This window comes from Triturus cristatus, chromosome 9 (assembly GCF_964204655.1).
Source record: "Triturus cristatus chromosome 9, aTriCri1.1, whole genome shotgun sequence".
Classification (NCBI taxonomy): Eukaryota; Metazoa; Chordata; class Amphibia; order Caudata; family Salamandridae; genus Triturus; species Triturus cristatus.
In genome coordinates, this window is record NC_140592.1 from 926,340,047 (window position 1) to 926,484,225 (window position 144,179).

Here is a 144,179-nt window from a genome sequence, read left to right on the forward strand (position 1 = left end):
GTCTGGGACGCTGGGGTGCGCGAGAAAGAGTGCGGTCCAGCAAGTCCTTAAAATGAGATATGAATGAGGTCAGAGATTACATTATTACCTATGGCAATATCGCTTGACCGCACCTGTGATCCGAGGCTGCTGCACCCCAGCCCCTTCACCCACACTCTGCTCAATTGCAGCTCCTGCATGCTGAGGCTTGACTGCTCACCTGCCACAACCGGTGTGTCCAAGGATGTGCTGGTGCGAGCTCCAACTCCGGGGTGCCGCTATCAGCGTGGCCCAGCAGGTCTCCAGTCGGGAACAGTTTCTTGATACCACGGTGGAAGGCGTCAGAATGCCCAGGGCATCATCACGGGGTAAGCACCCGCTCCGCCCATTTTGTCTCCACTAGCCCAGTGTCTGAAAAGGGGGAAAAAATATAATGGTGGAAACGTCTTGAGGTAAATGAAGGTTTCTTTCAACGTTAATAGAGAACACCAGTTAAGTGCATCCTTCCTCTTTGAAGTACGATCTTCGAAATGTTAGTGGTAATCGTGGTTCAAAGAGGAGTTGGAGTGCACAATAATACACATGGTTAAATATTACTATGTTATGCCAACGTTCACATACAAAGGAACAGTGCGCATGCTAGAAGTATAATGTGCATGTGTAATGCAGTGGCGCAAGCCTGTGTGCATGTACCCTTAGTAATCAGCTCACTACAGTGCCCCAAAAGCCAACACCACATGTCTGTAGGGCAGTGCTGCCCGCTGGCTCAGGCCTACAGTACGGTCCAGCAGGTCCTTAAAATGAGAGTGAGACGTAACTGAATGAGGTCAGAGATCACATCGGTACGCAGGGTAACATCGGTTGTTCGCACCTTTGCACACAGGCTGATGCACCCCACCCCTACTGCAGCACTGTGCTCAACATGTGTCTGTAGAGCAGCACTGCCCGCTGGCTCGGGCCTACAGTACGGTCCAGCAGGTCCTTAAAATGAGACAGACATGTGACTGAATTAGGTCAGAGAACACATTATTAAACAGGGCAATATCACTTGTTTGTACCTGCGCACCCAGGCTGATGCACCCCACCCCTCCCGCAGCATCGTGCTCAATTGCTGCCCCTGTGCACCCAGGCCCCACTGCTCACCCCCTGTCATTGTTGTGTGTCCAAACAGGTGCAGTGTTGATTGCGACGATGGTGTACGCCTCATCGATCCCTTTTTTTTATTGCGCATTGTGATATGCGAGGTGGATTAGGCCATATCACCCGAGGCAGTGTAGAAGAACTGGGACATGTGGCGTTGTCATTATCCTATTTATACATACGCAAAGTGGGCTGGGCTTGCGTACACCAAGCGAGCGGAGGGGTGTGAATAATAGTTCCGGGGACCTGGGCGTTGTTCAGTTCCTGTCTGGACAGGAAGTGTACTTATGTATGTTTCTGTTGCAGTTTTGACATCGCAGAATGCGCAATTTACATTAATGTAGTATGTACCGGGAGGGCGGCAACTATCGCTAATGAGATGCTGTTCAAAAACATTGAATGGCCAACATCACATGTCGTTGTCAAGGTTGTGGATATGCGCAGACACTCATGTGAATGGTATGCAGTATTATTGAAGGTGTTGCTATCAAGAAGTGCACACATGTGAATGTGCTCGGATGGAGGGAGAATCAGCAGTGAGGCTATGTCACAAATAGTAATAACGTTCATTATAGTTAAGCAATGCATGCCAAACGTGAATCTGAAAGTCTGAGATATGACACACTACTATACTGGTAAAGCTTGACAACAGAGAATACAGCAATACAAATGTACATATTACTATTTACTGTTTGTCACATGTGATCTACAATGTGCACTCTGCCCGTGGCTGATGATACCCCTTCGGGCCAGCAATACCCAGGCCGAAAGGCAGCACAATAATGTGCACACACACACACCAGGGGCATAGTGTAACACACATTTGATTTTTGATGTAACGTTTGAGATGCATGGCGATCACATGTGGAAGGCTAATGTACAGACCATGAATATTGATCAAGATGATTGTTGCATGTTGTGTGTAGTAGAAGATATGTGTACACAGCAAAAACCTTTTCAAGAAAGCTCTCTAAGCAGAAGGGGTGTGTCTCATCAAACGCTGTAGGGAGAATGACTAAAATTGGTGGGGTCCTCCAACTGTTACAGTGGGAAATGTTATGAACTAATCAAATGCTTTTTTTTAAGGTGACATGGCAATCGTGGATCGAGGGCGCAAGGAGGCCGCACCCGACAAGATTTTGAGAAAATATATTTATCATAATATACGTTTATTACAGTTAGAAATATATAAATGTTTAAAATATTTTAGATTATCGCTTGCTCTCATATACAATTGAAAGTTATTTAGATATAGTTGTGAGACATAAAAAAAAACGAGGGAATGGCGTACCCGGTGTGACGTATAATCAGAAGGGGACAGGAGAGCTGGTTATTTAGAGAGGTCCTGTTCTGATGCTCCCTAGTATATACGTAGGAAAAAACAGAAGAGAACAGTTCCTCTTAGAGGCCGAGGTAATAAGGATCACTATCAGTCAGCTGTTAATTGGTTCTGGGAGGGAAATTTAAATTTCAGATCTTGTTGCCCTCACACACCTGTTAGGGTGTCATGATTCATCATTGGGTGCTCCTCGTCGGACCGGCGCTGCAATGTCCAACGGGCCTGGAGGCATCTTTAGCGGAGATCTTCTGATCTGAGAACGCCGTAATGTGAAGACCGTGAATGGAAATGTGGAGGACAGTGACTCCTAAGTCGTGTAGGGACTGGAAAAACTTAAATAGACCCTGGCCCCTAAGTGATTTTAATTGGGTTGTGTGGGGCTGGGACTAAATTAAACCAGGGAGGCTACTATTTTGTTTCTAGGTATCAGGGTAGCCTTTAGTTGACAAAGGTCAACATGTTTCGTGTCATCAGTGCTCAGGATCGAGTGACACTTCTTCAGGACCGTGGAACGACCAATATGTGAATATACCTCAATTCTTATAAAAGGGTACAAGTGATCTACCACAAGTGGTTACGAACCCTCATTAGGGTCCAGATGTGAAGTCTCCGCCTCAATAGAGAGGGGTCAAAGGCTTCATAGATGATGGAGAAGCAACCGGACCACTGGAACGGTCCCACCGAATGATACAGTGGGCATGCCACGACAGACGCGTCTTCTCCTCACCTGGATATAGTACCCGGTGTGACACCATACGTCTATGACGTAACACAGGGCCTGGCAGCGTGCACTCGTCGCATATGCAATGCGCAGCGGGCGCGACCTCATATGTACATGACGTAACGTGTGGCTTGGTACTGCGTATCCGTCGGATACCTATGTAGCAGCTGGCGCAAACTCATATGTATATGATGTTACGCAGGACGCGGTGCCACAAATCCATCGGATACGAAATGCGCATCCTTTATGAGTTTAGCAATATGGCGGATAGGGTTCGCGTGGTGATGGAGCTTGGTACACTACCGGTATGGGAGTGCAGTTTTCTAAAAAAAAAAAAGATATACATATTTTTGGGGGAAGATATAAAATATTACTTAATTTTTTAAATTAAAAAAAAGTATAATAGAGTTGCAAAATATTACAAAAAAATATAGAAAAAATATAGGTTTTATAAACATTGAAATATGAAATTAACATTTAAAATAACCTTCGAAATTCACTGAAAAAACCATAGGTTTTACAGACGTTATAGTTAGGAATTAGCATTTAAAAAACCTTTGCTATACTACAAACGGTGAGGGTGGCCCCACCGCTACAGATCCAAAACTCAGTGGTGTCATTCTTCCCGGATTACACGGCAGCGGTAACCAAACGTCGCAGGAGCTTTTTTGACATAAAGAAAGAACTTAGACGCAGGGAACTGTCATACTCCATGATATTCCCGGCGAGGCTGCGTGTCGTGGCGGATGGAAAAATCTGGTTTTTTGAAAGCCCGGAGGAGGCCCATGAGTGGCTCGAGGGGTGGCGGCGTGTGAAAGGACCCGGATGAACAGAGAGGCGGCAGCAGCAACGCAGGGAAGATGGCGACACCCAGGACCAAGGGGGGAGCGGGAGGAAGGCAGTTCACTACAGACTACGACCGAGGAATGAAGCAAGGTCCTATGGCCTATTTGGGTCACACCTCCACAAAGAGACGTATGGCTTCAACAAGATGGAGAGGGTAGTCGCTACAGGGGCCCAAGTATGTACAACATGATCCTCCCACTCGAATGTGGTAGGTAAAGAACCAAAATGACAAGAATGAACGAGAGGCTGTGGCACGCTCTTGCTGACAATCTATTTTTTGAGGATGGGATGAGCGGCGCTGTTCCTCGGACTTCTTCTCCCCCGCACGCAAGTACTGTTTATGGGAGTAAAGCACTCTGCTAAGTTGGGGTGGCGGATAGTTGGGGGTCCGTCTGGCAGGGACGCAGGGAGGGGGGTGGGAGAGGGGGGATGTTTTTCATTTTGGGTTTGCTATGTTTTTTTTTTTTTTGGGGTAGCCGAATTATGATGAACATGCAATTGCAGATGCAGTGGTTATGGTCTTTGTTGCAACAACTGTTGGATATGTTATGTACCCTACCAGAGGGACCACTAAACGTCTGCATACCTAGACACCAACCTCGAGGCTATTTCAACTATGTGTACACCAGAAGAAGTTTGGTTTGGAGGAGCTGGGAGGTAGGGAGATGGGTGGGGGGGAAACAAGATGTTGGTATTTTCTATTCATGGTTCAGTTTTGTATAAGGGCAGGCATGGCACACTTCCAATATGTGATTAGGGAAAGTTTATGGACGCACAATGTACATGATTCTGAGAGGGGACAGGGTGTGCGAGAGGGAAAGGGATGACGCAGACATGAACTGAGTCCAATTCACAGATGCCTTTGATGTCACCGGTCAGCCCCTTAACGCTGCTCACGTGGAATGTGCATGGGCTGGGGGATAAAATAAAGGGAGGTCTCGTTCTACAATATCTAAAGAGATGTGCACCGGCGGTGGCCCTGCTGCAGGAAACGCACTTGATGGGTTCGGCTTGCAGGGCTCTGGATCGCTGGGGGTACAAAATGGTGGTGCATTCGGCGTTCTCTTCAGGTTCAAGGGGTGTGGGGATTTTAGTGCGTAAACAATTCCTGCTGGTCATACAACATACACAAAGAGATGACCAGGGTCGCTTTGCGGCAATATCCTGTCAGTGGGAAGGGAAATAGTACAATATCGTGTCCGTATACATCCTCCCGGCCCTTCATTCTGTGGCTCTCCCGGCGCTTAGCACGTTTCTACTGGGTCTTCCAGAGGGTGTGATAATGATGGGTGGGGACTTCAATGCTGGTATTGATGGAACTAGAGATAGGCATCCCCCCAGGCAGAACAAGACAGGTGTGGTACTTTGAAATTTGGGACCGCGTAGGAGGCAGGGCCCTACCCCTGTCTATTCCGGTATTAGCGAACTGCAAATGGCCAATACGGTATGTACAAGTACTTTGCATAACATTTCATTGATAAATATACTATGTATACGATGTTATGCATTGGCTCCGTGGGTTCCATCTTGGAGCGGTGGCCATCTTATAGTTGCCCTCACATAGGCTACACTTTAAGAACAAATACAGGCCTCTAGAACACATGCGCCTTCCTTTGACTTCTCTGTGACCTGTGCGAATTGGCTCCACCGCCCCAGGTCAGTCCGGTCCCACAAGCTGCCCGTCCTACGGCCACCTGTGATTAGCATCAGGGTTTGACACACCATAAAGCCTTTTCATCCCACACAAGCCTCCGGCTAATCTCTTTCACACCTGACTGTTCCTGCTTTATGGCCTGTTTTGCAAACAGGAGCTGCCCGTGTTTATTGGGGTCTGCTGATATCTGATGAGGGATCTGAGCCTCGCTGGGTAAATAATTGCGGGCTGGCTGAACTGAAATGTGGGATTGTAATCATGACTCTGCTTGTTCTTTGAAGTAAAATATGTGAATGACCAACTGCAAGAGAAGGGCGGTGTTGCCCAGAGCGTAATATTCTGTATAAAAGAGAAGACTGTTTTTTGTTCTGCAGACTGCCTCATTCAGTTGCTAAGGCTTCTGTGCGACGTAGTCTCACTCATTTGAGTTTAATAAAGATGTCTTTGCATATTTCAGCTTCTTTGCCAGGTTCTTTGTTATATTACCATGAGAGTGGAATTTTCAAATACCACAACAGGAAGTACTCGAAGTCATAGGGTGCTACCCCTGGCACCTCTGGGGTCTCAAAAATCAGAGTACTTCAGTTGGTGCCCAAGGTTGGGCTCATCAGCGAAGTGACTTCTTGTGGGAGTGATCTTGTCAGGAGACTGAAATCTACTGAGGAAGGCAGAACAGGACTCTACCAAGAAGGTAATCTGTGCACAGGGATTCTGGAGATTTTTTTATGCAGCCCAGTATAATTCTGATCTTCCTGATTTTGATCCTACACATGATGTCACTCCTGCATGAGAACCCTTTTGGCGTGAGTATTTTAAAAGACCGTTTAGTCATGTAGAACTTAGCAGTTAGAATTTGGGTAACATTTTGATTAGTAAAAATAAGAATTTAGTATAAATGGGTCGCTCCCAGTCCTTTGGTTGTTTGGGTCTTTAATTTGGTTATCGCAATTACCAAAGCCGAGGGGTTGGTTTCTTGGTTTTTGATTTGGTCATTGCAATTACCATAGTCAAGGGTCTCGTATATTTGCGAGTGTATTGGTAGAGATAACCTCTTGAAGTTTGAAGCTAGATTAGTGAGCTATAAGATGCCTGATCTTAGCAAATTTGGAAATGTAGCTTTGGAACTTTGGTGTATAGGTTTGAATATGCGAATTGCAATCTGTGTAGGCAGGTAATGAGGAGATATTTCTCCATTTGGTTTCCGCAGTGTTTTTGGCAGGCCTGTTTGTAAGCTCACATAAAAAAAATGTGTTGCTTTTTTGGAAGGTACCATAGTTAAAATCGGTTAGATTTGAAAACATATTTCTTCCTTGGTGATTTTGTATCCCCAGGGAATTAAAATATGACATAATACAAAACAAGGATCCTTTGTTCTGCGCAGTTTTATGAATGAAGATATGCAGAACGATTTTGTTTGGTGTTCTGCTAGCCCAAGCTAGTGAATTGAGCTTTCTTTCTGTCCTGCGTATTGATTCGTAAGTCAACTGTGTGTTTAAATGTCTATGTGGTTTTCTCATTAGTGCAACTTCTGTAAGTAAATTGCGACGGCGCTATTTATGAAAAATGGCTAAAGCACGCTGTATTGTCTGTTTGACCCCCTTTCCGTTTATGTCTGAAATGAGCTCAGTATGTGTTTGTGGGTCTTTTAATGTTTTCAGTCTGTTAAGTAAAATGTTGGTTAATTAATATCAAGTAGAAACTTAGGAAAAAATACAGAAATGAACGGTATGATCTGCTAAAATAGCTATATGTTGCTCTTTAATTTATAGAATGAGCAATTGTGCACATATACAAAATTGCCGTTAAATGCTTAAAGGATATAATTAGAAACACATTCAATAGATACAAATAAGGCCCCAAAAACAAAATTATCTATTTTTGCAAAAGTAACTAAATTTACAGCATTTTCCTTCGATGCATTGTATTAGATGTTCACAGGCAAACTTTTCAGCTGCAGTATATTTGAGAGAATGTTCATCCAGCCAGCACCTTCCCAGTTAAACACGGGTGGAATTTTGCATAACCGTCCTTTTAAATGAAAGTGGCGCAAAAATGTGACGCGTTTCAAATTGGGCTTATGCGCTTAGGCTTGTGAGTTAAATGTGTCCAAAATGATAGGCAAGGGATGCAGCTTGTTTTTTTATACATGGAATTATCACAAAAACGAATAATTGGGATTATTTTTTTTTTTTAAAGAAAATTATTAATCATGGAAACATTATTTAAAAAAATAAGTGCTTTTCAAAATCGTTTTTTGATATTTATAAAGCTTAATACTCATACTATGACCTCCTAGCATTAAAATTTGATTTGAGTTGTGTTGCATCACTAAAATGGCAAGCATTCGTGTGTACAATTTTCCCTTGGCGCAGGCGCAAACAAGCTCATTTTTATAAAGTATAAGTTATTATTTCCAATGCCTGACTCATGGGTTATGTAATGGACATTCTGGTAATGCATATTATGCAAGAAAATTGTAGGATACTCATTTTTTAATGCCTAAAATATCAAAGTCGAATTTGGGTAAAAGCGCTGTTTAAACTGCATTTTCTTTCATTCAGAGTACTTTTTAAAGTGTCTCAGGCTTCAGTAAATACATACATTTAGGTTTAATATATATTTACAGGTTGTGCCTTCTTATGATTCAATGAGTTAATATGCCAGTACAACGGCTTGTTTTAATATCAGGGTTGAAGGTTCTAACTTCAGCTGGGCCTACTGAGAAGTTCATTAATTTAAAGTTGATGAAATGTGTACCATTGCATAGGATTGCAACAAGCATTTATTCTAAAAACTGGTATGTGTGTTATTAAGTTTTGTGAATTATTCACAGTACATGTAGTTTAATAATCTGGGAATAGGGATAATTTTTTTAGCGCCTACAAAGGAGAAATTATTTTTCAAAATAGAGTGAATTATTGCAAGTTAGGAGGAATTAGGAAGGCCTTCTGGCTTTGACAAATTCAGAGTGGCAGAAGCTGGGGGCTGGGAGAGCTGCAGAGGCTGGCTCACGCTGCTGAGATGCTATCTCTAGTGTAAACAATGGAGTAGGCTGCCACGTTGACATTTATGACCTTTTAAATTAGGGCCTTGCCTCTGTGGAATGCAGAATGACCTTGCTACACGGGCCTCTAAAGCTGGGGTTTCTGGTTTCTCCATAACAACATCACTAAAACTAAAGAACTTAATTCCAAAGGGAAAATATAGAAAAGGGGTTTTCTTTGAAAGCCCAAACATCATGTTAAATGCTTTGCAGAACTGATACATTTGTGTTATTTAACAGAAAACGAAGTGTTGCATTAAGTCTTAGACAGAAAACAAGATGCAGCCTTTTTCTAAAAAAAAATTTTTAAGGCTACATGCCTACGTGAGAACGCATTGCCAATTAAGACTTCTTTTTCACAGTGGAAATTGTAGGTGCCAAATTAATATGGAGTGTCATGTAACGATTTTTACTTTCAGAAAGGTAAAACTACGGTGGCTTGATGTTGCAAGGACTGACAAGAGGGTAACAGTTGAGTAATGGAAATTTATTTTTGTGTATTTGGTCCTATCATGAATTGTTCTTGCTGGTCCTGTACGTTAGAAGAGAAACAGTAAAGTTATATTTGACAGCAGATTTCCATTGCCTGGTGATCTGCTGTCAAAAGGAGGGTAAGGATTTTAAACCTGACAAATTAAACAGGCCCAAATATTGGGTTTTGGGCTGCAGTTTTACAGTGCATAAAGTACATGACATGGTGTTTGTGTGTCACCGCTTACTCACATATGCTATTGAAATTTGTCTATGCTTTTTGTGCTTGATATACAGCAAGTATATCTGATGGCTTGACGTTTTGTGCGTTTTTAATTTTTTTTTGCATGTTTTCGTTGTTTTTGTTGCTGCTTTTGATACTATTACAAGTTTACCTGTGTTGTGAGGGGATGGTAATGACGATGCCCATCGCTACGCAACAGTTGGTTGAACTTGTTCTGGCTACTAAATTCCACAGCTAATGATATTTCATGCTGTGAACATGAGAGACAACACTTTACCAGTGCATGTCTATTTGGCTATAATTGTATTGAAGGGAAATAAAAGAGATATACAGGATCAAAGTGTGTCACCTGTAGTTAGTCACGTTACTGCCCCTTCCCTTAAAGGAACAGGCAGCCTTACATTTATGTATCCTTGATTGGACCTAAGGATAAAATTATAGATCTGTGACTCAAGGTGGCCTAATTTCTATATTACATTAGTTAATGATGTTCTGTTTCCTAAGTAGCATATGGCTCTTGCTCCTTAAAAGAAAAACCAGGTTTTCATATTTTTCCCTGAAGAAGGAACTGGAACATTACCTAGGGATACCGTATATGGTGTAGTCGCCAGCGGTAGAGTTAAAATTTGTGTAACTTTGGCCTTTTGTGTATCATCCGTACTCTTGATGTTGTGTCACATGCCTGACTATCATCCAAATAATTTTTGTTCTTCCTATAGATTTTTTTCTTTTCTCTTTTGTTGCTTCTCCCCTGACCAATGTCGCATTATGCTTAGTTATTGGGGATTTTAGTTGTGTCCTAGTTCCAATTCCCTTTTCCGTATTCCTTTCACCAGTCAGCCCATTTATTATTGTAGGTGTATTGTTCAGGTACACATTTCCAGACTACAGTGATGTACCAGGGACCCCCATATTATGTATAATTCCCTTTTGTATGACCAGACTGGTTTTCAAGAATTTTCCTTAGGCCTGCTTCAATGTTTTCCAGCCTGACTGTCAGAGTAGCGATAGACTGGTTAACTGACTCAATATTATAGTAAGACAAGTTTTCCATCTCAAAAGAAGATATCTTACGTTTACTTTTTGAACATGACGAATTTTCAATGTCTATTTTTAATGTGGTTTTTACACTTTTGTTCCTGATGCTTTAATTTTTGGTGGGATCAGATGTGTTCTAATCATGCAAATATTAGGACCCTCTAGTTCTTGTCTTTTGTTTGCATATTTGACTATTAGCCTGTGTATTGCATATTGCACCTGATGTGAAAGTTTTCTACATGCCCATGCTAATCTGTACCATGTGATTTCTCTATTGAGATGTTCTAGATAAGGAATTTAGGAACACCTAGATGTAATCATTGAAAAACAAAATGTGTTTGCCCCATTACACAATGCCACCATATGTGAAAACATCCATGTAGATAGAATTCTCGTGTAGTTATCTACCCTTAGATGATGGAGGCTCTCACACTGAAACCCAATTGAAAAGATTAGAGATGCTGTTTTACGTACTGCCTTTATATTTGTATTGCTTTTTGAGAATGACAGTGTATTCTAGACCAAAATTGTCCCATGGCGTGTGGCCACTCCTTTGAAAGACCGCAGGCCACCTATTTGCAGTCCCCTTGTTATACAATGAACTGTTTAAAGCATCGCACTTGCTTCATCAGAAGGCGTTCAACATCAGAAAAGAAGGAGGAGCTGGTTTTGCCACAGAACCAGAATTTCAGTGCACAAGAGCGCCTGTCATGTGCTGGTAACCTCTGACAGTGTGCAGTCCCTTGAGCCCCTTGGCCTGAGTTTTTGGCCACACCCCCCCCTCTTTTTCCTTTGCTCCAATGGAAGTGCAGTGCACCGGCAGATCCAAGATTGACAAAAGGCACTAATTCTAGGGCCCATGAAAGAACAGCCCGAGCGTCCTCTGACACTGAATGATGAGTGTTGGAGCCTGAGAATGGTCCCGGGTCTGCACGAGATGACCTATGCCCTTGATCAATGGAGAGCACACTACCTGTAGTGCCTGCCGCAAAGGAAAGATACTGGCGCACTGCCTTGAGACATTGAGACTCTCGAGTGAGCTGTGGGTGTTTGCCAGGAGGGCACTCCAACTAAGCAGTACTTTTCTCATGTAAGGCTTGAATGAAGAGGCCCATGCAAAAGAAAACAACAGAAGAAGATTTGATGGACAATAGAAGCCTGCCAGAGAGGCTTTTTGAACGGACTCTGGGCATAGGTGGTTTCACAAGAGGTTTCCGTGTGATTGTATAGAGTAGGTGTTAAGGAGACAGATTGTTTTGCTGGCATTGTTTTAAAGTACTATTCTGTTTAGTAAAAACAGAATGAAGTCCATTTTCTGTGGAAAGAGTACCCCCTTTTTCACCTCAGAGCATTGATGAGGGTCACCACTGTTTCACCTGAACATACAAAACAAATCACTGAATTGCATAGGAGCCGTAAAATGTTACTAGATAGTTTTAGGATTTGCTTTCTGCTTACGGTTGTGAAAAATTACTATTTCATTTGTAATAGTGGTCACTACTTTCTCCCGTTGTCTATGTGTTCTTAATAACGTTTTTCTAGTATCTTTTTTAAACATGACGTTGTCATTTATGGGTGGGATTGTTTTTCTCTACCCAATTGACTTCTGCACCCGCTTCCCAACCTATGTCTTTTCTCACTACTGTTTCTTTGCACTCTTTTCACCCTTTTCCTGAACATGAGCAGGTTAGAAGATCAGAATTCGTAAGCAATTCTTTTGTACAGCTTCTGCATCAACACTAGTAAGTAATGACCATCACTAATTATTGGGTGTGTGATCTTATGCCGTCTACTACAGACAGAGGTATTCCTTATTTTGTCCTGCCATATGTGGCCTTTGTGCTACTACATGTGTAAGGAGACATGTCCCGTGAGAGTCGCTAAGTAATAGGATGATGCCACAGCAACATCTCCATGACTTCATGTCTGTAGACCTGGACTCGGATTGATATGAGTATAGTTATTGCCTATGTAAGGGCAAAAGGAGGGTCTGTGGTACTTTGAAATTTGGGACCGCGTAGGAGGCAAGGCCCTACCCCTGTCTATTCCGGTATTAGCGAACTGCAAATGGCCAATACGGTATGTACAAGTACTTTGCATAACATTTCATTGATAAATATACTATGTATACAATGTTATGCATTGGCTCCGTGGGTTCCATCTTGGAGCGGTGGCCATCTTATAGTTGCCCTCACATAGGCTACACTTTAAGAACAAATACAGGCCTCTAGAACACATGCGCCTTCCTTTGACTTCTCTGTGACCTGTACGAATTGGCTCCACCGCCCCAGGTCAGTCCGGTCCCACGAGCTGCCCGTCCTATGGCCACCTGTGATTAGCATCAGGGTTTGACACACCATAAAGCCTTTTCATCCCACACAAGCCTCCGGCTAATCTCTTTCACACCTGACTGTTCCTGCTTTATGGCCTGTTTTGCATGCAGGAGCTGCCCGTGTTTATTGGGGTCTGCTGATATCTGATGAGGGATCTGAGCCTCGCTGGGTAAATAATTGCGGGCTGGCTGAACTGAAATGTGGGATTGTAATCATGACTCTGCTTGTTCTTTGAAGTAAAATATGTGAATGACCAACTGCATGAGAAGGGCGGTGTTGCCCAGAGCGTAATATTCTGTATAAAAGAGAAGACGGGTTTTTGTTCTGCAGACTGCCTCATTCAGTTGCTAAGGCTTCTGTGCGACGTAGTCTCACTAATTTGAGTTTAATAAAGATGTCTTTTCATATTTCAGCTTCTTTGCCAGGTTCTTTGTTATATTACCAAGAGAGTGGAATTTTCAAATACCACAACAGGAAGTACTCGAAGTCATAGGGTGCTACCCCTGGCACCTCTGGGGTCTCAAAAATCAGAGTACTTCACAGGCACTGCGCGTCTGGAGGGGTTTGTTGAGGCTCTCGGGCTTACAGATGTGTGGAGATACAGGCATCCAGAGGCGAGGCAATATACTTTGCAGTCGGGGTGCATAATAGCCTGTCACGTATTGATTATTTCTTTACAGCCGCAGACGATTTCGCGAATGTGGTGGAAGTTGAAATTCACCCTAGGGGCATTTCAGATCACTCAAACATAATGTTAAAATATACGCACCATCACAAAGCGCTGAAGCGTGTCTAACCTGTGTTTCCGGGATATCTACAAATCCCTAAGATCTCAGAGGACGTAATCACAACAACACAGCATTACTTCCAAGAGAATGCTTCCTCAGTCCAGTCCCCGGGTACTCTTTGGGAAGCATATAAAATGGTGGTTCGTGGGCAGATAATTTCCTCGGTTGTAGGCCACAGGAGGGCGACGCAAGCTGACTTAGACAACATTGAATCAGACCTGCGCACTGCTACAGAGCAACACGCACAGAATCCGTCCTTAGAGACATCCCAGGCGCTGCGCGCCAAACAATGTGAATTTAGGGAATACCAGTTGGAGACGACTAGGGCACGGATCCAAGCCACGCGGCACACAGTATACGAATTAGGTGTAAGGCTAATAAACTCTTAGCCTGGCTTGTTAAAAAGGAACGAGCACAGAGAACGATAGCACGGCTGCGGGCACCAGATGGCTCATTGGTGGTTACACCAGAGGAAATAGTGGACACATTAGCCGGGCATTTTAAGCAGGTATACGAATCGCAGACGACTATAGACACAATAGAGGCACAGGCGTACATCAAGGACATTAAGTTGCCTAGACTATCCCCAGAAGAAGCCCTCATCTTAGAAGCTGACCTAACGGTCGATGAAGTACAATTGGCCATTGGTTCCCTGCAATCGGGAAAGGCAGCGGGTCCTAATGGTTTGCCCATTGAACTGTATAAAAAGACAGCCGCCATGACGGCCCCTTATCTTTTGAATATGTATCTCCGGAGCCTGGCGGCGGGGGAGCTTCCCCGAGATCAACGAATGGCCACCATTGTGGCGATCCTAAAGCCCGGAAAGCCTCCTGAAGAATGCTCCTCTTACCGCCCGATCTCATTAATTAACGCCGAAGCCAAGATATTAGCCAAGCTACTGGTGGCACGGTTGACCCCCCATCTGGCAACCTTAATTCACCCAGATCAGTCTGGGTTTATGCCAAATACGAGCACAGCTCTTAACTTGCGGCGGCTACAGGGAGTAATGGCGTGCATGTCCCAGTGGGCGTATCTTTTTGCAGTCCTTAGACATTTTGGCTTTGGCCCCAAATTTTGTGCATGGATACGGATGCTCTACACTAACCCAATAGCACATGTGGCGGCCAATGGACACATATCCGGAGACTTCCCGTTGGCGTGGGGAACGCGCCAGGGGTGTCCGCTGTCCCCGCTGCTCTTCGCATTAGTGTTGGAGCCGCTGGCGGCGTGGATCAGATGGGAACCGATGATTCGTGGTCTTAGATGGGCATCACACTGGGAAGACCGCATTTTCCTTTATGCGGATGATGTGCTACTATACCCGGCATCCCCCGAACGCTCTATCCGGGCGCTCTTAAATATTTGTGAAATATTCGGGTGGGTATCCAGATACACCATCAACTGGTCCAAATCGGTCCTATTTGTATTGCATGGTCCGACGCCGTTGCTTCCCGGGGATTGCCCATTGCAGGTCACGGAGACGACCTTCAAATATTTAGGCATTCATATTACATCTAAACCTGAGGAATTCCATAAGAGAAATCTTAGACCTCCCCTGGAATGATTCGTGGTCTTAGATGGGCATCACACTGGGAAGACCGCATTTTCCTTTATGCGGATGATGTGCTACTATACCCGGCATCCCCCGAACGCTCTATCCGGGCGCTCTTAAATATTTGTGAAATATTCAGGTGGGTATCCAGATACACCATCAACTGGTCCAAATCGGTCCTATTTGTATTGCATGGTCCGACGCCGTTGCTTCCCGGGGATTGCCCATTGCAGGTCACGGAGACGACCTTCAAATATTTAGGCATTCATATTACATCTAAACCTGAGGAATTCCATAAGAGAAATCTTAGACCTCCCCTGGAACGGTTTCAGCGCGATGTGTTAGTATGGCGCGGTCTGTCGTTATCAATGCTGGGGAGAGCGGCGCTTTTTAAAATGATGGCGCTCCCACGTTTTTTGTAAGTTTTGGAGAATACCCCGTTTCGAGTGCCACTGAGCTATTTTAAAACAATCTCGTCGGAAGTCTCAGGTCTGATCTGGGAGAATAAACCAGCGCGCATTGGACAGGAAAAGTTGGTCAGAAGATGGTATGACGGGGGTATAGCCCTCCCTAATATACAAGTATATTACTGGGCGGCCCAATTAAAAGTGATTAATAGCTGGATGCACGCTCCTCATACTGACCCAGCGTTTCAGGCGGATAGACAGGGCCTAGGAGAAGATGGAGTCTTGTCGGTGCTGTATAATAGAGCAAAATCCAAACAACTGATTGGGCCAACAGCACACACGGTTCATATATGGTATGAGGTGCATGCCAGGCTGGGTTGGAGGGGGGTTATTACACAAATGACACCACTCTGGACATCTCAGCGCCTTGGGCGATTGAAGAACAGTAAAGGCTTTGATAGATGGGATGTGATAGGCATATCTACGGTGGGTGATCTCTGGAAAAAGGGCGTGGTAATCTCGTTTGAACACTTACAGGCCAAGTATGAACTTGCTGCGTCAGAATTCTACAGATATATGCAGGTGAAGCACGCTCTACAGGCAGCGATACCTGCAGGTACCATCTTGGCTGAGGCCACTCCCTTAGAGGATAGATTACTGACTGAGTATATGCATAAAAGGGCCACTTCATTCACCTATCGTAAGCTGGTAAACATTCTGCCGGACCCTATGTTAGCGCTTAAACAGAAATGGGTCATAGACTTGGGAGAGTTGGATGAAGGAGAGTGGCAGGAGGCGCTGTCGTCCCCTCGGGAGGTGGCAATACCGGCACGCCTGCGGTTGATACAATTGAAAGTACTGAATCGTACGTACTACACCAGAGTGACCCTCTTTAAAATAGGGATGGCTGCACACCAATTTTGTCTGAGGGATTGTGGGGAGGAGGGTACCTTCTATCACACGATATGGGAATGTCCGAAGATTAGGGCATATTAGATCAAGATAATGAGGACTATGTCACAAACCGTGGAGGAATCAGTGCTTCCAGAACCGAAACGTTGCTTATTAAACATATGGGAGCCGACTGACCTAACCCACCCAGTGCAGGACTGGGTAACACTGGGAACCATGGTTGCTAAAAGAAATATTGCAAGGAGGTGGGGTTCGAACGAGTCACCTACACTGCGAGAATGGTGTAAGGATATGGATGAAGCCATGGTAGCAGAAAGGGCGGTGTATGTGCATCGGGGATGTCCCCAAAAATGGGCAAGATTCTGGGGAGATTGGAATAAATTCAGGGGGTATATTTGTGACCCACCAAGATCAGAAAATGTACAAATGTCAGAGTAGAGGTGTTGGAGGAAAGGTGGTGGGGCGGTGGGCGGTACTGCTGATGGAGGGTTATTGGAGTCATGTACAAGTACTACTTTCAGACGTGTAAAAATGCATTGGTACTGCCAGGAAATAATTGTGTACAGATCATGCGAATTAGCGATGTCCAATGTTCCTAATAAAAATATTTTACAAAAAAAAAAAACCTTTGAAATTCACTAAAAAAAACATAGGTTTCAGGGACGTTATAGTTAGTTGGACATTTGACTCATATAAAACCCAGAGAAATTTGCCTGTTATAGTTAGTTGAGCTAACTATAATTCGCGTGCCCGCAATGCACTGCTGATGATGTCACATATTACATCTCTCATGACATGGTCAGTGACATCACTGATGACATCACTGATGACATCTCAAATGACAAGTTTAAATATTTTTCATATATGTCTATGCCAAGGTGTATTGAAGAATAAATGCATTTACAAGTACCTGAAGGGATTATTTAGTAGGTGCGTGACTGACTGTATAAGTGAGTGATTGAACGTGTCTTACTGAATGCATGGGTTAGTGACTACACTGTGTGAAAGTCTTTATTAGTCTATCAGTTGGTATGTAAGCAACTGCATGGGTTGCTGAATAGTTACATGAGTATCTATATGGGTTATTGGTTTGTTTTCTGAGTATCTGTATGCGTCCCTGAGTGTCTGTATGGGTGGGTGGGGGTGTGTATGACTCTTTGCATAGATGTCTGAGTGGGTGATTCACTGGTTGTATGGATTCAAAAGCGCATCAGGGAAGGGCTCTATGGATGAGTTACTGTGTGTATGGGTGTGTTGGTGAGTGAATGAATGTCTCAGTGGTATATGTGTGACTAACTACATATGTTTTAAGGCACTATATGTGAGTGTTGGACTATATAAATAACTATACATGAGAGTAAGTTATTTGAAGAGTTTGTGTATAAATGAGTGTCTGCTTGTATCACTAATTGTATAAGACAGTAAATATGTGTCAGTATCTATAAATAAGTACTATGGTGTGTCTATAAATAACGGACTTGGTGTGTATAACTGTATACATGAGTAAATGGATATGTGATTGATTATTTGCATTACTGACTAGGTGTGTGACTAACTCTATGGATGAGCGGCGGAGTGTGACTGCATGTATAGATGTATGAGTGCATATTATACTACTGTATTGATGAGTAACTACATGTATAAATGACTGGATGTGTGTAGGCCTAGGAAACAGTGAGTGGTATGTAGTATATGGCATTGTTGTGTATATAGTTTCAAAAATTGTAGTCTGCATTTTAGAATGGGTGTATCAAAGTTTATATTAGGGCATCAGTATGTGCATAAGATTATCACGTGGATGATGTCATCAGTGATGTCATCAGTGATGTTATTTGAGACGTCATCATTGATGTCATCAGTGATGTCACTGTCCATGTCATGAGTGATGTAATATGTGACATCATCAGCAGTGCATTGCGGGCGCGCAAGTTATAGTTAGCTCAACTAACTATAACAGGCGAATTTCTCTGGTTTTATATGAGTCAAATGTCCAACTAACTATAACGTCCCTGAAACCTATGTTTTTTTTAGTGAAAAATAAATATATATATATATATATATATATTGCCAACTTTCGAACAGAAACACAATTCAAGATGCATAAGCAGCAAAGCCTAAAGATCACCATATTAAAAACAATTGTTGTTTATATTCCTATTGATTAGTTTTAACCCTCCTTTTTACACAATCTTATTGCACTAAGAGGTTCATCTAGCACTGCACTTTTAAAAAATATCACTATTGCACTTTATTACCTAAAGCCAACACAGCTGCTCTGGTAACATTTATTGCCATTCACTGTACAGGAAGAATGAAAACTGGGCATACTCAAAAAGAACTAGCTAGACTTGTGATTAAGTCATAAACTACTTTTTTGCACATTTGACAACATGTATTTAATATAATTTGCACTTTTAAGAATCCATTGTTTTAGCATTATGCACCCATATTGATTTTATGATAATATTTAAAATCGTAATTTCAAAAGGTATTTATACCATGATGTAAACTTTTCATGCTGCTAATGCCATTTGCACAATGTGAATATATTAATCTGTTTTTATAAAAAGTATGCAAATATTTCTTTCATGTACATAAGAGAATTAAGCAGCATATGTTTCCACTTAGGTTTTATGAACTTACCGGCAATGTCACTTTAAATTTGGTGCAAAAAAATGATATAAAAATCACGCGGTTAACAGAGAGCGCGTCATGTGATCAAGGCCCTTCGGGGCTGAAACGCGTTATGGTTACCATATAACTTGTGGTTAATAAAAATTACCAAAACGCTCATTTGTGGTCCGTGCTCCATCTTTTGGAAGATTTCGAAGTACCAGTAGTTGGTGGAGTATATATTTGTTGTGTTGAGTAGCATTTTTCCTTGTGCTCTTGTGAACCATGGTCCCCTCAAGCACAGATTTTGGGAGACAGAATTTTTAATGTCAGAGTATAAGGTAGCAGGCAGCACCTCTGCACCTTCACCCAAGGCCCTACATTCAGGGCTTTAATGAGGTGGTGCCTCCTGGGTTTGAGACACAACAGTGATTAAAAAAACTACTTTGAAACAGGTACCTATGGGCCTCTTTATTCATCTCCTTACCTTTATTGGCAAAACACTTTTCAATTTCTCAAATATAACTATATAAACCCTTAGGGGAGAGGATCTGGTCCATCAGCTACGCTGCCGACTTTGGTGCTGGAAACCAGAGTTCGAGTCTCGAGGTCGCGTCCACATCCTTTGATTCTGGGCAAATCACTTAATCTCCCCGTGCTTGAATGTGTAATGTAATACGGTGCTCATGTAAAGCGCTCCTATACCTTCGGGTCGAGTTTGCGCTATATAAATATGCAACAACAACAAAAATGTATTCCATACAATCCTTGTTTACTTTTCACATTTTTTATTTCATCTTGCATTCCATAGAAGCATCTGCTTTTTCGAGATGTGCCTCTAAAGCTTTTTTTATGCAACATATGACTACTGGATAATACAGACTTTGAGATGAGATTCCCTCCAGTTGTTAGTGATTTGAGGTTGTGGGTGGGCGTTTGTAATGGCAGACAATTGAAAGCTCCTAAGTCAAGGCTGAAGGCAAAGCAGATTCCTTACAGTGCGTCATAAAGGTGCGCAGGCTACATGCACAGTCAATCCTTGGCCTCTCTGTAGGACACACAGAGTGATGTACAGATATTTGCCAACCTTAACAGTGGTAAATATTTGTGAACTGTGAAGGAGGTACACAACTATCAAAATATGCCAGATTCAAAGGAAACAAAAAAGCATCTCTTACATGTAAGTGGATGGGTTGCGTCGTTGGTTTGGAAGTGGTTAAGTGGAGGAGATGAGAGAAGTGCAGAAGGAGAAAGTGAAAAGATTGTGCTGAAGACAAAAGAGATGAAATGTGAGAAATGCAGATGGAGGATTTCAGAAAGATGTGGGTAGAAGAAGGGCCAAAGTGTCTAACAGAATGAGAGGCTTCAGAAGAAAGTGGCATGAAGGGGAGAACGGGAGTGACTAAGACACTCTGAAGATGACTACCCCTTTCACAGAACTTAGTAATGTTTAATTGGCAGTCTCATATTTTCTGAAATTTAACTTTTTCAAATCAAATTATTCACAACAAAATCCTTCCTGTTGTTCAGTTACCTGTTCATGCTAACAAGCACTGGCAAATCCAATAGGGCTGCTTTGTTTTAGATATATGTTAGCTGTTGAATAAATAATAAAGTTGCAGTAACGGGAAACTCACAGAACAGTACTGAAATAGTCGTCAGATGGCACTCTGTGTGAAGCACAAGAGCTTCGTTTAGATGTTATAAGTGGCATCCTTAATAACATTGCCCAGGTCTCATTGAAAGGATTCCTAGTTACCCTTTCTTGGTCACGCCCCTTTTTGAAACACCTCTCCATACCTTTTTCATCCCATTTAAATAACTGCTCCCATAGACATTTACAGGTTAGGGTAGTTTCAGGAAAAAAAATATCTAGGCCTTATTCTTCCCAGAGAGCCAGCTAATTCTGATGGGTGTCATCCCAGATGATGCAAGCTCATCTTTTCTGAACCTTATCCAGCCTATTCATTCAGCACAAGAACAAGTGGGTAGAGAATGGGCACTCTGTCTGGGTCCAATCCCTTTTAGGATAAAGTTCCGGGCTGAAAGCATGGCAGAAGGCTTGTGTAGACCAAGGGGAGAATTAGCTTTTGCAATAACTATTGCAATAATACAGGCACGCTATCACCAAGGTTCGCACACGCGCTATTTTGTGTCACGTGTCAAGAATGAGACAATTCGTGAAAAAATTAACAATTTCATATTAATACCTTTGTTCGCTGAATTCATTTTGGGTGTTAAAGGAAAGCTGGCATTAAAGATCCCTTCTGAATTCCTGACTTTCTGTGAGAATGCATTTACAAGTGCAGGACGCATTATTGGAGGCTGGCTAAATGGCTGCAGCATTACAGCAGAAGCTAAATTCTCTTATCCGGTGACATATTTTGGCCGGGGACCGAGTGATGTCTTATTCACACTATGGGAAATTCTTCGTCAGCATGCGCATCTGAAAAAAATCATTCTAATCCTTTAGCACGCGCGCTAGTAGGAAGACGTCACCATCCGTTACACCACAATGGGACGAGAAATTATCTCAACTGCCACGCGACTGTTAGGAGCGCGCGCTTGCCTTCGGCTCCACAGTTTACCAGACGCTGACAGCACGTCACGACGTTAAACATGAGAGCTTTTCGGGAGTGCTACGCATATGGTTGAGCAGGTATGGCATCGGTAGCTGTAATTTAAGCCCTTCTCCCACCCCAAACATATATTACGGTCAAACCTCAACATTTTGAATTAATATTTTGTTTATAATGTAGCCCACATTCATACAAACCTCTCCTCGTTTGACAAGCTTCAGCAAATATTGACGTTTTAGAGCTGGTGTTCATGTGCATTTTGGTTTCGTAATATTTTAAAAATGAAATGTATAGCCTCCTTGACTTCAACTACATCATAATTTAGAAAGGGGTCGATTTTTAATATGTGAAGCTAACTAAAAATGTGACAGAGATGAACTGGAGAATGAAGCAAACATTATAAACTCACCCTTGGACGGTGTTATTAGTCACTGTATAAGGTTGTATTTGTCAATAGCCTTGTTTTAAATTGCAATTTTTATTGACAAGATGTTCTGCAATATGAGCGCATCTGGCTCCGCATAGATTTCTATTTTGGGAGTTTTCCAGGGAAGAAAGACTTTGGGGGTCATTACGATGGCGGTGAAACCACCACCGGCAGCCTGCCGGTGGCGGTTTCACCGCCATCATGAGGCTCTTCCCCACCCGCCAAATTACAATGGCGGGCAGTGTGCTGGCGGATGCAAAGTCCGTCCGCCATAGTCAATCATTACGATTGCCTGGTGGACCCACCTTGCATCAACAATATGGTGGCGGTGCCTAGCAGGCACCATCCGCCATATTATAATGCTGTCTCCCCACCAGCCGGTGTATGGCTGTGTAACCGCCATTCACAGGCTGGTGGGGATTGCATTTGGGGGCCCGTTGTGGGCCCACCTTGTGTTGGGGGAGGTGGGTGTGCACTGGGGGGTACAGCACCCGGCGCAATGGTAAAATGGCATGTTGTGCATTTCCATGCACAAGGCGGCAGGCACCGCGCGGTGCCTGCCACCTTGTGCATGGACATGCCATAGGTACCCCCAAGTGCACCCCCTGGGCCCCCAAAGCAAGTCCCCACCAGCCTTTCCATGGCGGCATCGCCACCATGGAAAGGCCTTAAAATATAAACATCATAATATGGATGGTGGTGCCTGCTAGGCACCGCCAACATATATGAACCCCATCTCTGCCCGGCTGGCAATCATAACAATTGCCAACCGGCAGAAAAGCGGCGGATGGACTTTCTGTCCGCCATGATACCCACCGCCATCGTAATATGGTGGTGGGTAATTCACGGTACGATAGTGACGGCGATTGTTATGCCATCGTAATCACCCCCCATGTTGGAAAAATTTACTTTTAGAAAAGTTACCTCTCTCTGCATATCAAACCCTCTAGGGGCCTTTCTGCCAGTTTTCCACTGTTATCCGACTGCGGATGGCATCCCTGTGGAGAGATGTGAATTGCTCCCTGGACAAAAAACAAAGGGCTTGAGTGTGGGGAGGTGTTGGCCTTCCCTTGACAAATTGGCCTAGGGGCTGTGCCCAAGGACTAGTTACACTTCAAATAGGCCCATCCTGTCACAAGCAGATGAACCCGATACCTGATTTGCCCCCTTCCTTTGTCCCTTTAGTCAGCTTTGCTCCAAACACAATGGGAGTGGGAGCTGCACTAGAACTGCTTTGGAGTAACCACAAGGTAGGGTTTGCTCATTATTGCCACTCATATGGGAGTGACCAGGGGCCTCTGACTAAAGGAAGAAAGGTCCTGCCATGATGGAGCGCTGTGGGATAGTTTACAGTCAAACACACAGGACATTCGGTAATAGTGGGTAGAATCCCCTCTGTAAACTCTTGCCTTATTGGCTCTGGTGTGGGCAGTAATTACCTCCACCCACATGCTGGCACTGGGCCTAAATTTGACTTTCCCCATACCCTGGTCAGAAAACTACTGGACCTGAGAAGAATCAGAAGAAGGACTGCCCTATTGCCTAAAGAACCTGAAGTAAGACTTGTCCGGCGTGCCTTGGACTCAGGACTCCAGAAGTGACTCCAAGGTTCAGTTGGATGAACGCTTGTTTGAGCTACAGGACTACAACTATTTTCCAGAGGCCTTTGACTGTTTATCAACTGACCATCTCCAACTGTATCTGGCCTGGTTTCCTTTGCTGGCCTCTGGGAGTGAATCCTGACCCCCAAGTACTCTCCCCAAGTTACTGGACTCTTGGTTGTGGTCAGAGTATACTCTTCCCTGCCTCACTAAAAGCTTCACCAGGCTCAACACTGAGCACCAACGCCAACAATCTTCTTTAATGGCCTTGTTGGATTCAACACTGAGCATCACTCAATCAGTGGCTTCACCAGACTCGACTTTGAGGAGCTTCATTTGACTGCAAGACCTCACACAGCAGTTTCCCACTGCCAGCGAGCCTTTTGTTGGATCCAGTTGACTGCCTGGCCCCGCCGAAGACTTTCTACTTCCATAAATGTTTCTAAGGAAGAAGGTAACTGAGAGAAGCCTGGTCCTTGTATCAGGCTTGCTTTTCATCATGGTTGGCCTTAAATCTTACCCTTGTCTTAGTCTAACACAACCGGTTGGCAGCGATTGGTGATAAGTACTTTTCAGTGCTGTTTTTGAATATATACTATATAGTTCATAGCTCTGGTTCTACTGATTCAATTGTCCTCATTTTGATGTCATTTAATTTATTAACCCTTTTGCCGCGGCGGGAATTCCGCCGCGGCGCTGGGGGGTGCGGGGGGGCAGCGTGGTGGCGCTGTGCTCATGACGGAGCCGCTCCATCATGAGCCACGGTTGAGCTGTGCTCATGACGGAACGGTTCCGTCATGACTCCGCCCATTCGCGTTGTCCCCCCGCACAGGCGGGGAAACAGCGCCGCGTAGGCGGAGCGGGCGCCAACGGCCGTGACATGACGGAACCGTTCCGTCATGAGCACACGGCAACCGTGGCTCATGACGGAGCGGCTCCGTCATGAACGGGGAAGGGGTTAAAATATTGTCTATTTTTCTAAATTGGTTTGAGATTGCCCTTGTGTAGTGTTTTCACGTTATTGATGTTTGATTACTACATCAATATGTTACACATTTTCTCTAAGTTAAGCCTGGTTGCTCTGTGCCACAGCTATTTCATGACTTTTGTGATTCACCTTGACAAGGATTGGGATTATTATGGGGTGGGTTTTCACCCTCCCTCAAGTAATACTCCAATTTCTTACACGAGCACAGGGAGCGCTAAGTGAAGATTCTTTCCCTTTAGGGAGCACGACTATTGTCCCACAATAAACAGTGGTAAATAGTTGTCACAGGAATTTTCAAACCATGTGCTGCTTTTAACTGGGAATGTAGCAGCATTTGATGACACACCTAAGGTCAACAACAGAACAAAATAAAATAATAATACACAAAGCAACATAATAACTCAACTAAAGTATTAACAGGCCACATTATAAGAAAACAGTTAAAAACCAAACACAACAAAATCACATTGCAATAGTGCAGCACAAAAACACACTTGAACAAAAAAAGTCAAAATACATCACCACCACAACAAATTTCCACACAGCGAATGTACACAAATGTACTATCACCCCCAGAATCCTGTTTTCATATGGTGGTAAAAGGTGTTTGGAGCAAACCACTGCCTAAACTTACCATCAGGAACATGAAGTAGCACCAGTCAAACTTTTCTGTGACTTTGCATTTTCAATCTGAGAGTCCAATTCACAAAGGTTACCAAAAGTGTAACTTAACTACTTTTCAGTATTCACAAAGGTAAATTACTAGTAATTACTTTATTACTAGTAAACCTACACAATTGTCTTGGCACTCTTAACCAGTGAGCCATGAATGCTGAAACACTTAGCCCTCCTGCTTAAAGAGTGTATGGTCATATGTTCAACTGTTCAAAGTCTTCACAGAGGTCCACAGAGTGTGCTCTGACTCTAAAAAAGATTTCTATCATTACTATGCTCATCAGTAGGGCAGGACGATTAGGAAGCAAACAGACAAGGCCTAGTGAATCCCTGAGAGACTACATCAGTTGGTATTTTATGAAACCTATGTATCCAAAATCTAGGGCTGCAAAAGTATACGTCAAGTAAATCAGGGAGACAAAATAACAATCTGTTTGAAACTGTAATTAAATGGAGTGAGCACAAAGTCATGAACGCATACTTTTCATTTGTTCTTTTTCTTTTTACTTCAGTAAGGGGTTTCAATAATATTTTAAGAAGATATAGTCTTTGTATCTTCATAAAACTATGCACAGTGATGAATTCATGAATAATGTAATATTGACATTACCAGTAGTCCATCAAAATAATGACCTTAAATAAGAAGCAACCATCATTTAAAGGAATGCCATATTTTAGCAAGCCTCTTCTTATCTGGGAAGTGGTTAACATAGCCATTGCATCCAAAAACAGTTCCACCAATAATGAGACTGTAAGTGTTCGGAGTAAGGTAATGCCTAGTAATAGATAATATTACATTTTCAGTTGCTGTAATAAGAAAGGGGTGTCATTTTATGATGATCTTTAAATATTTTTGATCCTCTTTTCTGAAGTAAAAATAAATAAAAAATATTCTACTGAGTGCGCGCTGGAATTTAAAGGTTGTTTAACCATTGCTCACAAATATGAAATATAACATGAAATATATTATGACATTTTCAAATATTTGACATTAATATGAAATAACAGGAAATAAAAATATCTATGGACCTAAACTTTACCTTCTTGTGTTACGATGGTTCCAGAAGACAAGGAGGACTTCGGTCCAGAGTAAGACCCCCAAAATAAACCTCATAGGGGCCGATTTCGATTCAGGCCGCAAAATGAACCGGCCGGCATGGACCCGGACCGGATACCGACCGACACGGACCAGCGCAGTACGACCTGTGCAGTACGATGCAACGTGTGTGAATTACACCCGACACGTACGGAATACAAGCCGTATGACCGAGCCGTAGGGAAAATAGTGATCCGGCCGGAAAACCGACACGAATTTCACCGACTGACATGAACCCGGAATGAACCTGACCGACCCGTACCCGCGATGTCCGATCCGCACAGTACGATGCAATGCGTGTAAAACCAGACTGACTCGCACGGAGACCAAGCCGCAAGACCGACACTCACAGACAACCGGGCCCAGGAGCAATAGAGACCTTCACGACCGACGCGTATGAAACACAGAAGATAGGCAGCGTGAACGAGGCGGAGAAGCCCGCACGAGTCAACATCAGCGTCCGTTTCCATCAGATGAACGTCTCCTTTATGCCTACAAAACCCAAAGGAAAAAAGACAAAAAAAGGACCAAACAAGCAATGACAAAGCCAATAAATATCAAATAAAAAAAACTGGGACAAAGACACACCCACAACTCCAACTATATAAAGGACTACAATCACTACCATCACCCCTTGCAAACAGGAGACACAGCCAGCAGCAAACACCATTACACAGAAACCACAGACACACTCACAACTAACCCATCACACAACCCACACACCATCAGCACCTCATCTAAAAGCACACACACAGACAGCGAAGCCAACACCAACCCACCCTCACTTGCACCCTCACCCACACATCCCTCACCACCACCACCCATCACCATGCCCCCAAAGAAGAATCCAAAGTTCACAGATAGTGAGTTAGAAGTGCTGGTACAAGAGATCATCAGAGTAGAGCCACATTTGTTTGATACATTGGTCCAAAGGACCCCCATGTCACAGAAAACCAAGATGTGGGTGAGGATTGTGGACAAGGTGAACGCTCAAGCACCAGCAAGGCGCACAAAGGACGATATCCAGAACAGGTGGTATGACATGCGCAGGAGGGTCAAGAAATTCATCGAAAAAGATCACGCCCTGAGTCAGTGCACCGGCGGTGGCCCTCCTGCCAAACCAGTCTACTTCAGGACCTGGGAGGAGCAGGTGCGGGACATCCTACCACCAGAGAGCGCCCATGGGCTAACAGACATACCAGAGCCTGATGAGTACACGAACAACATACCCAAGATTGTGTGGCAAGGGGACAGTGAAACCATGCACCGCAAGCAAAGCTACACTAACCAATAGATAATCATACCAAGATGTGTATGCCAGTCAGACAAACACAATACCTGCCATCTCATAGAGACTTGGAACTGTGTCATGACATGCACCAACCTACACAAAAATAGAGCAAGGCAGTGGCACACAGCTAAATAGACACTGCCAGACAGTTTGCCACCACAAACACACTGCCTCACAGTGCAGCTGACTGACAGGAAGGAATTGTGTGGATGCAGATAAAGTGAGTGTATCAAAAAGCATGATGGGGCCTGTAGTCACAGATAATGCTCCACCTCCTGATTGGCCCATCAAGACCTCTCTGAAACATGCCCACATCACAGGGAGTGGAAATTGACTGACAAGATAGCTGACACTGGCTCCTGCTGTGGGGAGCACAAGGCCCTGCTAGGGCATGTGCACAAATCAGAAGCAGGACACCACTGACTGACATCCTGAAAGACAACTTGCACGCCCCACAATGGAAGCATGTGTCATGGTGAGCTGTCTGGCCGGGTGGGAAGGAGGACTGACAGCTCTGACTATACTTACCAGCATGTGGAGACACACACACCCCTCAACACAAACTCTACACAACTCACCGGGTAGAATGCATTGACCCACACCTCTGTGAAATATCAGCAAAAGATACTCCATACTGGGTGCTGCTGTGAAGCACAGGGGCTCTCTTTCGACTTGTAGCCAAACAAACACCAGGATTTCACAGTCAGCCATCTTGCCATTGCTGTTACACCCCCTCACAGGGAAGCAGAGTCAAGAGGAAGGAAGTATGGGCATGCTGGGAAGGGGGGGTGTAGCCAGGGGCATGATGGGAGTTGCAGTCACAGACAATCTACTCCCACCCACATGGCCCAGCAAGTTTTAACTGAACCATAGTGGGAAGGGACTGACAGGATGTCTGACACAGGGCTTTGTTGTGGGGAGCACAAGGCCATGCTGGGAAATGGGCAACAACAATATCAAACTCTGTCCGTGACAAGCTGGGAAAAAGCAGTGTACAGGCAGGTATCTGTTCGTAAAGTAGAAAATGTCATATTTGTGAACCATCGGTGCATGTAGAAACATAACTCACATCGTGTGTCTCTTCCAAACACAGGTGGTGCTGGGCACCCAGCACCAAATGAAGAGTATTCCCAGTCCCAGACTCTGGCGGACACTGAGCTCTCTGGTTTGACTCTGTGTCTGTCCTCTTCGGATGACAACGACCAACCTGGCCCCTCCGGTGTGAGTCATCATGCTGCACCAGCAGCATCAACATCTGCACCCTCTGTACCCACGCCTCCACCATCTGGAAACTGACAGGGCACCCCCACCAACACGGACAGACCAAGGCCACTGAACACCCACAGCACAGGGACACAGGATCCCCGGAAGCTACAGCAAACACCACCAGCAACACCACCCAAGGGGTCCCAGTGTCACCTGTGCGTCCCGCTGCTGGTCTTGCCCATGTGGATAGGGGTGCTGGGAGGGGTGGGAGGCAGAGGGCGTGCCTTGCAGAGGGGTCTGGACTGCATGATGACTCCCACCTGGCACGCATCATAGATGCGTACCAGGATAGCACTGGAGGATTTGGACAGGTAGTGGGGATCCTCAAGGGCATGCAACAGGAGCAGGCTGCCCACCATGCCCGCATGGAGGCCAAGTGAGATGCCTCAACAGCAGCCAGCGCCACAGGGAGGGAAGAAGACTCTGGCAGAGAGTCCCCTGCACTGCAGAGGCCTGCACCTGAGGATCTCCTCCCAGGAAGAAGAGGGGTCGTCTGAAGAAGGACATGTGAGAGGCAGATGTCCCAGCACATCCTCCAGGGCCTCTAAACCTGTTCTGGACAATGTTCTTTGTGCACAACCTGTTCACCTTGTCCAATCGCACACAACTCGCCCACATGAGATGGAGGGTTAATGTTGGGCCAATGTAGCAGATGACTGTGGACTTTACTCTGGACATTTCATCTACCAGCACATCCAACTCTAATGTGAACTTTGGATTCCAAAACCAATCTACAGCACCCACCATCCTGTGCACTTTCCTCACACATATTTGAATATGAACTCACCAGTTCACCATACTTGCCTCTGTTGTGATTCCAACTTGTCATGTGTCATGGAGATGTCGATCTGCTACACAACACAGTGCATTCCAAATACTGCAATAATGTGACCAACGTAACGTGAGTCATGGTGATGTGACACATGTGAGGGAGACACACCACTATGGCACCACAACACATACTCACCATAGCCATGTTACTCATCCCACACAATGATGTTGACCTGAAACACATTGGCATGCACAGACACAACACCAACCCCAGTCAGTGGTAACAAGTCCACAGGTGAGGTAAGCAGATGTCAGTCAGATGTGGGAAGACAGACAACGCACATAACTAAGCATAGTACAGGTTTATTACACATCAGCAACATGTTTATTCCACAATAGTTGCACGGTAATTCTACGTAACAGTGGACACACGCTCACAAAGTGTTGGAGAATTGAAGTCCAGGGATGTGTGGTACATCAGTTGATGGGAATTGACAACTTCCACACTGGTGTTGGAATCTGGGTGTTGGGGGTCAGTGTTGACCAAACAATAGGCAAAGTACCCTGGGAAGGACAGACACAAGACACAGTCAAAAGCACAGCAGAATAGGAGAGAAATGCAATACACATGCACAAAACATGTCGCAAAAAACCTACACAAAAACAAGTTAGCAGTACTACCCTATTGTGGAGGACACACCAGCTGAATGGACACATCACTGCACGCATCCAGTCAAGTGGCACACAGACACACTCAGACAGCAACAGAGCAGTCACAACATATTCCAGGCTACCTCCATACATTGACATAACAACCCTGGAAACTCACATTCAGGTGAAGAAGTTGTTGATGAGTTGTGAGCGGACGTCACCCTCATCCTCATCATCACTGCATCTTGCCCCAGGCCAGGATCCTCCACAGGTGCTGGAGGTTGATCATCGTCATCGTCATCCTGGATGACAGGCACCACCTTCCGCACTGCCATGTTATGTAGCATACAGCATACAAAGATTATTTTGCACACCTTTGCAGGCTCATATGGGAGGGCCCCTCCGGTCTTGTCCAGGCAGCGAAAGCGGCTTTTCAGGAGGCCGAATGTCCGCTCAATCACCCTACTGCTCTGACCATGTGCCTCATTGTAGCGCATCTCGGCTGGTGTCACAGGATTCCGGAGGGGTGTAAGCAACCACTGCATGTTGGGGTATCCGGAGTCACCTACACACACAAAAATGAACAAGTAGCTGACTTTTCTAGGAGTGCGGAATACAACATTGACAAACACACACAATGAGAAACAGTCAGTACACACCGACAAGCCAGGCATGCTGAGCTGGCATCTGTGACATCAGTGTTGCAATGCGACTACTCCTCATTATGTAGGCATTGTGGGCCGAACCAGGGAACCCTGCATACACATGTGTGATAGACATGTCAGCAAGACATACCACCAGCTCATTGATGGAGGGGTAGTGCTTCCTGTTCCGGTATGCCTGCTCTTGTGCCTGCGGTGGTATCAGCGCCACATGTGTCCCATCAATAGATCCGATGATGTTTGGCATCCTCCCCAGTGTATAAAAGGCATGCTTTATTTCAGGGAGTTCAGATGGGCTAAGGAACTTGATGTATAGGTCTAGGAAATGCAACATCCCCTCCAAGACATCACGTAGCACCCGACTAAACATTGTTTGCGACATACCACCAGCAGTAGCCACAGTGTACTGGAAGGTACCAGTAGCAAAGAAGTGCAGGGCTGAGGTCAGTGCTGTAGGGTATGTCCGGCCAGGTAGCAGATGTGGCACCAACTGATCCGCCAACTCCTCAATCAGTGGCCTGGTGAAGCGGTACCGTCTGATGCAGTCGCGTTCCTGCATGGTCGCAAGGTCTGGGAATGGTCTATGGACAGCTGGTGCCCTGCAGTACAGAGATGCACCCATGTGGCCATGACCAGGCTCAATATCACATGATTGATCATGACATTACACAATGTACTGAGGTGTGTGCTGTTGGGCATGGACACATATGTCACCTACATGACCATCACCTCACATCTCAATTCCACATGTCCACATGAGTCCCATGTAGTGCAATGGCCAATCATCTGGCTGTGTCACCCAACGTATGTACTGCTGCTGTGATGTTCCAAACACACACCACAGTGACAAGTGAGGCCTGATGTCTCCCAGGCATCACAGATCTTTGCCATGCAGAAACCCAGGGTCCCTGTATTGTCACATCGACACTGGCATGGACATAGCGTATCACATACACAACACAAGGCAAGCGTAAGTCCCCCAGGTAGTGGCCACTATTGTTCCTGCAGGACCTACATGTACGTCTCTTAGACACACACACACCATCAAGGTTGATGCATATACCACATGGATGTGGAGACTGTCACCCATTGGGCACATTTGATCAGACACATCTGAGACACAACATGCACACAGACTGTGGGTGCACATCAGTATTGTGGCTACAGGTCTCACTGTGACGTACATGCCATCACCCCCTGGAATCAGGGTGTATGTGACATGCCCCAAACATATCCAACATGAAACTGTGTCTGTGACTCATGACTATTACTGTACAATTGCACATCACAGTGGTAATGTGCACGACACACAAAGGATTCTGCCCCCATGTACACGTGCACAGCCTGCGAGAGGCTGCACAAAAGTGCCAACCAACAAACCAAATGTGGCCCCCCAAACACTCAGGGAATGCAGCCTTACATGCCATGGGACACTGTGTGGCCAATGCTGTAGTGTGGAAGGTGTGCACAGGTGTCCCTGGCTAGTAATTGAGTGTTGAATCCGTAGAATTGTAACACCAATGAGGTCCGACGAGGGTGACAATGGGCACGCATTGCATGGTTCATGACCGAGCCGTGCATACGTTTTGCCATTGAATGCAATGAGGTCCGACGCGGGTTACAATGCGTACGCATTGCACGGTTCATGACCGTGCCATGCGTACGCTGTGCCATTGAATGCAATGAGGTCCAACACGGGTGACAATGTGTACGCATTGCACTGTTCATGACCGAGCCGTGCGTACGCTTTGCCATTGAATGCAATGAGGTCCGACGCGGGTGACAATGCGTACGCATTGCACGGTTCATGACTCGAGCTGTGCGTACGCTTGGCCATTGAATGCAATGAGGTCTGACGTGGGTGACAATGCGTACGCATTGCACGGTTCATGACCGAGCCATGTGTACGCTTTGCCATTGAATGCAATGAGGTCCGACGCGGGTGACAATGCGTACGCATTGCACGGTTCATGACCGAGCCGTGCGTACGCTTTGTCATTGACTGCAATGAGGTCTGATGCGGGTGACAATGCGTACGCATTGCACAGTTCATGACCGAGCCATGCGTACACTTTGTCATTGACTGCAATGAGGTCCGCCGCGGGTGACTATCATGCATACGCGTCGGGCAGGCATGGTCTGAGACAGGCGTACGCCTTGGCCATTGAATCGTATGGAGACGGGTGCATGTGTATTTTCAAAATACACGTTGTACAGTCAGTTGACCGAGCCGGGCGCACCCATTGGCTCTGGACTGTCATGGAGACGGATGCGGATTCAAAACTTGTACGAGTTGTGCACTGCAAATTCAGTTGGATGCCTACAACAATGTTGCAATTTCAAGTGTTTCATGTAGGTGAAGATTTGAATGATGCGGAAGGCGTGTACGAGTCGTACAATTCCATGGATTGGCCAGATTCATAGAATGCAACTGTGTTGGACCTATCACTTGGGACACATGGCACATATTCTGCCTCTGCAGCACAGATATAAGGCAGGTTGGACCCCAGGGAGCTCACTTGCCTGCACTACATGCTACTGGACCACATCCCTGCTACCACTGCTGCTGTCTCTGCATCCTCTGGCTCCTGCTATGGCACGTACTCTGGAGAGGGCCCCAGCCTTCACTGAGGAGGAGAACCAGGCCCTGCTGGATGGGCTCCTTCCTCAGTACAGCAAGCTCAATGGGAAACTAGGGGAGCAGGTGAGTGTGCAGTCCACTGCCTTCATAATTATGCATGTTGTCTGACTAGCAGTACTAGCAGTGTGTACACCAGTGGCAAGCATTTCTCACTGACTACTTTCATCCCCCAAAGTGTGTAGGTACATGTAATGAAAAGGTGTCTTGCTGCTAAAGTGCATTAGTGCAAGCTTAAACTATCCAGGCATTGTTAACATGTCAGACATGCAGGTGATTTGTCCTTCCCCATGGTTGCACTACCTGTGTAACTCATTTCCCTTTGTGATGATGACATGTATATCCAAATGTGTGCAGCACAAATCTGGGGCATGTGTGTTAATGTACTTTTAACTTTGTTATCCTCACAGGTTGATGCCCACCAGAAGCAGGAGATCTGGCTGACCATCGCCCAGGCTGTTCGTTCGGTGGGGGTCTGCAAGCGCCGGATCTGCAACTGCCAGAAGAGGTGGCAGGACCTTCGGGGCTGGTCCCAGAGGATAGCTAGAGTCCAGCGGAAGCTGTCACCTCTGTGCAGGAGGGGTGGACACCGGACCCTGACCCCCCACATGCTCCGGATACTGGTGGTGGTCTTCCAGGACCTGGATAGGCAGCTGAAGGCCAGACAGCAGCAGGAAGGGGTAAATCCATGCCTAATCTGTGTACTATGTCTGACATGCTAATTGCAGTCTTTTGGCCTGGTCACACTTCCACATTACGTAGGTCTTGTAGTCCAATACTCAGGTCCCTCATTTGTGTGATGCACCTCCTCATCTGTTCCACAGGTGTGGCCCCTACAGTCTGTTGCTTGTGTCACTAGGGCACTGTGTCCCTGCAGTCAGCTATGCTTCATCTACCGGACAGCATCTGTTCCCGTGACTCTGTTGTGTGTTTCATGGGTGGGTCAACTTTTTGCCCAATGCCTGAGATCTGACATGTGATCTGTGTGTGCCCTTGAGATGTGTTCCAATTGCTGGTCTGACTCGCCACATGTGGCTGGGGTATTCCAAACAAACCCATGCAGCAGGGGACTCCAATGTTGGGCCCTCAGAAGTATGTATATCAAGTGTGTCACACTTGCTTAGCCACCTAACTACTGTCCTGGGCCAAACACTGTTTCATGGAGACCTGGGCAGTCATGCCTCCTCAAGGGCATTTAGAAACACTCTGTAATCCCACTCCTGTGTATTAAATTACAGGTTGTGCTTAGTGACATGTGCCCTCAGGTGTCTGTCTCTGTGTCATTAGGGTGTGGCTTATTGCTACGTACAACTGGGGTGTCCATGATTCAGAGGGACAGCAGGACATCTGAGATGTGACTATGAGAGACAAGACCTGTGTGACAAATAGGTGTGTGATCATCTGACAGTGCACAATGGTGTATGCAACTGTGTCCTTCATGCAGCTGGGTTACATGCATGGAAGACTGTGATGTGTTAATGTACAGGGAGTTGTGTTTGCAGAGACTCATATGTCTGATTTGCATGATGTGGGGTCTTCTGGTTCCTGTATATGTTGTTTGCAGGGGATGGGCAAGTGCGCGGGTCATCTGCAGAGTTAGCTTTACCCCTGAGCTAGGATTGTGAGTTATTGCATATTGTTGTTGTCTGGATGCCTTGCCCCTGTGACAGGAGACAGTGTTGACTGACTTTCAGGGCATCCCAGTGCCATGGCATTTAACTTGCTATGAGTGATCCTGCATTGTGTTCAAGTGTGCACCATGCACCCCATTGTGGCATTGCCCATCAGGACATGAGAACATCATAGTGTGTGTTGCTGGCATGCATCACAAACATGTGAAATTAGTCTCTGCCCATCCCTTCATCCGGACACCTGTACTGAGTCAGTAGCAAGAGATGTGCTGTGTGTATGGTGACATACTCCTACATGTTCACTTGCATGTCCAAATAATGTGTGGGTGGTGCATGTTGGCACATTGGGGTTTTAGCATCCAACATGCAACAGACATATGTGTGCAAGTCAAGGAGGGATATGTGTGCCATGGTTGATGTTGAAAATGACAATTGGCTTATTCTAAACAGTGTTGGCACTTTGAGCTGTGTTCAGCTGATGATGCCAGGGCTTGCCCTGTGATGTGATGTACTCACTGTGGTGTATGCAGTCGGTGCAGGTGACTGATGTTGTTCTCTTACTTCCTATTCCTATCCAGATACATCCATGACCACAGGAGGGGACAGCTCCATGGACCAGGAGGAGCCACAGAGCCTGACAGGGACAGAAGGAGAGGAGTCGGGGGGACCCAGTGGCACGGAGGGTGAGTGGAGCCACACAGAGGAGTCGTTAGAACCATCCCCCCAGCTGAGGGCCACAGCAGCTCTGAGGATGACTCCCTTGTGGAGGCGGGTGTCAGCAGCCACCAAACCCCAGCTAGTGAGGCTGTCCCCGCCACCGCCACCACCACCACCACCCCCATCACCACTCTCCCATCGGCTCCCATCCCAGAGGTCCCTGTAGGCTCACGTGTTTGTGAGCATGTCTCTTTTGTACCAGGCACCGCACCCCCTGCCCCTGTGTCCCCTGCTGCCCTGAGTGAGGAGTCTGTGGACTTACTTAGACAGATCCATGTAGGGCAGACATCGATGCTGAAGGTCCTCCATGCACACACAAGTCTGTTGACACAACTGGTGTCTTTCATGGAGGGCATTTCATCGGGCATGTCTGCCCTACAGAGGACCAATCAGTCCATGGCCTCCTCCCTGACGACAGCAGTGTCCCTCTTCCAACAGTCCCGCACCCCTCCTACCCCTGCACCACCCACGATTCATAGCAGCCTACCTGTCCCAAGCACACAAACACCTGCACATTCTCACAGAGCCACAGCCACGGGCAGCACACAAACACCCAAACCAAGGTCTAGATTTGCACACAAGCAAGCGCAGGGGACTGATACCACACTCACAGGGGCTGGTTTGCAGACACACACACAGTCATCCACAACCAATCCGCAGTCCTCCAAAACCTCTCCCTCCCAGCCCCCTTCCCTTGCCTCACCTGCAACCCCATCTCCCCAGAAGCTCTTCCTCTGTGACCTTGGCCTCTTCCCCACCGACCCAGCAGATCCTGATTACAAGGGGAAGAGGAAGTCCCCACATACAGAGGGGAGTGCCCCTCACACCCGGACACCCTCCCCCAGGTGCAGTCAGACTGAGACCCCCACCCGCAAGTCCCCCCAGAGCCAGGAGAGCAAGACCCCCCGCCTCCACGCAGCTCCAAGGCAAAATCTCCGTCTTCCATCCCCCAGGCCACCACTCCAGAGGTTCCCCTGCCACTCCCTGGCCTGGGTTCCCCCACCCACAGATACACCATCCCCAAAATGCTAAGGCCCTCCCCCTACCACTTGCTCCTCCACACCTGGTCAGACGATTAGTGCCACTGATGTGGGGACCGTGTCCCCCCTGTCCTGCCCACCTCACCTGCACCCCATTCTGCTCACATGGATGTAGGCACTGCAGTGAAATCCACGACCACTCTGTCTGACTTGGGCACTGCAGTGAGGACCCAATCCACTCCATCTGACCTGCCCATTGGAGTTATGCCGGCAACCACCCCATCTGACTTTTGCCCCATAGTTGTGACTGCACCCACCACTTCAGTCAGCTCCACTGCAGTTGCAAGTGTCTCCCCTGCATCCACCACCTCTTCACTGCCTCCTTCTGCTGCGCCCTGATCCTGTCCCTGCAGTGCCTGGCCTGCCCCCATGTATGCCCCTCCGAGGGGATGACCCCGGTCCTTAGCAGTGCAGGCAAGCAACGTGTGACAGTTGTCACTCTAGTTCACTCCTTGGCATTTGGACATTGGCCTTTTGTTTGAACAGACGTTTAACTTGTAATATGCTGAATAAAGCTTTTTTCTTTATCTCTGTGAACTTGATTTAGATGAACATTATGTTGATGATGTTTAACATGCCCTTGCACCTGTAATGCTTGGTTTTCAATGTAGAATACTGATGTGTTGATGTGAGGTACTCCATGTGGTCTATGAGATATGTATCCTATTCTGGTGGGTATCCATGTCATCCTTTGCAGCTACCTGGGTGTGTCATGAGCAACTATTTGTGGACATCTCTGTGAACATTTCATTTGCATGGTCACATCTCTGACTTGCACCCATGCACATATGATGTGCTTCCCATTGTCCAATTTGTCAATTTCACAGACTTTGTGTGCATCACCACAGGACCTACAGCGTGAGCATCATTGGTATAGGAGCAACTGGGTCCTCTGTGCAACTTGCTGTACATACATATTGAGTATGTGCAGATGACTTAGGGGAGACTCACATACCCAGGCTGTTGTGACCAGAGCCTTCATTGTGTGGTAACTGATGGCTGACTGACCAAGTGTTCTGCTGACGTGAGTGAGACGTGCTGTGAATATGTTTGGCACAGCTGGGCTTCCACAGGAGTTGGGTCCCTTCAAGTAAGTGTGTTGTCCCGTGACATAGCCTGGGCCCATGGTGTGTGTTGTATGAACATGTGTGTGTGTGTCCACATCCCTTTTCATTCACAGGCAGTGTTCCCTTGATATGTTCCTGTTGTTGATGCTTGCTGAGTGGTACTGGGTTCATCCCACTACTTTGCCATGGGCCACCAGATGTGTGGGTGCATGACACACTACTGTTAATTGGTGTATCATCATTGGGATTTGTCAGTTCTGAGTGGTGATGACGTTGTCAGACACAGATGGGACACAGTCAGGGTTCCCCAAGGCACATGTTTATTTGCAATGTCATGTAGTTGTCCCTAGGTGGTACCTTTCAGTGATTGAGACATATGTATGTGTGTGTGACTGCTCCCACTTGTCGGGTTCAGGGCTGCAACATTGGCAGGTGTCAGCATGGGTGCCTTGTGGTTCTCCTTGGCTTCTGCATTGTCCTGGGACTGTGGCAGGTATTTTGAAGGTTACGTGAGCTTTGACGTCATGGCCATGTACCGCATACTGTGCAGTATGTCTGTTATTCCCCAGGGTTGTAAACTGTCCTTGTGTGATGAGTCTGTGCACCTTAGTTCCTCCCAACATTCCTGTGTTTGTCATGGGTGCATGTGCAATGTCACCTGTCCATGTGGGCTTCACAGATGCACATTGTTGCAGTTCAGGGTGTGTGGTGTTGAGGGTGGACTGATGTAAATGTTTGCATGGATGGTCCTCTAGCTCCCGTTTGTCCATGGATGAGGGGCCATGCTGAGTGATTTGTGTTTGTGTATGTGTGATGTACGTTTGTGGAGGAGGACCCGTGTCTGGGTTTCCCAGTTTGTACGACATCTGCCTTTGTCATCACAATGGAGGTATCATGCATGCTTGTGTCACCCCAATGTCCGGTCACTGGGGGTAGTGCTGTTATGTGTCTGTCTCTTGCTGTGTTAGTTGGTGTTCATTCCAGCTTGTGTCACTTGTGTCTGTTGTGCTCCCTCTCATCTCACAATGCCTGATTGCCCACTAAGGGTGGCCCAATGATGGTTTACTTTTGTATGGCACTGTGTCCACATCTGTGTCACTGTGGTTCAACCCCCCCATGTGTTGTGTAGTTGCCTGGGGATACTGAGACACACACACACACACATGTTGTGTCAGATGTTCAGTGTGAGGTTGCCTGTTTGTGATTGTGCATCTGCATCAGTGCATTGGTATTGCTGTCGTGGGCCATTGTCTGGATGCTGTTTCTGTGATTTTCCCTGCTGTCCCTGTGAGTCATATCACATCATTGTGCACATTCATCCTGGTTGTTAGGTGCCATTGCTGGCATGGAATGGGAGTTTGTGAGCTGACACCTACAGTCTACACTAGTTGTTTTGATTAGTGTGTCTATTTTCGAGGTGTGTGTATGCTTTGTGATGGTCACTTCTGCTCTTGTGTCATTGTACACTGTATGCATTGTCAGCCCCCATGTGTGGTGCCTGTCTGCACATGGCCAAGAGTGTGTTATGTTTTCACAGCACTGTTAGCCTCACCACATCTCTTTGGGAATGGGACACAACCACTACTTTGCCCCAGAAGTGTTTAATGTGTTGGGAGCAGGGATCATACATGCTGTTTGTTATTTGCAGCTTTGACCATGATGACACTTACCTTTTGGTCACTGTGATGAGGGGGGGTTTAGACTCCCATCACCACAATGCTCAACATCTGCTGCAGTTTGGAAGCCCCCACTTAACTTTTGTTCTGCACAGTGAGGGGGTGTTCTTTTTACATTGACACAGTGCTATGGTGATGCTTGCCTTGTGTAGGGCACACTCATTTGTTGGTCACACATGTGCTGTTAGTTACATTGTATGTTCGAAGTCATAATCACTGTTGTGGGCATTTGTCACAGACTACACACTGTTGTCATGATATTAGGGGGGACGTATTTTGCTGACATACCTAATATTGGAGTATGATGGATGTGTGGCGCATCACCCATCCTATGAGTGGGGGTGGCAGTAGTGATGGGCAACAGGTCACCTATGGCTGGGAGTGGCAGTAGTGATGGGCACCAGGTCCCCTATGAGTAGGGGTGGCAGGGTTGATGGGCAACATATGCCCTATGGCTGGGAGTGGCAGGGGTGATGAGCAACATAAGCCCAATGAGCGGGGGTGGCAGTAGTGATGGACAACAGGTCCCCTATGGCTGGGGGTGGCAGTAGTGATGGGCACCAGGTCCCCTATGGGTAGGGGTGGCAGTAGTGATGGGCAACATATGCCCTATGGCAGGGGGTGGCAGGGGTGATGGGCAATATAAGCCCTATGAGTGGGGGTGGCAGTAGTGATGGGCAACAGGTCCCCTATGGCTGGGGGTGGCAGGGGTGATGGGCAACAGGTCACCTATGGCTGGGGGTGGCAGTAGTGATGGGCACCAGGTCCCCTATGAGTGGGGGTGGCAGGAGTGATGGGCAACAGGTCACCTATGGCTGGGTGTGGCAATAGTGATGGGCACCAGGTCCCCTATGAGTGGGGTGGTAGGGGTGATGGGCAACAGGTCACCTATGAGTGGGGGTGGCAAGGGTGATGGGCAACAGGTCCCTTATGGGTGGGGGTTGCAGTAGTGATGGGCAACAGGTTCCCTATGGCTGGGGGTGGCAGTAGTAATGGGCAACAGGTTCCCTATGAGTGGGGGTGGCAGTAGTGATGGGCACCAGGTACCCTATGAGTGAGGGTGGCAGGTGTGATGGGCAACAGGTCCCATATGGGTGGGGGCTGCACTAGTGATGGGCAACATATGCCCTATGGCTGGGGTGGCAGGGGTGATGGGCAACATAAGCCCTATAAGTGGGGGTGGCAGTAGTGATGGGCACCAGGTTCCCTATGAGTGGGTGTGGCAGGGGTGATGGGCAACAGGTCCCCTATGGCTGGGGGTGGCAGGGGTGCTGGGGAACATAAGCCCTATGGGTGGGGGTGGTAGTGGTACTGGCCATACAACCCCTGTGTTGGCCTGTTGTTAATGGCTAGGATGTGGATCCCCTGTGTGTGTGTGCCATTTTGCGGGTACGTGTAGTTTGTGTGGTAGGTGTCTGACTTACCGCCTGCGCCGTCGGCATCGGTTCTTGATCCGGTCATAGATGTAGAGTACTGGTATGACCTGCGCGATGGGATTCATGATCTGTTCGTGTCGTACACGCTGCTTGTTGCTCCGTCTCGTACCCACTGCAAGCTGGTCGGTCTCATAGCTGTGGATTGAGTTGTGGCGCGCATCGTAGCTGATATGCTTGTTTTCCGGATGCTGTGACGTGCTGTATGTGGCGACCCGTCCAGCACGTAGGAGGTACGCATCGTACTTGTCAGGCAGAAACTGCTATGGATACTGCTTCCGGGCGACTCGGTTCAGCGTTAGGAGTTACTGCTCAGACGGAGAATGGAGCTTGAATCACAGCCTATGTGTCGGTCGCGTTTTTGGCAGTTATGCACATCGTACTTCCTCTACAGGACGGACCGGCTACTGGTACGCGTCGGTAGCAGGGTAAGGCTACGGACAGCTCTCAGAGAGCTGTCCGACCCGGGATCGGAATCGACCCCAAAGTGATGAAATCGATGAGTCCAGGTCATTACCGTAGACATCCTCTCACCTAAACTGGAATAGAAATAGTGTACCAAATCAGGCAAAGTCCAGCCTCCTCTTTCAAGCAGGAGTTTCAAAAAACCCTTAGCTGATTTGGATTTCTATGCTTCCAGTTGAAGCTTGACCTCCTAACCATGTTATGCCGGAACTATGATGCAGATATAAGGAGAGGTATAGCTCTTACTGAAAAAATAATTTTAGAAGTTTGACTAATATTACGTGTACCGACCATCCTATTAAGCAATCTGACCCAGTTTCACACCATGGCAACAGAGTCCTAGAAAACAGGTTTATTATTAAATGAAATCATCAAGTCTACCTTTGATGCCACAGCAACTTCAGGATAATTAACTGTTTCAACACTATCTTAAGTAAAATCAGCATTTTCATTAGTTGTAAACTGTTGTTAGCAAGGTTGAGATGGCAATTGGAAATTAATCTAAAAACTAGGCTTCGTCCTCTGCGGCCTGAATGTTAAGACCAGGATTAGATGACAAAATGCAATATCATCTGATAACTATCGATATTCCATTCTATACCATTGAACTTAACTGGGGAATAGCCTGTGACTTTTTAAGGTGGTCCAAAATTGTTCTGCTTAGAGGCTGCAGAAGAGAAAAGAAAAAGGCAAACTTATTGAGTATCATGGGAGAAGGTAAACAGGTCAGAGGGGATTACCATGGCAACTATTCCTGCAGCAAGTGTCTCATGCAGAAGCTGTATAGGGACAAGGCACCTAGCCCCAAATTCCAATTTACCCAATGTATACTTCAGATAGGGTCAGGAGATGCTGTCAAATTCCTTTTTGACATCCAGCAAGAACATCCCGATCCCTTCTTACCAGATATCTTCAATACCAAAGAGTGTGGTAACCATGTTTATGTGTACAACTCTTGCCTTAGCAAGGGTAAACCCATGCTGCATTGGGGGAACTAGCTCCATTGGTCAACATTATAAAGCATATTTTGGTATTGCAGTTCATGAGTGAAATTGAACAATAAGACCCACACGGCTTCAGGTAGTTTTTGTTTTTTCTCTCTCTAGAATAGAGATACTGAATCCCTACTGTTAAAAATGTTGATTGATTCCAGAAATAAGGACAAGAGTTCAGTCAGAATGTCTTATAAAATTCAGAAGGGATGCAGCCAGTACCATTGGCTTTCCTTGTTGGGAGACTGGACTTCATCATATTTTTTATTAGACAAACTCTGAAAGCGCGCCAGACACCTAAATGCAATACTATAAATGCACAGGTAAACACCATTGCATATTCATGTAAATACCATATGAAACAAGTCTTCTGGTGACCTAATGGGATGGGAAGAAAAGGAACGTAAAGGAAAGGTAAGAAAAGGAAAGGAAAGGAAAGGAAGGAAAGGAAAGGAAAGGAAAGGAAAGGAAAGGAAAGGAAAGGAAAGGAAAGGAAAGGAAAGGAAATGAAAGGAAAGGAAAGGAAAGGAAAGGAAAGGAAAGGAAAGGAAAGGAAAGGAAAGGAAAGGAAAGGAAAAGAAGAATTCGTTTCAACATGAACTCAGAATTAACCTTACGACCAAAAGACAGACTGGCTTAAAAAAAAATATTGAAACTTCTGACTAAAGTCATAAAAGATAGACATTAGTCAGTCTATGGAGAACAGCCACAATCCAGTCTTCAAAAAGTAGCATTGTTTAACCTACTTGAGCAGAAAATGAACTTTCTTAAGGCTGAGCTATAGAAAACTTTCCGACAGCTGTCAATGAAATAACAATGCAATGAAACAGATTTTGCAGGACATACACCATTTTTATTCTTTAAGCTTTCTAAAGCTCAGTCCAACCAGCATTTGAGTAAATAGGCATGAATCCAAAAAGCTGAGTATTAGAGTAGGGATGAAATACCTAACTGTGGAAGCACCAGTAAATTTACTGGTTAAATTGTGCTTTGCTAGTTCTGCCCCATTGATTGGGTGTGAGTTTATGAAGATAGATGACTTGTAAAATAGAAAGACTAAAAGTGGTATTATCAGATTAGGGATGGCCCATTTGATTTATTGGCTGGTAGTTGACCCTTAGCAGAATCTATAATCCAAAAAAAACACACATGGTCAAACTTCCTGATAACTTGAAATTATGGTTAAATCAGTAATTCTTTCATTCCATTTTGCATGCAAATCCTTTGTGGCATCCAGGTTACCGCACTAGTTAAAAGTAACTCTTCAGGCAGTATTCTGTGTCTTGTGTAATTCTGAGCCCATATTCCTGGGTGACCAATAGGCTTCTTTGTAAAGTTGAATCTTGAACTTTTTCCTGACAACCTGTCCACCTGCAGAGGGAAGCACTGTCTTTAGGGAAGTTTGGGAGGATGAATGCCATAACACCAGGATGGATTGCCTAAACTGCAGTTAATATAGAAACAAGCATTACAACTCAGAGCAATAGTCTATGTTAGGAATGAATCAAATGTTTAATAGTGCATAGTTGATATAGACAGAGGTCTACTGTATGTATGATATCCTCCCTTTACAGATTTAGCATTAGTTCTGAAACACGAGGGTGGTGAGGATGGTGCTGTTCATTTTTCAAAGAGGTTGTTTATTTTTAAGGAGATGAGTTGAATTGACAACTTTGAATCAATATTAGACAGCAATTGGATCTCTATCCTTCTGAGGTGTTGAGTTTTATTAAGTCCCAGCCATCTCATACTTTTTGATCCTCTGGAAGCAGAGTTTTCATTTGTGTTAGAGCTGGTGCCATAAAATGGTGTCATTGGATTTTATTAACGTATAAAGAAATATGGAATACAGTTGAACCTATGATACTAACAGGCTGCCCCCATTCTTTAGCTAGTGTGCATCATCTAGCCATTTCATCCTCACAATAGCTGTGCTGTGCCCATGTCTGAAAGAAATTGATAGATAGCCAGAATAATATAGGGCCTGAATTCGATTTTGGCCGATCAAGTCCCGCTGTGATTTTTAGGAGGGCTTCCCATCCACCTGCTTGGCAGTCTTCATGCCCTATTTAGATGTTAGTGTGTCCATAGATAAAAGACCACAGCAGCCCCGCCATCACCACCTGGAAATCCCAACCGCATCAACTGTGGGAGAGACAAAAGCAGCTGTTAGAGGGAAGACCAACAGTTTCTACGCTGGGCCAGTCATAATGTACATTCCAGCCAACCTGATTGTGGCGGTAAATCCTCCACAACTGAGTTTGAGGAATGTAAGGGATATAAGACAGAACCTCCCCTTTCCTCACTTATACACTTCCTGTTCCTTGATGGATCCAATCTTGCAAGTCCAGCCGCTGCTGCTTGATGATGAACAAAACCAACACCCTCATGGATGCAATCGACGGTAAGCTACACTTTTCCCTGTTACCTATTGACTTGTCTGTTAACGTGCACAGGAGTCGTACATTTATAAATCTCTCTTACAAGCAATAGCATATAAATGTGCAATGCATACGTCTATAAAGTAGATGTTTAAGAAATGTAAAGAAACACACCTGTATGATCATATTGTACACATACATTTGGTGTAAGTTACCTTCAGAAAAATTGACATTTGCACAAAAATGATATCAAAATAAATTTAAAAAAGTAATCATACAGGTGTGTTTAAAGAAAGTCCTAAAATTACCATAATAAAAACATATGCAATACACATCATAGGGATAAGTACAAAGTAACACGATTTAGAAATTGCACTAGACAAGGTGTAACCTTTACCTTTGAAATTTAATGTAAAATCAATGTCCTTCACAAATTAGAAGTATTCAACATATACATCCAACATTTACCCTTCTCAAATGCAAGTCCTGTACTGCATCCAATTTCAATACTCACAGCATATTTCATAATGATCATTAAGCAAGGCAAAACAAACACACCTGTAGTAACACATCCAAATAAAATTTGTAACATCAAGTAGTTGGAACAAATGGCCATACTATGATGAATGCCTGCACCTAAATTCACATTACCTTCCCATTCGATGTTAACCAGTGTATGCACTTAACAAAGTAGACATTAAAAAAATATGTTGTATTACCTGCCATCATGGTAACGGAAATTAAGTACTTTGCATTTTACTCATAAACATTGCGAAGAATCAAACAAATGCTTTTCGTGAGTTATAAACACAAGTATTTAATATTTACTGAAAATTGTTTATATTATGCTGAAGTTGGTTTTGTTGCATTTTACTTGTGACTGTATTGGTAGGTGCATTATAATTAAGGCTCCGGTTTTTCCGTTTCAACTGATTTTTACATATAAATACAGACGGAAAACTTTTATTTCTTTGTCTGTATTTATAAATAGAAACAGAAAAATACTCCCCAACCGGCTTAATGGTGTCTATGTGCTCCTCTGGAAAATCAGTGTCTGAGGCGCACAGGGGCTAAGGACAGAAATCTGAAACTGCTGGCGGGATGTTTTGCAGATTATTCTCCCTTCTACATCACCCCTCCCTCCCATGTCTGGACTAAGCACTCTGTTGCCAAGTGAGACTGACCGGTTAATGAGCAAGCCTCTCTACCTCCCAGATAGCAGCAGGCCGGGAGCGCTTATCGGCCTTTATCAATACATCTCACACGTATTGACCATGCTACAGGGTTAATGTGGCAGCTATTGCCCCCCCCACCAGACATCCTGTTAACACCATGACATTCCTCATTTGTTGTCTCACCATCAGCTCGTAGGAACTGCCTTTCCAGAGGCATAGTCCAAAGTGCAAAGGAATGGGCAAGCAGCGGGACAGCCCAGCTGGCTTTTGAGGCAGCGGAGTAGCTCTCAGCATGAACAAGCTGTATAGATGTCTGAACGTTGGCGTTCCATATTTCTGTAGCCCAATCTATAATTGTATTGAGAAAGCTGGAGCCCATTACAAGTGCATGAATCTTGGTGGCCTAAAGTGTCAACCTGTAAGATCTGTCTTTACATTTTTTAAATTAATTATTTGACAATGGGTGTATACATCAACCAAAAAGATGGTGGGTGGAGGAAATGGTAGAAGTAGATTCAAAGGGTCTTGAACGTTGTGGTAAGTTAGAGTTAGTGAGGAGTACAGATAGTGAACCATCTGACTTGCTTTGTCATCACTGCTGTGGGAGAAATAGGATGAAATCAGGAATCTAAGAGCCCTGTTTACGTTCCTTGATTTTCACTCAGCTTTATTTCCTTAGCCGCACAGCAGGAATTAAGTGACTTCTGTGGGGCTAAGAGAAGGTGTAACCCTGTGATGGTAAAATTATTGTGATGTCACTTCCACTACCCATAGCACTGGGGTGAATTAACATCCACGGACGTGAACATACAAGCTCAAGTCCCGGGTTTGGCTCATCATCCCATGATTCTGACCAAATCCCTTAATTTCCCAGTGTGTGTAAAAATGAAAATGACCTTCTGTAATCAAACTGTTGCTCATGTAAAGCACTTCAATACCGTTGGTGCAAACTCGCACTATAAAAAAAACTGCAAAAAGTGTGCACTGTCTATTTAACTCAATGTGAAAAAATACTAGCTGCAGCATCTTCTTTTGCTTGCCACAAAAATAAATGCGGATAAATACTGATAAATGATGATAAAATACATGTGGATAAATACAGAACGAAATGTGAAAAAAAATACCATAAAACCAGGAGCCCTAATTATAATAGTGATTTAGCTATTATTTCCAGGTAGTCTACTCCTTTGTTATTTAAAAAGAGTATGACTTGAACTGTAGCATTTCATGCATTTGTTTGGTTGTTTAGTTATTTTAGGTTTGGCATCTTGTTTACCATGCTTGGATGATGATTTATGCATGGGAAGGAGTGACCAACAAGATGAAGATTCTTTGGTGACAAGCATTGTGTGGTGTAATTTCAAGTGTGAACAAAGCAAACACAAGGAGATGATGGACGGAGCGCTGAAACTTTTCAGACACTCATCCCCAGTCACAGATCTGGGTTGAATCCATCATCTTTCTTTAGCTCACTTCGCCACCCCAGTTCAGACACAGCTATATGCAAATCAGTCTTGACCCTGTGCCTCATGGGAACAGTCCAGCCCGAACTGCCAAGCCATGTCTTTCCTGGACAGGAAACAAGCATCCTGGGACCGGTTTCGGGCTAACAGCCCTCATCAGCCAGGCTAGTTCGAATCCAGTGGCAAAGTGAGCAAGGGACCCACACCTGGGCATACCCTGCCAACTTAGTACAAACAAAGCAAACACAAGGAGATGATGGATGGAGCGCTGAAACTTTTCAGACACTCACCCCCAGTCACAGATCTGGGTGGAATCCATCATCTTTCTTTAGCTCACTTCGCCACCCCAGTTCAGACACAGCTATATGCAAATCAGTCTTGACCCTGTGCCTCATGGGAACAGTCCAGCCCGAACTGCCAAGCCATGTCTTCCCTGGACCGGAAACAAGCATCCTGGGACCGGTTTCAGGCTAACAGCCCTCATCAGCCAGGCTAGACTGAATCCAGTGGCAAAGTGAGCAAGGGACCCACGTCTGGGCATACCCTGCCAACGTAGGGTGAACAAAGCAAACACAAGGGGATGATGGACGGAGCACTGAAACTTTTCAGACACTCATCCCCGGTCACATATATTCAACATTGTGGCGCCGGTGCTATGAGCAGCACCCATATATGATGTTACTTAGCATACTATTACTCCGCTCGTATTTACTTCAAAGTTTTTACTGTGCAAATACCTTTACTATGCATGATTTTAGTGTGCATGCTTTTACTTTGCAAATATATACAAATACATTCAAAATGCTATTACTTCGCAGTTAATTATTGCGCATACCATTACAATGCGTTATTGATTTGATTTGATTTGATTTGATTTTTGTATTTGTAGAGCACACGAATGCCCGAAGGCGTCTTGGCGCTGAAGTTGGATGCAGGGAGATTCTGCGAGAATGATTAGCAGGGGTATAGCCATGTCTTGATGGCCTTTCTAAAGGCGAAGAGTGTAGGACTGTTTTTTATGTTGATAGGTAGGAGGTTCCATAGCTTAATTGTCCTCAGCAGAAAACTTCTTCCTCCCCATCTGTTCTGCCTGAATTTGGGTACTTGGACGAGTTTAGTGTTGGAGGATCTGAGACTTCTGCCTGGGACATACCATTGGAATTGAGTTCTCAGGAAATGTGAACCTGAGCCGTGAAGTGCCAAATAAGCCAGGCACAAGGATTTAAATTGTATCCTTTTGTCCACGGGGAGCCAGTGCAAGTCCTTTAGTTTATTAGACACTGATTCAGATCTAGGGATGTCCAGCACCAATCTTGCTGCCGCATTCTTGAGGCGTTGCAGTTTGGTAAGGTATTGAGTTTGGATACCTGTGTATAAGGCATTGCCATAATCCAGTGTAGACAAGGCGAGCGCTGTAACCACAGTTTTCCGTGAGTCCAGAGGAATAAATGGGCATATTCTTCTGATCAATTTCAAAGTATGCCATATGGAGGATGACACCTTCTTTATCTGGGAATTAAAAGTCAGTTTATCATCGAAGATGAATCCGAGATTTTTGACTTTCCCCACTGGGAGAGGGCAGTCGCCCAGAGTGTCAGGCCACCAGTCGGGGGACCAGAGGTCGGCCATAGTACCTAGCAGCATGATCTCGGCTTTTTCACCGTTTAACTTTAAGCAGTTGCATCGCATCCAATGGTTAACTTGAGTCATGCAGTTCCTAAAGCGGTCTATTGATTCCTCTATATCGCCAGATACTGATACCACTATTTGAGTGTCATCGGCGTATGAGACTGGAGTGAAGCCGAAGTTTCTAATGACTGAGGCTAAATGGGCAACATAAATGTTAAAGAGAGTAGGGCTAAGCGCCGAACCCTGAGGAACCCCACATGGTGTCACAAAAGGGTTGGAAGCGTGTTCTCCCAAGGTGACTGTGAAAGATCTGTCTCTCAGAAAGGACGCCATCAACTGGCGAGAAGAATCTTGAATCCCTCGTTCGTCCAGGCGTGCCAGGAGGATATCGTGATTCACGGTGTCGAAGGCCGCCAATAGATCTAACAGGATCAAGGCGGCCTTCCCTCCTGCATCCAAAGCATTCCTGAGACCTTCCGCTGCCATCACCAATGCTGTCTCAGTGCCGTGATGTTCTCTGAACCCATATTGTGAGTTATCTAGATAATTTCTGGAGATTATGAGATCCTTCAGTTGTTGATTAAGCAACTTCTCCAATACCTTTGCTGGGAATGGTATTCTGGAGATTGGCCTATAGCTGCTGAGGTCTTTAGGGTCCAAGGTACTTTTTTTTAGTAAGGGGGTGACTGCTGCAATTTTCCAGGCATCCGGAAAGACTCCTGAATGGATTATTTCTGAGAACAGGACGTGTAGCTGCTCACTGAGTATGTCTGGAAATAAGTGCATTATTTTTGGCGGGCAAGGATCCGTTGGGTTGCCGGATCTGATGTTTTTTACCACCTGGTGTATTTGTTCTACTGTAGGGAGCGTGAAACGGAAGCCTGTTTTTGGATTTGATGTCTCTCGTTCTGGGTTAAGGTAGTTATTTGAACTTGTAATGGAGTGGTTCGTTTTGAATGGTTCAAATACTTTGGCAACTTTGTCAACAAAGAACTTTCCTAAATTGTTGCAGAACTCAGTGCTGCCTTCCAATTGATTCGTGGGTGAGGGACCTGCTAATTTTTTGATTGTCGCGAAGAGTTCCTTACTGGAGTTCATCGTCTCTTTGATTTTGCTGGTGAAATAAATAGACTTTTCCCTGATCACAAGTTTTCTGTAGTCAGTTAATGTTTGGGCATAGTCATTTTTAAAGTTTAGATCGTAGTTAGCTCTCCATTTTCTCTCAGACCTCCTACATGTTTGTTTCTGTGCCCTGAGTTTTCCAGAGAACCAAGGTTCTGAAGGCTTTTTCCGTTTTGGAACAAAGCGTTTAGTAGGGACTGCCAGTTTTACCGCTGTCTTTATCCAAGAGGAGATCCTGTCGGCTAGCTGATTACTGTTGGGCACTGACTCAGGTCTGGTCCTAGTGAGTGTCTCCTGTGGTACTTTAAAACAAAAAAATAATCGTAATAGTAACCTATCTGCTGTCATGCACCCTGAACCCTAAAAATACCCCCTACACCTCAAAACCCTATCTCACCCTGACCCCTAAAAACTATCCCAGTACCCCAAAACCTAAACGCACCCTGAGCCCTAAAATGACCCCAAACACCCCAAAACCCTAACCCACCCTGACACCTAAAATGACCCCAGCACAAAAATAAATGCGGATAAATACTGATAAATGATATTAAAATACATGTGGATAAATACAAAACGAAATGTGAAAAAAATACCATAAAACCAGGAGTCCTAATTATAATAGTGATTTAGCTATTATTTCCAGGTAGTCTACTCCTTTGTTATTTAAAAAGAGTATGACTTGAACTGAAGCATTTCATGCATTTGTTTGGTTTGTTTACTTATTTTAGGTTTGGCATCTTGTTTACCATGCTTGGATGATGATTTATGCATGGGAAGGAGTGCCCAACAAGAGGAAGATTCTTTGGTGACAAGCATTGTGTGGTGTAATTTCAAGTGTGAACAAAGCAAACACAAGGAGATGATGGACGGAGTGCTGAAACATTTCAGACACTCATCCCCAGTCAAAGATCGGGGTTGAATCCATCATCTTTCTTTAGCTCACTTCGCCACCCCAGTTCAGACACAGCTATATGCTAATCAGTCTTGACCCTGTGCCTCATGGGAACAGTCCAGCCCGAACTGCCAAGCCATGTCTTTCCTGGACCGGAAACAAGCATCCTGGGACCGGTTTCGGGCTAACAGCCCTCATCTGCCAGGCTAGCTCGAATCCAGTGGCAAAGTGAGCAAGGGACCCACGCCTGGGGATACCCTGCCAACTTAGTACGAACAAAGCAAACACAAGGAGATGATGGATGGAGCGCTGAAACTTTTCAGACACTCACCCCCAGTCACAGATCTGGGTTGAATCCATCATCGTTCTTTAGCTCACTTCGCCACCCCAGTTGAGACACAGCTATATGCAAATCAGTCTTGACTCTGTGCCTCATGGGAACAGTCCAGCCTGAACTGCCAAGCCAGGTCTTCCCTGAACTGGAAACAAGCATCCTGGGACCGGTTTCTGGGTAACAGCCCTCATCAGCCAGGCTAGCTCGAATCCAGTGGCAAAGTTAGCAAGGGACCCACGTCTGGGCATAGCCTGCCAACTTAGGGCGAACAAAGCAAACACAAGGAGATGATGGACGGAGCGCTGAAACTTTTCAGACACTCATCCCCAGTCACAGATCTGGGTTGAATCCATCATCGTTCTTTAGCTCACTTCACCACCCCAGTTCAGACACAGCTATATGCAAATCAGTCTTGGCCCTGTGCCTCATGGGAACAGTCCAGCCCAAACTGCCAAGCCATGTCTTCCCTGGACCGGAAACAAGCATCCTGAGACCGGTTTCAGGCTAACAGCCCTCATCAGCCAGGCTAGACTGAATCCAGTGGCAAAGTGAGCAAGGGACCCATGCCTGAGCATACCCTGCCAACTTAGGGCGAACAAAGCAAACACAAGGAGATGATGGACGGAGCGCTGGAACTTTTCAGACACTCATCCCCAGTCACAGATCTGGGTTGAATCCATCATCATTCTTAAGTTCACTTTGCCACCCCAGTTCAGACACAGCTATATGCAAATCAGTCTTGACCCTGTGCCTCATGGGAACAGTCCAGCTCGAACTTCCAAGCCATGTCTTCCCTGGACCGGAAACAAGCATCCTGGGACCGGTTTCAGGCTAACAGCCCTCATCAGCCAGGCTAGACTGAATCCAGTGGCAAAGTGAGCAAGGGACCCACGTCTGGGCATACCCTGCCAACGTAGGGTGAACAAAGCAAACACAAGGAGATGATGGACAGAGCACTGAAACTTTTCAGACACTCATCCCTGGGCACGTATATTCAACATTGTGGCGGCGGTGCTATGAGCAGCACCCATATATGATGTTACTTAGCATACTATTACTCCGCTGGTATTTACTTCGAAGTTTTTACTTTGCAAATACCTTTACTATGCATGATTTTAGTGTGCATGCTTTTACTTTGCAAATATATACAAATACATTCAAAATGCTTTTACTTCGCAGTTAATTATTGCGCATACCATTACAACGCGTTATTGGTACCTTAAAACAAAAAAATAATCGTAATAGTAACCTATCCCCTGTCATGCACCCTGAACCCTAAAAATACCCCCTACACCCCAAAACCCTATCTCACCCTGACCCCTAAAAATTTCCCAGTACCCCAAAACCTAAACGCACCCTGAGCCCTAAAATGACCCCCTACACCCCAAAACCCTAACCCACCCTGACACCTAAAATTACCCCAGCACAAAAATAAATGCGGATAAATACTGATAAATGATATTAAAATACATGTGGATAAATACAGAACGAAATGTGAAAAAAATACCATAAAACCAGGAGCCCTAATTATAATAGTGATTTAGCTATTATTTCCAGGTAGTCTACTCCTTTGCTATTTAAAAAGAGTATGACTTGAACTGTAGCATTTCATGCATTTGTTTGGTTTGTTTAGTTATTTTAGGTTTGGCATCTTGTTTACCATGCTTGGATGATGATTTATGCATGGGAAGGAGTGACCAACAAGATGAAGATTCTTTGGTGACAAGCATTGTGTGGTGTAATTTCAAGTGTGAACAAAGCAAACACAAGGAGATGATGGACGGAGCTCTGAAACATTTCAGACACTCATCCCCAGTCAAAGATCTGGGTTGAATCCATCATCTTTCTTTAGCTCACTTCGCCACCCCAGTTCAGACACAGCTATATGTAAATCAGTCTTGACCCTGTGCCTCATGGGAACAGTCCAGCCCGAACTGCCAAGCCATGTCTTTCCTGGACCGGAAACAAGCATCCTGGGACCGGTTTCGGGCTAACAGCCCTCATCTGCCAGGCTAGCTCGAATCCAGTGGCAAAGTGAGCAAGGGACCCACACCTGGGTATACCCTGCCAACTTAGTACGAACAAAGCAAACACAAGGAGATGATGGATGGAGCGCTGAAACTTTTCAGACACTCACCCCCAGTCACAGATCTGGGTTGAATCCATCATCGTTCTTTAGCTCACTTCGCCACCCCAGTTGAGACACAGCTATATGCAAATCAGTCTTGACTCTGTGCCTCATGGGAACAGTCCAGCCTGAACTGCCAAGCCAGGTCTTCCCTGAACTGGAAACAAGCATCCTGGGACCGGTTTCAGGCTAACAGCCCTCATCAGCCAGGCTAGACTGAATCCAGTGGCAAAGTGAGCGAGGGACTCACGTCTGGGAATACCCTGCCAACGTAGGGTGAACAAAGCAAACACAAGGAGATGATGGACAGAGCACTGAAACTTTTCAGACACTCACCCCTGGTCACGTATATTCAACATTGTGGCGGGCGGTGCTATGAGCGGCACCCATATATGATGTTACTTAGCATACCGTTACTCCACAGGTATTTACTTCGAAGTTTTTACTTCGCAAATACCTTTACTATGCATGATTTTAGTGCGCATGCTTTTACATTGCAAATATATACAAATACATTCAAAATGCTTTTACTTCGCAGGTAATTATTACGCATACCATTACAACGTGTTATTGGTACTTTAAAACAAATAATTAATCGTAATAGTAACTTATCCCCTGGCATGCACCCTGAACCGTAAAAATACCCCCTACACCCCAAAACCCTATCTCACCCTGACCCCTAAAAATATCCAAGTACTCCAAAACCTAAACGCACCCTGAGCCCTAAAATGACCCCCTACACCCCAAAACCCTAACCCACGGACACCTAAAATTACCCCAGCACCACAAAACCTAAATGCACCCTGATCCCCAAAAATGCCCCAGCACCCCAAAACCTTAAACGAACCCTGAACCCTCAAAATACACCATGCACCCCAAAACCCTAACCAACCCTGACCCTAAAATTACCCCAGCACCCCAAAACCTAAATGCACCCTGAACCCCAAAAATACCCCAGCATCCCAAAACCTTAAACTCACCCTGAGCCCTAAAATTACCGCCTACACCCCTACACCCTAACCCACCCTGACACCTAAAATCACCCCAGCACCCAAAAACCTAAACGCATCCAGAACTACAAAAATACCCCAGCACCCCAAAACCTTAAATTTGCCCTGAACCCTCAAAATACCCCATGCACCCCAAAACTCTATCTAATCCTGACCCCTAAAATTACCACAGCACCCCAAAACATAAATGCACCGTGAACCCCAAAAATACCCCAGCATCCCAAAACCTTAAACGCACCCTGAACCCTAAAACTATCCCCTATTCCCCACAAACATAACCCACCCTGACACCTAAATGCACCCTGAACCCCAAAAATACCCCAGCACCCCAAAACCTTAAACGCACTCTGAACCCTCAAAATGCCCCATGCACCCCAAAACCCTAAATTACCCTGACACCTAAAATTACCCTAGAACCCCAAAACCTAAACACACCCTGAACCCCAAAAATACCCCAGCACCCCAAAACCTTAAACGCACCCTGAACCCTAAAATTACCCTCTACACCCCAAAAGCCTAACCCACCCTGATACCTAAAATTACCCCAGCACCCCAAAACCTAACCCCACCCTGAACCCAAAAAATACCCCACCACCCCAAAACCTTAAATGCACCCTGAACCCTAAAAATACCCCCTACACCCCAAAACCCTAACCAACCCTGACCCTTAAAATTACCCCAGCACCTCAAAACCTTAAATGCACCCTGCACCCCAAAAATACCCCTACACCCCAAACCCTAACCCACCCTGACCCCTAGAAATGCCCCAGCACCCCAAAACCTTAAACGAACCCTGAACCCTCAAAATACACCATGCACCCCAAAACCCTAACCAACCCTGACCCTAAAATTACCCCAGCACCCCAAAACCTAAATGCACCCTGAACCCCAAAAATACCCCAGCATCCCAAAACCTTAAACTCACCCTGAGCCCTAAAATTACCCCCTACACCCCTACACCCTAACCCATCCTGACACCTATAATCACCCCAGCACCCCAAAACCTAAACGCATCCAGAACTACAAAAATACCCCAGCACCCCAAAACCTTAAATTCACCCTGAACCCTCAAAATACCCCATGCACCCCAAAACCCTATCCAATCCTGACCCCTAAAATTACCGCAGCACCCCAAAACATAAATGCACCGTGAACCCCAAAAATACCCCAGCATCCCAAAACCTTGAACGCACCCTGAACCCTAAAACTATCCCCTACACCCCACAAACATAACCCACCCTGACACCTAAATGCACCCTGAACCCCAAAAATACCCCAGCATCCCAAAACCTTAAACGCACTCTGAACCCTCAAAATGCCCCATGCACCCCAAAACCCTAAATTACCCTGACACCTAAAATTACCCTAGAACCCCAAAACCTAAACACACCCTGAACCCCAAAAATACCCCAGCACCCTAAAACCTTAAACGCACCCTGAACCCTAAAATTACCCTCTACACCCCAAAAGCCTAACCCACCCTGATACCTAAAATTACCCCAGCACCCCAAAACCTAACCCCACCCTGAACCCAAAAAATACCCCACCACCCCAAAACCTTAAATGCACCCTGAACCCTAAAAATACCCCCTACACCCCAAAACCCTAACCAACCCTGACCCTTAAAATTACCCCAGCACCTCAAAACCTTAAATGCAACCTGCACCCTAAAAATACCCTCTACACCCCAAACCCTAACCCACCCTGACCCCTAGAAATGCCCCAGTACCCCAAAATCTTAAACGCACCCTGAACCCTCAAACTGCCCCATGTACCCCAAAACCCAACACACCCTGATCCCTAAAAATACCCCAGTACCCCAAACCTAAATGCACACTGAACCCTAAATTAACCCCACACCTCAAAACCCTAACCCCGACCCCTAAAATTACCCCAGCACACCAAAACCTAAACGCACCCTGAACCCCAAAAATACCCCAGCACCCCAAAACCTTAAATGCACCCTGAACCCTAAAAATACCCCCTACACCCCAAAACCCTAACCCACCCTGACCCCTAAAAATACCCCTGTACCCCAAAACTTTAATTTGCACAGTAACTCCATTATGCGTAGTAAGTGCATGCTAAGTAATGGAACATGTGTAGAAAATGCATGCTAAGTAAATGCATGCTAAGTAATGGCATCTGCGAACAAAAATATGTGTAGTAATGATAATACGAAGTAATGACCGCGTAGTAAAGGTAGAATATGGCACCTGCCACAATGTAGAAAATGCATGTTGTGCATTGGCATGCACAACGTGACAGGCACCGCGAGGTGCCTGCCACCTTGTGTATGCCAATGTAGGGGGGTACCATTAGGGGGTACACATGGTATCCCCAAGTGCAGCCCCCACCCCCCTTGGGCCCACAAAGAGTACCAAAGTGATTCCCGCATGCCTTTCCATGGCGGAGTCTCCGCCATGGAAAGGCAGGACACAGCCCACATCATAATATGGATGGCGGTGCCTGCAAGGCACACCCACCATATTATAGGCCTTTTCCGCCTGGTAGGCAATCGTGACGATTGCCTACTGACGGAAAAGCAGCAGATGGTCTTTATGCAGTACCCCCCGACATGGTAATGTGGCAGGGGGTAAAAGGCCGTCCGGCGGGGTGTTTTGGCGGGCGGATCGATCCACCCGCCATGCTAATAGGCCCCATTATTTCTCATTTGGACTGTGGCCATCAATACAAAATTTGCTGAACCTACAGTAGAGAAGTTTGGCATAAAGTGCAAAAGCGCCAACACTAATATCTACAACTGGCAAGAGCCTATGCAAAGTGCAAATGTATGCAAATGGTGTCGAAATTTAGACAAGGGAACAGATGGGATAGTGTCAAACTGGGACTCAACCTGACGGTATAGGAAACAACAAGAGTTTATGGTCCCAAACAGGCCGCCATAACATAATACATACAGGTGTTCTTCTCAGTTGTCTTCTGTGTCATTCCTCTTACTCCACCTGTGTCCGTACATCTGCATTGGCCAGGGATTTTAAAAAGTCCAGGAAATGTACCAATATAATATTCAGAATTGTATTCCTTGGATTCAGTGACTTAGGGGCCGGCAGTGGCAATCCGCACGCCATAACTCCCGACCCGCCCGCCATTTAGCCCCTGCCATATAACCATAGCGGGGGGTACCATGGCAAACGGAAAGAACGTCTGCCACATTTCCACCGTCAGACAATCATCACGATTGCCTGCTGGGTGGAAAAGGTCAACAATATGGTGGCGGTGCCTTGCAGGCACCGCCATCCATATTATGATGAGTGTAGTGTACATGCTTTTCCATGGCGGAGACTCCGCCATGGAAAGGCATGCAGTGAATGACATTGGGAGCCTGTTTGGGGCCCCTGGGGTGTGGGGGGTGTGGCTGCACTGGGGGTACCTATGGTACCCCTTCATTGCCATACACAAGGTGGCAGGCACCATGCGGTGCCTGTCACGTTTGCATTGCTATGCACATCGTGCACCTTTAACATTGCGACGGGTGCTGTTTACAGCACCGGCCGGCGCAATTTTAATGGCAAGAATGCGCCCATCAGTGTGGCGGGCTCATCCTAAATTGCCTCGTGGGACCGCCGCACCTCTGGCGGTCGGTCCCATTTTCCGTTACGGTCCACCCGCCATCGTAATGGGGCCCTTAATCTTTGCTGATCTACAGGGGTTTACTGACACAACATCGATTATATAAATATCAATGTAAAAAATATCGAAAAAATATATAGATTACAAAAATATAGACTCCAATACGTAAACAGGTAAGTACAAAAACATCGACTAAAAATATACTTGTAGAAAATATAGATTTAAAAAATATCAATTTATCTATATATAAAGTAAAATTATATATATTAATTATATTACATATTGAAATTATTTTAACAAATTAAATTCAATTTAATATACATTTTAACAAAATATAACAAATAAACTCAATATAAAAAAATAAACACAAAAACAATAATTTCTTCATATATATTTATTTTAAAACAATTAATATATTTTTAATCTATTTTAAATCTTTTGAATCATATAAAAAATATGACAATAATTTAAAATGTATAAAAAAAATCCATATTAAATTAAAACATAAAAAAATTAAAGAATTATTTTCATTTAAATGTCCCCAATACAGTCAGTGCAAAAGTAGGGCAACTGTTTCATAGCGAGAGATAAAAATTATTATTCTTACTCCATTAACTCCAACAATAGGGAAAGTTTTCAATAGCTAAAGGGCAAAAATTACTATTGCAACTCTAGTGAGTGCAAAAGTAGGGTAAATGTGGATAGTGGAGGGATTACATTTAGAGGCCGATTCCAATCCCGGAAAAAGGCTGTACGAATCGTTGTACTGAGCGTTTTCTCCGTACGACTCGTACCCGGTAAACTTTCCGTACAACCTAGGAAGTACGATTCGTACAGAAAGCCTATTTCCGTACGCTTCGTACAAAAAACCGTACGGATAAAAAAAAACAACGATTATGATCCGGAGCAGCTTGTACGCGACGTCCGGACGAATTCAAGCAGCGGTTTCCGGCCCAGCAAGCACGATTCGTCGTAACGTCACTCCGTACGGCTCTTTTTTTACGGGAGCCAAACACAGCCGGAAAAGCAGAGTACTATGCGAACTGCTACGCAACGGGGCCCCGGTACGTGACTTACATTCCATGGACCCCATTGTATGTGTCATCCCGGTCCTCCTAGCCTACGACCTGGTGCACCGGACCCGACGCACACGCCGCAGAAGGTGAGAACAACACCCAGGGGCCAGGGTGGGGGTGAGGGGCAGGAAACATACCCCATACCCAAATCCAAACCTATAATATGTAACCCATACATTACCACCAGGGTCTGGTCACTTGGGGGGGCGTGTCCAGCAACCCCTGCGTACCGCAACAACTGAAGTGGACATGTACGGTGCGTTTCACACGTACCCCTACGGCACCAGAAGAATAGTGATATGGACCGTACACACACAATGAATACGTGGGTGCGGTGCGTTTCACACGTATCCCTACGGCACCAGTAGAATAGTGATAGGGACGTACACACGCAATGAATGCGTGGGTGTGGTGCATTTCACACGTACCCGTACGGCACCAGCAGAACAGTGATACGGACCATACACATGCAATGAATGCGTGGGTACGGTGCGTTTCACACGTACCCCTACGGACACCAGTACAATAGTGATACGATGCGTACACACGCAATGAATGCGGGGGTACAGTGCGTTTCACCCATACCCCTACGGCACCAGTACATTTGGGATACGAGGCATACACACGCCACGAATGTGGGGTTACGGTCTGGCCCTGCATGTTACATTCATATTGTTGTGTGTGTAGGTCCAGGCCAGCAGTGTACTGCTCCAAGGGGGTAGGTGGGTGGGCGCAGAGGATTCCCAGCAGTGGCCAGCCATATGGGGGTGGCTGCAGATCAATACCAGCAGTGTCCAGACGTGTAGGGGTGGCTGTAGAGGACTCCCAGCAGTGGTCAGCCATATAGGGGTGGCTGTAGATGAATACCTGCAGTGTCCAGACATATAGGGGTGGCTGCAGATGAATACCAGCAGTGGACAAACATATAGGGGTGGGTGCAGATGAATACCAGCAGTGTCCAGACATATGGGGGTGGGTGCAGAGGACTCCCAGCAGTGGACAGAGACATGGGGGTGGGTGCACAGGACTCCCAGCAGTGGACAGAGACATGGGGGTGGGTACAGAGGACTCACAGCAGTGGACAGAGACATGGGGGTGGGTGCATATGACAACCAGCAGTGGCCTGCAATATGAGGGGTGGGTGCAGAGGACTCCCAGCAGTGGACAGAGAAATGGGGGTGGGTGCAGAGGACTACCAGCAGTGGACAGAGACATGGGGGTGGGTGCAGAGGACTCACAGCAGTGGACAGAGACATGGGGGTGGGTGCAGAGGACTCCCAGCAATGGACCGACATGGGGGTGGGTGCAGAGGACTACCAGCAGTGGACAGAGACATGGGGATGGGTGCAGAGGACTCCCAGGAGTGGCCTGCAATATGAGGTGTGTGTGCAGATGAATACCAGCAGTGTCCAGACATATGGGGGTGGGTGCACAGGACTCCCAGCAGTGGACAGAGACATGGGGGTGGGTGCAGAGGACTCCCAGCAGTGGACAGAGACATGGGGGTGGGTGCATATGACAACTAGCAGTGGCCTGCAATATGAGGGGTGGGTTCAGAGGACTCCCAGCAGTGGACAGAGACATGGGGGTGGGTGCAGAGGACTACCAGCAGCGGACAGAGACATGGGGGTGGGTGAAGAGGATTCATAGCAGTGGACAGAGACAAGGGGTTGGGTGCAGAGGACTCCCAGTAGTGGATAGAGATATGGGGTGGGTGCAGAGGACAACCAGCAGTGGCCTGCAATATGAGGGGTATGTGCAGATGAATACCAGCAGTGTCCAGACATATGGGGGTGGGTGCACAGGACTCCCAGCAGTGGACAGAGACATGGGGGTGGGTGCCGAAGACTCCCAGCAGTGGACAGAGACATGGGGTGGGTGCATATGACAACCAGCAGTGGCCTGCAATATGAGGGGTGGGTGCAGAGGACTCCCAGCAGTGGATAGAGACATGGTGGTGGGTGCAGAGTACTCCCAGCAGTGGACAGAGACATGGGGCTGGGTGCAGAGGACTCACAGCAGTGGACAGAGACATGGGGGTGGGTACAGAAGACTCCCAGCAGTGGACAGAGATATGGGGGTGGGTGCAGAGGACTACCAGCAGTGGCCTGCAATATGAGGGGTGTGCAGATGAATACCAGCAGTGTCCAGACAAATGGGGGTGGGTGCACAGGACTCCCAGCAGTGGACGGAGACATGGGGTAGATGCAGACGACTCCCAGCAGTGGACAGAGACATGGGGGTGGGGGCATATGACAACCAGCAGTGGCCTGCAATATGAGGGGTGGGTGCAGAGGACTACCAGCAGTGGGCAAAAACATAGGGGTGGGTGCAGAGGACTCCCAGCAGTGGACAGGAACATGGGAGTGGGTGCAGAGGACTACCAGCAGTGGCCTGCAATATAAGGGGTGTGTGCAGATGAATCCCAGCAGTGTCCAGACATACGGGGTGGGTGCACAGGACTCCCAGCAGTGGACAGAGACATAGGGTAGATGCAGAGGACTCCCAGCAGTGGACAGAGACATGGGGGTGGGGGCATATGACAACCAGCAGTGGCCTGAAATATGAGGGGTGGGTGCAGAGGACTACCAGCAGTGGGCAGAGACATGGGGGTGGGTGCAGAGGACTCCCAGCAGTGGACAGAGACATGGGAGTGGGTGCAGAGGACTCCCAGCAGTGGACAGAGACATGGGGGTGGGTGCAGAGGACAACCAGCAGTGGCCTGCAATATGAGGGGTGTGTGCAGATGAATATCAGCAGTGTCCAGACATATGGGGGTGAGTGCACAGGACTCCCAGCAGTGGACAGAGACATGGGGGTGGGTGCCGAAGACTCCCAGCAGTGGACAGAGACATGGGGTGGGTGCCTATGACAACCAGCAGTGGCCTGAAATATGAGGGGTGGGTGCAGAGGACTCCCAGCAGTGGACAGAGACATGGTGGTGGGTGCAGAGGACTACCAGCAGTGGACAGAGACATGGGGGTGGGTGCAGAGGACTCACAGCAGTGGACAGAGACATGGGGGTGGGTACAGAAGACTCCGAGCAGTGGACAGAGATATGGGGGTGGGTGCAGAGGACTACCAGCAGTGGCCTTCAATATGAGGGGTGTGTGCAGATGAATACCAGCAGTGTCCAGACATATCGGGGTGGGTGCACAGGACTCCCAGCAGTGGACAGAGACATGGGGTAGATGCAGAGGACTCCCATCAGTGGACAGAGACATGGGGGTGGGGGCATATGACAACCAGCAGTGGCCTGCAATATGAGGGGTGGGTGCAGAGGACTACCAGCAGTGGGCAGAGACATGGGGGTGGGTGCAGAGGACTCACAGCAGTGGACAGAGACATGGGGGTGGGTGCAGATGACTCACAGCAGTGGACAGAGACATGCGGGTGGGTGCAGAGGACTCCCAGCAGTGGACCGACATGGGGGTGGGTGCAGAGGACTACCAGCAGTGGACAGAGACATGGGGGTGGGTGCAGAGGACTCACAGCTGTGGAGAGACATGGGGTGGGTGCCGAGGACTCCCAGCAGTGGACAGAGACATGGGGGTGGGTGCATATGACAACCAGAAGTGGCCTGCAATATGAGGGGTGGGTGCAGAGGACTCCCAGCAGTGGACAGAGATATGGGGGTGGGTGCAGAGGACTCCCAGCAGTGGACAGAGATATGGGGGTGGGTGCAGAGGACTCCCAGCAGTGGACAGAGACATGGGGGTGGGTGCAGAGGACTCCCAGGAGTGGCCTGCAATATGAGGTGTGTGTGCAGATGAATACCAGCAGTGTCCAGACATATGGGGGTGGGTGCACAGGACTCCCAGCAGTGGACAGAGACATGGGGGTGGGTGCAGAGGACTCCCAGCAGTGGACAGAGACATGGGGGTGGGTGCATATGACAACTAGCAGTGGCCTGCAATATGAGGGGTGGGTTCAGAGGACTCCCAGCAGTGGACAGAGACATGGGGGTGGGTGCAGAGGACTACCAGCAGCGGACAGAGACATGGGGGTGGGTGAAGAGGACTCACAGCAGTGGACAGAGACAAGGGGTTGGGTGCAGAGGACTCCCAGTAGTGGATAGAGATATGGGGGTGGGTGTAGAGGACAACCAGCAGTGGCCTGCAATATGAGGGGTGTGTGCTGATGAATACCAGCAGTGTCCAGACATATGGGGGTGGGTGCACAGGACTCCCAGCAGTGGACAGAGACATAGGGGTGGGTGCCGAAGACTCCCAGCAGTGGACAGAGACATGGGGTGGGTGCATATGACCACCAGCAGTGGCCTGCAATATGAGGGGTGGGTGCAGAGGACTCCCAGCAGTGGACAGAGACATGGTGGTGGGTGCAGAGGACTCCCAGCAGTGGATAGAGACATTGGGGTGGGTGCAGAGGACTCCCAGCAGTGGACAGAGACATGGGGGTGGGTACAGAAGACTCCCAGCAGTGGACAGAGATATGGGGGTGGGTGCAGAGGACTACCAGCAGTGGCCTGCAATATGAGGGGTGTGTGCAGATGAATACCAGCAGTGTCCAGACATATGGGGGTGGGTGCACAGGACTCCCAGCAGTGGACAGAGATATGGGGTAGATGCAGAGGACTCCCAGCAGTGGACAGAGACATGGTGGTGTAGGCATATGACAACCACCATTGGTCTGCAATATGAGGGGTGTGTGCAGATGAATACCAGCAGTTTCCAGATATATGGGGGTGGGTGCACAGGACTCCCAGCAGTGGACAGAGACATGGGGGTGGGGGCATATGACAACCAGCAGTGGCCTGCAATATGAGGGGTGGGTGCAGAGGACTACCAGCAGTGGGCAGAGACATGGGGGTGGGTGCAGAGGACTCCCAGCAGTGGACAGAGACATGGGGGTGGGTGCAGAGGACTCCCAGGAGTGGCCTGCAATATGAGGTGTGTGTGCAGATGAATACCAGCAGTGTCCAGACATATGGGGGTGGGTGCACAGGACTCCCAGCAGTGGACAGATACATGGGGGTGGGTGCATATGACAACTAGCAGTGGCCTGCAATATGAGGGGTGGGTTCAGAGGACTACCAGCAGTGGACAGAGACATGGGGGTGGCTGCAGAGGACTACCAGCAGTGGACAGAAACATGGGGGTGGGTGAAGAGGACTCACAGCAGTGGACCGAGACAAGGGGTTGGATGCAGAGGACTCCCAGTAGTGGACAAAGATATGGAGGCGGGTGCAGAGGACAACCAGCAGTGGCCTGCAATATGAGGGGTGTGTGCAGAAGAATATCAGCAGTGTCCAGACATATGGGGGTGGGTGCACAGGACTCCGAGCAGTGGACAGAGACATGGGGGTGGGTGCCGAAGACTCCCAGCAGTGGACAGAGACATCGGGTGAGTGCATATGACAACCAGCAGTGGCCTGTAATATGAGGGGTGGGTGCAGAGGACTCCCAGCAGTGGACAGAGACATGGTGGTGGGTGCAGAGGACTCCCAGCAGTGGACAGAGACATGGGGTGGGTGCAGAGGACTAACAGCAGTGGACAGATACATGGGGGTGGGTACAGAACACTCCCAGCAGTGGACAGAGATATGGGGGTGGGTACAGAGGACTACCAGCAGTGGACAGAGACACAGGGGTGGGTGCAGAGGACTCCCAGCAGTGGACAGAGACATGGGGGTGGGTGCAGAGGACTCCCAGCAGTGGACAGAGACATGGGGGTGGGTGCATATGACTACCAGCAGTGGCCTGCAATATGAGGGGTGGGTGCAGAGGACTCCCAGCAGTGGACAGAGAAATGGGGGTGGCTGCAGAGGACTCCCAGCAGTGGACAGAGATATTGGGGGTGTACATCATTATCAGATGACCACACCTACATGGTGGTATGTACGCATCCCTAACTTTGGACTATGATGACAGTGCTATAACAACACATCACTGACAGCAGTGTCCCACTCCCAGGAGGATGGATGTCTTTCACCCACTGCATGACACACCACATGTGGGTGTGAGGACAAATAACACATGCATACCCACCCATGGCAGATGCAGCACAATACACACCCTGATATCATGCCACAAGACTGTATAGTCATGTAACTGCCTACAAAACTAAGATAGCCAAAGGGAACACACACTGTCACGCACATCCCAGGACTGATAGGAATGTCCAGGTGCTTGTCCAGCCACCAAGATGTTGTCTCTCATGGAAGGAATAGGGTGGAATTCCCCTAGATACAATGCCCACAATTGGGATTCAGTTGCCCAAATACCCTGCATAACAAGTACCATTTGTGTGGTAGGCCGTGATTACACACATGCATAGTGCTGAAAAGGGTGAATTTGTCCCTGAAGGCATTTCGACATACTCAAAACACAAGTGCAGTGACTAGCAAGGATGGCACAGACGATTCAGCAGGAGACATCAGTGAGCAGGGATGGCCATTGTTAAAGGGATCCGTCACCAACAAAGGAAATGTCGACACAGGTCAGTACAACAATTGTGCAAATTTTTGCAGGGAAGATGTCAGGTGCCACAGAGGAAGGGACACTCCTTGGGACAATGTCTCAAAACAAAATGAACACACACTACCAATGATTCTTTGCAGAGACATTGTGATGGCACACAGATACCATGGTCCACCTCATGACCATCATACAAAAACATTTCTCAGAACCCTAACACATTACCAGAACACCAACTCCAGGAGCCTCATCACCAACATCAAGTACATGAAATTAAAAATAAAGGCTTTATTCAGCACAAAAAAAATATCAACAAATAGACTATTTAGAGAGGCCAATGGCCAGTCCATACGTAAAGTCCAAGGGGGGACGTAGGGGACTGCGTCTACCCCTAGCTTGCCTGCACAAATGCACCTCCAGGTTCGTCGGACGGGGGTGGGCATCATCTGTGGCAGTACCAGGCACCGCAGGGACAGGAGGGGGAAGGGTAGGTGTGGTGGGTGCAGGGGTGGACGTCTCCACCACAGGGGGTGGGGCAGCGCCGAAGGTGGAGGCGAGCTCGGTGCTGCACACCGCTGCCAGTACGTCCCTCCGAACCCCTGCAACTGAGGATTCCCCAGGGTCAAGGGAGGGTGTGGTGGGCGAGGGATGGGGTGCAGCGCTCTTGGGGGAGGGGTTTGACGTGGTGGGGGACTCAACTCCTGTGCCCGGGGACTTCCTCGCCCGCTTGTGGGGTGGTGGCTCAGCGGGGGCGAGGTCCAGCCCACCCAGAAAGAGCTGCTTGGGTGAGCATTTGGCAGGGGAGCCAAGGGGACTGGTTTTGGAGGGACAGGGTTGTGAGGACTGCGACTGTGGCTGCGTGTATGTCGTCTGTCCCCAGACCCTGTGGGTGTGCCTACATCCCCCTGAGTGTGCGTGCCAGGAGGTGTGCACTTTGCCTTACTTGGGGTTGTGCTGCCTGTGTCTGGTGGGGTGCGTGATCGTGACTGTCTGGGTGTGCGTTGGACAGGTATGGGAGAGGGAAGTGTGGATGGGTCCGGGGTAGAGGGGGGGACGGAGCGCTGCAGGAGAGTAACTGCTGCCATCAGGGAAGAGTCCATGGACCGCAAAATCTTGCGTTGGTCACACATCGTTGCTGACATGCCCTCCATGAACGACACCATCTGTGTGAACAGGTTAGTGTGGCCATGGAGGACATTCAGCACCAATGCCTGCCCAACCTGCAACTGCCGCAGTATGTCCACAGACTCTTCACTGAGGGCAGCAGTGGTGACAGTGGTAGGGGGTGCGGTGCCTGGGCCGAAGGAGACATGGTGGGCCTCTGCACGGACAGAAGGGACGGAAGCAACTGGGAGGGTGGAGATGGTAACGGAGGAGGCGGGGACAGATGTGGGGATGCTGCCAGGTGGTGTAGCAGCCTCCGGCTCCTCGAGGAAGTCAGCGTCGGACCCGTCGGCATCGTAGGTGGTATCGCCTCCAGACAGGTCCTCGGACTGATTCCCCTCGCCCTCCGTGCCACTGGCTCCCTCGGACTCGCCAGCAATGGTGGCACTGTCGCTGGGTCCCTCCTCCAGGTCCGTGAAGGTGTCTCCTTCTCTTTCGGATGATGATGCTGTGGGCAAGGAGAAGAAAAAGAAATGCATCAGTCACCTGTATACATCTGACACATGAGCAGAAAAACAATAGGTCACAGTGCATATCAGGCAATGCATCATGAGTAACAGCTAGATTACTCCGCACATATGTAAGCCCTGTACTGCCCAGTTGGTAGACACACTATGCCACTTGGACACAAGGGAAAAAAAGAACACACCAGGCCACAACTTGAATGAGAAATACACTGAGAAGCTAGTGTCTGTGAACAGGTGAGCACAGCAATACAATGAAGTCATGCCACCTCTTGTTTACCCTGAAAGAAACAGTAGTGGTGCACCCAAGGTAAACTAAGACACCTCACTACTCAAGGTGTCACCACACTCAGAGACCTGTAAGTACTTTGGAACACAAAACTAAAAAATGTTGGTACCTTGGGACTCACAACACTTTACACAATCGACATGTATTGAATGTGGCAATTCGCCATTTCGTGAAAAGAACACTCATGTGCCTGCATGAAAGATGTCTCCCAAGGAAGTGCACACAAAACTACATTTACACTGTCATTGAAGAAGCTGGCACCTTTTTCAAAGAAGTCACTGTTAGAAATAAATGGTGTTGCAGAAAGTACATATACATGGGCCCACGGAGGTCTTGATGTCTTGACACACGTTAGTTTGTATCACCAACAACAAAGGAGTTTCACAAAATCAAGACCACTGTGGGAACATGTATACGGAGAATCTGCAAAACCATTTAATTCTAACAGTGGCTTCTTTGAAAAGGTGCCAGCGTGTTCCATGAAAGTGGAAATGTCGTTTGGTGTGCACTTCCTTGGGAGACATCTTTCATGCAGGCACATTAGTTTTCTTAACACAAATCATCAAATTACCACATTTAAAACATGAAGAACTGTCGACAAGTGCTGTGAGTGCCAAGGTACAAACATTTTTGACTAACAACTTGAATTATGTCAGTTGTCACATGGCCATCCGTTACCTGATGACACAGTTGGCTACACATATGACCCACTGCCTGTCATGCAGAGCGGCACACATGTCCAAACCCAGGACGATGCATAAGCTAATGGGCCTGCAATTGTGTTGTAAAAAACATAGCTGTACTGTGGAGACACCCTCATGGCAAGCCAGAATGTCCACACAGATGTCAGCACACAAAGACCAAACTGCATTGCATCTGAACCACACACATGTGCCAAAAATGTATGAGCAGTAATCATGTTTTTAAATAAATGACACAGGCTGCAAAGCACGAACATTAAGCACTGGCCACCATCACAGGGGCACTGCATGGTGATTCTTTGTACAGCCAATTCTCACACACAGGTCAGACCTGGCAAGGAGAAATCAGGGGTGCCCATGTAGGCCTCTCCCGCACAACCCCCCCATACCTGAGTCAATGTGATTGATACAGATCAAGAAGTGACACCTCTTAATCAGGGTTTCAAAAACTGTGCAGCAACAATTGCTAAATTGACACAACATCACCTCGTGTGGTTGGCAACACATATTTGTGACAAACAACCATCAACAGATTGTTGTGAATAGCCACACAGGCACTGCCCAGTGTGAGTATGCACAAGCCAAATGGTGTATCCCTGTCCAGTGGACACATGTAGCACACATTGGAAAAATACAAACTAGGCCAGGGAACAATGCCACAGAGGCAGACCTATGCTGAACCCACAGCGAATGTGCACAGTGTTGGATGACACACATGATTAGGAGACCAGGGTGTCTCAGGGGATTGTAGTGGGCACACTGCTCCGTGTTCCTGGAATGAGCTGACTGTACCATGAGCAACCGTCATGGCACTATGCATATCTCCCACTCATGCACATCATGTCTGAGGCCACAACATTGGTCATGCATGGTGCAAGGGTGTTCAGTTGAAACCTCACGCTCCTATGATGAGACTCATCATCAGTGGCAACAAATATGGACCCCCAACATAGTGAACAGGTCATGGCACAGGCAAGGTACCAACATATGTCACAGACCGCCCTCCCACATGATGTGGAAAGCAATGTGCACTTTGATTTTCTGGCAACCTAGATGACCATGTGCAAATGTGATTACACACAGACCAGGGGGCACATGTCAAGGAGGGGAAGGGATGAAAAAGAGCACCAGGTGACATCGGGGAACAGAAAATGCACTGCACATATAAACTCTGGGAGTGTATCCAGGCTACAGAGCACTTGCAAAAGCTGGTGACACATAACACAACAAACAGCCATGTACCCACCCCCTCCTTGCTGCAGTCTCTCCTGTAACTGCCTATCGAGGTCAGGGAAGACCACCGCCAGGACACGGGTCATGTGGGAGGTCAGGCGTCGGCGCCCGCCGTGGGGGCGAGGAGGGTCGAGCCCCAGCTGGACCCGGGCGATCCGCCGGGTCCAGCACCGGATGTCCTGCCACCATTTTCGGACCTGTGGTAGGCGCCGACGCCGATCCCCTGCCAATCTCACGGCCCTGACGATGTCCTGCCAGATCACCATCTTCTCGTAGGCAGTTACCTGTCAGGATGACAAAGTGAGACAACATCACTACGCCTGCTCCATGTTTCCCAGAGACACACATTTGAACATCTTTGATATGTTGAACAGGGCATAGGATGCTGACAGGAATTGAATCATTCTCAATGAGAAATTGGCCTCTGTGCAAGCCCCAATGCACTACATGGCATTGAAAGTCAACAGGTGGCATAAGGGGTGCGACACACTCAATGATCATGGCACACACTGTCCAGCACATGCAACAGCAGGCTGATGGACAGCACATGCCAAGCAGTCACATGTCCCACTCCACTGACGCACCCTCAGCAGACTAGACAGACACACCCAGGCACAGATCACTCACCTGTCAGTGACAACAGCGGATACAACCCTCACTCAACTTATTTGCTATGGCGGGCAGTCAATTGATGCAATTGTTTTCGTAGCAAAAAGCCATCATTGTTATTTTTTTATTTTTGCAATGATTTTTTAATTGCAAAAGGTTAGAGAATGTTTTCTCAGTTTAAGCTGTTGTTCTTTTCATTTTTTTAACACCAAAAAATCCAAAACAAAAGTTTAAAAAACACAAAAAATGTATAAAACAAAAAAGAAGGAAAAAAATGGTTCTTGTTAGAACCGCCTATTCGGTTAAAAAGAAGACACATTTCTATGTGTTGTATGAATTGCGGCAAGTGTAATATATGGAGAAGTACATGGGCAGTGCATGTGTGATTGCATGAGTGCATGTGTAGTACCTGTGTAATTGGACAAGTGCATATGTACTTCCTGAGTGATTGCATGAGTATATGAGTAAAGCCTGGGTGATTGCAAGAGTGCATGGATACTAGCTGGATGTTTGCACTGCATGATTAGAGCAGTGCATAGATAGTGCCTTGGTGATAGAAGGAGTGCATGGGTAATGCCTGGGGGTGTGCAAGGGTGCATGGATAGAGCTTGAATGATTGGAAGAGTGAATGGGTAGTGCCTGGGTTATTGCATAAGTGTATGGGTACTGGCTGAATGATTGGAGGAATGCATGGATAGTGCTTGGGTGATTGGAGTGGTGCAACGGTAGTGCCCGAGTGATTGGAGGAGTGCATGGACAGTGTTTTGGTGATTGGAGGAGTGCATGGGTAATACCTAGGTATATGGAGGAATGAATCAGTACTATCTAGGTTATTCATGAGTGTATAGGTAGTACCTGGGTGATGAAATGAGTGCAGCACTACTGCCTGGTTGATTATAAGTGTATGGGTAGTGGCTGGGTGATTAAATGAGTGCTTGGGTAATGCATGGATAGTTGCATGAGTGCAGGGATAATGTGTGAGTGTTTGGAGGAGTGCATGAGTAATGTCAGGGTGATTGCCTGATTGCAGGGGTAATGCCTGGGTGATTTTATAAGTGCATGGGTACTGCCTGAGTGACTGAAGGACTGCATAGGTAATACCTAGGTGATTGCATAAGTGCAGGGATAATGTCTGGGTCATTGGAGGAATGCATAGGTAATGCATAAGTGAATGTATGAGTGCAGGGGTAATGTCTTGGACATTAGAGAAGGGCATAGGTTATGTCTGGGTAATTGCATGAGTGTAGGGATAATGTCTAGCTAATTGCATGAGTATAGAGGCAGTGCCTTGATGATTTTATAAGTGCATGGGTACTGCCTGAATGATTGAAGGACTGCATGAGTAATAGCTAGGTGATTGCATGAGTTCCGGAGTTTAATGTCTCATGGATTAGAGGAGTGCACATGTAATGCCTGGGTAATTGCATGAATGTAGGGGTAATGTCTAGCTAATTGCATGAGTGTAGAGGTAGTGCCTGGGTGATTGTACAAGTACATGGGTATTACCTGGATAATTATATGAGCTACAGTAGTGCCTGAGTTATTGGAAAAGTGTATAAGTAGTGCCTGGGTGATTTTTTAAGTGCATGGGTACTGGCTGGATGACTGGAGAAGTGCATGGCTACTGCCAGGATAATTGTAGCAGTACAAGAGTAGTGTGTGGGTTATTCTATGAGTGTATAGCTAGTGCCTGGGTAATGCATGAGTACAAGAGTAATGTCTGGGTCGTTGCATGAGTATAGTGGTAGTTCCTGGGAGATTGCAGAAGTGCAGAAGTAGTTCCTGGGTTAATGCATGAGTACATAGGAAGTACCTGGATGATTTTATAAGTGCATGGGTACTGCCTGAATGATTAAACGACTGCATGGGTAATGGCTAGGTAATTGCATGAGTGCAGGGGTAATGTCTGAGCCAAAGGAGGAGTGAATGGGTAATGCCTAAGTTATTGCATAAGTATAGGAGTAGTGGCTGGGGGATTGGAGGAGTGCATAGGTAGTGCCTGGGTGATTTTATAACTTGAAGAGTTCTGGCTAGGTAGTTGGAGAAGTACAGGAGCAGTGCCGGGGTGATTGGAGGAGTGCATAAATAGTGCCTGGGTGATTTTATAACTGCATGTGTACTGCCTGAGTGAATAGAGGAGTGCATAGATACTGCCTGGATGATTGAAAGACTGCAAGGATAGTGTCTGGGTGATTGCATGAGTACAGGGGTAATTTTTCGGGGATTGGAGAAGTATATAGGTAATACCTGGATGATTGGAAGAATGTACAGGTAATGTCTAGCTGATTGCATTTGTGTACAGATACTCCCTGGGTGATTGGAGAAGTACAAAGGTAGCGTCTGGGTGATATTATAATTGTATGGGTACAGGCTACTTGATTGGAGAAGTGCATGGATAGTGCATGGGTGATGACAGGAGTGTGGGAATAGTGCCTAACTGTATAGATGAGTGCATGGGTAGGGTTTTAAAAAAATTGATGAGTGCAGTAAAAGCAACTTTAAATATCTGTTCATATTATCATGCTTATTAAATTATTTAATCTTATCTTTTTTATTAAAGAAGATACAAAACTCAGTGAAACTATTTTACAGTAGTATTGTTGTAAACTGAATATAAAATCTCTTCAAATGGTAGTATTACTTCCGGTAAAAAAGAAAAAAAACTGTTATTGCATATACTATTATAGTTTTAAGAACACAACATAATTTTAGAATTACATAACATATTCAGTTTCCCTTTTTTGCTGTGCTCAGATTCTACTGAATTTCACCATACACAGTGATTTCAATGTGGATCATCATATAACAGCGGGGAAAAAAATACAATTAATGAGATTGTAAAAAATAAACAAATCTCCGTTGAAAATATTTACAACAAGTTCATCTGTTTATCTATCTATAGTTTCTAAATTACATTCTTCAACTACATGAAATCATTTATTTCTCTGAATTATATTTTGTAAAATATGCACTCTCATTTATATCACGTATAATATAAAGATCAAATATATAAACTACTTCTTTCAAACACAATTTTGCAAATGCAATACGAATTAGCACAACCAATAATCCAAACAGTAATTGTTCACATCTTCCCAATAGACTGAATGATGTTTTCAAAACTTTGGCATCAAAAATATCAAATATGAATTTGGTAATTTGTAAGGCAACCGACATTTGAATTCCAAATGAGCATCATTACAATGAGTCCATCCTTTATTACCCAGTATAGTGTCTAGATGTTGTAGTGGGTCCATCATGAAAAATAATAGCCACTGCTTTAAAAGTTCTTCCTGAAATTGATACTTGACTTGCCACAAAATGTTTAATTTTGGTTTCCAATCTTCTTCCATCTGCTCTACAACATTGTAGCATTAAAATTACATATTGTGGAAATCTTTCTATAAACAATGTTGATAACATTTCTGATTTACAATGAGAACATTTCATATCCTGATTAGGAGTTTTTAGTAACTTGTTAAAAGACACTGATTTCAATCTGGTATTGTCAAATATATTAATCATTTAGTGTCTATTTCAGTGGTAGAAGAAAATGAACACTCTTCACATGTATGATCCCATCTGTAACTCAGTCCAAATAAATTTTCAATTTCTATTCCTTCATCTTTCAATACTCCAAGCATAAACATATGAAATTCTTGTGCATCTTGCTGTATATTGAATGTAAATTGTGAAGAACCAAGATGCCGAATGCCAGAAGCAGTATGGATTTTAGTTCTATCAGTTTCCAACTTTTGAAAAAATATAATGTATTAAAGAATAGAATCTTTTTTCTCAATTTTCCATAATTTCATGATGAAGATCTTCTGGATAAAAGACAACATTCACAATTACATTAGCATAGCAGTTGATACCTGAACTATTTTCTAACTGGTGTCCTACAATATCATCAACAGTGTCCACTTTCACTTTCTTTGCACCTTCATGATTCTCTTCAATTCTTTTCTTTTTTTGAATCTCACTAGAATGTTTGTCATATTTCCGTTTTGGACACACTACACGTTTCTCTTGTACAGGATATTCACCGAAGTTAGGAGCATTAAGTCTTCTTAACCGATTGAACTGCCTTACACAATTTGCATCAGCACTAATCTTTTTCTCATCAAAACCAATCAATTACAAACCAGATAATGTCCTTACTTGAGACAATGCAACATATGCCATGCCATGCCACTGTACTTCCAATGTTTACCAAAGTACTGTCTACACTTAAACCTTGAGATTTATGAATGGTTACTGCATGTGCTAAAGAAAGAGGAAACTGTTTTCTATGATCATAAAAGTCTTTTACAAGCAGAAAACGAACAGCACAACGTTCAATCTGTTTTACCTCTTCAATCTAATTTTCAAAAATTCAATTCCATCTCTGTTCTGATAATTAACAAAATCAACAACTTTTCCCATTGCTCCATTTACTAAACCTTTTTCTAAATCCAAATTACACTGTAAAATTACCCAACAGTTTACACATACATATAATGTCTTTTTCAAACCAGCAGTCTTTGATACAGATTTTTCCCAAAAATCTAATTTTTACAGTAATCTCCCAGAAAGAAGAATAGTAACTCCTTCGTGCTCCATTTTATCAATGGCTTCCATTTTCACTATTGGTTGTTTTTACTAATTTCAAAAGTTCTTCATTGAATGTGGAACACTCTTGCAGTGTTGGCATTAGGCAAACTATAGACTTCTTTTCTGCAATTTTTTTGTTTATAATTTCAGGTGCTATATTTTCATTTGGAAACAAGTTCATTAAAAGCCGACTTCGTAAAGCTTTTCATCCATGTTTTGTTAAAACACCAATTCTTATCTGTGGAAGAATGTTTCCATAATTTCCATCACTTGCTTGTCTCATATTCTTAATACGTTCTTTATATTCAAAATAAAACTAAATGTTCACATTTCCAATACTTCCCAAAAACTTCTTAGTGTTTTCATGGACAAGTGTTTCAAGAACTGGTTGTCCTTTCACAGGAGTAAGTTGTAGTAGATCACCGAATACAATTACATGTTTTCCTCCAAATAGAAAATCACAATCTGTTTTAAAAATCTGTTGCATTCCTAAATGTATAAAGGAACGCTCACCTCATCAATGATTAGAAGTTTCATTTTCTTCAGTACTCTTGAAACTTCATAACAAGCTTCTCCAGATAGCTTGTGATATTCCGATTTATTTTCATGTCCAACTGGTAGCATCAGTAATCTATGTAGTGTAATCCCTTTAATGTTGTGGGCTGCTAACCCAGTTGGAGCAGGTACAATGCAAGATAAATGTGATTCAGTGGTTTTGTGTAGATAAGTGGTCATAACATTAATTAAGAAAACGTTTCCTGTTAAAGCTTGCCCACATTTGAATAGGTTTACATGATGTGCTTTGGCATTTTTTTTAATGCAGTAAACCATGCTGTATCTGTTGTGTCACTTCCTGATATATTTCTTTTTGTTCCATATTTAGTTTTTCTTCTAAGTTTCCCAACTCAATAATATCCTGTCGTGCTTGTTGTATTGCAGTTTCTACTTCATTCATGGCTACTGCTGCTTCATTTTTAAGAATTGGGTGTCCTAGTGGATCTTGACTTAGTGGAGCAGACTTTGACTATCTTGAGAACTTTCTCCAGCTATTTCAGCTGCAATAGTAGTGTTTTATTCAATCTCTTCATTTAACATTTGTGGATTAGTTGGTAAAAGTGTGCATTGAATGCTATCTTTACATGCATTAAAAGAATCTTTATAGCACTCAAAATCTCCAAGTAATTCCTTTTCACTACGCCAAGGCATGAAGAGTTGCAGAAGTGCTAAATAGAAAAAATCCCTTTTATCTGGAGTTTCACAACTGAGTTTCCTATCGTTAAAAAGATTTCTTTGGCATGTTTTACCAAACATCCATCACATCCAATTACTGCATATTTTTCTTCATTTATATTTTCTGTCTCTTAAAACTGTAATGTTGCAGTACTTCATAGAGACATCTGTTTTCCAGATTTGGACTCCTTTTGGGATAGTGCGTCTCCAACATATTTCTTTTAACAATATTTGTACTTTCCGGTTCATTTAATGCTAAGTATTCAATTTCTTCTAGAGATTTTAATACTCGATTTCGTGTTGCAGCAAGACCTAGACTTACCCAAATGATTCCTCTTGACTTCGAATATAAACTTGCAGAGGTCAACTGATCCGAACATTCGTAGGATCCAATCTCTCTATGGCAAAGCACCTTCAAACTAAAGTGGACAATTTGTTACTAAGAGTCTTCTCTTGTGAAATTTCTTCCCATCATTCTTCCAATACCGTCTTTTCCGATATGGGTATATATGACGTAACATAGCGAGTAACAGCCATCAAATTATCTGCAACATACTGGATATCCATGTTTGCATTCCACATTGTCAAAATCACTGGATTATACTTAATAATATACTTACCCCCACATGCATCAATGTTGGCTTTGGCGATTCCTCAATTGGGATTATTAAGGAATCGCAATTAAGAAATTGCAAAAGCCTATGCATGTAGGAATCGCTAAAAATATTGCGATTCCTACACATTCCTTAATTGTGACCCACAAATTGCGACTCGCAATTGAGGAATGGCTTCCCATTCATTCCTATGGGCCTACAGGCCCATAGGAATGAATGGGAATTGAGAGCGCAATTTGCGAGTACACATTAGGTACTCACAAATTGCGCATGCAATTTCAAGGGTGCCAAAAGGACACCCTGTTGCACCCCTGAAATCGTAATGTGCACCCATTTTACGTGCACACATGCCCCAAGGGCATGTGTGTGTGTGACATGGGACTTTGAAAAATGCACTTTGGTGCATTTTTCAAAGAAATCGCAAATTACCATCACCTTTCAATTGACGGTAATTTGCGATTCTTAATTGTAAAATCACATTTTTTTTTTTACTTTAAAGCATTGCATTTAAGGAATCGCAAAATGCGATTCCTTAAATACAATCGCAATTAAAGTAATCCCAATTTTGCGATTACTTACATTGGGATTTTTGTATTTGGGATAATGATCCCAAATGCAAAAATACTGGTTGCAAAGGGGCAAATTATGAGAATCTGCTAGTTTGTGACCGGTTTCTCCTTTGATGCATGTGGCCCTTCGATTCTTCAGTTCTTTTTATGTTGTAAGTATTCTTCTGAGATTTTCGAGTTATAGTATGCCTTACTGCTGACATGGAATTATTGAATCTTCCTATTAAAATTACTGGACGTGGGCATCCAAATCAACATTTTGTTTAAAATTTTCCCCTTGATGTGTATTTTCGTCGACAATATTTTCCACATCGATGACTTTGAAACCGTAAAACTTGTTGTTTTAAGCTGTTTTCTCCTCCTCTTTTTGGAATGTGACAGGTAACATAGTCTTCAATGAAAGACAAAACAGTTTCATCTGAATCGGTTCCAAATTTAGGTACATTCTCGATCCATAATAGCATGTGTATATGAGGAGCACCTCTGGCTTGGTATTCCTTTCTCCAAAAGAAATCAATAACTTCTCCAAGAGGGGGATTCTTTTTATTGCAAATAAAAGACATCATAGGTTGAAACCAATGATTAAAATATTTGCACACATTTACAGGTTCCAAAGCACATAGTTCTCTAGCTGTCTTCAATTCAATGTTTTTTACATTTGAATTTGCATGTTGTACAAATTTAAGTAAATAGTCCCATGCGTGTCCAGCTCAGCTAAGCATAAAAACCACGCAGGGGTTCCTAAGTGTCTTAAAATACATTTAGGTTCTCCGTGATGACGATACCAATACTCATTCGCATCACGGTGACACACCATCAAATTAATTAACTGAGATTCTAAATAATCGTCTCTTTGTTTAACTTTGTCCAAATATTCCTTTGCAGAAACATGTGTAAGATGAACTCCCATTTTTAATAAGTGGTTCACTGCATATGAAGGTTAAGCTAGGTCACTTTCAAACAGAAGATGAAATAAATATTGAATACACTGTCGAAAGTTTCGATCTTCTGACTACAATGTTGTTGTACGATATTCTGAAGCTGGAATCTGTACTGGTCGTTCATTATATCGTCCACCTTTTCCAGTAGGGAGGAGCTGTGGAAAACAAATAGCTTCTAAACTTTTTTCCCATACACTCATGGGAGTTCCCTTGCCTTTCTTCATTTGGAATAATTCAATAGTGTTTCTTATAACTTCTTTTGAATGTAGAGGATTTATACTGTAATGTTCCTAAATTTCTTCACTCCTGGAGTTGTCCACTTTTTCTATTTGGCGAGGTGAAATTTCTCTATCATCTTCTTAAGATATTTCTTGTTCTTCCACATATACATTTTTGTAATATGTATGGTCTTGTACAAGATATATTGTAGCCTTTTGACGTGTGGTGACATCTACTAACTCATGCCATATTTTCCGACTCTTTGTTGGTATACCATTAGCTAGAATAACTACAGGTTCACTTTACCCTTCTCTATACCAACAGTTTCAATATTTTTCTTAAAATCTAAAGGTAAATACACAACTCTCCCTTTTAAAACTCTTTGTAAATCTGTTGGAGGCAGCATAGGCTCCATAAAAACTATTGCCTGAAATGGGTGCACAAATTGAATAAGAATGGGCTCATATGTATTTAAATCTACCAGTTCCAGAGGAATAGCTACCAACTCTAAGTTGCTATGTACAGCTCTAGCTGGCATTTTGTTCTCTTCTTCTTTGTTGTAAAAATATTTGCAAATATGTTTATCACTACCCAACTCAAAACAACCTTCCACCAACAAATAAGCACCAAATTGCTCCCACTTATCATTGTTTTCCATTTCACTTTTTAAATACACATCAACATTCCTAGTTTGACTTCTATAGTGAGTAGGTCGACAACAAATACAAACATAGGGGGCTCATTATGATGGTGCAATGATCGCCACTACCAGGCCGGTGGTGGCAATCGTTCAGCCATCGTAATGAGATTTACCCACCGCCAAATTAGGATGGCGGTGGGTATCGCTGCGGATGCAAAGTCCATCCGCCGCTTTACCGCCGGTGGCAATCGTAACGATTGCTCACTGTCTCTACACTCCTCTTGAGGACCAAAGAAACAAAACTGTATATCATGAGAAACTTTTTTTACATCCAATACTGAACAATGTAAAAGAACTGTGTTTATTTCACTTAAAGACAATGCTGGGCTTTTACGTAGTACAATCTTCTTACTAACTTCCACATTTCTGAATGATGTATTGCTAACATTTTGAAATGATGAAAAGTACTTTGACACACTTTTCTAGAAAGGCAAGCCAGAGAATGTCCCTGCAAGTTAGTATATTTTCTCACTTTACAAGGATCTAGTCATTGCAACATCTTGATTTTCTGTTTAACACTTTTTACCATAATCTCATAACAAAATTCATAATAAATCAACAGATTCCTGCCATATACTACAATCCCAATTATACACTAGAGCTTGTGTACGGCTCCCTTGAACTTCTTCAGCTATTGCTTCTTCCACATTTCTAGGAGCCATCTTTTATTTTCAATTGGACACCCATTTTTTACCTCATAGCAACGACCACTGGTATCAATTGCATGAACTAATGTATTTTGTCGGAAATAGCTTTCTTCGTTAAAAAAAGGTTCACCACTAGAAGTGTGCTTCCATTCACCCCCAAAAAATTGCAAAAATTACTTCTATTAATCAGTCTTTCTCTTTTGCTTTTCTCCTTCATAAAGTGCATTATTTTATTCAATGTTTTCATTCTCCTTAACCCCTTCAGTGCCCATGACGAGCTGGACTCGTCATGGGCTGCGGTGGCGCTGTGCCCATGACGAGTCCAGCTCGTCATGAACTCCGCCCGCTAATGGAAGGCGCGGCACTGGGCGGGGAAAGGGGCGGGCATGCAAGGGGTTAATACCAATATAAAAAAATTCCTTTTTAATTCAAAAGCCTTTTCAAATACACTTACAATCTGTTGCTTTTTCTTGTAAAATGCTAATTTTATATTTTTTGCAATCTTTCAATACATTTTGTAGTACTTTACTTTTATGCATTCTCTTCCTAATGTCTTTATATTCTTTCATCCTTCTTTCAACATGGATTGTTTCCTATAACCTGATTTTCCATTCATTTGTCCTTTTTTCTTTTCCTTCTGATTGCTTGTAGTACTTTTCTTTCTCTTTTCCCCATTTTGAAAATTGATTACGTTTTTTTAAAAGTCTTTTAACAATTTTTTTTGTTCTCTTACCAGAAGATTTTTTCATCAAAGTCATCATACTTCATCTAATTTCTGCTTTTCTCTCGCCTTTAAATAGTACTGTTTTCTTTGTTGTCTTTTCTTTTTAACTTTTCTTGTCATACTGAATGTTTCTTAATAATTATGGAGAGAAGCTGAAAAAATGAAAAGTTTATAAACTTTCAATTTTTTTTAAATTTTATTAAAATAATTATATGCAAATATTGTCATCTATAAATGAACAAATACATTGAGTAGTGCCTAGGTGAATAGATGAGTGCAACAGTAGGGCCTGGGTGATTTTACGGCTGCAAGTGTAGTGCCTGGGTTATTCCATGAGTGCATAGGTACAGCCTGCATGATTGCATGACTGCAGGGGTAGTACATAACTAGTGTCTTGGTGATTGCATGACTGCAGGGGTAATATATGGGGGATTACTGGAGTACATAAGAAGTGATTATGTGATTTTATAAGTGCATGAGTACTACCTGGGTGATTACAGAAGTATTAAGGTACTGCCTGAGTTTTTATAGGAGTACAGAGGAAGTGCCTGGGTAATTTTATAAGTGCATGAGTACTGACTGAGTGATTATATCAGGACAAGAGTAGTGCCTGCATGACTGAAAGAGTGCAAGGATAGTGCCTTGGTGATTGAAGCAGTGTATAGCTAATACATTGGTAATTTCATGAGTACAGGGGTAACGTCTGGGAGATTAAAGGAGTACATAGGCAGCGCCTGGGTGAGTGCATGACTACACGGGTAATATCTGGGGATTTACATGAGTACATTGGAAGTGACTGGGTGATTTTATAAGTGCATGGGTACTTCTTGGGTAATTGCAGGACTACTGGGGTAGTGCCTGAGTGATTAAGGAAGTGCAAAGGTAGTGCCTGGGGGATTTTATAAGTGCATGAGTAATGGCTGAGTGATTACATAAGTACAAGGGTAGTGCCTGCGTGATTGAAGGAGTGCAACAGTAGTGCCTGGGTGAATATATTAGTGCATGACTAGTTGCTAGGTGATTGAAAGAGTGCATGGGTAATAGCTGGGTGATTGCATCATGCATAGGTAGTGCCTGAATGATTGCATGAGTGCAGGAGTAATGCCAACGTGATTACAGCAGTGCATATGTAGTGCCTGGATCATTGGAAGACTGCATGGGTAATACATGGGTGTTTTTATAACTGCATTAATGTTGGGCCTAGCCAAATAAGCAGCAGACTATTACATGACTCAACTATAAGTCTTTCCATATTGTTAAAAGCATGCATACATATGTCTCTACCTTTTCAAATCGTCATCATATCTGAAAGAAATATGTATACAATATTTCTGGAATATATTGACACCTACAACTGAAACATGTAATAGATCTGCCTGAGTGATTGCATAACTCCATGGGTAGTGGTTGGGTGATTGAATGAGTGCAAGGGTAGTCACTGGGTAATTGTAGGAGAAGATGGATAGTGACTGGCTAATTGCATGAGTGTACACATCGAGGTTGAGTGCATGGATAAGTGTATGAATAGCACATGAAGGCATAGATGTGTCATTGAGTAGTACCTAGGTAAATAGATGAGTGCAACAGCAGGGCCTTGGTGATTCTACGACTGCAAGGGTAGTGCCTGGGTTATTACATGAGTGCATAGGTACAGCCTGCTAGATTGCATGACTGCTGGGGTAGTACATAAGTAGTGCCTGGGTAATTCCATGACTGAAGGTGTAATATCTGGGGGATTACTGGAGTACATAGCAAGTGAGTGGGTGATTTTAGAAGTGCATGGGTACTGCCTGGGTGTTTGCAGGAGTACTGAGGTAGTGCATGCGTGATTGGAGGAGTACAAAGGTAGTGCTTGGGTGATTGTATAACCGCATTAGTACTGGCTGTGTGCTTTTCCATTCTACAACTACTTATAATATTACAACTACCCAAATACAAAGCAGCAACCCTTCACATGTCTCTGCTATAAGTCTCACCATATTCCTGGAAGCATACAGGCACATTTCTATACCTTTTTTAACATCATCATATATAAAAAAAATATACAAATAGATGCATACATGTGTTTTATACATCTAGCATCTTCAGATACATAACAAATATGAGAATATGTCTCCTAGTACAGACTTTTTTCTATCACAACACTATGCACACCTCAAAACTTCACAGAACAAACTTCCAATTTCAAACAAACACCAACAATTATGCAGCAAATTTCAGGGGGGGGCGTGGCCGACTGCCGAGCATGGCGGACAGGAGCTGAGTGAGTTCCATCCTATACCCTGACACTCTGCTGAAATACTACATTTACCTGGACCCACGCGGCTGTACTCCGCTGCTCCCTACAGCGGAATGCCTCAGGATTTGATGGCTACAAGTTGGTGTCGGTAAACTCGACGGATCCTGTGTTCTGCGCTGTGCAAGGGCCTTGTGTGGCGCAAGGACTGTGAGGCTGCCGGACACGCGGTGCCGAGATCCGGAGGGAGGTACCGCTGGCTCCAGAGGTGCTGGCGGCGGCCATAGGCGATCGTGACGAGGGTGCGGCAGAGGCTGATTCCGGCAAATACCAGCAGTGGGGGCCCCCCGTGACAGGCGGCTTGTGGTCTGATCTCCGATGTAGCTTACGCACGGAGGGAAAAAATGGCAGCTGCCGGCGGGCACGAGCTCGTCCCGCTATCGTGATTGCTGAAGTGAGTGAAGCTGTGGTGAGCACATAATCATCCTCACTGACACTTGCCTTTAGAGGGTGGCCCTCAAATTTATGGATCCTAATTCTTTGACTGCGTTGCACGCTCGTGGGAGGAGGTTTGTTGGTGGACTACCTCCTGGATTGCTGGGGCAACCGAGCTGTTGCTACTGTGCCACCCTACTGGTGAGTGTGACACGACTGGCTGACTGCGTGCCGCCCGGGAGACGGAGGGCTGCATTTGCTGCTGGGGATTGTGCCTGTGGAGTGCAGTTCCGCTGCCGAGCCAAGGGAATGTGACGCTGTCTGGCGGCTGCTGAGCGCAAGTGGCCCCCTGCTCCCCTCATCTGAGTGCCATCATATGATCTATTGGGCAGCCCTCTGTCTGTCGGTGGCCCGAGGTGGGGGGATGCTGGTGATGTGCCTCAACTGCAGCTGCTGAGTCGGGCCTCTTTGACCAGCCTGGAGACGGACATTGGTGTTACTACGTCCCTGTAGGACTGAGCCCGGTGCATTATTGGGGGTTGTATTCTGGGGAACGCCACTGTGAGCACTGCTTGCTCGAACCTATGAACTGGGCCTAACTGTGTGTTTGCGGTGTGGTGCTTCGGTGGCTCCTTCAGTGCACATCCTGGAGCAGCGACGCACTTACGGTCGCCGAGGCACAATGGGACGCCCTAAAAATAAACAAGCTGATGCGGCCACCAGCAAAGACATGCAGCCTGCTTTTAGTAGTGACCCCTCCAATAATTCAGATAGTGACGTGATCCCGCCTACCGGAATGGATCCCCACGCTGCTAAACTATACCTAATTCTAAAAGAGATCCGTGACTCCCGTTCAGCACTAGAAACGCACATGGGGGCGCTGTCCAACAGCCTGGGGTTGCTCCAAGCAGACGACAAAAAACTCGCGAACAAGATCAAATCGAACAAATTAGCGCTGGATGATTTTATACCCCAACAGACTGCCCATACCTCCCAACCTGAACAATTCCAACGACAACTCCGGGGTTTGCAGGACAGGGTGGATGACGCAGAAGGGAGGTCCCGCCAGAATAATGTTCGAATTCTTGGAATACCGGAGCACAGCGAGGGTCTAACCATACCCAATTCGTAGAGGACTGGTTACGAGATCATGTGGCGAAAGAAGGACTGACAGCCCAATATAGTGTGGAGAGGGCACACAGGGTGCCGCCCAGGCCGCCACAACCTGGCGCACCGCCTCGACCCCTGATAGCACGCATATTAGACCGAGACACGATCCTGAGGGCTGGCAGAGAAAATGCTGCAATCCGATTAAAAAATAGAACGTTCTCTCTCTACCCGGATTTCACCCCAGCAGTACAGAAAGCTAGGGCAACATTTCAAGCTGTCAAAAGAAACCTCCAGGCACGCAACCTGAAATATGCGTTGCTTTTTCTGGCTCGACTGAAAGTGGTTCACTTCGACAGCCCAGAAGAGGCAGCGGGCTGACTTGAGATAACCTTTACACCAGAACCCACCCAGGCCTCGCTATCGCCGGGACAGCAACAGTGGACACCCTCCTTGCGGACTAGCGGGATACACGCACCGGGGATCAGGCAAGTCGTGGAAACGGCCGACACTGGCCCTACAGCTGAACAGATCACAAACAGCCAAAATGACGTGCTTTTCACGGCAGCGGCGTTGGATGCTCATGATGCACAGTCTGCAGCGTCCTCGACACACCCATCGGATGCTGCCACGGTGCGCTCTGACTCTTACACTAGCCTGACACTGTTCCCTTCGATCACTGCGCAAATGGCCAGAGACTTCTAGTAATGGGCTTCGAGCTGGCCGGGAGTGGTGATGTATAAACAGTATTGTGCTATATTTAACTGATGGTAACTGATTAAGTGGGTCTGGTATGACTAAGCCGTACAGGGAAATGTAATGATATAACAGGCTCATTCTCCGACCGAACAAAGTTCAGTTTATGTGGATTGTAACGGTTGTTGCCTCTACCCCCCTGGCGATTGCGTTATGGCATCTACTGTTTAGAGTATATGTTGGATTTTTGGTTCCAGTTTGGTCCTCAGTTGTTCTTCGGGGGAACCTAGTATTGGGGGATATGTTAGGGAATGCATGCTTGGCCCAAATGCAATTAGTATACACAGGAACTCACACTACACATGCTGCACGACACCTAAGCTACCTGAGAGACGATGGCGTCACATAATAAATACACCTACTGCACCTGGAACGTAAGGGGCATGGGTTCGATCCATAAGACACATCGGGTGCTAGCGCAATTAAACAGGAGAAGGGTTGATATAGCTTTTCTACAAGAAACTCACCTCAACGCCGCAGAAGCTTCTAAGTTACAAAAAAAGTGGCGAGGTCAGTTGTTCGCCACAACCTACTCCGCATTTGCCAGGGGGGCAGCGATATGGGTGCGCAGCAGTGTCCCTTTTCAGTTACTGGAGCAAAAGATAGATCTCAATGGCAGATATGTGCTGATTCACGGCCTACTAGACGCGGCCATGTGGTAATGGGTGGCGTTTATGCTCCTAACACAGATCACGATAAATATCGGGCGGCTCTGGGGGTGATCCTGATGGAGTGGTCTGAATATTCCTGCGTGTTAGGGGGTGACTTTAACGCTGTACTGGACATTGAGCTCGACAGATCCCACCCCCCTTTACACGCCACTGAAAGTACAAAACAAGTTGAAGCACTGAGGGGATGGGCAGAGGGATGGGGCTTACAAGACGCCTGGCAAGCAAAACACCCAGACCATAGAGAATATTCCTTTTACTCTGCACCACATAAGCTGCATACCCCAATAGACAGATTCCTGTGCTCTGCAGCCCTATTAGGTTCTGTCACTAGTGTACTTTATATGGGCAAGACTCTCTCGGATCACAACCCTGTGGAGCTAACCCTTCACTGGGGTAAGATCCCCACTCCGATACTGACCTGGAGACTGCAACCCACTCTGTTGGAGGACTCAGTCTTCCGTCAGGCACTATCGGAAGTGATTACCCTTTATTTTTCGTAGAACGCCAGTTCTGCCAGCAGTTGCCAGGTGGAATGGGACGCTTTCAAAACGGTTATACGGGGAGTGGCTATTAGCACCAAGACAGCAGTCCTGGAGCAGCTCACTGACCTCGAAGGCAAGCTGACTGTCTTGGAGGGGTAGGCAGTGGGAACAAATGAACAGTTGACGCAACTACAGGAGGCCCACATAAAGTATGCGGAGCTCCTTGAGGAGCTGCGAGTTGTGGACCACCGGCTCTACACACAGAGGCAGCACGCACAGGCGGCCCCTACTGGCAAGGCTCGTGAAAAATGCTCCTTTACCCTCTCCTATATTAGAGGTTCAAAATAGTGAGGGCAATGCAGTTAACGCGCAGCTTGATATTAACACCGCATTTAGGAATTACTATGAGCATCTCGACAGTCCGCCACATGGACATACTAGCACGGAATTCGAACCCTTTTTTGACGGATTACACTTACCACAGCTCACACAGCAACAGAATGAAGACTTAACACGACCAATAACAGGACAGGAAATTCGACAAGCGATTAAAGCCATGCCACGCAATAAAACCCCGGGTAACGACGGTTTGCCGGTTGAATTCTATGCGGTTTATGCTGACTTGTTGATACCTCACTTACGGTGCATTTACCACGAATCATTTGGGGCAGGAAGGCTTCCCACATCTACTCTACAAGCAGTGGTGTTTTCATTGTTGAAGCCTGGGAGGTAAAGTCTGGACCTGTCGAGTTATAGGCCTTTATCGCTCTTTAATTCTGACTATAAAATATTGAGCAAACTGTTGGCTAACCGGCTCTGTCAGCTCATTCCCAAATTGATACACACCGACCAATGTGGGTTTGTGACTGGTAGGAATACAGCGCTGAATATCAGGCGCCTTCACCAAATTATGCTGGGCGCGCTTGGAACAGGTACCATGGAAGGCTGCATCTCGCTTGATCTGCGTCAGGCATTTCACTCATTACACATGGGACTATATGTTCTATGCCCTCTCACGGTTTCGCATACCGGAGGAGTATATTGCATGGGTGCGATTATTATACATGGACCCTACTGCGCGGGTGCGTACGGAACAACATATATCACGGCAATACACCGTCGCCCGGGGCACTCGCCAGGGGTGCCCATTGTCCCCGCTGTTATTTATTTTGGCGCTGGAACCCCTGTTGCATAGACTTCGATCCGATTCAGGCTGCAGGTGGATACTGCATGGCCGTACGACTCACATGGTCTCCGCGTATGCGAACAACCTCATTCTCTATATCAGAGACATGGATGGGGATCTTGACCCAATGCCTTCCAAGTTTGTGAGCTTCCAGGAACTTTTGGGCTTGGCTATCAATGCTACCAAGTCTTATGTCTATTATTTTGATGGTCCTACACGTACGGGGCAATACAAGCTCGGTCCCTGGACCTTCAATATAGCGCCCTCTGGGTCCAGTCCTCACGTTGGTGACTGCAGGTGAAGGCCCAATGCCCCGCGTTCCCAGCCAACTCCCCACCTCCTGCGGGAGCCAGCACTGCTTTTGGGCAAAAGGAGCTGCTGAAATGCAGCTCCCTTTCCCCAAAAGCAATACTGCTTTGCTTCTTGGAAGCAAGAGCAGGTGTTTGCTATGGCAGGGGGGAGCCGTTCTCTCGCGCTGCAATAGCAAACGGCAATGTCCTGGGGGTGGGCACCCTTGAACATTGCAGGAGCCGGCCCTAGGGGGTGGCGGTCACCTGGCCCATCTAGGTCTCAAGGAGGGGGGCCATTAGTTAGTATATGTATATATATATATATATTTTCATTCATTTATTTCTCCAAACATGTTATATGATGCGTTTCGGCCACCTCAAGTGGTCTTGATTACATACAGCACACTGCAACACAAACAGCAATTAATAAGCAGAACAAATCCCCCATGATTGACACAGTGAACAGCGATAAACAGAACAAATCCCCCATGATTGACACAGTGAACAGCAATGTAAGCTTACCACAGCCAAGTACTATATTGTTTGTTGACAGACTGTTTACATTTCCTATTTGCCTGTATCTCAAAGACAATAAAATTCTATTATTCACGATCAGGTTTTAAATGAAGACATAAAACAAATATTAGGAACTCAAATGCTCTGGCTTCAAACAAATACACATTTGAAAAAGGTATTGTCTAGGTCTAATTTTCAAAAAATATTATTTTATTGATGTACATGACAGAACTGTCTCAGATCAGGACCCTGTTGTTGGACTACATATCATCATTTTTATATTACAAACAACAGTAGTTATATGCAGCTCAAATGTTAAAAAGCTTTAAAAAATGCGACCAGTGCTTAAAATCAACATATGAATGAAAAAAACATATATTCATAGCAGTCAAATTCAAATAAAAACAAACATACATAATTAAAGTGCTAACCGTAAAAAGTGCAAAGTGCTGTAAAAGGTACTTGCTGTAATACAGTACTAAACCTAGGGGAAGACTATTAGCAGCTGTGTATACTTCATGTGTCTTATTAACTTATTCATATAATATATAAGAATTTTTGTACAACCTTACTTCCTGAGAACATGTTTCATAATAACACTAGGTATTAGTATTGCGTCAATAAATTCATAAAAATAAACCTTATGTTCACTCCAATCTACACTATGTGTATAGGGTTTATAAAAAACTTATACAAATCCTCACAGTTGTTAAGGCCCTTGGATGTTTTTAGAATCTAACACTAAAATGAGCCTTGATTCCAAACAATGGAGAACTTTTTCCCTGTTGCCCCCTCTTCTCAGAGGTGGCACTGCTCTAACAACATATATAGATAGATTGATTGCTGGTCTAAACTTTGATGCATTTAGTATTATTCTCTAATTGACCTTTTTCTAGTGAGAGCTCCGATCAATTTAAATGACAATTGTATTTAATGCCTTTGTTTTGCTGCAATGCTATTTAGTATAAAACACTAGTTGGACTGCAGGCTTCCCAATTTGTGATTTATTTGTTATATTATTTTGCCATGTTGATGAGGATTGATTGTGGATGGTATGAAAGCACTTAGGAAGGTGAAATTCAAAAATCAAAGAAAACACTTTACTGACATCTAGGCAATGTGAAGATTTGGGTGTATTATGAGATATAGCTGTGGGGCCTTCTCATGGAAAACACTCACAAAAACTGTCTTAGGTTCAGTCAGGCTCATTTGTATCATCTTTGCTCAATCCTGGGTAGCTGTGCTTTGGAGCAGCAAGGCTTGACAAAGAAGCGCAGTGTAAAGCATTTACCATCACCAAACAAATAAATAAAGTCACATAACAAGAAAGAGATACAACAAAAATTTATAGAAATGGACTGTATTCTAATGAATTTTTAGATTCCTTGATCAACAAAATCCACTGGAGGTTTCCGGTGATACAGATTTTTGAAGATTTAAATACTTTTAAATGCAACTCCAAACAAGCAATGGTGAACAAAACGTTTGTAAACTTCTTTGGCAGCCTGGCATGGGTGACCAAATCTAAAAGGGTGGAGGTCTATGGGGTCAGCGAGGTTAATAGGACATTTACCTGACCACCAGAAAGTTTTTATGACAAGTTCCAAATTTTACTGGGCAACCTCCATACACTACAATGGAGTGGTGATAATGCTGATGATACAGGTCGAAAAGATGCTCAAGGTTGACCCTGTTGAGGTGTTGTCAACAGGGATGTCTTTGTGGTGAGTCCTCAGTCTACAAGTGGTGTGGGGGGACTTTGGCCCAGAGGTCGGGGTCCCATGAGGTCACCTTTGTTGCAGTAGCTGGCCAGCCAGTGCTGGGCTATTGGTCTTCCTGCACCGCAGTTGGGGCAAAATCGTTTGCCAGGGGCTAGTTTCCCTCTTGGTTGATGAATATGGTGTGTTACACCACTCCTGAGTCCAGCAGACTTGGCTGTCAATGATTGGTTACTTTGTGCACCCGGCTGCAGGTAGCGGTAAAACTTCTGCCGTGACTACCAACTTGCTAGTTTGGGTTTCATCAGCTCTTGTATCCCTGAAACTCATTCCAGGGGATCAGCCACCTGATCCTTGGAGTCAATGCTTTGATCTGGAGCCAGGTATCAACTTTTTGCTAGGTTGGGAGCTGCAGGTATAGTCCAAACTTTACTTGCCCAAAGTTCAGCAGGTGCAGACATTGCAACAGTGCATTTTTGAGGGCAGCAGGCCAATTCTTCTTTGGCCTTTTTTTCAAATCCAACATGATCTAGCAAGCAGGATGCCAAGGGTGCCATATTTATCCCAGCAAAGAGCCCTGAAGTGACCACGGGCCACTAGCCAATGGGCTACTGGGTCCCCTCCTTTTCCAGTGATGTGTTTCCTGCAATGTGTGACATCTGGCTATCCCAGAGTGGACTATTCTAGCCACTCTCAAAATGTCAGGACACTTTCTCAGTCGTTAGGAGCTTGGTAGCCCACCCTAGAACTGTGGCTTCCCGTGGGCTGCACGTCCATGGGAAAACTGGTTTGGGAACAGGTTTTTCCTGTCTGTCTCTGTCTCCAACTCGTCTGCAGGAACACAAGACAGTTGGGAGTGTTGTCACGGGCAGCCATTCAAAGGTGGCTTCCCCTTTGAAGCCTGCCTTGTGGGCTAAGAACCACTCTGTGGCAATTGCCTTTGTTTCATAGCCTGGCAGTTGTTCACATGTCTCCCCAGGTGGACAGAAAGTGGTCTGTGTGCTGGGTCCTTCATGGGGCCCCTGGACTAGCTTGGTACAGATTGCCAACTTTCTAAAAGTTACAGAACGTTAATTATGACAGTAACCTTGACCTGGGCATCAGGCCTGTTTCACTGCCACACATAATTTAATACCTTAGAGTACCCAGTTAGGCAGTCCCATTCAGTAGTTTACCAGGCTGGGCTGCCAGCCGAGAACCCTGTGTTAGCCAGTGGGTCTACTAAATTTTCCACAGCAGAACGACAATTGTGAATGGTTGGTGTTAAGGTATATGACAAATATATGTCTTAATAATACATAGCTCCCTGCAGTAGGGCTTCAAATGCCTTCCTTATTGGAGACTTACATATAGGGTTGAGGGAGTAGTGGCTTTGCCATTCGTTTTAAAATGGCAAAATTGCACTAGCAGTGCGGACACTGCTCTTCTCATCTGCAGTGGCAGGTGTGGGAGCCCTTTTGTCCTTTGTCACACTTAGGGTGGCACAAATAGTGTTGCAGGCTTGGGTGGGCACTCTAGGCCCCATTCACAAAGTGACCGACGGTTCTTAAAGTTATGAGTGCGGAGTCTTCAAACTCGGTACAGAATCTCAGCATTCAGGCTGAATCTCTGCACTGTAGTGCTCAGTGCAGAGATTTCGTAACAAGCAGTAGTGGCTGGCAGGGAATGAGGCTGAAGGGGCAAGGGGAAGAAAATGGCGGGGAGGACAAAATAAGAAAAACACACTTACCCCTTCCGCCGGCCATGTCTCACCTCCACTTCTCTGGCAGTTGTGACTGGTCTTAGCACAGTGAACCTGTGCTCAGATGGGGACTGGGGGCCTGGGCATGTTCCCCACCAGGCTGTGTAATGCAACCTGGTAGGGAACATGCAGAGTGTGCATGACTGTTTGGCCGGGCCAAGATGGGTGGCCAAGCAGTCATGTGCACTAGGAGTGTGCAAACCACTCCTCCCCCTGATCCTCCAGCCCACCACACCCTAACCCAGCCCTGAACAAGCAAAAATAAAATTATAAAAACTATGTTATTATCATTTTATTATTCCTGCCCAAAGAGCAGGGGGGCGACGCCTGGTAACAAATGCGGAGATTCTGTCCCAAGTGTAGAGTCTTTGCACTCGTAACTTTCTGAGTCGTAGGTCCCTTTGTGAATCAGGCCCTCTGTCTTACATCTCCTGGTTACCATATACTAGGGACCTATAAGTAAGTCAGCACTTGTCAATTGGGTCTAGCTAATTCAACATATACTTTGTAAGGGTAAGGACACTGGCACTGAGGTCTCAGGCCTCAGTGTGCTCTCAGAGTTGAAACACCAGTATTTGTCACATGTTGTTACTCAGTTTAAAGTTTGCTCCCTATTACTTTCCCCAGCTTTAAAGGTTCAGAATACAGGGATAATGGTCATTGACATGCAGAACAGTAGGGACTGATAGAAGGATAAGGGACATTGCAGCTGCCTCCAAGGGGATCACTAAAGACCTCTAAAACACTAACATTATTGTGAAGACTTTTGTTTTCCAGATGCTCTATTTCTTCCAAGAGTTAGTGGCTGGTTCCCTCATATCCCACACCCACCCATCTCAGCACTATTTGCTTGGCATGAAAAATAATTATAGTGAGAGTTAGTACAATGTTCCATCACCCAGTACAACTTGTGTAGAGCAGACTGAGAGTTTTCAGAGGGTTTTATTGTGAATGTCTGTAAATTAGAAAAACAATCCAAGCTGATTTTGTTGTGAATTTAGCTGTCGAAAGACCACTATTGGTAGATTCTTTTCCAGTAGGGAATCTGCTGGTGGTGATGTTAATTCCACTGCTTTATTATTCATTGACTAGGAATAGTCCCGAAGCAGATTGAACAACTTCAGTTACAGACTGATAGGTACTACCCACTGCTACATTGTTTCATCTGGTGTATTCTATTGAACCATAGAATTTGCACTTTCCTAGTCCCATTCTGCAAGGACTTTCCTTAAACATTATTAGAAGTGATTGTGGAAGGGACTGTCAGTTTCCTTTTATGACACAGTCCTAGAAGAAAGTGAAAATGTCCTAGGTATGACACGCAAGAACATTTTAAGGGTTATCTGATTAATGCAGCAAATAGGAAGCTTCCCATAAAGTTGTGGCTACCCCATTCCATCAACCTTGTGGGATGTGGGGGACCTGCTGAGTTTCTGATTGTAGAGCCTCAGAAAAACTCTGCCATCAGAAACTCATTGTTGGTGTCCGTTCTGCCACAGGGACGCCTATTTTTAAGCACTGGAATACCTATTTAGTGCAGGTCATCTGATGCTGAGTATTCCTGTTTTCAACGGCCTCGGCGCCACTGCATCCTCAAGTACAAAAGAATAGCAATGTCCCTCACATAATGAGAAAAACTCAGTACATCAGAGGCATCCCTTTTTTGTTTTTCAGAAACAGTCTGTTAGGATTTTATTAAATGGGTGCCAATGCCAATCTCGTCCCTTTATGTGGGACTATTATGTGTGATTGTGATAGGTTTTATGTCAGGTAGCAGACAGTATTCAGCCCTGTATGCTAAGGAGAGGGCATCATATACAGTGTGTGTTTATGGTCCAGTAGTAGACACAGAGGAGATAAGCAGTCCGTCCAGGAACAGGTTTGTATTGGTAGTAAATTGAAGCAAAGTTGACCACAGGTTCACCAGAATATTGGCAAGGTGACTAGGAGGGAGGGACAAAAATAACAAAAGTGAAGGTATAGCGAAAGCAGGGACAAACTGGTATGAAAGCATAGCTGTGCTGTGTTAAATTCTGTTCCTTTCCCACTTGACCAGGAAGAAAAACTCTGCCATCTTGACTTCGGATAGCATTGTATGATCCCATGTAATGGGGTACTCTGATGGAATGGAAAGGATGCAAGCATTGCTGGCACTCATGTCTGTGACATCTGGTAGATCCCATAAAATGGTGAGACATTCTTACAACCCCTACAAAATCCTCCTCTTTTTCCGACCAACGTGACAGACTAGCTCTCCACACACATTTGGACTAGAAACTACCAGAGGCCCTCCCTTGTGTCACCGCTTTGATATTACCATACCGCATAAATTAATAGATTAGTTCTTTTAAATTTCCAAATAGGTTGTTTTGAGATTCAGAAGTTTTCAAACATCCCAATTTCACAGTTTTATTTTGAAGCAACAAAAGAAATGTTTTGAGTGTATGTCATTTTAATGACCAATTTGATGGTAGCTCACATTACTAGCTCCATTCATATTTCAAGATTTCATATTTCATCTGATGTCTCTTGCTGCTGAAAGCAGCTCAAATCTCCATGAGAAACCCTGAGGTATAAAGAGGAATTACCAGGAGAATCTGGCACATTATTACCGATTGCCACTGTAAGTCTTCATTTGTCAGTGGTTTCCACTTATAATCCCCAGTAACTCCGCACCCCAGGGTTTGAGTGGCCCGCAATAAATTTAGGGTATTGAGAATGAGTCTGTTTGTTTTGATGATCAGTTACATTGACAACTAATTGATCCTATGGCACCAATCCTGCTTTCCAAGATTTTCAAAGATGCCTGGATGAGTCTTACGTTTTTTTGCTTGTGTGGCACTTAAGTGCATGGTTTTACCCTGCGTCTAATGAACATGCATCTTGGTAATCCTTAATTGTATGCAGTGTTACATATTATGAGTGTAATATTACTTGGCTCCTTAGCATGTGAGGCATTGTAGCAACAATTACAAAAAATGGCCATTGGTGTTGTAGTTTTGTTTTATGGGTGTCAGACCCCTTTCAGAGGGCATTGGGACACACGAGGGCTATTGGGTCTGACCTACTATGGATCCTGAGTAACTGAGCCAAAATACCCCTTTTGCACATGGCACTCAGGGTATGCGCAGTCCAAGCAGTCCAAGGCTCCTTTTGTGGGGGAGGTGTGGATACAGATTAGTGAACACAGGCTCACAACTCAAAATGCATGCAGCAGCAATAACTCACTATCCAGCAAAGACTCACTTTTATGAAAAAAATAAAGACGTATTGTATTTCCAAAGCTATTCACACTAAGAAAGAATACAACATTCACAAACAATTTACACAGTTCCCCCGGAGGTCAGGGCACTAGTGTTGCTCTGGCGATTCCATATCCCACACTCTCCTCAGGTTAGCAAGAATGGTAATTCCCCATTCACTATTGGTAACATCCAGGATATACCTCACTTGTATTCTGAGTCTCAAAAGGCCATTACGACTCTGATTTAAAGTCAATAGTGTTCCAGCACATGCATGTTCAAATTAGAAGCAAGTTCTTGGAAGGAAGCCAGGTTCAAGCCAAGTCCTACCCACACCAGCAGGAGGGAAGCATTCAAAGTCCTGTGGTGCGGCCTATCAATGGCCGCTTGCAGTGGATCCAGCCCAGTTCAGGTGAGTCAGCTGCACACAGATTGATCAGTTGCATGGTGTGGGTACAGGCACTCCCTCTCGTGGTCAGCCTCCTGCAGAGATTTGAGGTCTCATGCTGCTTCTCCTGCTTGGTAAGTGTTCACTCGCTTCTGATTGAGGGTTGGCTACTATTAGACCTGGCATCCTTAGGGTGGTCTTCCCCTGGACTTTGCCATTTGCCTTCATGTTTTGCTGACTCTTTTTTGTTGGCTTCAGGGCTCTGAGCACTTTACCGCTGCTAACCAGTGCTAAAGTGCATGTGCTTCTCCACTAATCATGATGACATTTGTATTTAACTGACTGGCATATTTGTTGTACTGGTAAGTCCCTTGTAAAGTGGTGTACCATATACCCAAGGCCTGTACTTTGAATGTACTAGTGGGCTGCAGCACTGATTGTACCACCCACAGAAGTAGCCTTTCAAACAAGTCTCAGGCCTGCCTCTGCAGTGCTTGTGTGTGCAGTTTACTGCCATTTCGACTTGGCACTTAAAACTACTTGCCAAGCCTTAAACTTCGCTTTTATTATATATGTCACCCCTAAGGTAGGCCTTAAGTAACTCTAAGGGCAGAGTGATATGTGAGTAAAGGTAGGGCATGCACCTTCATGGTTTGCATGTCCTGTTAGTGACAATGAGCCTATTTCATTTTTCACTACTGTGAGGCCTACACCTCGTATAGGTCAGCATTGGGAATTCCTTATTACACTTGTAAGCTGTAATTCATGATCAGAGAGGGGAAGCTTTTTCATGTTTCAAATGTTTGAAATGGTGATGATAAATCCTCCTTACTGGTAAAGTTGGATTTAACATTACTATTTTAGAAATGCCACTTTTAGAAAGTGGACATTTCTCTACTCTTAGCTCTTTTATGCTTTATAAGACTATCACCAATATCTCTCTGGCAGTGGGTGAACGCTATACTTTTCCATTCCCTCTAGACAGGCACAAACACAGGTAGGTGAGGCTCATCACTTTTTAAGCACTCATCTGCATTCATCTGCATTCTGATGGGTTCTCCTGGACAGGAAAGAATGGGAGGGGCTGACACTTACATTTCACTAGGTAGTATCCTGTCCATACACAAAGCATGGATTTACCCACACAGGCAGACAGGACAGGGATGAAAGGGATCCTGGTGTACTTCATGGAGCTGCTTTGAAGTTACCCTCTACATCAAAGGCACTTTTGATTATAAGTAATGGGTCCCTGACCCCCTAAAATCAGACACTTTTGGATCTTGAACTGAACCTCTGTATAGAAGGTCTGTGATGCTGTTTAAAGGACTCAACTGGACTGCTTTTCAAGAAGGACTGCTTTTCTGCTTGTTGGCCTGCTGCTTGCTGCTCACTGACTCTGCTGGAACAAGAGCTGGACTCTGCCTTCTCTCCATGTGATCGCTAAGGGCTTGCTGGCTTTCATCCTTTGCAGAAGTCTCAGGGACAAAAAAGCCTTCAGCAATTCTACTGGTTTTGCTGGACTCTGCCTCTTGTGAGTTCTACCCTTCCCTGAGGTTCCCTCTCTAGGTTCTGGTCCTCAGAAGCAGGTTTTGCAGTTGTTTTTCTACAAAACCTACTCATCATCACCACTGGGCAAACCGGAACCAAAGCCCTTCGGTGCCGACGCAGAGGCTATTCGTAAATAGCAGTTCTACACAGTATCGGCCCGTGGAGGGAGTTCTGTGGGGCGATGAGGCGGGGCAGGGTGGGGGGTAGTAAACACCGAAATATGGATGAACGGAGGTAAGTAAACAATTAAATAAATAAAATTAATTTTGTTGCTTGCGCTGCATCGCATTTTGCAATGCAGCGCACGCAACAAAATTCATTTTATGTAATTGTTTACTTACCTCTGTTCATCCATATTCAGGTGTTTACTACCCCCACCCTGCCCCTCCCCTGCCCCACCTCACCACACCACAGAACTCCCTCCACGGGCTGGTACTGGTTCTACAGCCTATACGGCCCAATGAGGATGCTCTGCATGGCCCAACAACAATGCATTGCCTTCACCTCAGTAAACCTCGATGGCAATGCAGTGACCCAATTGCATGTAAGAGATTGGCGCATCTTGCCCTCAGTGTCGACGCTTTGCTCCATCCAAGGTACATTCTCAGTGGGCCCTGAGTGGGTCTTGTAGCCAGCCTGCCCTCCATCATGGCCAACCAGAATTTTGGATTTGCACTGGTCCCTTGTGACCTCAAGTAACCTTTTGACAACTAGTAACTTGTAAGCACTGTTTTTGCATTTAATCTTTTAAAATTCATATCTCGACTTCTGCTGATTGGATTTTTGTTGTATTGATCTTATTTTGCTCAGATAAATATTCTCTATTTTTTAAACCTGAGTGGTGTCTTTTTGTGGTGTATTCATGATATTGCTGTGTGAGTATGTGTGTGTTGCACAAATACTTTACACATTGCCTCTTTAGATAAGCCTGACTGCTCTGAGCCAGGCTACCAGAGGGTGAGCATTGGTTATCTTTTAGTGTGTATCAAGGTTACCCTGACTAGAATAGTGATTCCTGCCTGGCCTGGGTGCATACCTGGGCCAACCAGAAATCCCATTTCTAACTTTGCTGATCAGCGGTGAGGATAGAACTTGTGTATGTGCAATACCATATAGTAACTCATTGTCCACTACAACTCTATACTTGGACCGATTCAAACATTTTTCAATTCTCCCTCTTCTAACATCTTTTCCAAAGTTTTTTTGCCCCAGTCCCATTTTCTCTGCAATGTCTGTGGTCCCCAAAATAACTCACAGGGGAAAGGGTCTGGTTCACATTCCTAATCTGGGCACCAGAAGAGAACTTACTGTCACAAATGTCAGCAGCCCAAACCCGTCAAGTCAAGTGCTATGAGTGCTACGAGTATGGAGAATACAAGGGTGATCCAAAGTGTATAAAAGAGCACACCTACTATAGGAGGAAAGATTCCAGGGGTGGCTAGCATAGTGCTGGGGGAAGAGTGTGTCCCAGTTAATTGGGGGGAGTTTTCTGGGGTTACCCTAGTGCCTCTTGGTAACAGTGAGATGGTTCCTAATATCCATGTGCCCTCAAATACTACTAAGTATAGGCATTGGGTCACCATCAATGGGCAAGGTGTGGAGGTTCTGAGCGATACAGGAGTCAGAGTGGCTGTGGTAGGGAGTTGATTTGTTTCCCCACACCAGGTAATTCTTAATGCTTTCCATCAGGTTGTGATAGCTGACAATAGAGAGGGTCTCTATCCTGTGTCCCTGGTTCCATTTGAGTTGGGGGTGGCGGGTTTCAGGTCTTCTGAAAGTTGCAGTTAGCCCTGCCATGCCTGTGGACTGTTTGTTAGGGGATGACTTTGAGCACACAACCTGGAAGGAAGTGAAGCTCAAGGCTCATGTAGAGATGTAAGGGTTACCTGTGTCGATTTGTGCCACTGCAAGTTCCATGGCTGTTCCCAGAAGAGTTGAAGCCTGAAACAAAGGCCCAGTCAGATGCTAAGAAGGGCAAAGGCAGAGGGTGTGGTAAACCTGCCCCTGAATAAACCTCCAGTGAGATGGACAGGGTGCCTAGGGTGGCCACCCCAGAGTCAACTTAGGAGGATATTGCTTCCCTTGGTGACCTACCTGAGCTTGCTGGATGGCAAGTGGAAGGAGTACCCACCAAGGAGGAGTTCTTTAGGGCACAAAGGGAGTGCCTAACCCTTGTTGGCATGAGGCAACAGACTGAATCCCAAGTAGCAGTTGATGCCTCTGGTAGTCACCACATCTACTGGGAGGACAACCTCCTGTACAGTGAGGCTCCTGGGCATGGGACATCAAAGGCCCTGGTGGTCCCCCAATGCTACAAGGTCTTCCTACTTGAAGTGAATCACAAAATTCCCCTGGCAAGACACCTAGGCTAAGACAAGACCTTTGCAAGGTTTGAACCCCACGTCTATTGGCCTAGGATCAAGAATTCCTCAGATGCGTTCTGTAGGACTTGTGTGATCTGTCAGGCCAGCAGTAATACAAGTCAGAGGCTTAAAGCCCCCTTTACCCCCTGCCTGTCATTAGAACCCCCATTGAGAGGGGGTCATCAACATTGTAGGGCCTATGGGCCCCCAGACTGTATGAGTCAACAGGTTCATCCTGATTCTGGAGGATAATGTCACCAGGTACCCAGAGTAAATCCATCTGAGGACTACTAGTGCACCCACAGCGGCAAAACTCCTGATGGGGATTTTTACCTGAATGGTTTTAACCAAGGAAGTAGTGTCAGTCAGGGGCAACAACTTCATTTCTGCTTCTATGTAGTCAATGTGGAAGGAGTCTGGGGTAACATACAGGTTGCTCTCCCCCTGCCATCAACAAACCAATAGGCTTGTTGAAAGGTTCAACAAGACCCTGAAATGCAACATCAGAGACCTGTCTGAGGCCCTGAGGAAAAAATGTGATATCCTCTTATCATGCCTGTTGTTCGCTCTCAGAGAGGTGCCACAGAGAGGAGTGGGTTTCAGCCCCTTTGAACTGTTGTATTGGCACCCAGTCACAGGTGCCCCCAGGAAGGTACCCCAGGATGTAGTGAGCTACCTGCTAGCCTTCATGATAAAAATGCTGTCACTGTAAAATTTCAACCTGGTCAAAAACTGTGGTATATTAGCCTGTAGAGCCCACGGCCCTCCAGGACCAGATGAATGGGCCATATGAAGTGATTGAAAGAGAGGTTGAGACCACATACCTGGTAGACCTCAAGATCCCCAGGCAACCCCACAGGATGCTGCATGTAAATCACCTGAGATCACACTTTGAGAGGTCTGAGCTCACTATGCGGTTGGTACTTGATGGAGATTAGGAAGAGGAAAGTGAACTTCTCTCTGACCTTTTAGGCTCCAAGGAGAAGGATGGGCCTGTGGAAGGAGTAGTCCTTTACCTGACTCTAAATCTTGAACAGAGAGACTGCCACAAATTGGCAGGGCAATACTCTTCTCTGCTCTCCCTTATCCCTGGGAATACCCATCTGTGTACCCATGATGTGGACACAGGGGACGACCTCCCTGTTAAGAATCTATCCTACAGATTGTCAGATAAGGTGAGGTCCAGCCTTAAGGCTGAGGTGTCCAAATGCTGGAGTTGGGGGTAAGAGAAACCTCGAGTAGCCCCCTGGTCCAGTCCTGTGGTTCTGTCAGGGGCAGAGATCCGCAGGAGCAGTACCCTAAGAAACCCACCTTCCGGCAGCTCTGACTATAAATTAAAAGTAACAGAGAAACCAAGTGGTCTGATAGTGGAAAAGAGAACTGTAGGGTAGGTACGCCTGGGAAGGAGACCTGAAAAGGAAACATTAACACACAATAAATTCAACAAACATACATCTGAGAAATAAACATTCTCAGTTAAAACACACAAAAATAATATAAGAATTAATCTCCTAATTTCTCAATTTTCCATACTCTTTTTAGAACTGTTCCATCATACTTCACGCAAAAAAATTTAAAGAGTCTTTTCACAAGAAATCATAGTTCGGACATCCAAAAGAAACAAATATCACATGTTCATGCTTTCAATAGAAACATATATCGCCTGATGAACAGTATGTCAAAGTTCTCCACTGGAAGAATTCGGAAAGAAAAAAAAAACAATGCTGGCCAGTGAAAGCAAGCATGTATCATTTGATCAAGGCCCAGCGAGGCTGGAACGCATCATGACAGCACAGCACAAAAAATAAAATGCACAGAAGAGGAGTCCGTTTCCATTTTTGGATTCAGCATTGCAGGAATCAAAGGCAAAAAAGGACAAACTTACAATTTATATATATATATATATATATATATATATATATATATATATATATATATATATATATATATATATATATATATATTACCTACTGGCGGTCGCCAGTAGGTAGTTATAGTTAGGACCCTGTTTCCATAGGAAAACCGCAACATTCTATTTTGAATAACTTTGGCGCCGGTCGACGAATCCTCGCGAAATTTTCAAAATAGGTGGGGCGCTACGCTCACTGCGTTAACTGGGCGCGCACGCCACGAATGGCGTAAAGTAACTTAGCATTTAAAAAACCGTACAAATTCACTGAAAAAACCATAGGTTTCACACACGTTATAGTTAGGAATTAGCATTTAAAAAACCTTGCAAATTCACTGAAAAAAACATAGGTTTCACACAAGTTATAGTTAGCTGTACATTTCACTCGTAAAAAACCAATGAAATTCCCCCGTTATAGTTAGTGCAGGCAACTATAACTCACGCGACCGCAATCTTCTGCTGATGCTAATACTGTATTTAGACACTTATTTGCCCATGTCTTCTTCCATTAAATTTTAGCTATACATATATTACAAATATTTTTTTTTCATAAAGACACATATGTCATCAGCAGAGGATTACGGTCGCGTGAGTTATAGTTGCCTACAGTAACTATAACGGGGGAATTTCATTGGTTTTTTATCAGTAAAATGTCCAGCTAACTATAACATGTGTGAAACCTATGGTTTTTTCAGTGAATTTGCAAGGTTTTTTAAATGCTAATTCCTAACTATAACGTGTGTGAAACCTATGGTTTTTTCAGTGAATTTGTACGGTTTTTTAAATGCTAAGTTACTTTACGCCATTTGTGGCGTGCGCGCCCACTTAACGCAGTTCGTTCCGTGCTTTGCGCACCGCGTGCCCACGTTACGCTAGATGGGCCATGAACGCACGATGCGCTTCGCGCACCGTGCGCACATGGAGGACATATGATGAGCATCGTTGTGACAGGTAAAATATATGTTTTGTTTAGCTCTATTAAGCCATGCACAAAAGGTGCATGGTACGGTAAGCGTAATCGGCGAAATTTTCGAAAAAATTAAAATTGCCTTTTTTCACTTGGGGGATCGTTGGGGACTCCCTCGACATGGCTAGGTGCTTGGGAGCTGTGTAAACAGCCCCTTTACATGTTTTTGCACTTGGTTTTTCAACCCCCTGTCAGAGTGCGAGAGAGAAAATGGCGGCCGCCGCTTCCTGGTTTCGACCGATTCGAATGTTTACTAAGATCTAAGGGCCAATCAGAATCGCGCTCGCGCACGCCACCGTACGCGTACGGTAAGCGCACCGTAAGCGCACCGTAAGCTGGCTCATATATATATATTGATTTAAAGGCTATTTTCTCAGAATCTACTGAACAGATTGACACCAAACCTACAAAAGGCACTTCCTTGACCTGAGGACTACCTCTCTGCCAAATTTCAAGTAATTCTGTTCAGCCGTTCGGGCTGTAGCTGTGTCTAAAGGTCCTATGGAAAAATGCATGGGAAAAACGCGTTTTGGGACCCCGTTTTATCTCAGCCCCCGCTTGATGAATCCCCCCGAGACTTTCAGGGTAGGAGCGGAGCGTAGCGCCCCACCTATTTTGAAAAATTTGCGAGGATTCGTCAACCGGCGCCAAAGTTATTCAAAATAGAATGTTGCGGATTTCCTATGGAAACGTGGTCCTAACTATAACTACCTACTGGCGACCGCCAGTAGGTAATATATATATATATATATATACCAAAAAGAGTCCGACTCTAAAAGGGAAGGAAAAGCAGCACACCAAATCTAGTTTTATTCAGAGCAAAAAACACAAAGAACAACGCATTTCAGCCAAAACGGCCTTCGTCAAGTTAAAAATTGCAAAAGTGCTCGTACCATATATCCGCATACGTCATCATGGAAATAGATAACATGCTATGTGGTTTCAATTCATACATATTTCATCAAATGAAAATATGATAGAATCTACAAGATTGCAATGTTATAAATGATACGGGAAATTAGAAAATAGTGAAGAAATAATTAAACCATTAAATGAAAAACATTTCTGATCTAACTCAATTTCATCATATGATGCATCATTATGGACACTGAAAATAGACTAGCTGCGTGGTCGATCACCCTGTTTCATACAGGGAACTGTTATATATATATATATGTGTATGACAGTACAATTCATATATTGTGATTTCAATAAAAGCCACTAACAATGTCAAAATAATTCACTGCTAGGTAATGTCGTTAGTAAGACCATAAGTCCAAAATAGTGGATGTAGTGGATGGACTATCGATCCGCAATCTAGACCAAATGGTGAAATCATGGTAATGCAATTAAAAACAAAAAAAACAAGAAAAAAAAAGAATAATTTCATGACCATTACCCTTAGATAATAATGATGAGCAGTATAGTCGTAATTACTGACGATGGTACTAAAATTTCATTACACCAAAATCACAACGAACATTCCCTGAATTCCGTATATTCTGTGATGTTTAGAGGCCACATAGTTATCAACACAATTTTTGATAATGAATGGAAATTGCACAAGTACGAAAACATAAAATGTAATTAGTAAAACAATACACCACACCAATTGAAGTGCAATAAAAGGAATTCAAAAAGCCCCCAAAGCAACGTGGCCTGAAAAAAATGTACTTATTAGAGACGAGGAATAACCCGATAGGGTAAATGCATTCCTACACTGATGCATCTGCATCAAAAACTCTAAGATAGCTATTGACAAATGTCTAATTGTATCGCTTAGTCCAGGAGAAACAATCAGAGAACATAATGAAAAATTAGTCACGTGAGAATGGGAAAAGGATTGAATTACATTGTGAACAAGCATTGGCATAGCCAATAGATCTCGCCTTTGGGACCTTATAAGTGTTTAGCCATGCAACAGTTGATGTTGTTGCACCAAGGATATTGTGCTGCATAACTAAATACTTATAAGGTCCCAAAAGCGAGACCTATTGGCTATGCCAATGCTTGTTCTTCAGAGGCCGAGAATGGTCTCAGAGTAAGAAAGAGAATTACTGTTGGTCACGTCCTAGCACTTCTCATGACTTTTAGCCATGCTGCTCATGAGCAGCACAGAGAGGGGGGGTGTGGGGGGGTTGTGTGTGTGTGTGTGTGTGTGTGTGTGTGTGTGTGTGTATACACACTCGCACACCATTGCTAGAAGAAATAAAAAAATCCAATAGATCTCCCCTAGACAATACCTATTGGCTTTGTCAATGCTTGTTTCAAAGTTGAAACGATTTGATGAGCGGGGATGTGGCGTTTGCCTTAAACTAAGCCGCTCTGAGCTTCACCTACTCCAATGTTCCGGCGATGTGAAACCCCGTGACACCGGAACCAAATAGGCTCAGGGTTCGTACATTTTGCTAAAATACAGGTTAAAGGACTGTGGAGATCCACCGGGAACAATGTTATTTCCCAACACTAGAAAATCGCCGTCTGAACTCGAATCCAATACCATAATAGAGCACAGCCAGGTTCACTGTGATGACCGTGAAAGGAAACACACAGCCGGGTTCTCTTCGTCCTCCTGGCAGCAGGGAGCAGCAAGGTATGACACTGCTGGGACTCGAGCACACACTCTACTGCAGTCTTCCTGGAGGTGCACGCGCCCCCTTTTCTTGGGATACCCGCTGAGGTAATTAATACCGGGGCGTTTTCTTTGTCATTCCCGCCTACTGGAGCTGAACCATGACGGAGGACGTGCTTTCAAGCATGTGTGGTAAGACTTCTGTGGCTCCAGAGTCTTGGGAGTAGGCAGCGAGCCAGCAAGGCAGCTCAGTTGGTTAACGTGTCTGCTGCTCCATTCTTTGTAACCTGAAAAAGTTGGGTGACCATTTACAAGACAGTCTCTGTGTGCTGCAGGTTATGGACTGCCAGCTTAAAAAATATGAGCTACAACATTCTAGACTGTTCTAGCACTAGTTCTATTTTGTGTAGACTACGCTACTAGCACCTTTGGTGGACTCCCTGGCTATTTGCTAAGAAGCCTTCGGCATTTACAGAACTCTCCGTCCATGGAATTAGTAGAGGCAGGCAAGCTTATACTTTTGGTATAATCGCGGCACCCGCGCTTTACTTAAAACATTAAAAGTAAAGCGCGGGTGCCGCGATTAAACCAAAAGTAAAGAAATAGAAAAAAACATCTATTTCTTTACTTTTGCTATAATCGCGGCACCCTCGCTTTACTTTTAATGTTAAATGTAAAGCGCGGGTGCTGTGATTATAGCAAAAGTAAAGAAATAGATGTTTTTTTCTATTTCTTTACTTTTGGTATAATCGCGGCACCCACACTTTACTTATAACATTAAAAGTTATATCGCATATATCATTGGACTATGCCAATATTGGGTAATTTACCTGTGGTTTTTTTCTGTAAATCGCCAATGTTATGATTTATAGGACATTTAAATATGGCGCTAGTAACATGAATGAATTTGGTCCTTTGTCTATGTTGATAACAGGAAATGTGGTCACATGTAAACATAAAATATGGTAATATATTAATATGTTAATATATATATTACCTACTGCCGGTTGTCAGTAGGTAGTTATAGTTAGGACCAAGTTTCCATAGGAAGAGCATTTTTTCTTTTGCTTATAACTTTGGCGTTGTTTGATGAATCTTCATATCATTTTCCAAACTAATTCTTTGTTCATATCAGCTCCTATGTTGACAGTTTGGGGGTGATTCATCAAAGGGGGGCCGAGAAAAATGGGGGTCCCAAAACGTGTTTTCTCCATGCAATTTCCATAGGAAACTTTAGACAAGGCTACAGTTCGAACGGGTGAACGGAATTACCCCAAATTTGGCAGGGAGAAGCGTCTTGGTCTAGAAAGCACACTTTTGTTTATTTGGTGTAAATCCGTTCAGTAGTTTTGGAGAAATATCAACATTTTCAGATATCGATATTTGGGAATTCTGCCACCTGATTGGCGCAGGCGTTACAAGCTTGAGCTTGCTGCTTATTGGCTGCTAGCTGTTGCAACTAGGAAGTGTTGGCAGCCATTTTGTGATTCCGTTGAAATGAGTAAGGGGAAAAAATGGCAAAAAGAGTAGGAAGCAGGAGGAAGCAGGAGGATAGGAGCACTGTAACCTCTGTGGGGAAGTGCGGAGCGAAGTAGTCACTCTTACCGGTCTGAAAGAGTGGTGTTGCTCAGAATGACATGGTGCTGAGATGAGATGCTGCTACACTCGGGTATGAAACCGAGAGCCTAAACCATTTTTTTTTAAATACGTAGTTTATTGGGTTTTTTATACAACCACATATTATAAATCCTTACAAAATTTTCCAGTATACACCCTGAGGATTGATCACAAGCCCCCGCCAATCATACAATACCTAATGCAAGGCCATGGAAATCCTGCCAGAGCTATGCATCACACAAACCAAAAACCTTCGTAACAAAACCCTACTCTTAAACACTATGAAAATTATAAAGTCCCTCCCCCTCCCTCAGTCCTCACCAACAACTCAGGTGGCCGTCTCTGTCCTCTTGTATCTTACAGTCCAAGGACCGAGAACCTAAACCATGAGCTCATTGCTGTAAAGTGATGTGCTCTGGTCTTTGTATCATACCTGTGCAATTAGTGTTAGTAGGTGTTTATACCATACAGGGAGTGGGAAGCGAACTACTGACCTCGACCATGCATTTATACTGTACCGGAAGTGGGAAGCGAAGCACTCACACCTACCGGTGTGAAGACTCGGGGATCAAACTGAGCTGATTGCTGTAAAGTGATGGGTTCTGGGCGCTGTAGCATACTGGCCACTGTAGTATAACTGGGTAAGTAGTGTTAGTATACGTTTATACTATACAGGGAGTGGGAAGTAAACTGCTCACCCCTACTTGTCTGAAGACTCAGGGATAAAACAGTGAGCTCATTGTTGTAAAGTGATGTGCTCTGGGTGCTGTAGCATACCTGTGGAAGTAGTGTTAGTTTGTGTTTATATAATACAGGGAGTGGGAAGCGAACTACTCACCCCTACCCGTCTCAAGACTCATGGATGAAACCATGACCTCATTGCTGTAAAGTCATGTGCTCTGTGTAGCATTACAATGTAAGTCATAGTAGAATGTTAGTATGTAATGCTACTAGAGTGTAAGTATGTAATTTTAGAATGTAGGGTTGTCATGAGGGGAATCTTGGGGAGTTTGTACACGGTGCTGGAGAAGACGTTTGCCTTGCTGTCTGCTCCTGTTGGTGGCTGTTTAAGCTGTCTTCTCATCCTGCAATAAATCTACTTATCGGATCCACTGCTGTCTTCCTCTTCACTACATAAATTTGGCGACGAGCGAGAGAAGGTAAAAAGAAGGCAGCACTCACCAATATTTTGAGCTTCCTTGCGTTCTGCTGAAGACCCGTTTTCTTGGTGAAGCTGTTTCTACTCAACCCAGGGTCGTCGACTCAGGGAACTATGTCATTCGACCTCTGGTAGGATTTACATTTTTGGATTTTGGGCTTCCTCTGCCTCTTCACTACACTCTGGTCGCTGTACAACACGTGTGCAAGTAGTGTTATTATGCAGTAACCAATACATCATTGCCCTATGGCACGCCACCTCCCAGGCGCAGTTCATACTATGTCCCGGGGTGTGCATCTGTGGGACATTTATGTTTGCTATTACAGGGCGGGAGCATGGCTTCCACCCTGTGATAGCAAATCCTTGTTAGCCTCTTTGAAGCGAGAGGAGGAAAAACTTGTATCGCTTCAATAAAGCAGATCCGGATGGTAAAAATGGAGAAAAAAAAAATGAAGCGGGGTCTCACCCGTTCATTTAAATGAGCCCCCTGGTGGGTAATGTTCCGGGGCCAATCCTATTATTATATTGCGGGGTCTCTGCAGCACTGGGGACCTTAATCTCACATGTAAATTGGGCACAGAGATGTATCGCAGCCTAGGGGATCGCCACCTCCCCGGGTATTGTTTAGTAATTGATCGGGGGCTTCAAGGCCAACTCAAGTTCAGGGATCGCCACCCTCCGGGACTTTACTTAAATATGCAGGGTGGGCGTCGCCAGTCCCTGAAGCCTCGGTGGCCCTAGGCAGTGCCTTATTGGTTCTGTAATCACACGGGCAGTACTCATGGTGTTATAAAGTGATATACTCATAGAACCCTTGCAGTTGTAGAATTACCTAGGCTTCATTTATGTAATAGTCTGTTGGTTTATATTTGTTGGTGCACCGCAAAATTACAAATGTTTTCTCTCATAACCTCCTATCATCTGCCGATTTTCACAATAAACTACAGACAAGTGTTGTCAGAAAAAGAAGACCCATACATTCACTTATTTATTGGTAAAAAAAATAACTTTTATTAAAACAACACAAATAAATGGAAACAAACAACAGTAAAACATGAAATAAGTGGGTGGAACAGTTTTTGCAAGGCGGCAACAACCCACTGTGTATTTTATGAACTTGAATTGCAGCATGCAGGCCAACTCACAGGAGTTTAATCAAGTGGAGCACTACGAGTACCATGAGGCTACGGGAGTGGCCCAGCCCACTGGGGCTGGTACTACTTGAAATAAGGGCGCACTAATTAAGGGTGGGCGACAATTTCCGTTCCGCTCGCGGAAACTGCGAAATTTCGAAACGTGAAGATGTTGAAACTTCCGTGACCCCGGGGTGAACGGAAATATGCAGGGCAGGATTCATTCTGGCACGATGCTCCTGTCATTTTAAACCTCAACAGGAAGCACAAACAGATTTAAAGCAGGTGCCCGAGTTGAAGGTCACTTTCAATAACGCATTAATCAGCACAAAAGATTTGTGAGCATGGTGGAGGCTAGGCAGGTGTGCTTTCTCCCCATATCTACCGTCAACAATTTGCTGTATTCCTTGATGGAGGTCTGTGCATCCATGAGTTTCTCAAGCGCAATCCCTGTGTAGTTCCTGACACCAGGAGGTTCTGTCTCCTCATCTGCTGCTTGGTCGGTCTCTGACCCTTTGTAAACAAGAGGCATGTTAACTGCATAGAAGCCCCGCTATTTGGCCCCAGCCCACACACCAGTGGTGTGCAACGTCTTCCCGCCCTTTTCCCACTATGATGGACAGCTCACTCGAGGGACCCCGGCACCCATCGGTTCGGCGGCAAAAGTTACAGACACACATGGTCGTTGGAGACAACTCTTCTGGCCCTTTATGCAGCTGTAGTGTAGGAAAAGCACTATACATTTCATTACCCACCGAGGTAGCATTTACTGATTATTAGCCAGTAGAAAGTACTCCAGTTGAGTATTGCACAAAATGGTGGCATCTTCATGTATGCAGGGCAGAATTCCTTCTGGCACGATGCTCCTGTCACAAAAATTAAACCTCAACAGGAAGCACTTACAGATATAAATAAAGCAGGTGCCCGAGTTGAAGGTCAAATTCAGTAATGCATTAAACAGCACAAAATCTCTGCGATCACGAGAAATTTAGGGTGATCGCGGAGATCTTTTGCCGTTTAGCGATATTTTACGAAAGGCACTTTCGCAAATTCCGCCCACCCTTAGCACTAATGGCACGAGCACAGCTGCTGAATTAAGCCTAAGAAAAAGGGCAGGATCCCGAAACACGTCGGCTTTTGGACATTTGCTGCTGACCCTGTACCTGTTCTTCCAGCAGTCTTCATTAAAAGATACAGACATATCAGCCGTGTGGGCTTTATCATTGGGGCTGGCCCAGCCACGATCAAAGACCTGCTGTTTGTTTACGGACCCTGGTGACGCCAATGAGGTTTTCACTGTGAGGGACGAGGTGCTGTAATGGAGTCTTGATACGGCGGCAGAACAGTTTTTACAAGGCGGCAACAACCCACTGTGGTATTTTATGAACTTGAATTGCAGCATGCATGCAAACTCACAGGAGTTTAATCAACTGGAGCACTACGAGTACCATGAGGCTACGGGAGTGGCCCCGCCCACTGGGGCTGGTACTGCGTGAAATAAGGGCGCACTAATAGCACGAGTACAGCTGCTGAATTAAGCCTAAGACAAAGGGCAGGAGCCCGAAACACATCGGCTTTTGGACATTTGCTGCTGACCCTGTACCTGTTCTTCCAGCAGTCTTCATTAAAAGATACAGACATACTCACCCATGTGGGCTTTATCATTGGGGCAACTCTTTTGTTGGAATGTTAGCGGCTAGCCCAGCCACGATCGAAGCCCAGCTGTTTGTTTAAGGACCCTGGTGACGCCGATGGGGTTTTCACTGTGAGGGACGAGGGTGCTGTAATGGAGTCTTGATATGGCAGCAGAACAGTTTTTACGAGGTGGCAACAACCCATGGTGATATTTTATGAACTTGAATTGCAGCATGCATGCCAACTTACAGGAGTTTAATCAAGTGGATAACTACGAGTACCATAAGGCTACAGGAGTGGCCCCGCCCACTGGTGCTGGTACTACTTGAAATAAGGGCGCACTAATGGCACGAGCACAGCTGCTAAATTAAGCCTAAGACAAAGGGCAGGAGCCTGAAAAGTGTTGGCTTTTGGACATTTGCTGCTGAACCTGTACCTGTTCTTCCAGCAGTCTTCATTAAAAGATACAGACATACTCACCCGTGTGGGCTTCATCATTGGGGCAACTCTTTTGTTGGAATATTAGCGGCTATCCCAGCTGCGATTGAAGCCCTGCTGTTTGTTTACGGACCCCAGTGATGCCGATGGGGTTTTCACTGTGAGGGGCGAAGTGCTGTAATGGAGACTTGATACGGCAGCAGAACAGTTTTTACAAGGCGGCAACAACCCATTGTGGTATTTTATGAACTTGAATTGCAGCATGCATGCCAACTCACGGGAGTTTAATCAAGTGGAGCACTACGAGTACCATGAGGCTACGGGAGTGGCCCCGCCCACTGGGGCTGGTACTACTTGAAATAAGTGCGCACTAATGTCACGAGCACAGCTGCTGAATTAAGCCTAAGACAAAGGGCAGGAGCCCAAAACGCGTCAGCTTTTGGACATTTGCTGCTGACCCTGTACCTGTTCTTCCAGCAGTCTTCATTAAAAGATACTGACATACTCACCTGTGTGGGCTTTATCATAAGGGCAATACTCTTCTTGGAATGTTAGCGAATAGCCCAGACGCAATCGAAGCCCCGCTGTTTGTTTAAAGACCCTGGTGACGCCCATGAGGTTCTCACTGTGACGGACGAGGTGCTGTAATGGAGACTTGATACGGCGGCAGAACAGTTTTTACAAGGCGGCAACAACCCACTGTGGTATTTTATGAACTTAAATTGCAGCATGCATGCCAACTCAAAGGAGTTTAATCAAGTGGAGCACTACGAGTACCATGAGGCTACGGGAGTGGCCCCGCCCACTGGGGCTGGTACTATTTGAAATAAGGGTGCACTAATGGCACGAGCACAGCTACTGAATTAACTCTAAGAAAAGGGCAGGAGCCCGAAACTCACCGGCTTTTGGAGATTTGCTGCTGACCCTGTACCTGTTCTTCCAGCAGTCTTCATTAAAAGATACAGATATACTCACACGCATGGGCTTTATCACTGGGGCAACTCTTTTGTTGGTATATATATATATATATATAAATATATATGTATATTATCTACTGGCGGCGCGCACGGTGAAAAACCTGAAAAAAAATAAATAAAATAAATACATAACTTAGCATTTAAAAAAACGTACAAATTCACTGAAAAAACCATAGGTTTCACACACGTTATAGTTACGAATTAGCATTTAAAAAACCTTGCAAATTCACTTAAAAAACCATAGGTTTCACACATGTTATAGTTAGCTGGACATTTCACTCGTAAAAAACCAATGAAATTCCCCCGTTATAGTTAGTGCAGGCAACTATAACTCACGCGACCGCAATCCTCTGCTGATGACGTCAGATATTACATCACTGATGACATATGTGTCTTTATGAAAAATAAATATTTGTAATATATGTATAGCTAAAGATTAATGGAAGAAGACATGGGTAAATAAGTGTCTAAATACAGTGATGTAATATCTGACGTCATCAGCAGAGGATTGCGGTCGCGTGAGTTATAGTTGCCTGCACTAACTATAACACGGGAATTTCATTGGTTTTTTACAAGTGAAATGTCCAGCTAACTATAACATGTGTGAAACCTATGGTTTTTTAAGTGAATTTGCAAGGTTTTTTAAATGCTAATTCGTAACTATAACGTGTGTGAAACCTATGGTTTTTTCAGTGAATATATTTTTATATATATATATATATATATATATATATTACCTACTGGCGGTCACCAGTAGGTAGTTATAGTTAGGACCTATTTTCCATAGGAAATCCGCAACATTTTATTTGGAATAACGTTGGCGCCGATTGACGAATCTTCTCGAAATTTTCCAAACTTTTGGCCAGCTCCGGTCCGCTTCTATCCTGAAAATTTCACGGTGATTCGTCAAGTGGGAGCCGAGAAAAAAGGGGGGTCCCAAAACACATTTTCCCCATGCATTTTCCCATAGGACCTGGTGACGCAGCTACAGCCCGAACTGCGGAACGGAATGACACCAAATTTGGCAAAGAGGTAGTCCTCTGTTCAGACTCATGCCTTTTGCTTGAATGGTGTAAATCCGTTCAGTAGTTCCTGAGAAAATTAGAGTTAAAAAGATAGATATCTCTGGGCGGAGCCTAACCACACATCTCATCGTGAGATCTGATTGTATGTCAGTACTTCATCCAAGAAGTGTTAGCAGCCATCTTGGGACCAATATACATGATAGCACCTCATTAAAAAGCATTGCAGTTAATAGAAGGTTTTAAGACTTTAGCTACATTATAAATCATTTGTTGATGGTACGATACTCATTTTAGGAATTGTGGTGTGTTCTAAGGTGATTTTACCATGTGAAAAAGCCTTCTGCTGTGATATCATGAATTATGTTTGAGAGAAAACTGTTTTCACATGCTTTTCCCACAGAGGTTTGGAAGGTGATCTATAAGCTAAACTGAGAGCATATTTTTTGTAAATTTACATTATCTTTCTCAGTCACATGAGAATGAAGTCTGACATTCTCAGTAAAACATGTACATCCAACAATGGCAGAGACTGTCAGTTGATTCCTTTGTGTTCTACTGCAGCTTCCCAGAGTGTTCCAAAGAACAACTAAAGTGCTAAGAGTCCTACTTATGACAAACGTATTGCACACCTGAAGCCATCTTGATTGGAATAAAGTAGTAACTCTTAAAACATTTAATTTACAAAGGAACAAAATGAGGGGGTTCATTTTGCCATAGAAAGTATGATTAGTGCTGCAGAAAGAAAAATTAGGGCACTTTTTGAGTGACTTCTCAAATCCTCTTCTATTTCATTAAAACATTCTGACATGCAGACTGAAACATGCACTTTCAATACCAGCAGCAGACTTCCCTGGTGAGCAGTAGCTTTACTACAGTGAGTAATAAGCAACTAGAGTGCTAACATTCAGAATTTATGGCAAATATGTGACACATCTGAATGCCTTCTTGATGGAACCAAAGTAAAAAACTGAATGTATTTCCTACTGAGGAGACTGCAGTAAATGAGGAAATTAGGAAAGTTCATAGCAAATAAATCTCCCAAGATGGCCACCAGAGACAAAAGAGCCCAAATGTAGCCCAAATATCACCCAGATGTAGCCCAAGTATAGCCCAATGACAGAATGTCCCAGATTGCTCTAACGAACAACTAGAGCGCTAACAGTTTTACTTATGACAAAAGTATGGCACGCCTGAAGCCATCTTGATTGGAATAAAGTGGTAACACTTAAAACATTTAATTTACAAAGGAACAAAATGAGGGGGTTCATTTTGCCATAGAAATTATGATTAGTGCTGCAGAAAGAAAAATTAGACAATATTAGACCACAGGAGGTAGCCCGTAAACCACAGTGAGACTAGGGCAATATATTATATCAAACGACAATGTCTCAATGTGGGTTTCATTTTAAGGAACAAGTATAGTAAGCAAAAATAGAGTTTGTAAAGGAATAAATCAATGTAGGGAGAGACACAGGGAGACAAAAATATGTAGAAATTGTTGTATTTGAAATACTTAAAGCATGTTGGAAATATTAAACATCATATGTACAAAACACATGGACAGAAAGCACTGCGTTACATTACTGGAAATGTAACCGATAGAATACTGTGCACAAGTGCTCGTGAAAATTGTGACAGCGCAAGTGACACGTGAAGTGGTATATACAGCGGTGATATAGGGCGCAACAATGAATAAAGTGATACATTAAGTTTTGCAAAATTAGGGTATCCAAACAATCAATGGTGAAAGATTATGAAGAACAATGAATTGGATGTCCATAGCATGAGGGCGCCAAAAGTAACGCTGTTGGAGTCTACGGCATTTCGGCCTGTAGAAATCTAGGCCATCATCAGGACTGGTTACATATAATTTAGAGCAGTGCTAAGGATAAGAGAGAAACGTATCTCAAGATGCTGTGGACCATAGAGAAATGAGAGAGAGGACAGATAGATAGGGAGGCGCTTATAGCTGCGGTCGCTAACGGTGGTTAAAACCGGAAGGCAGTTAGTGAAATAGAGCGACAAGTGGCAGGAACCCCGATTAATTGTGGGTAGTCTGCGAGAGAATGCAAGAGTGGGGCGAAAACGGGAGTGAAGAAGAAGAAAAAGGGGGACCGTGTGGTGTAATGACAACGTGTGTGAGGGTGAAATTAAGCAGGATACGGGAGACATGGGCAAAGAAAGTCGCACAAACGAGGAGAAGGGTGAAATTAGAGAGAGACTGGTTAGTGGCTCGATTGGGTACAGAAGTGCCGAAGGAAGAACGGACCGCAAGAGCAGGTGGGGTGGCATGGCGTGTGGGGGTAGGAAAGGAGGCGAGAGGACACAAGAGAGTGATAACGGAGTCAGGTGACAGAGGAGGCGCGTCGGGTGCGTGAAAAGCCGGCAGATACAGAACAGGACTTACTAGTGTGGAACACAGTGGTTGAGTGACAACCAAATGGACACGGCATCAAAGTATGACGTGTTCCGTGTGCTCAGTCGGGAGGCTGGAAAGGCAAAGGGAGGAAGTTAGGGAGGAAGGGGAGTGATCAAGAAGTCAAGGTAAAGGAGAAGGAACTTACTGTATACAAACGGCGGTTCGGAACCCAGTGAATATGTACTCTGGGGGGAAAAAAGGGAGAGAAGGGATTAGGACGGTGGTCCTGGGGTGGGGATGAGACGGCTAATGGACAAGGCTAGGTTCGCAAGGCGGAGGTACTTACGATTAGGAGACGAGTGAATCGTGCAACAGAGAAATCGTGGCGTGCAGCGAGCCGGTGTTAGTCAGGCAGGATCTGACGCTTAATGACAAACTGGCGAGGACATAGAAAATGAAGGGGTCACGTGGGGGTGGGGCTAGGCAACTAGAGCGCGCAGGGAGAGGTGCCGGAAGTATGGGAGAATGAGGCAAGAAAGAGGGGAGAGAGAAAAGGGACTAAGTCGATCTTACAAGTTACAGAGACAATGTACAATTGAGAAGGGAGGCAGATTTTGAGATAAACTGAATACATACATGGCCAGTACAATTGGCATGATGAACGGGAGAATATAAATGAGCATTGATATACATCCAGCTGATGGAAAATTTAGTGGTCTAAATAAATGTACATTAAAACATAGTAAGATGCAAGGGATAGTCAGGAATACAGCAGATGGGAACGAAAGAGAGGGGAAGGGGGCGAGGCATAGCGGGGGGGCGGGAAAGTGGAAAGAAAAGGAAAAACAGATACACAATAATGGATGAGTACATGGACAATTCAATTAATGTAATAACAGGAATAAATATGTAAACAACAGTTACACAATTGCGGTCGATGGAAAGTAGTATTTTATGGACGAATGTACATTAGGCTTGGTCAGAAACAAGAGTATATCAATAATAAAAAGGAGGGGGGGAAAGAAGGGGAAGAAAAAGGGGGGAGAGGGGAGTGGGGGTGTGTGTAGGGGAAAGAAGGAGGAGGGGGTGGGGGTGGGGGTTTGAGGGAAGGCGGGGGGGAGAGAAGGGGGAAAAAGGGAAAAAAGGGGGGGAAAAGGGAAAGAGGGAGAACTGAATGAGGGCACTTAATAATTACATGTGGATAACATCCAAGATTAAAAAGCAACAAGACAGGATACAGTTTAGGATAGACAAGGTAGGCAGCAATAGTTAGCATAGAAATCATGACAGTGTGGAATTCCATTCATCGAGATAATTCAGACCCTGTTCAATGGTATTAAAGCGGGTTATCCAATGACATTCCTATCTGTTCAAAAGTCTTTGGATATTACCACCTCTTATAGGTATTGATGGTTGGTCAATCACCATCCAAGTGAAATCAGATTCATTGTGTTTTTTTTCTTTAAAATGGGAGACCAAGGGTGCTGTCAGGACCCCACATCTGATGCGACTTCGATGTTGTATGATGCTATCCTTGACCATTTGGGTGGTTTGTCCTATGTAAAGCTTATTACAAGGACACCTTATCGAGTAAATAACATTCTGAGACCTACAATTGGTGAAAGAATGTAGATCAAATTTAAGTCCGTTATGTTCAAAAGTTTTGGTGTTTGTAGTGAAGGAACATGCCAAACATCTCTGGCAATTGTAATGCCCCAGCAGCGGTGGTAACTTCCAAGAGCTCCGGACTGATTCAACCATAGCGGTGGTTTGTGGCCAAGTGATGGCGTGTACCAAATGGTCAGCTATGTTTTTTCCTCTGCGATAAGAAAATAAAGGGGGTTCATTGAAGATGGCAGGAGGAGCCAGGATGTTCCAATGTGATTTGATAATCCTGGATAGCTTGTTACTGGAGGGAGAGAAAGTGGAGACAAAAGGGATCCGAGTATTAGATCTTCTTTCCTTTGGGGTGAGTAAGGTCTCACGATGGTTATACCAAGCTCGTTTTCGTGCCCTTGTGACCAATTACTTGCGGTAACCTTGGGCGATGAGTTTAGAGGTTAATATTGCGACCTCCCTGAAGAAGTCCCTGCGCCATTTACAATTGCGTCGAATCCGTAGAAATTGGCCAAACGGAAGACCATCTCGAAGACCTCGTGGATGGTAGCTAGAATAGAGGAGTAGAGTGTTACGTTCCGTGGGTTTGCTATAGAGTGTAGTCCCAATCTTTTGGTCTTCAACCCGTAGGGTGAGGTCAAGGACTGGAAGGTCCTCTTCTTTGGGTTCAATGGTAAATTTCAAAAGTTGTTGGCAGTTGTGTAACCAATCGACAAATTGTGATAGAGTAACCTTGTTGCCTGTCCAGATGAGCAAGATATTGTCTATATATCGACGCCAAAATGTGATGTTGTTCCTAAAGGGGTTAAGGTTGGTAAGAATTATTGTGCTTTTCCAGGTGGTGGACATAAAGAATCGCAAAATTCGGAGCAAAGCACGCGCCCATAGAGACTCCTTTAATCTGTAAATAGGAAGTATCTTATACAGGAAATAGTTGTACTCTAAGGCGATTTCTAGGAGAGACATCACAAAGTCAGTAGGTATCCTTGTGGGAAATGGACGAGTATTAAGGATAGTTCTTATAACTTCAAGACCTTCTCTGTGGGGTATATTGGTGTAGAGGGACTCGATGTCAATACCGACCATCAAGTCTCTACCTGGTGTAAAAGGGGTATCTTGGATGAGGTTAATCAGATCCATGCTATCCCGGACAAAAGTATCAGTAAGAGGCACAAATTCTTTAAGGATATTGTCGATGTATTTGCCGATGGGCTCCAAAATAGAGCCACACCCTGATACAATAGGTCTACCAACAGGATTTTGTTGGTTTTTATGTATCTAAGGCAAGACATAGAGTACAGGAGTACGGGGGTTACTGTTGTTGAGAAATATGGCCTCCTTATTAGATATGATATTATCCAGTTTGGCCTGGTCAGTGAGATTTTGTATTTTAGATCTTATTCCCGGTAGTGGGTCAGATGCAAGGGCACGGTAATGTTCTACATTGTTGAGTTGTCGGAGTATTTCCAAATCATATTTGGTTTGATCTTGTATGACAATACCTCCCCCTTTGTCGGCGGGTTTTATGATTATGTCCTTGTTCTTACTCAGATGTTGAAGAGCCTGTTTTTCGGACAAAGATAGGTTGTAAGGGACAAATTCATGTTGTTGTTGAATGTCTTTCATTTCAAATAGGACTCTTCTCTCGAAGGTGAGTACTTCGAAGGGCATAAGCACTGATAGAGGATTGAAGGTAGATGGTAAATGGAATGGAGAACGGGTGTTCTGTTCACATGAGGGTCTCTCTGAAAAACATTGTCTGAGTCTAATCCTTCTAAAGAATTGTAGTAAGTTCTCCTGAATCTCAAAGAAATTGCTTCTATCTGTGGGAATGAAAATAGGGAGTGTCGTCGGAGGGTCTAAGTTGTTGGTTGAGCTTAGTTCGGGCCCCATTGGTAAAATTTCCATCTGGTTTGACGTTCTCCCGAGTATTGGTACTGGTAATTGCCTCTCGAACGGCCCCTGCCTCTGCCTTGGTTTGACTCTAAAAAACAGGCTGGTAGTAGAGGTTGTGGTCTGGGCGGTTGAATTCTTTTGGGTCGTGAGGTGCTAGGTCCGTCTCCTGGGCTGGATTCCTCAGCTGAGGTATTGGAAGAGTCAGAAAAATATACCTGTAGATGATTACGGAATCTTCCCCAATTTCTTTGTTGTCTAGGAGGTTGGTATGGAGTGTCATAAAAATTGTCCTTCAGATATGGGTAGGTCTGTTCATTATTGTAGTTGCGAATGTCCCTTTGGATTTTGTTTATCTTTTTATTTTGTTCAAAGGTGTCAAAGGTGGAAATGGTCGCACTTATTTTGTCCAGGATGCTCTTTGCGTCTGTGATGGTATTGTCTTCAAGGATGAGTTTCTCCTATTCAGCGACTTCGGCTAACTCCTTACGGCTGTGTTCCAAGGCTGTATTGATTCCGAGGACCATCCAATGTCTGGAGCAGGTGGTAGCCAAGTGACTGAATCCGGAGCTAAACTTAGGGTCTTGTGTAAAAATGGCAGGGACGTTGCGGATTTGTAGTCCTAGTGGAATAACATTAGATTTTAAGTATTCCGTCAGCATGCGTGCATGTAGATCAGTACGGATCTGTTTCTTCTTTAGTCTCTCGAGTCTGTCAAGTAAAATGCGTGATTCGCTAGCTCCAGATGGAGCAGAAGTGTTGGTAGTGGAAAGGAGAGAAGGTCCGCAAATAATTCTTTGTATATATTCTTCAGAGTAATTTGGGGTCTCCCTGGAAACCATGCTGTGTGAAAATACGCAGTAGGTGCATGAAGTAATCAAGCTATATAGACAAAAGTCCCGAGGGGGGAACCTCTCGCAACAAGCTGTTGCTCAAAGTAAACAATATCAGACCACAGGAGGTAGCCCATAAACCACAGTGAGACTGGGGCAATATATTATATCAAACGACAATGTCTCAATGTGGGTTTCATTTTAAGGAACAAGTATAGTAAGCAAAAATAGAGTTTGCAAAGGAATAAATCAACGTAGGGAGAGACACAGGGAGACAAAAATATGTAGAAATGTTTGTATTTGAAATACTTAAAGCATGTTGGACATATTAAACATCATATGTACAAAACACATGGACAGAAAGCACTGCGTTACATTACTGGAAATGTAACCGATAGAATACTGTGCACAAGTGCTCGTGAAAATTGTGACAGCGCAAGTGACACGTGAAGTGGTATATACAGCGGTGATATAGGGCGCAACAAAGAATAAAGTGATACATTAAGTTTTGCAAAATTAGGGCATCCAAACAATCAATGGTGAAAGATTATGAAGAACAATGAATTGGATGTCCATAGCATGAGGGCGCCAAAAGTAACGCTGTTGGAGTCGACGGAGTTTCGGCCTGTAGAAATCTAGGCCATCATCAGGACTGGTTACATATAATTTAGAGCAGTGCTAAGGATAAGAGAGAAACGTATCCCAAGATGCTGTGAACCATAGAGAGGACAGATAGATAGGGAGGCGCTTATAGCTGCGGTCGCTAATGGTGGTTAAAACCGGAAGGCAGTTAGTGAAATAGAGCGACAAGTGGCAGGAACCCCGATTAATTGTGGGTAGTCTGTGAGAGAAGGCAAGAGTGGGGCGAAAAAGAGAGTGAAGAAGAAGAAAAAGGGGGGCCGTGTGGTGTAATGACAACGTCTGTGAGGGTGAAATTAAGCAGGGTATGGGAGACATGGGCAAAGGAAGTCGCACAAACGGGGAGAAGGGAAAAAAGGGGGGAAAAAGGGAAAGAGGGAGAACTGAATGAGGGCACTTAATAATGACATGTGGGTAACATCCAAGATTAAAAAGCAACAAGACAGGATACAGTTTAGGATAGACAAGGTAGGCAGCAATAGTTAGCACAGAAATCATGACAGTGTGGAATTCCATTCATCAAGAGAATTCAGACCCTGTTCAATGGTATTAAAGCGGGCTATCCAATGACATTCACATCTGTTCAAAAGTCTTTGGATATTACCACCTCTTATAGGTATCGATGGTTGGTCAATCACCATCCAAGTGATCTGTACCCAATCGAGCCACTAACCAGTCTCTCTCTAATTTCACCCTTCTCCCCATTTGTGCGACTTCCTTTGCCCATGTCTCCCGTACCCTAATTTGCATGTAGCCAGGTTCTGAGCTGGGATGGTGCAGTGAGCTAAAAAACAGTGATGGATTAAAACCATGATCTCTTGACTTGGTAAGAGTATTCTGCATCATTCAGAAACTCTGTCCATCACCACCCCCTTTTTCCCCAATCGATTTTATCCACACTCAGTGTGGGAGGGTATGCTCAGACGTGAGTCCCTTGCTCATTGCACCATCAGGATTCAGGCAAGCCGGGCCGACGAAGGCTGTGATGCCAGAAACCGGTCCCCGGAAGCTTGTTTCCTTCCCAGTATAAGAATTGGCTTGGTAGTTTGGTTTGCCCTGTTCCCATCATGCACTGGGACAGGTACAGACTAATTTGCATGTAGCCAGGTTCTGAGCTGGGATGGTGCAGTGAGCTAAAAAACGGTGATGGATTAAAACCATGATCTCTTGACTTGGTAAGAGTATTCTGCATCATTCAGAAACTCAGTCCATCACCACCCCCTTTTTCCCAAATCGATTTTATCCACACTCAGTGTGGGAGGGTATGCTCAGACGTGAGTCCCTTGCTCATTGCACCATCAGGATTCAGGCAAGCCGGGCCGACGAAGGCTGTGATGCCAGAAACCGGTCCCCGGAAGCTTGTTTCCTTCCCAGTATAGAATTGGCTTGGTAGTTTGGTTTGCCCTGTTCCCATCATGCACTGGGACAGGTACAGACTAATTTGCATGTAGCCAGGTTCTGAGCTGGGATGGTGCAGTGAGCTAAAAAACGGTGATGGATTAAAACCATGATCTCTTGACTTGGTAAGAGTATTCTGCATCATTCAGAAACTCTGTCCATCACCACCCCCTTTTTCCCAAATCGATTTTATCCACACTCAGTGTGGGAGGGCATGCTCAGACGTGAGTCCCTTGCTCATTGCACCATCAGGATTCAGGCAAGCCGGGCCGACGAAGGCTGTGATGCCAGAAACCGGTCCCCGGAAGCTTGTTTCCTTCCCAGTATAAGAATTGGCTTGGTACTTTGGTTTGCCCTGTTCCCATCATGCACTGGGACAGGTACAGACTAATTTGCATGTAGCCAGGTTCTGAGCTGGGATGGTGCAGTGAGCTAAAAAACGGTGATGGATTAAAACCATGATCTCTTGACTTGGTAAGAGTATTCTGCATCATTCAGAAACTCTGTCCATCACCACCCCCTTTTTCCCAAATCGATTTTATCCACACTCAGTGTGGGAGGGTATGCTCAGACGTGAGTCCCTTGCTCATTGCACCATCAGGATTCAGGCAAGCCGGGCCGACGAAGGCTGTGATGCCAGAAACCGGTCCCCGGAAGCTTGTTTCCTTCCCAGTATAAGAATTGGCTTGGTAGTTTGGTTTGCCCTGTTCCCATCATGCACTGGGACAGGTACAGACTAATTTGCATGTAGCCAGGTTCTGAGCTGGGATGGTGCAGTGAGCTAAAAAACGGTGATGGATTAAAACCATGATCTCTTGACTTGGTAAGAGTATTCTGCATCATTCAGAAACTCTGTCCATCACCACCCCCTTTTTCCCAAATCGATTTTATCCACACTCAGTGTGGGAGGGTATGCTCAGACGTGAGTCCCTTTCTCATTGCACCATCAGGATTCAGGCAAGCCGGGCCGACGAAGGCTGTGATGCCAGAAACCGGTCCCCGGAAGCTTGTTTCCTTCCCAGTATAAGAATTGGCTTGGTAGTTTGGTTTGCCCTGTTCCCATCATGCACTGGGACAGGTACAGACTAATTTGCATGTAGCCAGGTTCTGAGCTGGGATGGTGCAGTGAGCTAAAAAACGGTGATGGATTAAAACCATGATCTCTTGACTTGGTAAGAGTATTCTGCATCATTCAGAAACTCTGTCCATCACCACCCCCTTTTTCCCAAATCGATTTTATCCACACTCAGTGTGGGAGGGTATGCTCAGACGTGAGTCCCTTGCTCATTGCACCATCAGGATTCAGGCAAGCCGGGCCGACGAAGGCTGTGATGCCAGAAACCGGTCCCTGGAAGCTTGTTTCCTTCCCAGTATAAGAATTGGCTTGGTAGTTTGGTTTGCCCTGTTCCCATCATGCACTGGGACAGGTACAGACTAATTTGCATGTAGCCAGGTTCTGAGCTGGGATGGTGCAGTGAGCTAAAAAACGGTGATGGATTAAAACCATGATCTCTTGACTTGGTAAGAGTATTCTGCATCATTCAGAAACTCTGTCCATCACCACCCCCTTTTTCCCAAATCGATTTTATCCACACTCAGTGTGGGAGGGTATGCTCAGACGTGAGTCCCTTGCTCATTGCACCATCAGGATTCAGGCAAGCCGGGCCGACGAAGGCTGTGATGCCAGAAACCAGTCCCCGGAAGCTTGTTTCCTTCCCAGTATAAGAATTGGCTTGGTAGTTTGTTTTGCCCTGTTCCCATCATGCACTGGGACAGGTACAGACTAATTTGCATGTAGCCAGGTTCTGAGCTGGGATGGTGCAGTGAGCTAAAAAATGGTGATGGATTAAAACCATGATCTCTTGACTTGGTAAGAGTATTCTGCATCATTCAGAAACTCTGTCCATCACCACCCCCTTTTTCCCAAATCGATTTTATCCACACTCAGTGTGGGAGGATATGCTCAGACGTGAGTCCCTTGCTCATTGCACCATCAGGATTCAGGCAAGCCGGGCCGACGAAGGCTGTGATGCCAGAAACCGGTCCCCGGAAGCTTGTTTCCTTCCCAGTATAGAATTGGCTTGGTAGTTTGGTTTGCCCTGTTCCCATCATGCACTGGGACTGGTACAGACTAATTTGCATGTAGCCAGGTTCTGAGCTGGGATGGTGCAGTGAGCTAAAAAACGGTGATGGATTAAAACCATGATCTCTTGACTTGGTAAGAGTATTCTGCATCATTCAGAAACTCTGTCCATCACCACCCCCTTTTTCCCAAATCGAGATCCAGAGCTCTGACATCTGACGCCCTTTTACACGAAATAAGGCATAACAGCATTGCCAGTTTCGCTGAGATTTCCTTTCTAGATAGATACTGATTGTCTTGCCAGGGCATCAGCAAACGCAGGACCTGATTGACGTCCCAGAGGCCTGCATAACGAGGCTCAGGGGGCCGAGAAATCCTAATGCCTTTCAGGAGCTTACACACCCAGGGGTGTTCCCCTACCGGATTGTTATTAATGGAAACATGGCCTACCGAAATGGCAGATCTAAAGGAGTTAATGGTGCAATAAGCCAGCCCTTCCTGAAAAAGCTCAGTTAAGAAGTTGATTACATGCGAAAGACTGGAGCCCACGAGATCCAGGTGCTTCTCCATACACCAACGTACCCATCGCCTCCAAGCTGATCTGTACCTCTTGATGGTCCCCGGGGCCCATCCCTGCTGGATGAGGAATTCAGCCTCTCACGAAAGAGATGTGTCCTACCAGCGTCGCCTGAAATCCTCCACGCCATAAGATGAAGATGGCCCTGAAGCACCAGGGGATGAGGATTGCCCAGGGGGTCCAATAAGACCTCGTCGAAGAACGGTAGACGTATCGGAAGGTCCCAGCTCAGCTCTAGGAGAGAAGGGAACCACGCTTGAGACCGCCAAATCGGGGTTATTAGGATTAAGGAGGCCTTCTGCCGACAAACCTGTGCCGCCACCCTCTGAATGAACAAGAATGGTGGGAAGGCGTAAGCCCGCATCGATGACCAGTCTTGGAGAAAAGCGTCCATCGCCTCTGCCCCGGGATCTGGTTTCCAGCTGATGTATCTGGGAAGCTGGGCGTTCCATCTGGAAGTGAAGAGATCCACCTGGCAGTGTCCCCAAGAGTCCATCAGCTCTTTGAAGACTGCCGCATCCAGTCTCCAATCGCTGGCATCCCGGAAGTGCCTGGAGTGCCAGTCCGCAACCGAGTTCTGAGTTCCCGAGAGGTACTCGGCCGTCACCGAAATCTGGCGCTGAAGGCAGTAATGCCAGAAGTCTTTGGCTAGCTCCACCAGAGCCCTGGACCGCGTGCCACCCAAGCGGTTGATGTATTGAACTGCTGTCGTGTTGTCCATCCGGAGGAGCACACAACAAGACACTTTGTCCTTCATGAAGGACCGAATAGCAAAGGAACCTGCCAGGAGCTCCAGACAGTTGATATGAAGAGAAAGTTCCTCCTCTGTTCACCTGCCCCCTACGGAGGTTGAGCCGCATCGGGCCCCCAACCGAGGTGACTGGCGTCCGACTCTATCACCAGATCCGGCTGCGACCCAAAGATCGCCCTGCCATTCCACGCCTCCATGTGGTCAATCCACCACTGGAGTTCCACTCTGGATTCCTGAGTCAGATAGATCAATTGAGAGTAGGTAAGGTCCCTCCGCAGATGGAACGCTTTCAGTCTCTGTAGTGCACGGTAGTGGATGGGCCCTGGAAAGATGGCCTGAATCGAGGAAGATAACAAGCCAACAATCCTGGCCAGCTGCCGCAAGGAGATCCTGTCCCTCCGAAGGACCTTCCTCAACTCTTTCTTGATTTTGCCAATTTTCTGCTCCGGGAGATGTAGGATCTCCGTCCTGGAATCTATCCTGAAGCCCAGAAAGGTCATGCTCTGCTGCGGGACTAAGTCTGACTTTTCCCGGTTGATGGTAAACCCTAAGCCCTGAAGGAGGGAGATTACAATCTGTAAGTGGGAGAGTAGATGCGACCTGGACTGATCCATTATCAGGATGTCGTCCAAATAAATGATCAACCGAATGCCCAGAGTTCAGAGATGCTCCACCACCGGCTTGAGGAGCTTCGTAAAGCACCACAGAGCCGAAGACAGGCCAAATGGAAGAGTCAGAAACTCGAAAATCTGTGCTCTCTACTGAAACTGGAGGAACCTGCGGTGTGGAGGAAAAATGGGGACCGAGAGGTAGGCGTCCTTGAGGTCCAGACGCACCAAGCAATCGTCCTGCAACAGAAGGTCTCTGAGAAGATGGATCTCCTCCATTTTGAAGTGGCGATAGACTAGCCACTCGTTGAAGGCCTTGAGATTGATAACCGGTCGGTAGCCCTTGTCCTTCTTTTCTACCAGGAAGATGTTGCTCAAGAAACCTGTGGGATGAAGCTCTGAAAGACTGATCGCCCCTTTGGACAACAGATCTTGAACCTCGTGGTCTACGAGAGACTCGTCCTGAGCAGAAAACACCATAGGTCAGGGTCTGACACCTTGAACCGGCGTTCTCTAGAACACTATGTGAAACCCCCTGACCGTTTCCAGTACCCAAGGGTCTGATGTAATCTCCGCCCATTTGTGATAGAACAGGGAGATTCTCCCCCCCAACCGAACCGGGGCTAACAAGGCAACGCTTACCATTGTATCCTCCGGCGTTGTTGTGGGCGCCTCCCCGGCCTCGGTTGTTCTTTCCTCTGCCACCCCGGCAGGGGTAGAAGGTCCCTTGTCAACCGTCCTGCCATTGTTGCGTTTGGCTTGGGCTCTATTAGGGCCTTGACTCAATTGTCGGCCGGAGGAGCGACCCCTGCCTCTTCCGGCCCCACCGAAAACCTTCCCCGGAAAAATTTTCTTCGTAGAAGCCTGCGCTTTGTCCAGGGCCGAAAAAGTAGCCACAAACTTCCCTAACTCCTTGACGAACGGGTCGCCAAAGAGGGAGCCCTGAGCTATCGGATCTGCTTCCGAGGAAGAAAGCTCCCCCAGCTTGGGATCAATCTTCAACAACAGAGAACGGTGGCACTCGGCCGAGAGGGCTCAATTCGCATTGCCCAGAAGGCACATAGCATGCTGCGCCCATCCTGCCACCTCATCCACAGGAAGGGGCCCCCCAGAATCTCGGGACCTCTCCGCTAACTCTATAACCTTAGTCAACGGTCCCACTACATCCAAGAGCTTGTCTTGGCAAGCCCACAATGATCTATCTATCCCCTTCTTGGGATCCTTCATATACTTTGAAAAAAATGTACACAATCTGGGGTCAATCTCGGGGGTCTGAGTGACTCCGTTGGGGAGGGACGGTCTGGGGCATTCGGACCGAAGTCGGGCCCTAACCTCCTTATTGAGCGGTTGCCAAATCTTGTCAGCCACGTAATCGGCTACCTTTTTGTCCGGGACCCATTCCGTGGACCGGGGCCTGTAGATACATAGGGGATTAAACATATCAGCCGAGGGACCGTCCCCTTCTCCTACAGACGAGATAGAAGACTGAGGGCGTCAAGACCTGTCGTGCTCCTGGTACCCATCCGAGGAATCCCCATCATCCTCACATTCCACCTCCCCCATCTCGGGAAATCCTTCCTCAGGGTCGAAATCCGTGGCGCCATCGTCGCCGGTTTCACCGAGTAAAACCTCCTCCCGGTAGGGTGCATCACGAAGCGAGCGCGCACTCTTCTGAAAGACTTCCGCCAGACGACTGAAGCCCTCAAGGTGCCCCGCGTCACGCTTGTGGGCCTTGCGCGGGTGAATAGTAGGCACACCGCTAGGCCCGGCTCCCCCGTCCCCCAGTATTCCCGTGCCCTTGAACACATGGGCGGACAAACGGTCAACACTTTCCTGCAAAGGGGCAAGCACCTGGGCGATGGCCGAAGAGAGGAGCCCGTCCATCTCTGCAGGTCTGCGCGCCTGGGGTAGCCGGTCCTCCTCAGAGGACAAAGATGGGGTATAATCATGCTCTCTCTGAGCATTCATCGTAATCAGAGGTGAGGACACCAGACCAAAATGCCCCAATTTAGTTAAGGGGGGCCCTCCCCCTCGCCGGTGTCCAGGAGCTGACACCCCCCGGTGAAAAACACAACGGGCGGGGAAATCAGCCCTATATTGCATATAAAAGGGGCTAAGCCCGTCAGTCTTACCGCTAAAGCGGTGTCAGGCGAGGGGGGGAAGGATCCGGGCACAAGCGGGAGACCGCTCCGAACACTTTGAGGAAGTTGCCTCACAAACGGCGCTATCACCGGCGCCGAAAACGAAGCGTTGCGCTGAAGGCGCGAAACAGCGCCACCTAGTGCACCCGCTCCATATCGAAATTAACGCGCTCGGGTTGAAGCCTACCGCGCAACACACAGCGGAAGAATAACCCGCCAAAACGATATTTTAACCAAAGCAGAACCCAACAATACAATCCAAATGAAGTCTACACACAGCCCATCAAGTCAAGACCCAAAGCCACAGTAAGGAGAGAAGGGACTTAACTGACGGGCCAGCAGTGAAGAAAGAGGAAGGACTACGGTGGATGCAACTGTTTATGGTCTTCATTATCGCCTATGATTGGACTACTGGTGGCCATGGTTACTCCCGAGCCTCATGGGAGTTGTGGTCTTGTCATGTTTTTTCTTGTGTCTTTTAAGATGCTGTTTAATAAAAAGTGAGGAAAGAAATGCATAATCCTCGCCTCCGCTCCTGCTGTAGAATTATAAAACTTCATAACAAATAAATCTCCCAAGATGGCCACCAGAGACAAAAGAGCCCAAATGTAGCCCAAATATCACCCAGATGTAGCCCAAGTATAGCCCAATGACAGAATGTCCCAGAGTGTTCTTAAGAACAACTATGACAAAAGTATGGCACACCTGAAGCCATCTTGATTGGAATAAACTGGTAACACTTAAAACATTTAATTTAAAAAGGAACACAATGAGGGGGTTCATTTTGCCATAGAAACTATGATTAGTACTGAAGAAAGAAAAATGTGGGCACATTTTGAGTGACTTCTCAAATCCTCTTCTGTTTCATTAAAAAATTCTGATATGCAGACTGAAACATGCACTTTTAATACCAACAGCAGACTTCCGTGGTGAGCAGTAGCTTTACTACAGTGATCTAATGAGCAACTAGAGTGCTAACATTCAGAATTTATGGCAAATGTGTGACATATCTGAATACCTTCTTGATGGAATCAAAGTAAAAAACTGAAAGCATTTCCTACTGAGGAGACTGCAGTAAATGCGGAAATTAGGAAACTTCATAACAAATAAATCTCCCAAGATGGCCACCAGAGACAAAAGAGCCCAAATGCAGCACAAATATCACCCAGATGTAGCCCACATGTAGCCCAATGACAGAAGTGTGCAAAACACTTATTTTTTGTGTATTTGCAGTTTTATATAGTGCAGACTTGTCAGGTATTGGAGTGCTTTACATGAGTGTTGGTTACATCACACAAGATCAAATTAATTTTGGTTGTAGACATGGGGAGATTAAGTGATTTGACCAGAATCACAGAATGTTGAGCTGAAGCAGAAACTCCAACCTGGTTCCCCAGTTGCAAAGTTTGCAGCTCTGGAAGTAACACCACATCCTCTCCCCTAGGTGCAACATTTAATCAAGTGGTCAACTGGATAAAAAAAAAATAAAGATTACAAATAATTTAAAGGTTCTTTGTCGCTATTTGAAAACTCAGAAAATGTACTCATTTTAGTTTTTAGAGCAATAACCATAATTTTGATGCAAATAAGACCCTCTCATATATGTAATTTCTAAAGGAAATGCTCTAGGTATTACAGTTTTGATTACATCAAGATGACGTCAGGCGTTTCACACTTTTGTAATAAATATAGAATGTTAGCAATCTAGTTGTTCATTGGGATACTGTTGAGAGGCAGAGGCCAGGGGCACGGACTCTGAAAATTGAAGGCTGGTAGGAGAGTTCAGAGGCAACAATTTGACCACACTGGGCAGTGGCAGCACAACAGACTATGGAGGGCAGTGGAAAGGGGGGCAGGGGCAACAAACCAACAATACAGGACTGGCAAGAGAGGCTGTGGCAATATAATAGACCATTGTGGGCAGAAGGAAGAGGCAGTGGTAGTACAACCATGCATGCCAACAGACCCGTTTCAGCCAGGAAATGTGCAATGTTTTTAAGCTCAAATGGGCTTCATTTGATCTGTCTCCTGTCTACAATCTCCTCTTTTTCAATGTAACTCAAATGGGAAAATCAATACCCCAGTTTTTTTTCAAAATCTCCTTCTTACCAAGTTCAAAATGTTCGCAAGTATAGTACATTAGATCATGGTAGGCAGGAGGAATTGGGGTAGGGACATGGACTCGGATAACAGAGGACAGGAGGGACATGGAGAGGTGCACCAAACTGACCCTACAGGGCAGGCATCAGGGTTTGCAGCAGCACAATACACCACACAGGGCATGCGGGACGGGAGTGCAGCACAACAATCCATAGAAAGCAATAGGGAGGGGATAGGACCATGCACATGGACAACAGAGAACAGAGGGGGAAGATGCAATGGTAGCTAGCTGACCATAATGGACAGACAGGAGAGAAAGCTGCAGCATAACAGACCATAAAGGGCAGGAGGGACGGATCAGGGGCATTACAATGGAACAGACAAGCCAGGAGGGAGGGAATAGGGGTCTTCACATGGAAACAGGGGGCTGGGGGCAAGGGGGCAGGGCAGGAGCAGCAAGATGACCATGGAGGTCAGGCAGGATGGGCACTAGAAACAAGACACACCATGGAGAGCAACAATGAGACTATGATGGCATACACACAGACCATGGAGGGAAGGTGGGAGGGGGTCTGGGGCAGCTGGCTGACCACACAGGGAAGGTGGGAGGGGCCATGGCAGCACAGAAGACCATGCATGGCAAGCGGGAGGGTTAGTGGCAGCACAATGGCTATGATGGGTAAGAAGGAGGGTGTAGGGGCATGCACAAAGGACCATGGAGGATAGAAGAGAGGGTCAGAACCTGGCCACAGACAAGAGAGTTCAGGAGAAGGGGCCTCACAACAGACCGCGCGGGGCAGGCAGGAGGAGCAGTTGCAGCACAACAGACCAGGGAGAGCAGAAGGGTGTGGCAGTAAAATGGACCATGGAGGACAGGAGGGAGGGGATAGGGACATGGCATGTGGACAGGCAGGGTGGAGGTGGCAGGGACAGGTTACAGTCATCTGACAATGCTGGGCAGGTGGGAGGGGAGTGGCAGCTCAACAGAACACTCAGAGTAGATAGGAGTGGCAGGTCCATGGAACATGGTGGGCAAAAAGGATGGAGCAGGGGCATGCACAAAGACATCGGATGGCAAGGGGAAGGAGAATAGGGGCAGCAAGCTAAGCACAGAGGCTAAGCAGGAGGTCAATGATGGGCCATAGAATTGGGCAATGGCGGGCAGGAGGAGTGGACTGGTACATCATGCTAAATGGAGAGCACTGGCAGCACATCAGACCATGCATGGCAGGCGAGAGGAGGCTAGTCCATGGATTAAAACAACAGAGGATAGGGAGGAGGTGGATGGGGCAGCAAGCTAACTGTTCAGAGAAGGTGGGTATTAGGAACTTTATTGTTTTTAAAATGTGTGTCTATGCGAACTACTTAAAATATGAACAAGTATGCAGCATAATCTCACTTTTATTCAGGAAGAAGTGGACGTTTGTGACTGTGACTCCAGGCTCATTTGGCAGAAACACCCCCTGACCCTCCACCTCCCATCACAAAATGTAATGCCCGTGAAAAGGGTAGGTGGACGCAGTGTTATATAGAACATAATCCTGCTGAACTTAGGCAAGCATGTGAAGATGCTAATGAGAAATCAAGGGCCGTGTCTATCTACGCAGACACAATTGAGTCAATTGGGTCTTTTTTCATATCTTTCTCCGCTAATAACTCTCACAAACATAAAACACCTGGTTCTTGGTTCAATCCTGAGTGCAGGTCCAGCAGGAAAATGCTTGCAACCGCTATTAAATCTAAGGATTGCACTCTAATTAAAAATGCTAGGTCTGCTTATAGGAAGGTTGTAGCCAACGCAAAGTGCACATGGGAAGAATCTCATTGGCTGGCTTTAAAAAACGCTAGCCTAGTAAGGGATGGGACCACATTTTGGAACCTTTGTGGATACTCCCAAGGTCAAGAACCTGATATAATTCCTAATCATATCACCAATCATGAATGGTTTACCCATTTTTCGAATCTTTATTCGGATGTCAATACGCAATGTACCAGTGCTCCTTCTCCTATTATCCTCACAGACCTAACCCCGCCTAACAATGATTCCTTTACTGAAACAGAAGTTATGTCGGCCATCAACAGATTGGTCCCAGCTAAAGCTGCAGGTCTAGATGGCCTGCCGGGAGACTTGTTCCGCTCTGACCCCAAATCTTGGGCTGAGTATTTTACCATCTTACTTAACGCCTTTCTTAAGGGGCTTCCCATCCCCGAGTCATGGAGGGGGGCGGAGGTTATACCAATATTTAAGAAGGGCTCCAGGGAGGACCCTGCTAACTACCGACCTATAAGCCTTATTGACGTTAGTCAGAAGGTGGTTGGCAGGGTTCTGCTGGAGCGAATTCTACTGTGGGTCACTGACAATGATATTCTGTCACACTATCAAGCTGGGTTCAGGCCATTTACGAGCACAATCGACCAGGTCTTTAGGCTCCTACTGTTATATTGGAAAACTGTACTGATTGGTAGGGGCAATCTCCATCTAGCCTTTATCGATCTGAAGTCGGCCTTCGACCTGGTCCCTCGTGATCGCCTATGGTCTGTCCTCCATGACTTGGGTCTTCCGCCTTATATCCTCGACCTCCTGGTACGCCTCCACGAGGGGAATTTTGCCAGGGTGAGATGGGGTAGCCAGGCTCAGAGAACTGACAAGATCCCAGTCAATAGAGGAGTCCGCCAGGGCTGTGTACTAGCGCCCACTCTTTTTTCCCTTTTTGTGAATGGAGTGGTGAAATTTCTGCTAGAAGTCCCGGCGGATGCTCCTGTTTTGGCGGGGGAAAAAGTCCCCACTCTTTTATTCGCGGACGATACCCTGCTGATTTCCAAGACACCAGCAGGGTTACAGAAGCTTTTAGACAGATTTCACTTGTTTTGCTCAATGAGAGGACTGGTCATTAACACTTCAAAAACTAAGCTCCTCTCTTTTAAATCTCGAAAATCACCTAGTGTATCCATCATGTCTGATGGAGTTCCCCTAGAATATGTCAAATTATTTGACTATCTAGGTATTAGGATCTCCGACACTTTGAGCTGGAAGCCCCACATTCAAAAAATGCTGCTCAATCATAAACGAGTCACGGGGGTAATTGCCAAAGAACACTGCTCCTCGAGGAGCAAGCCAATCACTCCCGCACTAATGATTTACCAGGCCAAAGCAGTAGGTTCGGCCATATATGGAGCCGAACTCTGGGGCTTCGAAAATACAGAAGAACTTACTCTGTCCAAGAATACATTTTTTAAGAGAATTAGTTACAATGCCAAGGGGTACTCCATTGAAACCTTTCTTTAGTGACCTGGGTAGGTGTTCGTTCAAAGATATTGTTAGGCTACACCCCCTGTTATTTTGGGCTCGCCTATGGCGCACCCCGGAGCTAGCCAAATATACTGAGGGCTTGAGAGAAATCATGAATACAGCCGGCTCCCAAAAAATAAGCTGGCTTCGTAATATTAAAAAATCTCTTATCCAGCTCGGTCTAAATGATCTTTGGGAGCACGGAGCTCCTGTTATCAAGGTAGATCTCAAATAAGCATATTGGGCCTGGATTGATAACCAGGATCTTGGTAGCTCAAGTCATGGTAGACTAACTGAAGCTTTTTTCACCTTCAAGCAGACAGTTTTGAGCCTTTCCTTGAGTTTATACAAAAACCTAGGGACAGATCACTGTATTTTCAATTCAGACTTGAGATCCTCCCTACTCATGAATTTACCAGTAAATGGAAGCCTCCCTACCAGACCCTTGCCACTTGCTCGACATGTTCTGAAAAAGTAGAAAGTATAGCCCACATTATGTTTGAATGCCCAGCGTACAGTAATCCGAGAAAAAGATGGCTAGCCCCTGCCTGCCGCCTCCTGGGCATTTCGAACTATCGTGTCGCCCTACGTATTCTTCGCACTGACACAAGTTTGGTGCTAGTCTGTGCTGTGGCCAAATTTCTAGGCTGGTCCTGGATCATTAGAAGCAAACTTAATAGTTGTACTAAATGACACAATGAACTGTTTTCTCTATATACGTCTTTTTTAAACTGTATTTTTTAACCTTATTTTAAATCGTATTTTTAGGATGTCTCTTTTTAAATCAGCCACTAAGCTATTATCATGATTTGCTGTAAAATTTGTTCCCTAATGAACTTCTACTTTTACTATGATTTTTTGTATATGCTTTTATGATAATTCTTATCGAAATAAAGCTTTTTGACTGACTGACTAGAACATAATCCTGAGAACACGATTGAAAATGAAAGCTAGATATAGTATATGGTGTAAACTATGCACCAAAAAGTGTGATATAAGATGAACCGGGCGTGAAATATAATATGCAATACATTTTGCGCAATGACAGATTCATTGGAGAGCGGGAGATAGCACAGGCACTAGCGCATGCTATGCGATATGTGCCTTGGAGTGTATTATGCACAGGGCAGTGTTGTGTAACCTAACTAGTCTCTAAAGTTGTAATATAAAATATGTGCTGGGGAGTGTAACATTGCATATGCACTGTGACAAAGATATGGATCCCAGATTGTAATATGTATGGCATAGCGCTGTGCATTAAAACATAGGCATCAAGGAAGGCACGTTTGATGGGGCAATATAACCCATGCGAAGGCAAGTGTGGCATGACATATTCACGGGGTGGTGTTACAGTGCACATGGGCTAGAGAGTGTCATAGCATACACACTAGCTGGTGGAATACAACACAGAGGTGTGTGGCACTCGGCGGGCATCGGTGGGTGTAACACAGCATTGGGCTCAGCCAGGAGCATGCTGTGACTCTCAAGTGAGGTTCGTCTCCTTTCCAGAGAGTTAAATAAAAAGTATTACACATCCGGCGGTGGATGTGTGTTTTATTAACCGTGAGGGTTTTTTTTTTTTATAGTTTGGTCAAATTTTTGTCGAATCCCCTTTGAACTGCTTGGTGTGCGTGTGTATTAAATGTGCCCGTCAATAGCTACCCATGTTTGTATAAATAAACAACAAGGGTGTCTACTTGAAGAGTACCCACCGGCGGGGATTAGGCACGGTAGGGCATCAGACACGTCAGAGCTTCACTAGCGGTGTAAATACATTCCACGTGGATTCATTGTATGCATAGTCGCCTTTTAATGAATATCACGCATGCAAATCGTTATGGTGATAGGTACATACGGTTTGTCCAGCATGTCCTAGGTGTTTCTATAAATATATATATTTTTTAAATAATAGAAAACAAAGGCCGGCCCCGAAGGGATGGGGTCCCCGGGGCCATAAGTGGCCTGAGGAGGGGGGAAACGCAGCCCCCCTCCTAAAGAATTTTTAAAAAAAGGCCATGACCCGGGGGTTGGGGTCCCCTAGGGCCGATTAAGCCCTTGGGAGGCCCAAATTAATTTTTTTCAACAAAAAAAGTTAGGGTGTGGGCCCTGGGGGATGGGGTCCCCAGGGCCAATAAATTAGAAGAAGAAGGGGGGCCACACAGCCCCCCTTCTTAAAAAAATAAAATAAATAAAAGACCGGCATCGCGCCGGAGGCCACACCCCCTCCTTGCAGCACTCTGCAAACGCGCCCCCTGGCCAGTTGTAAATTGGGGAATTAATTCCCCTTCAATACTGAGGGTCCCTGAAGGCCAACTAGCCCAACAGGTATCTCAAGTATGCGCCAGGGAGCTGCGTTGCAGACAGGTGTTCTAAGGCCACGCCCCTTTTTACACCTCTATGCAACGCAGCTCTGTGGCGCTTACTGGAGGTACCTAGTGGGCTAGTTTGACCCTAGGAACCCTTAGGATTCAAGGGGACTTAATCTCTCAACTTAGAACGGCCACAGGGCGTGTTTACACAGTGGTGAAAGGAAGGGACGGGGCCTGAGGTGTCGTGTGCAAACACGCCCTGTGGCGCGTTTTAAGTTGGGGAAATAATTCCCTTTCAATCCTGAGGGACCCTGGGGGCCAACTAGTCCACCAGGTGCTTCCAGTAAGCACCACTGCTCTGCGTTGCAGAGAGGTGGTGCAGGCCGTGCCCCTTTTTACACCTCTCTGCAATGGCGCTTACTGGACGTACCTAGTGGGCTATTTTGCCCCTAGGGACCCTCAGGATTCAAGGGGACTTAATCTCCCAACTTAAAAAACGGCCACAGGGCGTGTTTACACAGTGGGGAAGGGAGGGGACGGGGCCTGAGGTGACGTGTGCAAACATGCCCTGTGGCGCATTTTAAGTTGGGGAAATAATTCCCCTTCAATCCTGAGGGCCCCTGGGGGCTAACTAGCCCACCAGGTGCTTCCAGTAAGCGCCACTGAGCTGCGCTGCAGAAAGGTGGTCCAGGCCGTGCCACTTTTTACACCTCTCTGCAACGCAGCTCTGTGGCGCTTACTGGAGGTACCTGGAGGGCTAGTTGGACCTTAGGGACCCTCAGGATTCAAATGAACTTAATCTCCCAACTAAAAACGGCCACAGGGCGTGTTTGCACAGTGGTGAATGGAGGGGACGGGGCCTGAGTTAACGTGTGCAAACAAGCCCTGTGGCGCATTTTAAGTTTGGGAAATAATTCCCCTTCAATCCTGAGGGACCCTGGGGGCCAACTAGCCCACCAGGTGCTTCCAGTAAGCGCCACTGCGCTGCATTGCAGAGAGGTGGTCTAGGCCGTGCCCCTTTTTACACCTCTATGCAACGCAGCTCTGTGGTGCTTACTGGAGGTACCTAGTGGGCTAGTTTGACCCTAGGGACCATTAGGATTCAAGGGGACTTAATCTCTCAATTTAGAACGGCCACAGGGCATGTTTACACAGTGGGGAAGGGAGGGGACGGGGCCTGAGGTGACGTGTGCAAACACGCCCTGTGGCACGTTTTAAGAGGTAGTTTTAATCCCCTCCCCTATTATATACTAGGGGCTTACAGAGGAGGTCATGCTAATCACAGGGGGACCCCAACGCATAGTCTTCCCTAGTGTATGTAAGTGTTTTCACTGTATTCTGAGTGTCTTTTAACATAGCACTGGCTCTAGGACTGGTTAGTCAGACTCAGTTACCACCAGTATCCATCTGAAAAAGTTTAGGGTACAGGATGATTTTGCAACAAGGCTTCTTTCTGCTCTTTTGTTTGTTCTTTCTGCACGCTACCCTTCTTCCTGCACTCTTCTTCGTCTTTGAGGACTTCTGTTGCTTCTTTCTGCATTTCTTTTATTTCTTTCTGTGCGTTTTTTCTTCTTTCTTCACATGTCCTATCTCTGTAGGCATAGTTAGAAATTAGCATTTAAAAAACCTTTGAAATTCACTGAAAAAAAACATAGGTTTCAGGCACGTTATAGTTAGGAATTAGCATTTAAAAAACCTTAGAAATTCACTGAAAAAACCACAGGCTTCAGGGGCGTTATAGTTAGGTGGACTTTTCACTCGTACAAAACCATTGAAATTCCCCCGTTATAGTTAGTTCAGCTAACTATAACTCGCGCGCCCGCAATGCACTGCTGATGACGTCACATATTACATCACTCATGACATGGTCAGTGACATCACTCATGACTTCACAGATGACATCTCAAATGACATCACTGATGACATCATCCTTGTGATAGAGTGACAGACCTCCTCTCCCCCTAATATAACCTTTGATACACACATTCAAAAATAGAAACTAACATTTTCAAAACAATGGACATACCAATACCAGTTACAACAACCTATTCAGTAATTCTAAGATCCACATACACATCCACTCATTCGCCAACAGTCCTATACAGTCACTCATATATGTACTCACTCATCATATGTACTCATACACCTATACATCCTGCTACACAACGCCACTCATCCATAGAGTTACTCACACACATAGTCACTCATGCTAAAAAAGAATCAAACATCCATTTACATGCATATACAGTTATACACACACCACCACACTTACTTCTACAGAAACTTACACATACTTAGTCTTTTAAACAATCACTTATAGAAACACATACTTATTCATACAGGAACTCTTTCAATCTCTCACTCTCACATATACTCACTTATATACACCAATAGTCACATATACTAGTTTAAAACATATGTATTTACTCATAAAGACACTATTGAGACAGTCATTCACTCACTAACACACCCATGCACACACTCATCCACCCATACAGTCCTGCACACATGCTGCCTTCAACACATACAAACAGTGAGTCACTCATTCATGCACCTATGCACTACGTAATACCCCCCACCGAACCATACAGACACTCAGACACTCATACTGATACTCAAAAAACCAACTAATAACCTATATAGACACTCATGTAGCTACTCACCAACCCATGCAGCCACTTATACATAAAGTGAGAGACTGATACAGATATTTACATATTTAAACATTACTCACTAAGCCATGTATTCACTAAGATACACTTAATCAGCCAGTTATACAATCAATTTTACAAAAACAAATCATCCATTTAGACACTTATATACCCATTTATTCTTCCATCGACCTTGAGATATACATATATAAAACATATGTAATTTTCAGAAAAACACACATTCACTGGATGATGTCATAAGTGATGTCATTTGAGATGTCATCAGTGATGTCATGAGTGATGTCACTGACCATGTCATGAGTGATGTAATATGTGATGTCATCAGCAGTGCATTGCGGGCGCGCGAGTTATAGTTAGCTGAACTAACTATAACGGGGGAATTTCAATGGTTTTGTACGAGTGAAAAGTCCAGCTAACTATAACGCCCCTGAAGCCTATGGTTTTTTCAGTGAATTATATATATATATATATATATATATATATATATATGTAGCCCACAAATCCCGGAAGTGCGGGGCTTCAAGCACAGCGGTCCTGGATGGGCTCCGGTAGCCCCATAAATCCAAAATGCTACTTTTCGAAGGTCACGAATAGGCCTGGCCAAAGCACTACGCTACGCTCGCGAAGTTTGCGAAGTTCGCGCTACTTCGCACTACGCGAATTGCACGTAGCACAGTGCGAACACGCGTAGCATAGTCTTGCGTAGTGCTGCGGTCATTTTTTGCTTGCTCGCGGTCCTCAACGTCAAGTTGGCGACCGCGAGCAAGCAAAATGACATCCCGGCGAGACTTTTTCCTTGTTCGCGATCAGCAACATCAAGTTGGCGATCGCGAACAAGGAAAATAAACCTCCCGGCGAGATTCCCAACGCGAGGAGGTCAGGTTTCTCATTGCGAGGGGTCGCGTATGCTCGCGACCGCTCGTGATGAGAAACTACCAGTTCGCGTTGAGAAAGCTGCCGCTCGAGTAAAAATCTCCTCAAGCAGCAGAAAACTACAGCTCGCACTGTGCAAGATGCCATTTTCAATGATTGCACAGTGCCGGTTGCTTGTCCGCACTGTGCAATCATTGAAAACAACATCTTGCACAGTGCGAACATGTTACTACACAGTTCGCGAAGTGCTACGCGAAGCTCGCGTAGTGCGAACTGCACTTTGCGTAGCTTCGCGAAGTGCTACTTCGCGAACTACGCCCACCCTTAGTCACGAAAAGAAATCCAGGACTCCCAGGAATGCTGTATTCAAAATTTTAATCCAGGCAAAATCGTAGCCTTAACCAACGCGTTTCGCAATAAAGCTTGTTCACGGTATGGCTTGCAATGCAAACACATCCTCCCTACATATGCGCATTCAACAAAAATAGAAATGGGACTAAGGAAAGAATATGCTTTCAAAGTCTGAGCGCCATTTTGCAGTGGTGTAAAACAAAGTTTGTTGCAACCCAGACATGAAATTTAAATGTACATTTCATGTCAATATCTACTGTTTCATTAATTCTGAACAATAGTAAAACAGACAAAGATCAATCCATTTACAAAAGCGTATGTGGTCTTAGCATCAATAGAATGTATATATTCTGAGATACAGACGTAAATGCCCCAGTAGGCAGATACTAGTAGTATGATAGCGCAATTGGTGTTCAAGCGATAACATTATTGAATTAATACACACTGAAAATGTCATCATGTGAATCAACATATTAGCCCAAGTGGGCATTTTCTGTATTCTACAGTCCATGGCATGCCTCATACGGATATAGGGTTTAAGTAAAGGTTGTATAAACAATCCACTTGGCGTTTCCTCAAGTACAGTAACTCCACGTCAAATCAGTTTTAGGAATGCTACATCAAGGAGAACAAAAAAGAAAAGGAAGGGAAAGAAGGGAAGCAACTGAAAAGGGAATGGGGGAAGGGGAGAAAGGGAGAAGAGAAAAAGAATTTACTAAGTCTTTCAAATACTCTTATCATATTAAACTTCTCCCAATCTACAATATAACCTACCACAGTAATCCTAAAAAACATTGTTAAAATTGTAAGCAAAATCAATAACAGATATAATCCACTGATAATATTCATCTAATTAGATCACAAATGTACAGCCATCTCTTCACTTGAGTTCAACCCTATGGGTGTAAGTGTATCAAAGTTTATTATAAACCTTGATTCCATCCGTCTTAATTCACGCTCTCTATCACCACCTCGCTCGAGTCTTGGGATGGTATAGAATACTGCAAAAGACAACAATTTTTCATTTTGATTGTGTTCCCTAAAAAAATGTCGTGCTACTGGATATTGCACGTTATTTTTCTTAATTGCACGTAAATGTTCCAAGACTCTTTTTTTTGCTCGATGGATGGAGCTCCCTATGTATAGTTTTCCACAAGGACAGCGAAGACAGTAGATACAATAGTCAGTTTCACAGGAGAAATTCCCTCTAATTTGATATCCCCTATTGTCATTGGGGAGTATTAGGGTCTTACAATCTCTACTGTTAGCACATGCTTTACAATGTTTACAAGTTTTAAAGCCGGCAAAATTTGTATTACTGAACACGTCCGTGAAAGAGACAGCATTTTTGCATAATTCATCTCTTAGAGATCTGTTTCTGCGGAATGTTATCTGTGGTGTAACATTAAGACACTTTTTCAAGGTTGCATCACTCAGTAAAATATGCCAATTGTGATTAAATAATTTCCTGATTTTAAAGGCACTGTTAGAAAAGGTGGTAATAAATCTAACATTATCATTATGTTCATCACCTAATGGTTTAGGTCTCAAGAGTTCAGATCTGACAAGCATGTCCGCCTTCTTTCTGCTTGATTGATTTGTTGATGGCTATAACCGCGGAAGCGATCATACATGACTGACTTCTCTTTCTCATACTCCACCAATGTACTACAATTGCGCTCTGCACGTATAAGTTCATACATATATATATACAACAAGCTAAATAAATCACGCTATCTGGCACTTAACTGTGGTCCGTCTCCGTCTTGGCGCGAAGCTGCAGAGGGACGGAGTATTTTGATATATATATATATATATATATATATATATATATATATTACTCCAAGCGTTTCTTTGACAAAGACATAAAACGTGGCGCACACACTTCGATGATCTTTTCAAATTTCTTTATTCCGCTCCAAAGGCAGACAAACGCGTTTCGGCCATGCTGGCCTTCGTCAATGTCAATGCACACAATGTTTGCACCGGATAAATAATCATTGTTTAACCCACGTCATCTTAGACTGCAATAGAAAGAGGACTGTAACATTCAGAAAGACTCCTTCACAGCCGATCTAAGAGGTTGCCATTTTGAACTAGTCAGGAAATGCTATGTAATCCTATAGCTAAATTCCGCCAAGGTGCACATACATAATTAATAAACATATTGCTTTCAATTTTTTGGCATGATTATTCATGAATTCATTAGAATAACCTCTCATCATACATTACGCCCCGAATGGGCTTTTAAACATATATGTGTAATTATAATCGCAGTAAACATTTCATTCATGTATTTTATGGCTGTTCTTTAGGCAACTCAATTGGCCCTCCGTCACGATGTTACACCTGAATTGGCTTGGAACATGTTGCATTTAATCTATGAAATTTTGCCCTGAATGGGCATACATCATTGCGTTCTCATTGTTCCTATCAGTCATTCTATGGGTTAAATCTGATAGCAATTAAAAACAGACGGATTCTATACAAAATATGAACTTTCTAGGAGGGAAAAGCTTTCATCAAAATTTGTTTAAACTGTGTTTAAATACATGACGTTTTTTCGCAGCAGTATTGCCATTAATTCATTTGAGATACTCTGTTTTTACCACAACATATGCAATTATGATCCTTTTCTTATAGTAATTTGATTTTTTCTCTCTCATTTTTTCACCATAGATTTTTCAGTTTCTTACTCTTATACCTTCAGTATCCTCATTTTTCTTTTTTCTGAGATGTTATTCTACTTACTTGTGTTACAGTTATTTCTAACAATTTTTCATTTACTGATTTATTCATATTTTAGCCAACATGTATCCACAATTCTTCCTCACAGTTTAAACCATTCGGTGCCAGGGTACGAAGCTCTATGATGTATTTCGACTCTAACTGTCTGAGAGTTCTTATCCTGTCACCACCTCTTCTAAGGGGTGGGACTCGATCTAGGCAGAAGAATTTTAAAAGATTGCTGTTGCTTTTATGTTTTTCGGCAAAGTGCCTGGCCACAGGGTAGTTATTGTCAGTTTTAGTTATTGCACGCATGTGCTCCAATATTCTCTTCTTCGTTTGGTGTATTGTGCTCCCCACATATCGTAGGTTACACGGACACACCAAACAATAGACTGTGAAATCTGAATTGCAGTTCAATAGTTTACTAATGTTTCTTGGCCGCTCATTACCAGGAATCAAGTAGCTTTTTGTAACCACGCTGTTCTTACATGCCTTACATTTTAGGCAAGGATAGTAGCCTTTGATGTTGTGATGGCATGTATCTTTTTTAGAAAAATAACTGTGTACTAACATATCCTTTAACGAAACATTCTTCCTATATGTTATACTAGGTTGTTTTGGAACTTTTTTACCGATGGTTATATCTGTCTGAAGCATTCCCCAATGTTTCTTAAGAATCTTACGGATTTCACCAGAGTCTGAGGAAAAGGTTAAAATAAGTCTGATGGTGCCGTCATTTTTTACTTTTGAGTGCTTACTTAGTAGATCTTCTCTCTTTCGTGTTTCTGCCCTATCTGTTGCTGCCTTAAGAATGTGATTCGGGTACCCTCTCTGCTTGAAACGGTCCACCGCTTCTCCAGTGGCTTTTTTGTAATTTTCTTTGGTAGTATTGTTCCTTTTTAGGCGGAGACATTCCCCATACGGTATACTATTCACCAGACAGCGTGGATGCTGGCTGGTGAAATGCAGACTTGCATTTCCTGCAGTAGGTTTGCGGAATAATCTTGTCTGCAGGGTGTCAATCTCTACATATACCAAAAGGTCTAGATATGGTACTTCCTTTTCACTAATAGTTCCTGTGAAGTGGAGATTAATGTCATTGCTATTCAGGCTTTCAAGGTATTCCTCTAATTCCTGTCTATTACCTGACCATGTGAAAAATATGTCGTCGATGAAGCGGGTCCAGACTCCTATCTTCTGTGCCCACGCCTCATTGATCCCTGCCCAGGCCACGTGCTTCTCCCACCAGCCCACGAAAAGATTCGCGTAGCTGGGGGCGAAGCACGTGCCCATCGCAGTACCCTGTTTCTGAATATACAATTGTTCACCGAAGGTGAAGATGTTATTATTCAGACAAAATGACAGAAATTGTAGGATCATTTCACTATGTTCTGTGTATTTCAGTGATCTCGTTTTTAGAAAGGATTTTATGGCCATTTCTCCCTGACCGTGGTGGATACTTGTGTATAAGCTGGTAATATCTAAAGTGACAAGAAGAAAAGAGCTATCCCAAGTTATGTTGTCAATTATCCTGATGAAATCTGTGCTGTCCTTTATATAAGATGCCAGATCAAATACAAATGGACATAGCACATTGTTCACCAGGATTGAGGTATTTTCCAAAAGGCTCCCCATGGATGAGACTATTGGTCTCCCTAGGGGTCTTTTGTTATCTTTGTGGAGCTTTGGAATGTGATAGAATGTAGGGGTAACAGGATGTTCTGTTTTGATGAATTCATATTCATCTAAACCTAGGATCCCCTTGTCTTTCCAAAAATCAATCATGCCATAAAATTCTAGAATACTTTGATTATAGTCTTTAGTTGTAATTTTTTCATAGCATACATGATCATTTAATTGTCTTAACGCCTCTCGTTCATATGATATGCTGTCCTGAATGACAATGTTTCCGCCTTTATCAGACGGTTTTATTACAATCGTCAGATCTTCCTGTAAGGCTTTTATTGCTTGACGTTGCTCCAATGAGATGTTTTGATTCTTCTTAGTTATTCCTTTAGGGTTAGTTCTTAACTTGTCCAAATCCTTAATTACCAGTTCATGGAAGCTGTCGATCATATCATACGCTGTTCTCGGTATGAATCTAGATTTCTTTTTTAAATTGGTGACCATTCCTGTTTGTGTTATTTCATTCTGCTCCAGA